General features: G+C 41.1%; 1 protein-coding gene across 2 annotated transcripts; it reads left to right on the top strand.

The window, feature by feature from the left end:
* Window positions 1-10,896: 10,896 nt before the first annotated feature.
* Window positions 10,897-74,433, top strand: zeb2b (zinc finger E-box binding homeobox 2b). 2 transcript variants are annotated; one of them, XM_062446615.1, is made up of 9 exons: window positions 10,897-11,180; window positions 58,087-58,335; window positions 61,996-62,064; window positions 63,913-64,101; window positions 64,861-65,075; window positions 67,482-67,590; window positions 67,825-69,818; window positions 71,055-71,235; window positions 72,363-74,433. In XM_062446615.1, exons 1-9 carry the CDS (start codon window positions 11,108-11,110, stop codon window positions 72,935-72,937), a joined length of 3,654 nt encoding a protein of 1,217 aa, XP_062302599.1. In that variant the 5' UTR covers window positions 10,897-11,107; the 3' UTR covers window positions 72,938-74,433. The 2 variants fall into 2 exon arrangements, with proteins under 2 accessions (XP_062302599.1, XP_062302600.1); XM_062446616.1 differs by having other exon boundaries at window positions 10,898-11,180; window positions 71,055-71,157.
* The last annotated feature ends 30,567 nt before the right edge of the window (window positions 74,434-105,000 follow it).

Raw genomic sequence — 105,000 nt, forward strand, 5'->3', positions numbered from 1 at the left:
AGATGACACAGTAATTCAAGGATCACTTCAGCTGAGTGGTAAGGGCTAGTTAGTGGAGTTTCTAATTTAACCTAATAGGTTTTCAGTCTGAGTGTTTAAATGGTTTTTGCCAGGTTAATGGGATTTACTGTTGAGGTCTGTGCACAACATTAAAGCTGTCCAGACAGTTGCAGTGAGCCCAGAGTCAAGTGTTATTAACCTCTCACCTATTAGCAAGCACGCCTCCAAAGCTAGGTGAACTTGATGCGTTCCGAATGTTTAAACATGCTATTTGATCTCCTTTAATAGTGTAACATTCCCTTTCATGCTAACTCAGTGTGCACCATTGTGTTTGTAATCATAATATTTTGTGTGGGTCAGCATCCATAATGATTTCTCTTCTGGCATGGAACTGACCTTGATGTACGGGCATTATAATAGTGGATTAGCAACTGAACCATCTTAACAAATGTCAAAGAAGCAGAATTGAGTGGTGTTACCACCTTTGGAGATCCTCTCAGGGAGTTATGAAAGCTCCGCTGAGGTATTTTCACTGAACTGCAAATTTCCAATTATGTTACCATAAACAGATCCAACCAGGAGACGCAAACACACAATGGCACATGTTCAGACAAACAATAACACAAGGTCCTTTTTCTATGCTATTGGTAACGCATTGGACAAACGAAGGATGTCGAATTCCGTGAGGAATGGATGCTCGTGGGAGAGAGAAACTCGGAGAAGTGTTGTTTGTTTCGTTTGTGGCGGAAATACCGTGGAGGAAATATCGTTTGACACAACAGGCCAAGTGTGTGAGCACGAGTGGGGCTGGTGTCCAGTCAGGATGTAGGGGCATTATGGCACCTGGCAGGCTTGGCTCAGCTCCCCAGACTGACATGTCAGAACAGGTGCTCAGGTACAGACACAGCCTCTCTACACACTGTCTCCCCTGTAAAGACACTGTCTCCCTGTACACACACACTTCCCACCCGGCAGCACAGACCAGCCCCCAACAGGTGCAGAAGTTCAAGTTTCAGCACTTTTTTGAGCTGCAAAAAGAAAAATGCACGGCTTTGGGCTCTGACGTGCTTGCTCGAACAACCAGGGATGTTAATAACCAGCAAGGTACACTAATCTCTGATTGCAACATTTGGTTTACCTTAATCTGGAGGGACAGCTGTATTAAAGCAGGAATTATACTAATCAGTTCAAGGCCCTTGCATATAAAACTTCCCATTAGGCTTAAAGTACAACAGCTTACCGTTCATTCGCTAGGAGCCCTACATCTGGCTCTCAATAAGGCTGTCTCTAATTTGCAAGGTAGAGACTAAGGAGGGGAGGGGACAGGACAGCAGAGGGGGATGTCAGGAGGGGGCAGAAACGACCGTTTTGGGGGGATGGGTGCAGGAGTAGCACAACTCAAAGTCAGAAAGACATTCTTTTTGTTTGCTTTTATGAATTCACCACAGCGCAAGCATGTGTTGTCATCCCTTTCTCCGTGTCTCTTCTCTGACTTCCTCTGCCTCGGTTTGTCTCACTCTCTCTTCAACACACACACAGCCACGGCAACCATTTTCAATGGCCTCTCATCTTTAGACATGAGAAATGTATAAATGTAGTCGATAATGAGAAACAGGAAAATAACAGCTGAGCAAAAAGCTATCCTTTGTTATCCTAAGTCAGAAGGTATGATACGCAAGGCCATACAGCTGTAATCCCAATATCTAAGGTCACCTGACAGGAACCCCTCCTGCTATGACCTTATTTGGTAGGTTCAGGTCAGGTCTGCCACATTGGAGTGTGTGTGTGTATGTGTTAGGGAGAGGGTGGGATGTGGGGGGGTATCAATGCGAACAAGGGGTTTGGTTGGGAGGTGTGTGGGTGGGGGGGTGGAGGTTCAGGCCCACTTTTGCCAGACCCAAAGGTTCGGGTTGATTTTTCTGAACCCTGCAAACTATAAATCCGACTGATTACTCTGCACTCTTTTGCTTGACTGAGCCTTTACAATCAGACGTCCCTGTTAACAATAAGCCCCTGATGAATCAAACATCTATGGCATTAGTTTCACCTAGCTGCCTCTTTCCCATGCACCACAGCTCTTTGTCAGACCTTGTTTGATGAGAAAAACTACTGACACTTGGTGCACCTATTGATAAACAATTCTGTAATGAGGGGCCAGAAAAGCCAAATAAGTAGACTGCGGCCATGGAACAAGCCCCGCTACAGGACTACAGCTACTCTGGAATTGGTGTAGATTTAAAGTTAACTGTTGATTATTTTTAGTTATTTTTTATAAACATTTGATATGTTTATAAAGATGATAAAGATCACCTTCAATGTGATTGATCAATTCGGTTTAATCTAGACCATGTTTATATTTGCCAAAATGTTTATAGTGTTTACTGAAAGTTTCTATTCAGCCAGTTCATACGAGATCTATATTGTTGCTCTGGTGTTGTATGCTTCTTAAAATGACACAACGGCTCACCAAATAGTTTCAATGTTAGCGGGTTTAGAGAAGGGGCTATTCAGATTGATTATTCAGAAGTATTTAGCCTGTTTAAAAACACGTCTGTCCCAAAGCATTCCACGTAAAAAACAAGCAGCAGGGAAAACAATAAGCCCTGAGATCCATGGACCATGCCACTGCTGGCAGGAGTTCAAAACCAAATTTACTGTGACACCGTCCGGGGCACAAACACCTATTTGTTAGCATAGAGTTAAGCAAATGCTAGAGAATGAGAAAAAGAAAGAGGTTGAGGGAAAGAAAGAGGGAGAGACAGACAGGATAGTGGTGCGCAGACTCAAGCATTGCTCGTTCCCTTTTTAATATTGAGTTTTATTCTGAATACAATGAGGCTGCACAGTAATGCTGAAGAGGAGAGGCTCTCTGAACTTGGCCTCACAGACTGAACATTGTTATTGTTGTCCCTTGGCCAAGGCCAGGTCAGATTCAGCTCTAAAATCCTCCAGTCACAAACCCACGAGCCCACTCCCAGCTCAGAACATATCCAACCCATCTAGGGGTGGCAAGACCGTAAGTTAAAAAAAATTGCAACGTAAAGTAGATGGTTGAACAGCACATGTATTTGTGTTGTTGTTGTGTGGACACAGGCCCAGAAGTGTTTGTTCTAAAAATAAGCATCCTTTTAGTCAGCCTATGAACTGCATTTTATGGATATGGATTTGCACTAAATCATGTGAGAGAGGTAAACATGTATTTGGTATGTAGCTGCAGGTATTGTAGGCATAAACACAAGAAGATTTTCAGTTTCAGACCTCACCCAGATATTGTGATTCAGTTTGTCATTCATTCACGTTGAAAGGGACGATAAAGTCAGAGTTAATTGTGACTGGCTAGAATGGAATGCTTGAATCGATATGGTGACAGCCCATGTGCTCGTCATTTAGCCATTTCCTGGGAGACGCAGGCCTCCTGTTGTGCCTGGGTTTTGATCCAGATTTACCAGCGCCTCTCTCCCACTGAACCAGGCTCAGGAAGACACATCGCGGTCTCCCCCTCTCATCTCTCTGTGTGTCCTTAATGTCTGCTTTCATTTCCCCTGTTGAGTTGCTCCGCTCTCTGTTTGACATTGCCGCAGCGGAGGAAAAGACGACATAAAAGACAGGTAAAGGATGAAGAGTGTGTGTGTGGGGGTGGGGGGGGGGGGGCAGCGTGCATAATTGAGTATTATTATGAAATGCTTAAAATGTAATTTTGATCAAAATATATATACATTATATACATAAAATTCGGAAATACAGAGGAAGGACCTTGGACAGTTGGCATTGGAGCCTATTGTAGCCCAGTCGTAGTGTTATTATAAGCTCCACTCCACCTGCCCAAATCCTAATACCTCCTGGTTTTATTTTCAGAGCATGCAATTAATCAATCAGATTTTTCTGGGATTAGTAGATTCTGTCTAATACTCCTTCCACTCTTTTCCACTTACAAGGGCATTACAGGGATTTAGATCAGGGATATGTTTACTGTATGCTGAAAACAAAATCTGGTACAGTAGGAGAACCCTGGATGAAGGGATGAAGGGTTTGTGTGGAAAAGACCTGTCAGACATCTATCTTTGTCTGCCTCTTTACATTACAGCCAGTTTTATACCATGGAACACCTTATTGAATTCCACACATTGCATTTGGACATATATATTTTTTTCCTGTTAACCCAAAACTGTTTGCCTTGATGGCTCATGCTAATTATATATATATGTATAATTGTAGGCGACTAAAAAAAACACAATGGGTGTACTTTAAGTGTGCTTGCCGTTAGAGTCAATTCTGTCAAATACTTTATATTTATATGTATATATGTCACCTTTGGACAAACAGTTTGTGAGAGATTTTATGTTTACATACCCAAAGGAATGGTTGTGGTTGTGGCTGGAATCTGTAGTACACAAAGTGACGTGGACAGCGGCTGAATGCACCAGCACTTTACACTTCACTCTTTGTTTATTGTCCCACTTAGTTTACACATACACACACAGACATATACACAGTTGAAAAGGCAGGAGAAATAAAATTGGGCAACAAAAGGGTGGTAGGGAAGAGGGGGGGGGGTATATAAAATGGGTGGTACAATAGAAATGATACAGGGCAACAGATGATTGGTATTATCCTATCAACCTGCTGTTAGCTTAAACCACCTCCCGTCCTCTCTTTCACTGGAGAAGAGGTTGCCCAGAGTCCAACGCCTTCCCTGGTCATAAAACAACTCCACACTGACAGGCAGTGTGGGGGCTGAAGGTAAAATAGAAACTTGGACCATGAGAAGCCACTATGAGTAGGGGAGTTACCTCCACAGAAGGTTTCTCTTTACTCTCTGCCTGCAAATCAGCATTTTCACTGGACAATAGGCTCAGCAGTGGCCCCATGATTGCTTCTTTTCAAATGGTAATGGGCATCCTAGCTCCTCTGCCAGGTCTTTCTTAGCAGAGGACAAATTACAGTTTACAAGGAATAGAGAAATAAAAAAAATCTGAGCTGAATATCTTTTTTTATTCCACAAACTGACATGTAAATTACCCTTTAAGTGCTCCACTCTAGGGCTCTGATCATCTCCTAATTGTCGCAGTCAATTGTGGCCAACAGTCTCTTCAATCCCAGGCGCTTTGACAACAAGCACAGGGATCAAAGATGAATCAACTCCCTTCAATCTGTTTAGGGTACTGCCAAAAAGACTGGGACGAGAGGTGAGGATGAAAGGGCAGTTCTTTCTTTGCAGGAAAACATCACAATTATCACAATGGTCATTTGTTCTTGTGTGTATGGCCACATATCACACTGACTAACCTAACCCCTGAGCAGTTGTGATGTCTTATCCAATTTACAAAAGAGGACTGTTCATCCACTGTTATGTGACATCGGGCTCACCTTGTAGACTGGTTTGTTTTTGATATGTTGAATACACAAATACACTGACATTTATTCCAGCAAGCAACTAGTGGTGGAGAGCTACAGGATGGTACTCTATTCTGTTTCCTTTACACAATGGTAATTTTATCTGTCAAAGTGACCCACCTCTCAATGAATTCTTTGAATAAAGCTCTGCTGGTAGCTGTTAGATATCAAACCTGATAACAGTGATGCCACATTTCCATTAAATAAACAGTGTCCGGTAGCTGAGGGAAATTACATGTCATTTTCTGCCGTGTTATTACAGACTCATCAAATTGTGTTTATTGGGGTTTTCTTTATGACATACTACCCTGACCAGAACCAGGTTACTGTAATTGAGCTTATATTATGGAAATTGTAGAGAGACAGAGAGATAAAGAGAGCAAGAGACACTGTTTGAGGGTGGACTGTAAGTTAGTTAAATTCATTATATTTTTTGTGTCCTCTGAGAACATAACATCATATGTGGAAGCAGACATTAAAAGACTGATATGCAAATGTGTGTAGAAATTAGAGATACAACAATTATTCAAATGTTTGATTAATAATTCATCATAGCCACCATCAATTATTAATTTCAGGCAACTGTAAGTCATCTTTTGAGGGTGAAAGTTTTTTTAATTGGATCTTACCTTTGTGAAAGTCATCTGATAGTGACAAACCTTTTGTGAAATATTAAATATGAATATATTGTTTATTCTGTTGTATACATGGTATGCTTCCAAAACTCTATGGAGAAAAACTGCTGGTTTTTCTGAGTGCCAGATCGCCTGGCACAATCTGTTACTTTCAGGCCACCAGGGATCTGACCTCTTTCCACAGCAAAAATAAATAAATAAATAAATAAATATCAAATGCAGAGCATATAATATGACTCTTATTTGAGGGACTCAAATAAATAAGTGGTCATTTGCAGAGCCTCACCCTGTTGAAATCCAACAAGAGAAACTAAAAAAATCAATAACTTTTTGATGTAAGTATTTGTTGCTCAGAAATCAGTTTCAGTGCAGTTATGTGTCCTCAATCTCCGCAGCTTTCGTACATACTGAGCAACATCTGAAGAAATGCACAGGCAAATGAGTGTTCTTCGCCTGTAAGGCTCGCAGCAAATGTAAACTAGATTCATTTTACATGTTTGAGAGTTCTTGAGATCACACACTTTCCGTCGCCTCTGTTCTTTAATTGTCTGTTGATCTCTCAAGTTCCTTACTCTGTGTGCAGAATGGGAGTGTATGTGAAGGGATCTGTATCTGTTTCATGGGAATAGCACTCTGTCACAAAGAAAGTCCCACTGAGAGATGGACAGACTGATGTTCTGGTATGTGAAGAGATACAAACAAACTATCATGGAAAGATGCGATCTTAGAATCTGTTTGTGTCACACTTTTACTAAGGGCTTAACAGGCTACATGTCACTGCACAATACATACGACTGAAGTAAGCATCTATAGTGTTCTATGATTGGAACTGTAATTTTAAATGATGGGTTTGTTGCTGCGTCTAAAACACAACACACTGTCAAAGTCTTGTGTTAGGGGTCAAAATTAATCCAGGGACCTCTGCAGTACAATGTGGCCTGAACAAAAGCAGTTCTGGGATGTTCTCATGACAGGAAGTGACTTGGTCCTCTCCCCCGGCTCTCTTATTTAGTTTGGGGATTCCAGTGGACTGTTTCCCACCACCTGTGCATTTTAAGTTGTAGTGCAGATGTAGGATTTCCAGGGACCAAGCTCATGTTCGAAGTTTCCCAGTCACATGGAGACGTTCTGTCACGTGATGTTTGTCTGGCCACGGGACTATTGCATGCATTTGTTTGCTAATTTCTAAACCTTAAACAGCCTGATTCAGGTCAGTAATTGTTCAACCCAAGGATGACCTGTTGCAAACAGTATTTTATTCATGAAGTTCTCCTTTGTAATGTATCCTGATTTTTACAGTCACCAACATGATAACTGTTGCATGTTAATATGAAATATGACATATTTCCAATAATATTTTTGTCTTGTATAAGAATATATTTTCTTTCTTCCTATTATTAGAATCACAATACTAGCACATAAAATGGAAAATACATAGTAACATTGCTGTACAGTTTGTTTTATTCTGCATCAAAATACTACTTTTAGGTCACACCCTCTTAAAAGTCATCCCAAATCACCTGTCAATGCTCAAGTCATTTTTCACAGGAACACAGAGAGATGTTTGCCACCGCATACATTGTCTTTAAATGACACATTTATAGAATACTATCCCAAAAAGAACTATGACCATGTTGTTGTTTTTTCTCAATTGAATTAACAGATTAATTAACCTCAAGGTCCCCCTATAGGTCGGCTAAAAACTGTAATCCCTTTTCACGCTATATATGTATGTATAAAATATTCAAGCGGAAAGCGAGGGATGTCACTTGAGGGGGTTAGGGTGAAGAAGAGGTGGGAGGGATGACGGTTGAGGAGGAGGGGGCAATTTGGGAAGTCAAACCTTATACGCGGTTTTCCAACATTTAATAAATAATTAGTAGGTTGTAAAGTAATTTGCATATTCAACATACTGCAGCCGGAACCGTGACAACCAATGCATCATTCTCTGAATTCTCGTCAACAAATAAGACAGTTGAATCCAGTGCTACAGAAACTAAGGTATTAAAAAAAAAAGTCTACTTACCAAAATGCATTAAATCGCGCTCCTGACAGATGCAGATTAATTACCTGCAACTACACAGCTGTTTAAAATAAAATAACTCAAATCTCGACATCATAGAAATATGACAGGTTAAATATCATTATGTGATGCACTGTTATAAAAACAGTAACGATACAAGTGAAGTATACCGGGCTGATAAAAAACAGTCATTCTTTTTAATAATGATAACAACAAATTTCTATAGCATACTGGATAAACTAACAGTTTTGGAACGTTTAAAATGCCAGATGTTGGACACTCTCCACTGTTTCCGAGTTCGGTGAAATGTGATTGGCCTTGGACAAAGGCATCAAACGGTCCAGCCCCTAGATTGATGATTTAATTATTCGTACTGTTGATAACTGCGTAAGATAAGACAGAAATAATACTTTATTTACATAACCAATCACAGCATCTTAAAGGTGGAGCCACTCTACACCCAGAGACACGAGCAGATCTTGAAACACTCTGTGAATAGGTTGTATTGCAAATATTAACTGGATCAATAACCAAGTCATGTCATAACAAGAGAAACATAAATCTATTAACACCGATACACGTAAAGGGACTGACAGTATAGGCTACATATTAAACTTGTCATTTTTGGAATACGCGCATTTCGATCCTTAAAAACACCGCTTGTCTTCCACCTGACTTTCACAAGTGGACTATAAAGCTACCTTGCTCACCTTTTACTGAACAGTAGAGGTGTACGATACCAAGAGTAACATAGACTAATCTCACTTCCCTTATCCAACTCAGTGAAGGACACCGAACACTTGCAACAGTAAGGGGGAGTACGCCCCTCTAATGCTAGTTATTATGATATTGAAGGGGGGCGCACGACCGGTGATGAGAGAAAAAACATATAAAACACAAGTCTTTATACATCACGATATTATACATCTTTAAAATGTTGCATAATCTAAATTAAGACTTAAGAAAACAATGAGTTTCCCCTCTCCCTTGGTATAGTGATCTGTGGGTCGGTAAATTAAGACCGCTTGTTATTTCGGTAGAAAAACTAAAATCCTTACAGTTGTGGTGATTGTGGTTAAGCCTTCCAACTTTCTCCAAATATCATTCTCTCTTCGGCTGCACGGTAGTCCGACATAGTTCATTTCACTCAGATCAAAGAGAGAGGGAGAGAGGACAGAGATAAAGAAAAAAAAAACTTAGAACGTTTCCCAGAAGATGCTCACGTTTGGTGCTCCTCAATTATCCCCTCCCGTGAAGATAGGTGGCGTGTGTTTCAGGGTTTCTCCTCTGTGTTATAGAAAAGAAAAAGAAAAAATGTCATTAGAAGAGGCGTAACACGTCAGTCCGTCCCCAGGTTTGTTTCCTGGAGTGGCTGAAAGAGATCAGTTCTAACCTGCCCAGCAGGAATAACGGTCCTTCCTCCAACTATTTCTAAGGCTTATTATCATTGCAAGGATCCACATTTCTCCAAATTGTTACTGCTGCATTCTCATTGCATTCAACTGAACCTACCGACAAGATAGCACAATATAAAAAAGGTATGTAATTTTTCTTTACCTTGACTGTTTAATAACCTTTTTACAACACAGTAGGTAGTTTATCATGTTGAATACCTCAACCCATAGAGTGTCTCACACCATGTCGTATGCCTTAAACTTTGCTTACCTGCACAGGTGGATGAGGTGCGCGTTACTCCGTGGTAAAGAGTAACTAGCCTTTGCCTACTCTTTAACAGCAAAACAAAAAGCATTTATTGTCGTTCACAAACCGTTAAGTCGTTAAGAAAAAGAATTAGGGATATATCTACCTCGTACTCAACCATTCTCTCTCTGTCTCCCTCTCTCTCTCCCTCCCTCTCTCTAACCAACTCGTTGTTAGCGTGTTTCAGTTGGCAACCAATAGCCTACTAAAAGAGTTATCTAACTAAACCGCCTATCTTCACAAAATATTTATCAAAATAATTTTCTCAAACTACTAATATGTGGCTAAATTTGTTTTTGACTATAGTATTGGATTTAATTGTATTTTGTTGACAAACAGTTTGAATGTTTTAGTCGTTTTTTTGCGTTAGTGTTTATTTGTTAATAATTCGTGCAGTCAACATTACACTTCTTTCCAGAAATAAGGGTAGGCTATAGCCAGTCTAAATTATACTATTCTTTTCACATCAATGCAATGACGGAAAAGAGCAACGAATGGCTTTTAGTTTAGGAATATTTAGATTCATTTTGCATTTTTAATTGATGTAAATCTGCATTACGTGACCCCACACAAGCCTTTATCTGATTGCATAGAGTTAGACAAAGACTTAAACTGTAGGTTACTTTGGGAAAAAGTGCTTCTTAATTTAGGCATTATTGTTTCTATTGTCATACCTTGCAACCCATAATAAAGTAAACACAGACAAGCTCGTGACGCTCTGATCGAGTGCTCCTAGCATTTGAATGTGAAACATGACATTTGAGAAAGAGCTTCATGTTGTTAACCTAACCCCTTCATTTTGCGTGTAACAAAAGTAGAAACTCTCAATGAGTCTAGTCTGCTAAAGTTAACTCGGCTCAAACAGTGTAGAGCATGACAGTTTACAAAAGGATAGGCTAGTTATGTTTCTATCATGGCAGGACATCACATGGTGAGCAGCAAAAAAAGTAAAAACAAATACTTTTACATGTGATATTCAACACTTTATTAGAACCTTCTAGTAAAGTCAGCAAGCTATTATGATTAATATTGAAGGTGTAATTCCCTGTGTCCTCCTCTGCCTTCTTTACCGTCGTCTGTGTTCCTTTCACTAACGCTGCATCCCATGTCATTTGCTTTTCAGATCTACATTTACTTATCGCTCAGTTATTCATTTATTTTCTTTACATATTGTAGGCCTATATAGCACAAATGTCCAAGGTTCCTTATTTGTTTCATCTGGCGTCTGATTTTCACATAGGATTTCCCTGTATCCACATTGTTGCTGTGTGTTTGGTTGTTAGATATTGAGCCTGCGTGCTGCTGATTCAAGGAGTCGAGTCCATGCGAGCTGCCATCTGATCCACTCTTATCAATGAAGCAGGAGATCATGGCGGATGGCCCCAGGTGTAAGAGGCGAAAACAAGCCAACCCAAGAAGGAAAAACGGTAAGAAAAGACAAACTGTCATTACTAAATATGTGTTTGACTCAAAAGCTTTTATATTGTGACGATAGGTCAGTCTGTTGGTCTGGACAGACTGGGGAAACGCGAAATGCGCTTTCTCCTCTCGTCTCATAGGAGATAAAGGGCTCTAACTGGGATAGAAAGCGTAATGTGAACATATTGTACACAGGCGGATCAACCTCTGTGAAATCAGAAAAAAATACTTAATTGCCGAGTCCGTTAAATCACTATGATATGTTTAACGGAACTTGTAAGAAGTTCTGAGTAGTTTATGCTTCAACAAAATGACTGAGCTGGAATGGGAAGAATGTCAGAAAGTTTCTCGATAACGGTTCTGTCGCGCCAGCTTATTTCCCATAGGTTCAAAACCGTTATGATGGGGAGCGGATTTATGTAGGCTACTGTAGAAATAGCCTACATGTTTTTGCAGGTGTTTTTGAAGTATCTTACGTTAAAGCGTATGTTACTCGGATCTGTCTCTGGATCTACAATTGTTCAGAAATTAGCTTCTTTTAATTCATCCCCCAAAAATTAGGACATTGGCCAATTACAAAATGTTTTTCAGCATATGCACATATTTTGTGCTCTTTCATTCGGTGGAAAGCAGAATAACGCTCTGCTTTGAAAGTGTCCCACTTCATTGGTGACTGTGCAAACGGGTGCATGCAATACACTTTGCGGCGCGTAGACTAGTCTCGTAGTGTGTGCTACTCCAGCTATTGGCTGGTTAGTTATCTCCAGAGTTTATCGGACAGATAATAAGGCATGTCCAAAAAGCCTATGCACATGCTACTGATGAGCGCTTTGACCCGACTTTAATAGAAATTTGTGACTATTATTTTGGCAGTTGAATTCAGTCTGTAGCCTACAGACTTCTCATGCTAAAGGAAGTAGATCATTTCAGTCATGTCTGTCTTTGGTCCGGTTGTGTACTTTTATTCACGGGAATACAAACCGTATAGTGCAATTAGATGCGCATCTGTTGTGCCTTATCCTCGTCATAGTTTAATTGGCTTGTTTTTTGCCTTTATTAAAGGCTGTGTATTGATCTAATCAATGACAACGTTTTCATTACAGCATACACATAACAGCCTGTATTTCCCTGTGAATAGCACATGAGCAAATCTCTTTTTATTGAAAGAAGTATTACAAGTATCATCATGTAAATACAGCATAACCTACCACACATAGTTTACTGTTTATTCAATAGGCAACAGCGCCCACCTGTTTTGCTAAAAGTTTGGATCATATTCAATCACTCCGCATGAGGAAGTTATGTTACCAAACACACACACACACATATACAAATACACACACACTTGAATTTCCCTACATGTATGTGACTTCTTAACATACTCTCGCTTTTCAAACAATTTGAGTTGTATTTTGGATTACTCAATTTTGGAATTCATCTTGTGATATTTTTATAAATGGTATAATTATCACAGTGTTGTGCCCTTTGTAATGTCTTCACCATGCACTGGCTCCAATATCTTTGTCTTTGGGGATGATGGGGTTTGTCTTGAGCTCAGTGGTTATTCTGTTCTACATGGATTCAGTGTGTTGGGTGATAGCAAGGCTTCTTAGTAGGGTTAAGCAGGGATATTATTGAGTAAAATAAACACAAATGCATGGTGAAATGTTTGACATACAGGATATATGAATTCAAATGGGTTTAGGGAAATAATACAAGTTGCAAAATATGTTGATAAATGCATAATTTTTTATAGTCTTTGAGAGAACAAATACGTGCCCCTACCTCTGCTTTTTTACCACAATCAACTGATTGTGTTTATGACGTGAAACTATTAGCAATATATGTGAATAGCTAAGATGTTATTCTATTTGCACAAAATATTGCAATGAGATGTGTGGAGTTGGGTGAACACTAGTGCGGTTTTATGTCAACACATGACAACAAGGTAACTGATAAGAGTTTTACCTGGACCTTCAGGTGAACATTTTCAGTACACACATAGACTCAAAAGAAGTTCATGTGTTACACACAGAAGGCTTATAATTGACAGAACGTATGAAGTATCCTATCAAGAAGTACATTTGCTGAATGTTATTCTGCAATATTTTATGTAGATATAAAAATGTGTCTAAAGTTTTAGCATCTATTGCGGCTAAGCAGTTTTGTTACAGTTGTAACCCTGTCCAGGTGTTGCTAGTCAAATCCAGCTGTGAGGGTCTGCTCTGCTATTTGTTAGTGCAGCTGGCAAAGTGCACGTTAGACCTTGTCCTTTTAACTTGATTAGCCAACCATGGCTATCAAAAACGATTTTTTTAGGGGACTTGTGTTGAGATGAGCAAAGACAGTGAGACTGGACAGTATTTTCCCTGTCCTCTCTGCTGTCAGCTGTTTGACTTGGTCTGTGTTCTGTGTCCTATTTTATGAAGATGGTCCTCTATGAGGAGAACTTTACAATTCTAAAGGTATCTTTAATTTTATTTTATCCTACAACCGACATATGTCCCATCGCAGTGTATTGATTACATAATTCAAGAAAAAAAAGCTTCCCTCGTGGTCCACAAGTTTACTACAATGGTCTGAATGTGATTATTAAAGCTCTGTGCATTCACGCTAAAGGTAAAAGGGGGGCCTACTAATTCTTTGCTGCAGCCTTGCTTCCAGCCCAAACAATGACAGATTCCTTCCAGTCTAAACATTTTGTCCATCTCTATTATTCATTTGCTTTTAAGGTGCATTTGCTCCCCAGTCGAGAGAAAAGCCTTTCCTTTTCACCCCGCCCCTCTTTTCACAAATTTCTCTTCCCAAGGTAGGCAGTATTTTGTTGCTGTCACAGGGAAAAGGAGGGCATGTTTGCAGCGCTCACGGACAATTGATTGTCAGTCGTAATGTGTTTCATTTACATGTTTATAACGTCAATAGTGCTGGGGTGTCCACTGTACCATTCACGCTGCCATTCCCACAAGGGTGCAATTGTCTAAGCAGCCAAAGCAGACACCTTTTTTCTGATGGCTTTTTCACTTGCACAAAAATGGAATGGCACTGCATCAGTGTTTAGAGAAGGATTATTTTGTTTAAGCAAGTGAAATAATTACTGAAGATATTACAAGCCAACAAGAAATAATCTCTCTTCGGCAGGGGGCTGCACTTTCCGCTGTAGAAGAGACAGAGAAGTCAGTCTGCCGGAAGAGATGACTGTCTTGTATGAATCTGTTTCATAGTGTGCAATATTGTAGCTGATTGTATCTATAACGATGCTGTATGATTAGAATGTTGTTGTTTTACACTGCCTCACACTATTTGGCAGTTTACATGATATAGCCTACAACACCCTTAAAAGCATACTGATTGGTTCATGCAACACTGTAGATTTTTTGTTGTTGTATCAAACAAACTAAACATATCTATCTGCCCAGAGCTAGTCCAAGTTGTGAATAGAAAACTGAGCAGTTTTCTCCAGTAATTGTCCTGTATGAATCGCTGAAATAAATTGGTTCTTAGGTGACCATAGATATGTTTTGTTAGTTTTGGATAATTCCTTTTGCATGTGAGAAATGTCATAGCGTATGCCATGTACATCTGGAATTTGTTTTTTATCTAAAAAGATTTTACATATATATATATATATATATATTCAGATTCCCTTAAACATTTTATTTTCTATGTACATACTTTTTCAGTCAAAACCACAAATATATGAAGTTATTAACCCAAATTTGTGTATGTCACATCACGTGCACTCAAGAATTTAGCTCAGATAAACCAGTGAAAAGCAAACCTGATAAATGTTGTGCCAGTACACTGTACCCCCAAAAGCCTAACGATCCTCTTCACACTCAGACCCTGGACACCCATGGAAAAACTTTATTCAAAAAATGTTGACAGAATTTTGTATATATATTTTTTTTTTTACAATTTCCCCCCATTTTGTTCCATTATTTATTTTTTATTTTTTCCCTTGCTTGTGAAGATATTTTCGCCTAACGGGGAGAACACACACAGCACAGGCACCGTTAGCTGAACCCCTGACACCACGGTCTTTGGAATGCCTTAGGTATGATTTCACTTTCGCTCACATCAATGCTGACCTGAATGCCTTTCATATCTGATCCGCCGTGTCTTTCCCAGTAAACATCCCCCGAGGGGAGAACAAAGAAAGGAGCTCTTCTTCTTCTTAATCACAATTCAGCCCTTTCACCGCCAGCAGGCTACATTTGCATTCAGCATCAGAAAGCCTGAGATGAAAAGGGGAAAAAAGGAGAGCAAGAGAGGAGCAAAAAAAAAGGCAGAAGGGTGGGTGGTGAGCAAAATAACTTAGGTGTTTGTGGCTGTTTGTAGGGCCTCCCCTGGTTACAAGCCTTATATAGCTCCTACTCTACCCAGGCCTAACCCTCCTGACAACCAGATAGTGTTACGAGATGGCATGCCCGTACTATTCATGGCCACTCACTCTCACACTTAAGAAAAAAAAGTGTCTGAGACCGATCAGATTCTACGTAAGAAGTCTAATATAGTTAGGAGCAGGTGTGTTCAATATACAATTGTGTGTTTTTTTCTCTCCCCATTTAGCAACACGAGCTGGGCAACAAAATCTGACTGGCAATTATCAGATCACATTCTTTACGGATACTATTGTGGATTCCTCATAAATGTGTGTTTGTATGTCAGTGAAAGAGCAGGTGTTTCTGGGGTCAAAGACAGTCTGGGCTGTCCCATTGTGCTCAGTGAGAGCTGTTTCAGACTCTCCACAGTTACAATATGCTGGGTTTTTTGAAAGACCTACTGGTTTTGTGCCATGGGATGGAAAAACACTTTTAAATGATATTGGCTTTAGTGTTTCTCTTTACTAAATCGCCTGGTTCTCTCCCTTCAAGATTAGAGTTTTGTTTTTGGCCCTTTGAAATCTGGACCAAATGCAACAAAGTTTTAAACGCAGTCTTTTTTTCAAAGTTGATTGGCAAGATATCTTTATTGTGTAAGATCTCCTTTTCTTCTCTCTTAATTAGATGGGATGCAAATCAGTTGCCTAGCTAAGAAAGGGGATGGTACAACTTTAAATGCATCATGTGATATGAATTCCCTTTTTTTCCCCAGAACTTTTTGTTAAGAAAAAGGATTATCTGTACACCTTCCCCCTCCCCAAGCTGTGCGGGATTTAGGCAGATTTACTTCAGCAAACACCTTTGGACACTGGGGAAAGTAGAAGTCTGTTTGCAAAAGGAGCCTTTTGTTCCGAGAGGTGCACGGATAATGCCTTACTAGGCAGGCGTGATATTAACCCATGCTCTGATGCCAGGGAAACTGGTTAACTCTTTGTGGACACGCTCTCACTTTGAGAACTCATGTCCGTGTTTATGCATCTCAGGAACATTTTGTCCGTCATTGCTGAAAAGTTGCATTGTCCTCTCCACCCTCTTACACTTGTGTGCCACGGAAGGTGTTTCATGTGACACTTAGTATGTCAGGAGTCTGGCATTTATCGTGTCTAGTAGGTCTCTTGTGTATGTCCAGTATCATAGAGTAGTGGTTTGAGAGGAATAAAAGGCCATAGAACACTCAACCTATAATTCTAGCTGGGGTTCATTTATTCCTCAATGGTCTCAGCTGTCCTGTAGCTGCTGGTCTTTCACCCATGTCCTCTATGTTCCATAGATCTGTCTCTTCAGTGAACCACAGAAAACAAGGGTAGCTTGAGTTTCTTGCATCATCACTAACACCAGTGTATGAATCACTTCACTAGTGAAGCAATTCTCAACTGTATAGTCCTCATATGCTGGTACAATATTGTTTGAACGATGATTCGAGAACAGTTTGTTCTACTGCCAGCCCACCTCTCTGTGACTTAGCCGGGTCTGAAATGTCAAAATAACATTCCCGAATGCTTGGTTGTTGTTGTTTTTTTTTAAATGATGGGCCTGATAAGCTATATCCTCTTTGTCCTGTGTTGAATCACAGACTATGTGGTGGTTGTCAGCAGGTTGTGAGGACGTCAAGAACTCACGGGGTGTGAAAGAATGAATGATGGAGGAGAAGTGACAGAATTAAAGGTGTTTGCGGCGGCGTTCCGCCGTGTCTCAGGCTTAAAGCCCTCTCTGTCACCGTGCTCTTGTGATTTGACAGTTCATATCTACTCCCCTGTAAGGTGATGTATGCCTGCACAGTGTCGACGCTCTCCGGCTGAAGTTGCACATATTCACGAATGTCTTCCTCTCCTTTTTGAGCTTTTCCATTCCCGAGCGTACCTACAAACGCAAACACTGAAATAGAAATTTCAGTGGACTGGCAAATAATTGCATGCATTTGGACTTCATTTATGTGTGTAGCTTATCCAAAGCTACGTTTTTCATGCATTGGGTGAAAAATGCATTTTAAAATATCATGGCTCATTTGAGTTGTTCTCAAGTGAAAACACAGTCTTTATTGGGCCCATCCGTTCTGTTCATCCCCACTGTTTGCACATATTCAGCTGTTTACAATGTCGTGCATGTGATTTTCATCATTTTCCAAGTGTCAACTTTCATATTTGCGAAGAACACTTGGTGTGACTTGCAGCAGGTGGCTGAGCATGTGTAAACTAACATTTAGATTTCTTAATTAAACATATGAAAAGTTGTTAAACACCTTGTATTTCAAATCTCAGCAGCGCCATTTCTTCCTCACAATGTGAATCTAGAAATCCTTCAAGGTAATCGAAATAGCTGATTTCACCCCCTGTGCGGTTTGTAGATTTTCCTCATGAGTAAATACGGTGAACATGTATGCCATTTGTTCCTCCACATCCCCACCAGTCTAAACAGCATGTACAAGGTCAATAATGACTGCATTTTGAGGTCTACAGAAACTGTGATGCCAGTGATAATGAACAGGGGTAGCCCCCTCTGCTTCTCTAAGAAGAAGAGCAGAAGTGGTAGGGTAATTCTGATAAAACAATCCGCTATATCTCCCAAGAAATGGCTTTTGATAACATCACTGCAATTCCAGTTGTATGCCACAGTACAGTGTTCCTGTCACTGTTGATGCCCCCTTTTGTGTTCTAAGTTGTCACCTTTATGAAAAAAGAAGTGTTGAGATCATCCCTCAGTTTTGTCCTCTAAATTCGACAAGTTTCACCAAGTCAACCCCCCAGCCCCTAAATACCCCCCCCCCCACACACACGCACACACACACACACACACACACACACACACACACACACACACACACACACTCACACACACACACACTTTGATGTATGTTTGATTGTCGGTAGGAAGAGCACTCCTGGCAAGGTCATGGGCAAGTGGACCAATCAATAACAGATCTGTGGATTAAGGTATCGTGACATCTGGAAATGTCTGCCTTTTTCACATACAACTAAACTCATTTTACACTGGACACTTTTGCCTTTAAAGTGAGCTAATAGAACATGTTATCTCATCAGGTCTCATTTACATTCATTTATTCATTATGCAGACAGTAGCCAGGCACCTAGAGAGGCTTCCTCTCTACCTTTCCATGGAAAAACGCATGTCTGATTTAGTTTATGTCCTGTGTCCATGCTGAATATTGAAGTAAACTCTGCTGTGTTATTTCTACATAATTGCACTTGATTGCTGAGAAGATTAGGCCATTTGTAACACTACAGATTTTACTCAATTTAAATGCTTTCATCTTATCGTTGATCAAATGGGCTCTTAACTGAAGGTTGCAGGAGTAAAGGAAATTGTTGAAATTATGTTCCCCTTGTTATTCAAACATACATTTAACCTTTGGTAAAAGTGAACCAAGGAGAAAGAGGAGAGAAGAAAAACGCCCCCCCTTAAATGTCATCCGTAGTAAGGACATGTGTAACGATAGTGTGTGAACTAGTCTGGCCTCGTAAAAACTCAAAGAGGTGAATTCACGTGTTAATGGGTTTTGACTGGAGATGAAGCCCCCTGAACGCCCTGTGTCCCGCCGCTGTCAAACACGAATGTCAAACAAACACCTCCTCAGGTAGCGAGGGGATAATCACACCGACAGCCCTGTCCTCAGCCCTTTCTGACTCACAGGACAGGGGCCCAGGCTGAGGCTGTGTTGCCAGGACTGAGGCTTGGGCTGGGGTCCTTGCAGTGGCCCGAGTCAGGACCTGCTTTGGGTGTGTATGGAGCTGGGCTATGTCAGGGTTTATGTTTGTGCTGAGAATGGAGCTGGGGCATAGCCTGGCCTTTACCTACCCAAGCCCTATTCACTTCCAATGAGGGCAGTCCAGCCATCCAGCCATCCAGCTAGCTAGCCAGCCAGCCAGCCAGCCAGCCAGCCATTCTGGAACTCTAATTACTGCTACTCCCAGCACCCCACCCAAGGGAAGTGACTGTCTTATCAGTCAACTGTCTTGTTCCAACATTCCTGAGATAAATTCTCTATCACGTTGTTATTCTTACTACTGAGAGGTATTAGAATTAGCATGCCCATCAAAGTAGACCTTGTACTTTCTTATTCCCAACCACCATGTCAGTGGTGATATGTTAAACTGGAATGTGCTATTGGCAGCATAGTCAAATAATGGACGAGCAGAAGTATCAAACTGAGTGACTGACATCAAAGAAGTGAGGATGATGAAGTCATGTAAATATATGGCTGGCAGTGCAGCAGTTAGGGTAGAGCCATACAGGTACTTAGTCTTGTGAATTAAAGGATTAATCAAATTGCACTTCACGGTCCAGGTAGCATCGGTGCTTTGTTAAGAAACGTGTATGAAGGGGAAAGTTTCTCAATATTCTGTCTGTATTCATTTAAATGTCAGAGGCAGAGAGAGAGGGAGAAAGAAACAGAGAGAAACAGATGAGAGAAAGAAGGAGAGTGTTTTCTCTTTCTAACCGTTCTTTCCCGGTACCTTATAAACTGGCAATCACTGAATCTCTAATGTTATTACTTTTCATAATTAGTTACAGCAACACTCATTCCATGACTGGCGGAAAGGAGTATTCCTTAGTAATTAAAGTAATGAAATATTCATTTATGCTACCTTTTCAGCAGTCTCACAAATGAGGCAGCCATACTTAATGTCGACTCTGCCTCTGATTTTATTATAATGGCAGCCTGGCACGTCTGCAATTAGTACTTCCACTGACAGTTACAATTTCTGAGGGGCGGTAAGCAGGGCGAGGGGACGTGAGGGCCTGGCACTATTACATGTGCGAAGCCTCCCTGTCTCTTTAACCTTGTTGTGTTTTTTTTTTCTTTCAACGCAGAGGTTACCTTTTCCCAACGGTGCAAAATCGACTTGACATAACTGTTCATCAGTTTCAGGATTCTCCCCTGAGGTATTTGCATCAAATCAGCCCAGTCAAGCTTCAAGTTGAAATTGGCAGGCCAGAACCTGACAGGGAAGGGACCGGGGAAAGAGACAGCTAGGGTGTAGGCAGCGAACTGACAGCGGCAGGGCGGGAGGGTGAGACAAAGCTAGCCCGGCCTGGGTGGAAACACAGGAGAACCTCCCCCCTATTCCCCCTAGGGAGCAAGGGCACAGGGGTAATGGGTGTAAAGTTAGGAGGTACCAAGCCTTCTCATCCACATTTTTGTCTTTTTTTTCCCTCCTCATCAGTCCTCAGGGTGTGGGAGAGGGAGTGTGGGCTTTATTTAGTATGGGGGAAGGGAGCGGCCTTTGTTGTTTTATATTGACCAGAAAAAAAGGTTTAGTGTAATGGATGATATTGCTTTGGATCAAAATGTCTCAGTGAGTGCAGGCGTGGATATTGAGCGTCTGGCACTGGGAGTAACTCTTTAACAAAGAAAAAAGTAGCCACTTTCCGCTACAAACTCAGATAGACTCACTGGCACACACGCACATGCCCAAATCTACATGCTCACAGATGAAGCAGGCTCAATGATTACACTACCTGAAATTGGTCAATCATTGGATATAGTTGCATAGCATGGTAATGTTCTTCCATTCCTTTCTTACAGTATGTCCCTTAGAGAAATGGAGATTGGACTTGTGTGATGAAACTTTTAGTGATTCTCGCTGCTCCAATTCTGTCTATGCAACGTCACAAAGTAGTCTTCTGTAAAGATTCTGTTGTAAAATGTAAAAATCCCCTAAGAGCAGAATTGAAAGCCTCTTAACATACATTCCTATTAAGGGGGAGTCAGAGACGTGAGTAGCCCATCATTGTTTCTTTATTCATGTTTGCCTTTTTCATCTTTTCTTTGCACACATATTTAAAATATATTTGCACCTTTAACAGCCCAGGAGTACGAGTCTGACTCTCAGGTCTTTTCTCTCTCTCTCATTCTATCACACCTCACTCTTTCTCCCTTTCTCGTCCTCTCTCTCGCTTCTCTGTCTGCCTGTCTTACCCTCTCTCCCTCTCTTTTTCAGCTTTGCATGTGACAGGCAGGGTCTGACTGGTTGATGCCCGTTCGACAGGCAGCATTGAGTTAAAGTGGTGTGACGGCAGAGTTTTGTTAAGCTGGGAACAAAGACCTGGAGATGCTGGGCCGGTATTGTCTGCGTGCATATTGGCCTTGTCACAGTTTTGCAGGATTTAATGCTCTGTTTATTTCTAGCCATCGCCACTAATAGTCAGAGAGGGTGCTTCCTTTTTTCCCCAAATTATTTTATATACGTGCAAAGTTTTCTGTAAATCTCCTGAGGCTCTCTTGAAATAAGTCACAGGATGACACCGTGGTACACATGTGTTCGGTTGAGGAAGACATTCCTGGATTCTGTATTTTAACAGTTTCTCTTTGACAATTTTTTTTACCACCCTCCCTCTTTCTCCCTCACTCTCACTCAGTTGCATAAAGTATATTACTCCAGTCGTGGGGGGAACCCTGTCGTGTTGAACATGCATGCTCCATGTGCAGTCAGTCTTTCCGCACCAAAGTTTGCTCACAAAACGCCATGGCCTGTGGCTGGTCTTTAGTCCTCCCTTTGCATGGTCTCTGCTCAAACTGAAAGCTGTTTTCAGTGGGATTATCAAGGGAGGCTGCAGGGGGAAGGTAGACATTGGGAGTGCTGTTTCATGGCCATAGCTGCAGCCAGGTCTGGGCTAGAGGTCTGAACAGGGCCTCCACTAGATAACTGGAGGCCAGTCCTAGCCATGCCCGCTTGACCTGCTGACTTCCTTCTGATTCAGCCAGCTCTAAAGACATTTGCCTCTGTTTAGGTGCATCTCTGTTTGTCGATGAAGATGCTACGTCAGGAGGTCACATGCTGAGTGAGAGGGGCAAAAGCATTTGGACAGAAAAGCAACAATGACGACGGCATTGTTTTAGGGAATTTCCTGCATCGTTGTCCTTTTTTGTATTTTTTTATTGTGACACTCACTGTGACATTAATATAAAAGGAAGTTCCTGAGAACAAGGCATATAAAAGTCCTCTAAGACACAGTCTTCTTCTTCAAACCCAATGATATTTTCACGAGCTTATAAAGATTATGAGTCCATCCCTGTAGTACCCATCTGTGCTTTCATTTGCAACTGTCTGCACTGTAGTAAAAGGGGAGGGGAAGGGAATGACTTTCATTTTGTTAAATAGTTGGTTAAGGTCGAAGGAGATAAAGATGACATAGTTAAGTCTCTTTTTTTCCCCTGGGCTCATGCTCCAGCAGAACTGAAGCTGTTGGGTAGACAATGTAGACAGCTACACCTCATTTTTTTTGCAGTAGTGCTCGCCAGATTTCTGACATTAAACCAACAGGAACTGGCAGTCATAGGGTTAACAGAATTAAACAATTTGTAAACAGATGAACTCAGTCTATCCAACATTTTTTTTTTTCTTTACGAAACAATTACAAAATTACAGTAGATAAAAATTGTCCGCCGCCTGTATTTATGCAATCAACATAACGAAGAAACAAAACAATTTAATGTGGAAAAATCATCATTCATCTGCATTATAATTACTTCTTTTTCACATCTACAGGGTGGTTAATTAAAATTGTGATTAAATGCGGCTGCGCTACCTAAGATGTCTTCCCCTAAACAGGTGGTACAGAATTTAAAAGTGAAGAGAAAAACGTAATTAGCATTGGAAATTGAGAAATTGCCTGCAAGAATCGGTGTTAATTTCAGTCACTGATGAGGTAATTTATAAAAGGAGCACTGCAGAGACTGTGCAAACTCAAGATTGCCATCCTGGCTGCTCTTTCCATTCCCAGCATGCAGGTGAAACTGTTTGCAAAATATTGAAGCTATTTGGTATTCAGTATTCGTTTGCATCAGATTGGTATTCCTTTCTGCTGTTTCTGCTAAAATAAACACCAAAGACAAGATGATGACATTCGAAATGTCTTTTTTTCCAGATGAATCAGTCAGAAAAACGTCTTTCTGGCCAAAAAATACGGTCACGTGTGGATGTGTCCTCAGAAACACAAGGTTTGACCAGTTGTAAAAACAATCTATAGTCTTCATTTGTTCCGTCCACTGTGTCTGTAGCACCTCTTACTGGGACCAAACTTCTCACTCCCCTGGCCAGCGTCTTTAACCCAGTCACATTTTCCAAAGAATTCACTTAAAGGACAGGGGGCTGCTACTGGTGGCCTGTGCCTCCATTTATGTTTTCTGGGAATTAAGTTAGTGTTCATCATCACCTTGACCTTGTTACGTCAGGTCTGGCGGGAGATAAAGTGTTCGGTAATGTTCGTTAGACTCCAACTTTCAGATTTGAATTTTTAAGATCATCATCATGTTCCATGAGGTGCCATGGTGTTCCTGGGCCCCTGTTTCCCTTTCACCAGTTAATGCGTTCAGTTTTTTTGATGAGCGGTTCATCCACAATTTGTTTGCATAGAGATAGAAAAGCATTGTCACATTTCATGTGCGTGTGTTCCTTCAACTGTCATTTCCCAAGAATTAGAGAGGTAATGAACATAGTTTAGTGTTAGTGATTATGGTCCTAAATGCTGTCTCCATCGTTGTGAAGCAATAATGAACATGAGTGTACAGTTCACTAGGACATATCGACTTCACTATATCTTAGCCTTTAGTCCAGTGAAAATTCAGACCCATCACCCAGTATAACCCCTCCACCCAACCCCCCCACCACCACCACCAGAGCTCTCAGTGGTTTCCACTGTCCTGTGTGATTCAACAGCTCCCTCACTTACCCGCACAGCTCCCAAACTTGAACAGCTATGTGACACGTTTTTTTTGTGTGTGTGTTTTTTTTTACCTCTTGTTTGACATCCTTGCTGGGATTGTTTGTTGTATTTTGTGTTTGGCTGCATCCTGAGACCCAAGGTGGCTGCCTTTGTTACAGCATGTCAAATGTGGTTTAACATGCAGCCATTTATCTTTAAAGCCCCTCGTGCACAATGGCTGGGGTGTGCACGGCCGATTGCGAGGAGCGGCGAGGCGCGGAGCAGAAAGTGCTTCCTTTCATACATGCACTCCCCCCCCCCTCCCTCCTCCTCCTCTCCCCCAAGCCCCTCTCTTCTTCACAAGCATATCCCTTCATTATTGTTTTATTTTATTATTTTCAGAGTCACTCCACTGAACAGGTCAGGCCTGTATCTGACAAGGTATTTCTGAATTTTGTGAACCTTCACCAGACAGATTGTTCAGTGCAAGTGTAGTGTAACTGAGCAGCTTGTTGCCCGGTGAAGTGTGGAAAATAAGATTGAGGACAGATTTTTTCTTTCTCTCCTTTTTTTTCCCAAGAACCTAAGATAGTTGAACAGATTTGTGGTGACTTGAGGTTCACTGTGCCATAACATTATTCCTACCTTGGTATACTTCATTTCTGCTTGACAAAGTGTAATGTAACATTTCCAATGGCTCCTACCCTTTGTTTAACCTGATACTGCACTGTGATCCATAAACATGTAGCGTTTCTAGAGTCTCTAAAGTGCCCTAACACAGGAGTGAAAAGAGATATAGTGGATCGGTGTTGCCCCTCTAAACAAAACAGCCAAAGGGTGAGCATAGGTGTCCTTTAACTAATACGATGCTTCCCGAAAAAGCAAATCCTTGCATTATCTGACAGTTGAAAGTGAACTTTATAATCTATTGTTGTATTATCTTGTTGTGGAGGAGAGAGTTGTTTAGGTATATACTTGTTTGTGTGTGTTTGTAGTTGTGTGTGTGTGTGTGTGTGTGTGTGGAGGGGGTTGGGGGGCTGTAGAAGAAAGGGGGGATATGGAATTGGCTGTATGAAGGTGACTCCTCTGCTTCACAACTCTGTATATGAGAGGAGAATATTTCTCTTAAACCCCTAGGGAGTTACTCTACAGTGTCTAAGATACAGAGAGAAAACAATCCCTAATATCAGTGAAAACCTCTAGTTTGTTTATGTGCACATAATGTGAGTCTGTCCGCCTGGGAACTGCCACAAATGGGAGAAGTATGCGTGGATTTCACAGGTAACAGGATTACGTGGGCACATAATTGATCCATTTGGGGGAAAAATGACAGCGCTCTAAAGAGGCCTAGGCCTTTGGAAATGGAGTTTATGAAACAGGCATTCGTAAATTCAAAGGAATCAATATGTCAATTTTATTACATCTCTAGGCCAGATGCGCTTTAAAGGAACAGTACCCCACATTTGTGTCTTTCTCTGTGTGTGTGTGTGTGTGTGTGTGTGTGTGCGTGTGTGTCACAAAGGTCCTCAGTGGCCATTTTACTGTTGATATTTTTACTATTGGTGGGGGTAGGTTACCAAGGTATCAAATACCCTTTTCCCAGGCATATTCATTTGGTGAAATATGTTTGTCAATGCAGCTGTTGATTCATGACTATTATTCTTAAGAAAAAGCCATTTAGTAAGACTGGGAAGAACAATAAAGTATTTCAGAGCTTGCTCATAGTCATCCATTTATAAGGCCAGGAAACTAGATTAACACTGTTCTGCATTTTCATCACTAAAATATTCACATTTCATTTAAATACAACTGCATCCCAGGCAAGATTTAATTACCAACCACCGCTATAATGCAAATGAATAATGCAGTAAAGACTGATGCAAACGGATAGAAATGTAAGCCGCATGGATGTTTTCTTAGCAGAAAAGATGGGGGGGAATAGGCTCCAAATTTTTGAGTCAAATCTCATAATGTCTATAGTGCAGGCTGCCTGCTCTCATTTCATGCAGGTGGGAGAAACTAAAGAGAGAGCAAAAAATAAATAAATGGAGCACAATTATAGGGCCTAGTTTTTGGGCGTTTGTCAGGCTTTTTTTCAACATTGTAGTAGTTCATTTTCCAGTAAGTAAATAATAAGAAGTTGGTGATGCTTGCATTTTTAATTCCATTTTCCTCCTTTTTTTTGTTCTGTTCACTGACTGACATCTGCTATCAATGCTAAGCAGGTGTTCCTGTGTAAACAGACGTGCCCTGTTTGGGTTTCGCCATCCTCGCTACTGCGCACCCAAATGAGCAACGTGATTAAGAATCCTGTAAATTTTTGAAAGGAAACGGATGGCTGCCCGGCTAGAACATAATTACACTGCTCCGACATCCGCAGCTCACCGGCGAAGCCAGAGCCAAAGAACAGCATAAATTAATAATATATAATAGCATCTTTCTTGTAATTCATAAATGAAATAAAGTGAAGGGGAGTATCTGCTGATAAGTTTTTTTTTTTTTTTTTATTGGGGGGGGGGGGGGGGGGGGGTTTGGGTTGGGCGTAAGGCTCCAAGCTAATTTTCGGATATTGAGTGAAGATTATATATATGTCTCTGAGATGCGTAACTCAACACAGGATTGTTTAAGATGGTTTTATAGACCTTTGTTTTTAACATTGTTTTTTAAGCTAGTTTATTTACCAAATGAGTCCTCAAACAAAAGTCATCTTCTATGTCATTTCTTCTCCATGACACCAATGAAGCACATGTGTGGTCAGAAGTTTGAATGTACTTCATTTATGTCGGTATTGCTAAGTGTAGTAGTTTTCATTAGTGAAGTAGTTGGTTTGTGCTAATCCACCAACTAAGGCACCGCAAAACATCAAACTTGAACTGTTCACAAACCTTAAAATGATCAAATGCTTTCTGTCACCATGTTATCTGTCCCCTGGACATTTTTTTGCTTTTAGCATTTGTGCTTCCCATCTCATTGTTGGTCATGCACTATCTTAGCACATCTTGAGATAAACATCGGCTTCCCACCAATGGCAATCTTTCAGGAGTGCAAACAGATGTAATCAAAGTTTAATCTTAAGAAAAGGATACAAAACTCATACCCAAAGGTGGAAAATGATACACATCGGTCAGAGTGAGCTTAGAAGCGGGTGAAATAAATATCAAAATTCGAATCAGACAATTTTACCATTCATAAAACAGTATAATTAATTGTCTAAGGAAATGTGTTTCAGTTAGATTCTCTGTAAAAAAAAAATCTATTGGGTAAGACAGGGAGTCTGGAAAATTGAATTGTTTCAGACAAAATGGATTTGAAAGGAGAACTTTCTCAGAGGGAGTTCAAATGGTCACCTCTCTAGGAAGCAAGGGAAATGAAGGTAGCTTGATGCCCTGACAGACTGAAACCTTTACAGGGGCAGTGTTGACAGTTATCCATTTTTTATCTTTTGGTGAGGAGAAACTACTCCCTTACATTCCATTTCCACAGATAATGTGGGGTTGTTGTACTATGTTTTTGAGCACTATCACACGATGCACGAGAATGTGTTTTTGAGTTGTATAGCAGTGCAGGGGTACCGCATTTTTTCAACTTCTCAGGATGTTATATGTGTCATCTCAGCCAACCTTCCCTGTATGGTCAGTGGAAGTATGATGGTTCTTAAAGGTGTGCCTCTCTGTAAACATGTGTAAGGGAGGCCTCGCTTCCATTCCATTCCCTTTAATCAGAGACAGAGATTACATCCTCCCATTCGGATACATGATAATTACACTTCTAGTGAACGTTGAGCTCTGAGGTTTGCCCAAAGACTGGGAGGGACAGGCCCAGATGCTGACAATTATATTAGAGATATACGTGTGTACACACCAGTTAGTGGCTACTTTTACCCTCATCACTGCCAACAACAGAAAAAAGCAGTGCTTCTAAATACGATACAGTAACTCTCAGTGTAGTAAACAACTGTGGCAATATGTTGAAAATAACTTTCCAAACAGCTGTGGGGATTCACGGTGTAGTTAGTCGATTGGGCCCATAAAAGAGAGATAGAGAGGCAATAAGATAGGTAGAGTTGAGAGAGAAAAAATACAGTCTGTGCATCTTTGTTTTGTCCTGGTTGCATCGAGAACACACCTTGTTTACCTCTGCCAGATGCTGTGAGATGATCTTCCCAGAGTGGGGTCACCGCAGGCTACCCAGTGGACAATTTGCTGAATCAAGAGGGTGATTGTGTCTGGTGCCAGTCAGTTGCAATTAAGGACAGGATCAGGGGTGGCCCCCAAGCCTGCGTAGCCTCTCAGGCCTGGCCCCATACAAAGCAGCTCACCTGAAAATAATCGTCCCAACAGCACCCTGATGCAAATGAGCCCTGAGGTTAGCGTGGGAAAAAGGAGCACTGTCGCTCAGCTAGGTGACCCACTGAGCAGGGGGTCTGCCTCAGGAGAGGCCTTTGTTTCTGCCCCCGTTAAAAATAGTCCCCCCTCAGTCTGGGCCAGGAGAGAGAGAAAAAAAGCTGCTGGTGATATATAGTTTGTTTAACAAAGGGAGGGGTGTGTGTGTGTGTGTGTGGGTGGGTGGGTGGGTGTGGATGGAAGATTATGCCTTGGTTCAGATTGTTTCTTTTGAGGTGATATTCGGTGTGAGAATCCTCAAACTGGGAATGAGATGAAGCAGTTCCAGTGTTCAGTAGTGGTTGTCAAAGCATAGAGAACACCATGGAAGTTTGGAATGAGAGACAATATGGGCTAAAACACAAACCCCCTATTTGACCCTAAATCTAGGTTAAATGCAAATTCAGACAAGCAGAGGAGACAGTTATAATTAACATGTTACTCATATAGATGCAGCCGACCATAAGCTCTGAGGATAGGGTGTTCTCTGCATTTGCCCACTAAAGCAATCAGCGGTAACACTAATTACAATATAGATGAAATAGTGTGTGAGCCTGTAAAGAGGACTGATAGTCACTCTCAAAATAAGACCTTGCAAGTATCATGTTCATTCGATAACGCTAATATGTCATTCTTGTGAATTGTCCAAATTGTACAAGATATTGTGAATAACATATCATTACCTCCCAACAGCAACATCATTGGGCATATTTGAACCTTTAACAACAAACCTTAAGATAGTTTTTTTGTTTTCCATTAAGCTTCTGTTTGTGTAACCTGCAAAGCAAATTGATTGATAATCTCTTCTTTTTTTCCCCTTTCGTTCCGGTGATGGCCCTACCCGTTATGAATGTTCATGTGGCAGCAGGTAAGCACTTTCATATCTTTGTGGTTGTGTTGAAAGAGTTGTTCTGTCTCGTTCTAGGATATGTACTGTGGAACAGTAACTATAATAACCGGGATAACCGTGTGTGTGTGTGCATGGTCTGTATCATTGCACCTGACAGATCAAGCTCCAAGCCCTTACAATACCTCTGAAAGACCTCTGTTCTTTTTGAAAACCTGCAAACAACTTCCATGACAAGGACTTTTCTTAAAAGGAAGCGTGTTCCCACTGCTCTCAATATACAGTATGACACACTAATACTTCTCTCCCTTAATTATTATTTATTGGCAGTTCTTCTGGCCGTATACTCTCCCCATTTGCTCTGCCCCTTTATCACCGGTCTAAATAATTTCTACAAATAAGGAGCTTTTCACAGCATGCAAGGAGCTCTCAGCTTTTACTCATCAAACTTTAATCGAAGCCGCATTTTAGTTTTTGAATAAAGCACACTTAAAAAATTTAGATGCAAATTATTTTGCATTATTCATGCTCTCTGCATCCTTGTAGATTTAAACATTTCCGAGGCCACCTTGATTCAAGTAATTACCTAGGCCCAGGCTGCTCCGTCATGAATAAGGTATTTCCTACAAGCAAAGTATGCGCCTGATGAGCTTTTAAAGTGGCTTTACACTGAACTTTTGTATTGCTTCTTGTGCATGAGTGACTCGAACATGCATCGCAATCCGTCTCAGGTGGGGAATACTGGCAGGGAAGCCATGAGTGACAGTCAGGAGTTGGAGCCCAAGCCTGTTCTCTCGCTTTTCTAACCCCCACATCTTGCCTCGTGCCTCTTTCTCTCTCTATGTCTTGCTGTTGAACACACACACGCACCTTCTCTCCCCTTGTCACTTTGCCCTTAGCCTTGTGTATCTTTATCCATTTCACTCTGAAGGCTCCCAAAGTGTTTTAGATCTTAGAGTCTTAATGCCCATCTTTATCCAGTGGCTTTGGATCTCTTCTGACATGAAAAGGGAGAGCCAGCTTCTCTGTTTTACCTGGGTGCCAGAAAAGATCCTTAGAAATAACACTTGGATTTGTTTGGCAAACCCCATAAATCCATTTCTATTTGTACTGTTACTGTAAGAGATAGAAGAAAGATTTTTTTAGACATTTGTCCTTTAAAAGGGAAGAGTCAGGCATAATACATTTAAATTACCTTAAGTCGTTTAACTATACTGCAAAGATCCTACTGCATCAAGCATGTTGACTTGTACCTGTAGGTATTGACAGCTGAGATCAATTGTAATTTGCCCTCAAAGTTCTTGCAGATGGAGATGTCTGATCCAGAGCAGAATCATTTATCTGAGTTGGTTCAATGTAACGTGAAAGAGTTTTTAGAAGAAAAGAGAGACGCCCGTTTTTATTCATGTCATCACACACACAGAATCCTCTAAAGAGCATTGAGAAAAGGCTTTATAGATATATAAAATAGGGATATCAAAGACTTGCAACATTAATATCAAGATAATGACTTAAAATATAAGATAATGAACCTGTTACATGTTAGCCAAGACAGTGAACAATACAGAGTGAGATTCCAAGAGAAGAAAAGAGGAAGAGAAAAAAAAAGTAGTTGACACTGTGACTCCATCATCTTTACTACCCAGCAGAAGAATTAATATTTAAACATTCTAATAATGTAGCCTTGCCTTGCATTCACTTTTAAGCAAAGCAACAATATTTTTCACCTGGGGTAACACAATGATTTTTCTTCCTGCTGAGTGCAATTTCCCTTTGTAATGTTGTGGGGAGCTCCCAACTACCTCCATGCAGCTAGGCTCCCATCCCCCAACCCAGTTTGGTGATTTTATAATATTTTTCATCACTAAAATGTATTCATAGAGATAAATATTTTGAAATGAATTTTCCTGTCCATGAGCAAAGTCGGTTGAGGCCAGGCCTCCCTCAATGCAGAGTTCATTCCCTTGAGAACCAAGCAATGATTCATAAATGTAACCTGTTATGAGAAGTAACATTGTGAAGAAGAAAAAATGACATAGACTGCAACGTTTTGTTATTTGAACATCTAAAGGAAGCTTTTGGATGATGTTGATGCTGATGCTGTATGTGCTCTCAAATCCCATGAGTGTTAGCTATAAATGAACGGGTGATTATTATTTTCTGATACCACGTACATTTATAGCTCTCCACTTATACTTGTGGCTCCCAAACATTCTCTCTGAGGACGGACTCATTTCAACATCATCAGAGTACTTCCAGAGAGCAGGGAAACTATGTAGGTTAAGCAAAACTAAAACCCTGCTATTATCTTCAAAGGTGTAGGTAGCTGGCAACTCTCAAGAGAATACATAAAACAAACACATACAAAAACAATGGAAATTAGCTGGTTGATTGTATTCCCACTGGCACAAATGTTAACATTGAGAGAAGATTAGATGTGTGTGTGCTGTCAAACAAAATACATTACAGATGCCTTAAGGTTTTCTAATTGATCAGGAAAATGAATTGCTGAGGCTGAATTGAAAGACATAAATAAGAGTTATGTGTTCAGCCTTTCTGAACACCGAGGGTTGTATTGGGAGGGCTTATAAAGCTGTTGCTGTTTTACTCCAAGTACAACACACCTTGCTTATGCCAGCTAGTCCCTGTGCTGAGATACTATTTTAAGACCAAAAACTATGATTTACGCAAGGTGTATTCATTTTATGAATAATTGTGAGCGAGGAGCCCAGGGGCAATGAAAAAAGCCAACTTAAGGTGAATAAGCACCTTTTTGTTTGGAGAGAGTCTACTCCTTTGGTATATGGTGTAACTGACTGAAATCCTAAAAGCAGCGGCACCTCATAAAGAGAACATAAAAGAAGAAAAAAAAGACATATTGTTTACTTCCCTACACTGACTTCATGCCATTAACGCTCCCCAGAGTCAGAAGTCCAGCTTTTCTTTTTAGCCCGCCACCTCAACTTCCCCACCTCTGGAATGATCGCAGGGGCCCTTTGTAAAAGGATAGCTCATCTTAAACAGGGTATGACAGAGCAAGGGCAGAAGGCTCCAGTTCACCAGTGCCCTCCAGGCAAGAGTCATACATGGCTACGAGGAATGCCAGTCAGAGATCAGCACACAGACACTTGGAGGTGAAACCTGAGAAGATTTATAACATTGAAGGTAACAGTTTAAGGCCACAGCTTGAGCATGAAATAAAACTTTGTGCTGAGGGAGACCACTGACAGAGGTGTGTGTGGGAGGTGAGGGAGGAGGAGGAGGGGGTTCTTTTTTTCGCCCCCCACCCCCCTAGAGAATGCCCCGTCAACCTTCCCCCATCGTTGCCTGGAATAATAACACTGTCTGTGGGTAGGAACACCTTTTTAAAACTTAATTGATTTCTTTAAAAAGCAGTCTCTCCTGCCACACTATATTATTGCCTGGGAGAAGGGCCTTACATTAAATTGCCTTGCCGTTCTGAATTTGCCGATCTGACTGCAGAGACATTAGTTGAGACTGTCAAGAATTCTGTCTAGACTTGGGGGGATTTACACTAGAGCTGGGGCCAGATGACTTTCAACAATTAGATAAAGTCATATCTAATTAAAGAACCTCTCTAACTGGTCAACTTGTCATGTTCTCTCGAATTGAACTTGTTTTTTGCTGTCATATTTTAGTTAGTCTTTTTGTATAGGAATTTAAATCGAGATATTTCAAGATATCATGCATGACGGTCAAACACTGATACAAAATAACTCTTCAGCTGAGATTCAGAGGTAAGGCAGTATTTGTCCACCCCTGACTAGAGTAGGACAATGCATTGCTCAGGAACGTAGACAGTGTGCTTCTATTTTTGTCATTGCTGCAGTGTGTGGACGCCCATCTGGTCTTAATCAATCAGACTCATCCCATCCTAGAGTCTCAATGGCCTCCCAGCTGTAACAATATATGGCTTCATCTAGGGCCACTTCAGACACGGGTCAGGCCCCACCAGATGACCATGAAAAGAACCGTCCAAGCCATATTGTCATGGCCCAACTCAGAATGACCTCTCTATCAAACTTTCCTGAGCCCTACAAAAAAGCAGCAAACAGTGAGCGTTGAATCCCAGATAGCTCAACTTAGGCCATCATTTTTAAAATAAGGTTGCACTGGAGCTTTTTTGTTGTTGTGACTTTGGGGGAAACAAGGTTGCCTAGGGAAGAGGAAGATACTCTGCATGACAATACCTACATCTGTCCTGTGTTTCATTCTTTGTGATATTGGGGTCTCTTTGTCCCTGTGCTGTCCTGGTAACGGGGCTAGAAGTTTGGGGGGGATCTGTTGTTGAAGGAGTGAGGGAGGCTTGTGACTTGAACGCCCCTGTGACACGGCCTTTGTTGTGCTTAGATATTTGATCCTCTTAGCTGTTCAGGGTGCACCCCCCCCCCCCAACCCCAGCCAATACCAACCCACACAAATGCACAGTCACGCTCTCTCTCTCTTTCGCTCTCACTCTCTGTTTCGTTCTTACACTTACATACTTGTAGTTAAAAACTCAAGGCTTCCTGCCTGATTCACTGGTGCTCATGCTTGTTTGTGTATGGTTTTGTGTGGGTGGTTGGGTGTGGTGGAAGTGTATGTATTTTGGATGGATGTTACATATTTTTGAGTAGAGTAGAGTTAAGAGCATTTTTACTCTCATCGACACATCAACATTATTTGCTCAGAAAATTATAGTTCTCTGGACTAAACTTAAAGTCAATGGCTCTCTGGAGAGTGTATTATGGGCCCTTTATTGTTTTTAAGCTGAGGTCATCCTTCTGCAGAGTGTGGTTGAAACAAAGGCCAAGCATGTAAAACAGGCCCAACTGTGTGAAAGGAAACCTACTCCAACATTGTTTGATGGTCAACTGATCCTAAAAGATTACAGGCGTGCTCAAGTGCTGGGAAAACTATTGGAACTATTGGTAATTGTGTTTCAACTAACAAGCCTGTTTTCAATCCCATTTTAACACAGGAGCACAGTGAATATGAGCTTTTCTACCTTCTGTGAGTGTGTTGTCCTACAACTTAGTACCAAGTTCTGAGGCTGAAAGTGTCAAAAAGGAGATGTCAGCTGCAGACGTTTGTCTTTATTCTAAAGGAGGGCAGTGCTTCTCAAGCGTATGCACAATTTAAGGCAATGTGTTTGATAGAAACATCTTTGGGTATCTGTGAGTGGACATGCCGTGGTGCTCTGAGTGACAGATCCCGTGCTTTGAATTGTCATCCCAATTTCAGTGGCACGTAGACAGGCATCAAAGGTTATGTGAAAAAACAAGGTGAAAGGAAGTTTTTTGGGGGAGATATAAATATAGAAGCACCATGTCTGATTGTGTAGAGAGCACATTTTCTTTTCCAAAATGCATGAAATAAGAAAGTAAAAATCCATCAGAAAATCTATCAGAAACTTTGTCTACACAAAAAAACATTTGGGGGAATAATTTGACATGAAACTTATTTGCTGACTGCATAATGCAGAGAGAGAGAGAGAGAGAGAGAGAGAGAGAGAGAGAGAGAGAGAGAGAGAGAGAGAGAGAGAGAGAGAGAGAGAGAGAGAGAGAGAGAGAGAGAGAGAGAGAGAGAGAGAGAGAGAGAGAGAGAGAGAGAGAGAGAGAGAGAGAGAGAGAGAGAGAGAGAGAGAGAGAGAGAGAGAGAGAGAGAGAGAGAGAGAAAGAGAGATCAATGGTTAGGCTATGCCGTGTCACAGCATGTGTATGTCTGGTGGGTCAAAATGAACGTCATTATTTTGTCTGGTGACCTTGATAATTGTGACGGTAATTATCATGAGTGGTCATTATATTTCAAGGTGCATGCCTTCATTATATGAATCAATTTGAGTCACTATCAATTTGATAATATTCTAAATCAAGTCTATGGGAGATGCACTCGCCGCGCGCTCTTTGTTGCCTAATAATGGAATGCTGTTATTGAGATTGAACCACATGCCCATCCACCGCAGCAATCAATTTTAACAGCTTGTAAAAAAGTACTGCAAAGATTAGCATCAACAAATGGAAAGAGATACTTAAACAAAGTGCATTGAATTGAGCCTCTCTTTCAACTTGCAGGGTTTTATTTTGATAGGTAACAGGAAAACACATTCCACTGAAGATGGAGGGATGGGTTCCCATCCCTGTTGCTCTAGGGTGGGCAGTCATAGATGAGAATGGGTCAACTCAATGCTCTCAGGGAATTGTGGAACTTAGCTCCTAAAATGGGATCCACCTGGATGGCCCAGGCCCAAGCCAGAGAAGGCGAACGGAATCTCTCCCAGAAGCTCCACTATAAGCCTATCTCAATAGATTCAGGTCTCAGAGGAAACTGATAGACAAGAACAGTTTATGGGCCTCCTTAGAATTTAAGAAAGACAATCCACCTAGCTCGGGTTGTTAAATTTTGCACCTGCATACGGTTGCAATAGACAATAGACACAATTGAGGAAAAAGTACAGACCAAGGCACTTTTCCTGGCCTTGTCCAACAGCAATATCGGGACTTTATTAATAAAAACAGACAATTATATGGCAGTGTTTTGATGCATGTGCCTATCCACAGAGTGCCCCTCTGACAGTACAGGAAAGATTGTGTTCAGTGAAATGCACTCCTCTTCCGTTGTCCAGTGGGAAAAAACTGAGCTCGCCAAATTTGGGAGATGCCAGACATAACTTACAATCGCTCAGACACATTTCTCAAAATGTAATGTAGACAGAAAAAACATATGTCTACGTAAATTGCTGGATAATTCATTACATTATGACTTAGAAATTGTTTCCTTTTGCTGTAATATTAGTTTATAGAGTTTTTAGGCAGGGACAGGGGATGCAATGAAAGTGGAAAAATCTGAAATGCATGGAGGTCCACCTCAGCAAAGTAACTGTCAAAACACGGAAGCTTTGAGTTTAACCCATCCTGTCATTCTCTGTTAGTAAAGGATTTAAAAACCTGCCATTTTTTCACTGACCTTATTGTCATTCGCTGGGAAAATATGTAATTAGTGCATGTTTACAAGCCTGGCACACCTGCAGCTCATCTTATGCCGTAATGTTTGCCTTGAAGAAGCTAGTCTGATGCCAGTTTATGTCAGTGCCTGTCACTGACAGAGAGAAAAAAACAAGGGAGAAAGGGAAAGAGAGAGAGACAGAGGGTGAAGTATAAAAAAGAGAACCACCACTGAGCCATTCTTCGGAAAAATCTCAGACTGGCTTAATGCCGTTGTTGTGTATGTGAAGAAATGGGCATTTACACTGGTGCACAATAGAGAGTACATTACTTCAACACTAGCCTCATTATATCCACAACGCCTACCTTCTGCCCTGCTCTGGTTTACTCACTCCTAGCTCTTATTGTTGGGGTATAATGGTGCTTGTGCATTTCTGAAATTCCCTCATTATTCAGCTTATTAAGGCTGTACCAACTCGATAATCGCACTGCATTTTGTGTCAAAGGGGAACTGTGCTGATTTACCACATTTGAAGGGTGTATGGGGCAGACTCAATCCACGCAGGCAGATGAAATTGTTCTGTAAATATGGGGATGTATAATGTTTTTTTTTTCTGGCTAGCACAATCTCAACCCCCTGCCTCCCAACCCTGCACACCCTGGAAGACATACCCAGACAAAGTGTACCTGACTGATTACCTTGCTGATTTGAATGTGTCATTACAACAGGCAAACCAGGCCAATTCTTTCTTACAGAATAACTGACATGTTGCAGGAAGTGTTGAGTATTACAAAAACCTCATAATCTCATAGTTACAGTAGATGCTAAGAGAGTGACCCAGCCTTGCCATATGCATTTTCATCTCCCAGCTTGGATATCCAGCAATGCTTGGCTCAAACATGCTTGTAAGCGAGAGAGACAGAAATGGGGATGTCTAAAAGAGAAATTTGAGAGGTTGTCTGTTTAACTGTCACCAAAATGTTGCCTGCATGTCATCTGATAGCCTTTGTCTGTTGCAACAATCGGGACAATTGTTTTACATTTAGCGGTAGACAAATAAGTCTGTCAGATTGACTAATACCATTGACAGTGAATGGTTATATTCCTCTCTCTATTCCTGTCCAAAACAGGAGACTGCATCTACAATTTAAGCACACAACCTTTCATTGCTTTGAAAGATATACCTAGCTAAGAGAGAGAAACAGTGTCATGAAGAAATTCATTGTTAGCCCTCATACCAATGATAATTTATGTATTATTGCATTTATACTTTGTATTCATTAGAATTATCCTAGCAAGGTTCTTAAGCTGTTTGGGTGTAGAATTCTCCTTATTTAAAGAATGTTCACAGCATTCCAGGATGCTAAGAGTTACTGCTGTCCTTAAGGGGAATACGGCTGCATTTTGCTATGTGACATGTTGTCATATAGGGGGAAAAAAATCAATTGGCAATTAAATGATGTACCTTGTGAAGATGACAAAAGGCATTTGGTTGCACAGGAAGAACTGGGTTGTGAGGGGTTTGTAATGAAGGCCTAATGACTATTCATAAGCGATTTTCAGTCCGCTGATCCACTTGACTGGAAAGTTCTGCCCTGGAGAGTTAGCGCTGTCAGTTTCTCTCACCTCAAAAATCTGCCGCGATCGACGGTGTAGAATGTGAGCGAGAAATTACCCAGCTACTGCTCCAGGCCTGTTTCAGGTCACATACAGGAGGCACACATCTGGCACACTATAGGTGCCACCGGGGGACAAAATACATCGAATCAGGAAGTGTAAATACATAGAATTGACAGCCGTGGATACCTTTTCCTGAGCGCACAATTCAAGCTTTGTACCCTTTCTATCCTCTATCCTATTCTTATTATTGAGCTGAAAGGGCTTTGAGTGTCCATCTGCCAGACCCTAACCATGTATTTATGGCCTCGTCCTGAACCTTGGTCAATAGGTGATAAATTTAAGGATCCCGTACGATCGAGTGATGCTTTAAATCTGAGGAGATCCAGGGTTGGATGCAGCAGGGATGATGAAATGAAAGACTCATCCGTAACCTTTTCTCTAGTGTGAGCTTACTAGGTCAGTTCCCAATGAGGCCTCTCATTGGAAATATCAGTTAGCAATTAGCATAGCGGAGAGGCGATGTGAGGGCTACTCACCATGCATGAGCAGACAGGTCACTGAAACTGTGCTAAATGACCCTGATTTTAATCACAAATGTGGATATCACTGATTTCATGTTGCATAGATCAAACATAATTAATTTGCAGGAAGTGCATTTAGTTCACCATGATACTTCTGTGTTATTTCTACAACCTGAAGTATGTTGCTCTGCAGTGCCCCTGCATGCCAAAAGACCTGCGTATGCGTTAGCTTTTCAAACAAGGTGTTATCTGGGCTTTATCGACTCAGGCAGCTCACCTTATCTAAGGTAAATACAATAATGTTCTCATTAGGCCTGTTTCATGGGCACTTGGCAGCCGTGTTTGCTCAGTAATAAGAGCAGTTGAGAGCCTGTCAGGCACAGGCCAGGTCAGCTCTGTTGAAGGGGAATGGAGGAGGGGGGAGGGGGGAAGGGGGATGGGTGGCAGTGAGTCTAAACGGCATTATGCACCCAATGTAATGCTGTGCAGTGGTAATTCAATAAAGCCCTGAGTATGTACCTGAGCACATAGTTAGCATGTCCCTCAATCCTCCTCTCTGGCTCTCGCCATCTTAACGGCCGGCTGGTCTAGACTCTTAACTTCTCTGGGCTTTTAACAAGGTGGCCTCCACTGCATGGATTGTAGCCAAAATGACAATTACGTTTATTAATTTGCATCGATTATCTGGTTTGTAGAATGTAGAAATAATTGAGCAGTGAAGTCTTGTTGCTCAGCATTTCTTCCGAGTCCTGCTAAAGCAGACTCGGACCAGAGAGGAGAGGGGGGGAGGGGAGGGTGACAGGTAACCTTGCTGAACTCTGACCGAAAGGCCATGCTGGGTGTCCCGCCGTAGACAGGCCTGCCCCAGAAACAGGGGAAGCCCAGAAGAATCAGTTTGGTCCCAATTAGCATTTTTCCCTGAGCTGAGAAGGACTGGGTGTTTTAATGTGTATTTTAAACCACAAATTGTGTTAAGATCCTGTGCAAAAACTATGCCAGGTTTCCTTTCTTTATTGTGATTGTTAAGTATTTTATGACCTTTCACCAATACCATTAATACCCAGACATTTTAGAAAAGCATAACAAATGTTATTTTGGTTCATGTTTTATTTTTGGTTTGTTCCTTTTTTTGTTCGAGGCATAACTTTTTTTTTTCTAGAAAGCGTCAGTTAAAACACTGGCATAGTTTTAACATGAAATTCAGAGTACCTCTACCTAATCTGAGATATTGCTCGATGAAGCAAGTCTTGGAGTTAGTTGGATAGTTTGACCTCATCAGCAGAAACAGATAAGTTTCACTTCTGCAAAATGTAGTCGGAAATGTGCAAATAGGTGGACTGAAATAACACTGTCCCTTAACATGCATTAAGTGCTGAAAAGGTACTTCTACCTAATCGAGGAGAGAGGGAGTGTAACTGAGCACTGAGAACTGACTTGATGTAAATCAATGCTGTGGCTATCACTGTGTGTGTGTGTGTGTGTGTCTTGTAGAGGTAGAGTCTTCACAAAACCGCATGTGATTTAACAAATCACTGTAAGAAGTGCTAGCTTCTCTTCAGAGGCAGTGGGCAGGGCCTACGGAAGTATCTGTAGTAGTACATTTACATTTAGTCATTTTAGTAGTAAGCAGCTTTAATCGAAGTAGCAGTATCATCATTAACATTGCTATCATTATTACAAAGCATGCTTCCAGATGATACTCTCCATCCCTCGCCAACACTCTAGACACCAGTACATCATTATGTAGTGGCATCTATCAGATACATACTTAATTAGAGCCCGTACAGCACATTAAGCCGGTGGAGTAGCCAAGCTAAAATATTTATAAGGTTGAGTATATTTATTATCTGTGTCATAATCCTTTATCAGAAGATTTCAATGGTCCTTTATAAGATCGGTAACCCCCCCCCTCCCCCCCGACACACACACCACCACCACCTTCTGACATAGACATGCCCCGGTTTCCTCCCTTCTGGCCCACAGAAGAAGAAAGGCCCATGGTGCTACGTTATAATTTCTAATTTACCATGGAACTTTATGCTATTCTTAGTCTACAGAGTGGTGCAGCTTGGAGTGTCCATGAGTGGCACTTCCATAGCCCGAGTGCTATCAGAGACAACTTCTGCCTGATAAAGCCCCTTCTCTTTTTTGTATGTTTTTTCTTAAGGGGGGGGGGGGGGTGGGGGGTGGGGGTGGGGGGGAGGGTGTCATCGTCAAGAGCCTCTCTCTCCAAGGCCCTTCCAAGACAATGGCGAATAGTCGCTCTTTTTGGTTTGGAAGATTCACGAGGGTGTAATGTTGATAAAAAAAAGTCTTGCCCTCCTTCACATTTCTGTCTCTCTATGAGAGAGGGTGTGGTGGGGCAGGTGGGAAGGGGCTGGTTTGTGTGTGTGGGTGTGGGTGTGTGTGTGTGTGTGTGTGTGTGTGTGTGGAGGGGGGGACAACGATGAAGCAAGAAGCTCCCCTTTTGGGACGGTAATTAGACATCATGCTTCATTCCTTTTTTTTTATTCTCTCCCACTGCAGCTGATAAAAGCCAAAGAAAGCTTAATGAATGCAGATTTGAATGGGATACATTGCACTTAGAAGAAATATATGTACTTTATTTCCTACCCGACCAAAAAATTGTATTATTCTGCTTGTTTATTTATTCATCTTGGTTTATTTACATACATCAGCTGAAGGCGCTCGTGATAAAATATTTAACTTGAAAACCAGTTAGCTAACAGTTAACATTACCAAAACTCCTCCGGCATTTGATAGAACAGCCAGGCTGCATTGTGGAGATGTTTCTACACAACCTACACCTACATTGTACAGTGTGTCCTCTACTGGAGAGACCCACTGACTGTGGGGCTGCACTGGTATCTGTGACCCTACTATCCACCCATGATGAGGTCAGTCTACGCGTGGGCGGGCCCAACATATCCCAGGAATCTCGCTCCACAAATGTGGCTTATCCTCGGCCAAACCCTGTGAAAAAAACAGCCCACTAAACCCATCCTCTAAGACTGTCTAATACAGATTGCATGCCAGGAATGAAGTGCAAGCCTCCAACTCAGTATTGCTGACCTCACCCGTACAATGTATAAGTCAATTGCGCTTGCCAACAAGGCCATAGGAAGGGATATAATTGAGAACATGTTCAATACCAAAGTGTGAAGCACACCAGTGCTCACCTGCTCATGTTGTTGGTAGGACATGGGGGGGTTCATGTTGTGTTTTATGCGAGTGAGTTCAGTCGCCTCTGCTGTAGGCTCACATGCCTGTTGCAATCTTGGATTGTTTGGTTGTGCCCACCATTGAGATGCATGGTTTTTATGTTGTTTAGCCACGTGTTGCCAGACTGGCTTGTTTCCTATATGGGTAAAAGAAGCGGGCCTGCGTGCATGGAGGGCGTTCTCTATATGTGTGTGTGTGTGTGTGAAACTGACACTTAAATTAGCCGGGGCCTATAAACATGGGCTTCCTCCACAGTACGGGTCATGAGAGGCCTGTCCCCAAGGATCTGTGAATTTCTTTTTTAATACTTTCGAAGGAGGTCGGTTTGGACCTGCGAGGGTGTGTAGGTGGTGGGTGGGTTGTAAACGGGAGGGGGGGTTGTAAAGCAGGAGTTTAGGGTTTAACATTTTTTTGGAAGGGTGGTCCAGTTGCGCTCTAGCATTTGCTCCCATACTGACACTGATGCAATGGAGCTGGCATGCAGACAACTCTGTGGGATGAACCGTGGATCTTCAGTGGGCTCCCAGGTGGCTGCAGGCTCTGCTCAGTGCTGGCGTAGGACGGGGTCTATGGAAAACAATCCTAGCTCTTACGCCACATATAAAATGTTACACTGGGGCCTTTGGCCAGGTGGGGGGTTCCTGCTTTATTGATTTTTATTACTTTCTGACAACATACTTCTCTTTGTTTGGCCAGCAGGGCAGTACATTTTCAGCCTGTTGAGTATGAGTTAAAGGATAAATAGACTTAAGCTTCGTGTTTTTTTAATACCTTCCCTCTTTATTTTCTTACCTTGTTGCAATGATGGTGCAAAACAGTGTTTGGCATTGAACGACCACAGACTAGACCACACCGCTGAGCTGTCTGTAGATTCAAAGAATGAGCCATGTCCTTCATTTGATACACTGATGTCACTATGTGTCACAAGCCCCTGCAGTCCAGTCCTGAGGGCTACTTCTGTGCATAGCTAAAACTAACTAGGTGTCCATTCCAAGATCATTTATCACTTTAAACTGCCAAACACATTATTGTATAGCTCCAATACCTTAAATACAGTTTGTTTGCTTATTTATGATAAATAGGTATTTAAATAATTTTCTTTTTTCAAGAGCAACCTGAACTCAAAAAACGAAGCAGTGAGTTATTCTGTGAGCATGTCATCACAGATTTGTGAGAGGGAATGCGAAGTCCCCTGTGGCATATATTGAAACCTGACATGAAGCCAGCAGTGTTGACTCAGAATGCCATTTTTACCCCTCGTCTGAACTGACTAGGTTCTGACGCTCGCCGACCAGGGAGGTAACCAAATGTGACCTTCTCTCATTACAACACCTACAATTAGTTTTTCGTTCGCCTATTTGCAACGTTTTCTGGCCTTTTTTCCACCTCGACAGCCTACATTTCGGGATACAAAACTTTGTTGTTTTCTTTCCTTTCTATCTCGTAATTGCCTACAATTTGTATGTTTGCGACTATTTAAACGTGTGGGCAAACACACACACACCCACACAGCTACAATGCTCCAGCACATATCATATGAGTGAGAGGATGCTACCAGTGTGCCATTCTGTTAGTCTCTGAGGTATTAGCCAATTGAAACCTCTTCTCTGTTTTCCCCTCTCTCCTTTCCTTCTTCTTTGAGAACAGAGGTATTCTGAGCTTCTCCACCTGGATATTTGAATTATTCAGCCATGCAGGAAGCAGGCCTTTCTCCCCACTGAGTAGTGGTGGGTTGTAAAGGCTAAAATTGCTTCATCATGCCAAAGAGAAAGTATGCATACATTATTTAGTTAAACCTGAGAAAATCAGACTTCTCCCTAGGTATTTGTGTCTGTGCAGTCTACTTAAATTTCAGAGAGGTAGACATTTTCCTTCCTGCCTGCACAATAACGACATCCATTAATTGATAGAAATATTTGGGAATACTAATACTCAGCTTTTGTTAAAACCTCCACAAAATTTTACCTATTCATATTTTTGGTATGCAGAGAAAGAGCTTTACTAATCATTTAAGTGTTTTTTAGGGAAGGAACCCACATTTCAGTTGCTCAATAGATTTCTTCAAATATTTTAAAGCCTGCACTTACTTTACCACCTCCCTCTTCCCTTTTCTCCTTCACACAGACACACACACACACGCATATTCACACACACACACACCCACACACACACACACACACTACTGAACATTTTCACCCTATATTTGTTCTGGACTTGGCAGGTATACTTGTCAGGTTTACAGGTCCTGGTTGCACTTCTACACATGTTTGTCTCTTTAAACAACTGAATGGCTGACTCATTCTCTTTTTCAGGAAAAAAGGGAAAAGATAAGGGTTTTCACACCTCTGACCTTCCCCCTGTCTCCTGTACTCACTAACACATGTGCACACCAGGCCAACACTGTATCTAGTCCAGAGCCTTATCTGCAAAACACAGACTTAGCATTTACGCAATCAACAAGGCACTGTCTCAAAGACAGCTGCCATTTCAATGATCTTTTGTGAGGTTAGACTCCCCCCCCAAGAAAATTGTCTTTAATTTAGCATTGCTAATCTAATAGAATAGTCTCTTTCAAATAAATCACTAGATTTGCTAGTTGTTAGAGGTACTTTTGCACACTGGCAATATTGTGTTTTTCCCCTCCTGTCTGCTATGAACATCTCCATGCCATGAATAATGCAATTAAGTATGGCTAATGCAGTGTGGCTACATTCCCAGAGTCAGTTCAGTAACACAAATTATAAACCTTATGAACTGAGAATGGATTTTTTTCTGTCTTTCAAACCTGACATTTTTTAAATATATTTTTTTGAGGAAAAATTGGGTGTGAATGAAAGGCTTGTCTATGAAATGTTCCACACAAAGTGACCCATGCTAGCAATCATCATCACGTCCCCTGAAGAAAAGCAGTATATCATTTGTGTTCAGGATTACCTTGCCATGACAACGCCAAGCTGTTGATTAAGATGGTAGGAAGAGTGAAGCAGCAGTACGTCTTGTGGAATGTTGTGTGGATGGGGAGCTTGTTTCCAAGGGGCTGCTCAGTTTGGATGGGGGTTGTGGGGTGGGCAGGGAGGACAAGGGGTACTGGGGTGGGCCGGTCCAAATCGATGGCGGGGTCGTCCGTGGCGGCTTTCTGATGAAGTCAACTGTTGTTACCGGTGCTCTGGAGAGCAGAGGTTAGGCACGGCGGAATGCAATTTCTTGCCATCTGACAGAGCGGCAGAATAAAGTGGCGCACTCTCCTCCACGATTGCAGGGAATTGCTTCTCAGGGTGACAAATGATTAGCTGTTATCTCTGACTGAATTTGATTCCTACAAGCAGCTGAGTCAGGTAACTCTGGGAGGATCTGAAGGCTTTTTACAGGAAATGAAATCGGCTCCCCAGCCACACCAGGACAAAATATAATCCTCTCTGTCAGAACAAGATTACTACTTTGTCTAATTGGAGACAGCTTTCCTTCAGCTAGCCTATTTACCCAACAGTGCAGGTGTCTGTTTGTCCTTGTTTGTTTGAGATCCGTGGCAGTGACTTATATAAGTCTCTTTTTCCACCTGACTTTACTGTTCTTTATCATATAACATTTTGGAAAGGGGTTTAGGAGGGGACTTCTTGCCTTGCTCATTGTGTATTTGATTTGTAGATTCATTTATACACGAATGGCAAAGATCCATAGAAATGCAATTCCACAAGGATGAATGATTCTCTGCTGATTCTCAGAGGCTTGTGTCGGCCATGCAAATTTACATTGCGGCCACTAACAAGCACTAATGACGAATTGTATTCCTCCAAAGAGTGGGGTAAGGATTTTGACACATGACAACATTGTTGGAATTCAGGCCTTTGACTGTCTAATGGTTCTTTGGCACCTTGGATTTCATTTTGAAGCCAATTTGTAGCTCAGACAGTGAGCGACCAGGGCAGGGGAGATGTGGTCCACACACTCCGAGAGCCACATGAAAAAGCTCAAGGTGTTAAAGCTTGATTAGTTCCTCTCGGCAGTATATCGGCTGGGTAGTTGTCACCCTGTGAACACACTTAAAAGGCGAACTGGTAGCCATTCCCTCTATCACACCTTACACTGACCAAAACAGATAATAGGTTAACAAGGAAAGACACACACACACACAGTGGTAGTGAAAGCTCTGGAACGGCCATTTAAAAGGGCTGTGACAAATGTCTTTCGATCACAATAGTTAACAGAGCTTGTGTCTTTGTAAGCCCAACGAATTAATAACGAATGTCCATAACTGCTGTTATCTCAAACTTAAAGCATAGGTGTTTAGATGTGTGTTGGGGGAGTCAGGCGGCTGAGCGGTTAGGGAATTGGGCTAGTAATCAGAAGGTTGCTGGTTCGATTCCCGGTCGTTCAAAATTGACGTTGTGTCCTTGGGCAAGGCACTTCACCCTACTTGCCTCGGGGGGAATGTCCCTGTACTTACTGTAAGTCGCTCTGGATAAGAGCGTCTGCTAAATGACTAAATGTAAATGTTGGAGGTCTGAGAACACATATTATAAACACAAAGCCTGAAAGTAAAGAACATTTAAGGCCTTGTCAGTCCATACTTCCTGTTTAAGCACCCACGTGGGAGTCTCTGGCATGTCGTGTGTGTCACAGGAACAACATAAAATCTCTCTGTCAGCCCTTTGTTTTCATTAACTGAAACAACAAACAACAGAGAAGGGGAAAAACTGAGTTGTCTCCGCAGGCGCTGCCGAAAGTGCCTTTTGGACTTCCTGTCTAGATCAGGAGATAGGTGAGGAGCTAATGCTTCACCTCTGTTATTCGAGCTTCAGATCTGCTCTGTGTCCTGAAGGAGAGGAGGGGTGGGCGAGGGGAGCTACCCAGGGAGGAGGTGGGGAAGGCAGGGCGGCGTCTGTGAGCAGTCCCATCGCTTGGATCTCACTGATGGTTGAACCTGGTGATGATATGCCTAATGCTGGGCTCGTAGGGGAGCCGCCTCCACTCCCAGCCCTTCACCTCACCCCTCCAATCCCCATACACCGTGGGAGCTCTACTTGGAAGAAAAAAAGTATTTGTGTGATTTATGACTCTTACCATCAGATATACCCACGGGTGCCCCCCCACCCCACCCCTCCACCCGGGCCCTTACACAAAGACTAACTGACTGAAATGGATTAGACGTAGTTATCCGCAAATGGATCCTGAGCTTGAATTTCCTCTGTCCTGTTAACTCATGCACTAAGGCGACGTATTATTGCCAAGGTGGAGTGGGCCCGGGCAACACTCTGATCTGCCATGGCTGTGTTTGCCTGCTGTAATTACCTGTTTTGAACAAGTTAATAGCCATAGGAAACCCGTTTTCCTGGGATAAAAGGACTGTATCTCGTGTTCAAAGCCATGAGAGGGTTGACATACAAGGGGGGATACTTTTCTTTTCTGTGCTCGAAAAATAAATTCCTTATCAGGTATGCACTTAAAAGGAAGCTACTGTTGGAAGTGCACTGTCTTGAGAAAAACAGGGAAGATGAAAGGCTTTTGTTAAAAGTTACGCTCGGTCCAGGTTTCCTGTGCTAGCTAACTCCCCTGTCCCTCGCAAGCGCTCCACTCTTCCTTTTGCCTCCTCATGCACGTTGTCTTTGAGGGGAAAAGTAAACCCTTCATGCTGCCTGCCGGTTTAAGATTAAATACCGAGATGGCGACAGGAAAAAGGCAGGGAAGAAAAACAAAAGGCAGGGTGGGTGAGGGATGTTGTGAGAATTAACAAGTTTGGTGACGGAAACTGCGAGTTAGTCTGATGTTGCAGAGTCCAAACATGCTACTCTGGCTTTGCGATGACATGGTAATCTGTCGGGGTAACATCGGTTTAGGGTTGATAAAAAAAAGAGCTCTCATCCTTTTACCCCTATCACCTGCTCAAAACAAGTCAGGCTGCTGAACAGCAGAAGCCGCAAAAACACCACTGGCATAAAATGCAGCCATGCAACGGGACTTCAGTTTTAATTTTGCGTCTTTACACTAACTGAACTATTGCATTGCGTTACCAAATTGCATGGATTTGTAAGCAAGCCTCCTGGTGGACATAGGGTTAATAGGAGCACTTGAAGTCTTCTCACAGGGTACATTTCCTTTGGTTTACATTGTACAAATCATTTTGCCTGGGAGTGCTCTAACAGGGAAAGTAGAATTAATATGACTTCCGGTCAAGATGAAAATTTGAGACCTGCCAAGTCACTGGGGGTTCCTTAAGTCAGAGGAAAGAGGTTTTCAAGGAACTTTGAGGAAGTATCAAGAAACAATGAGCTTACGACTTTGTCTGGCTTAGCTCTCCCCCGGCCTCCTAATCGTCTGTCTTAGAGAAATGGCGATAGCTCGCAGGCAGTGACAGTGCCCCGCGTGTGTGAGTCTGCTGTGAGAAAATCCTGCACCGCAGTCTCTAAATGAGACTCCATAAGCACAATAATGTGTTTAACTTGTAAACTAGTAGGAGACGGATTACCAGGGTAGGCAGTGCGGCGTTTCAACTGTTCACCTTTTGCCTCCACATCTGTCCTGCTAATGGTCCCTTCCCTTCCCAGAGCTAGGGAAGCCAGTCCAAACCTCAGGCGCCATTTCTATTTCTTCCTCCATTCCTTTTTTCCAATTAGAGAACTACTCATTATTAGTTTATTAGCAATAGCGAGCTTCGGCAAATGTGTTTGCGGATATTCCGTTGTTAATGAACAAATTCAAACCCTATTGAACGCGTTCGCAGCTGTGAGTGCTTAGCTAATAATAGTTTCCCAAAGACAAAAGATTAAGGAAATAGCTTTATAGGGGCATAACAATAGGAGCCCATTGGAGCTCTAATGGCATGCTTTTCATTTAGAAATGGTTTCCCTTTTAGCATTCTGGATGCTTGTCCTGCTTCTCTTTGGGTTTCTCCTCTGTGAGGAGCTTCGTATTCCCCTACCAGGGAATTTACCCTGGGTATAAAGAAGGGAGCGGAATTGAGATGGGGGGATTGACACACAAAGAAGGTGTCTCCACCTGTGGGAACTGAACTCCCCAACACCCCCCCTTTGTGCCTCCTCATTGGCAGGCTTCAGCTCGGTCTTAACAAGGCAGGTAAATTGTTCATTAAGACCGAGGTAAGGGTGGGTGGGAGGGCAAGCGGGGTAAAAAGTGAGAAGAACAAACAAGTCGAGGCATTTGTTCCTGGTGTAATCTACACATCAATTATCCCGCTGTGCTAATTAGCACCTTTCCTTACCCCAGGTACCTAAGCATTCACACATGCTCACTCTTTCATGCTCCTGATCAAAAAAGGGTGGATTGATGGAAACACAGGGAGGCTGAACCCAAGGGTGGGGAGAAAAAAGCCTTAGATCAAAATTTCCTTTTTACTCACGAAACTCCTGTGTGCCCTACTCTCTGGTCCCCCTTGACATCACGCCAAAGAAACCACTCAATTATGTAAGGTACATACTTCTATATTATATAGTTCATGCCCATCCATGCATATTATTGACAAGAAAATGTGTTGATATGGTTAAACCGGGTAGCAACCATTTTTTCTTTGTAATTTTACACACGGCCAAGCAAGAGGTCGTATTTTTTGTTAAATTTAATGAAGTTTTGTCTTGACTGAATTTTCAAGAATAGTATGTTCACACATTGGCTAAAATGTTAGGATGTGATGGTTAGCACTGGCAGAATGAGTACAGCACACAACCTCACCAAACAAACCTCAACAACACCTTAAAAGATGCTCTGGAAAGAAAAGGATATAGGCTCTTTGTAATGTAAAATCCCTCTGTTACGCAATAACCTTCGAAAAGGGGGTGTTTTGTTTAACTGTCCTGGGTAAAGATTGGGCCTTATAAAGGTGCATTTAGCATGTGAAAGGCCCTTAGGAGGTCCCCATGTGTCCTGCGGACCAGTCAGAAATCATAATTAGAATTGACTTGGAGGCCCCCTACATTCTCACTGTGGGGAAGTCCCATGTGATATAATTAAGCATGTAGTTTCTATTTCCTCTGGGCGCAGAAAAGCCAGGTGAAACATGAAAATAGTTAGAAAGCCAAACCCAAGTAAAAAATACTGATCCTGTTTACTCATCATCCATAACTTATGGACTGGGACCTGATGAGTGTTTCTGTGCTCGCTTTGCCGACTGAGTGAACGGTACAGAGGTTAAATCTGTCTTCTGCCTCTTGCAACACCTATTCACTACGCAAACACATGTCTGGGAGATGATACCTATCTTTATCGGCTTCACACATGGACCACATGAGTTGTCAGTGGTGTAAGAATTAGCAGTTTTCCCTTTTTTTTTGTTTTTTTGTGCAATCTTAAGATTGGCCAAGTGTACAGCGGTGATGAGGCTTCTCTTTTCTCTCTCTCTGTGCTGGCGGTGACTAATTGGGAAGTGGTAACAGTGTCAGGCTAGGCAGCCTCTGGAGGCTGTATCCCTGTAGGGCGCTGGGCCCCGTTGTCAGGGGGCGCTCATTTGCTGATTGGAGAGCCGAGGTTGCGGGATGAAAAGAGCCCATTTCCTGCAGCCCGTTTGATACCTGGTGGGGATGCTATTCAGGTGACAAAGATCCAGGCACAGAGGGGGGAACAGATGTGATTTACACACTCATTACCATCTGAATGAGGTGCTCAGATTGGCCAGACCAGGGGCCCTGGTCTTCACCTGGATAGTTCCCCCTCTGATCTTTATCCCATCTGAGGGCCCTGATCCCCACCCCCACCCCCCCTGACCCTTTAAAAGCCTCCCCCTGACCCCCAGCTGGTGACTGGCAGAGTTTTATGACAGTAAGCGGTCTCTTCGACAGCTCGGAGCACAGATGCTATTCAGAAAATGTGCCTTCACACCAATTTTTGTCCTCATTGTGTATGATACAGATCAGGGAAATTCGTCCTGAACAATGAATCCAAACTACTGCTATTCATTTGGATGTCTGCCAACTACTATATTTGACAGTGAGACCTTATTTCATATTTCAAATACGAATACATTAATAATGTTCTTTACATGGGGCTGCTGGTGCAAGAATCAGAATATGAGTTTGATGGAAAAGACAATTTATGAAATGTCAGTGTTAATTAATATCTGTGGATGTAGATTATTCCTTAAATGAAATGTTAACAGTATTTTTTGAGGGGAAAGATTTGAAGACCAGGAGACTAGTATAACAAAGAGAGATGTTATACTGACAGCTGCAACAGTGCTATGCTTCAGGTGCAAAGCCTCAATGTGTATCCGTGTGCCTGAGATAATCGTCCTCCTGGCTACAGCAGTTTGGACGAGAACAACCTTGACCGGATGAAACTGTTTTTTACTTTCTTATCTCATGGTCTGCTTGACAACCTCACAAAGGTGAGAGGTATTTGTGAGAACAGAAAACATCCACTCACATAGTGTGAATGGACAAAACATGTTCTGGCCTATAGTTATTGTTTGTCCTTCTTCTAATCCCATTTTCTCCTTAAAGTAAAGCAAATCACCATCAAATGGACTTTGTTAAAGTGCATAATTACAACTCAGGTTCTGCTTAACTGCTATTAACAAAAATGTACAGTAATCTGTTCTGGCAGTGCAATATGTTACTGAGCACTCCAATTAATCTTACAGGAAGTGTAATAAATTTACTATATCAGATTGAAGCAATACTGTATATAGATTTATTAAAGCTTTTAATCAGTTCTGGCAAAATTAATTCTGCAATGATTGCTTACATTCGAATTAGCATATAGTTAGTGCCAGTAATTTATTTTTATGGATTCCTTTTTATTAAAATGGGGCATATGGCCCTTTAGCATCACAACATAGCAGATTTTTCTGTTGAGTGCCATTATGTATGAAAACAAAACATATCTTGTTGTTGAAGGGACAACTCAACTTTAAATTGTTCTTTGACCTGTAGAACTAACTTGACATTCAGCGTAAACAGATTGTGTTTTTGATATAGTCGTCCTCCCTGGCCTTGGTAAGTGTAGATCATACTCCCAGTGACGCAACTTACTTTGTCCCTGATAAATAGAAACATGATAGAAGTCATGCTACAAGAGAAAACACAATCCTTCTATCCTCCCCCTCTCATTTTCTCTCTGCTTTGTCTCACTCTCCCCCCCCCTCTCTCTCTCTATCTCTACATACACACACACACACGCATGAGAGCTCTGCAGCACTTGCAGAAGGCTGTAATTGATGACAGTGATGCATGAATAAATAAAGGGAAAGCACTGGTGTTATAGTGGTGGCTGTATACAAGAGCAAGGCCCACTACCTCTCTGAGGGCTTGAGCTAACTCACAGTACAACAGAGCTCCAGAGTCAGGTCATATTAAACAGCTAGCTGATAACACTCTGCTGTGACTATCAATTTGGTGCCAGCCGCACCCCACATCAGACCAACAACAGGCACTGTACTTCCCTCCGTCAGCAGATTCCTTTACCTGAAACTTTGTGTGCGTGCGTTTGCATGTGTGTGCGTGCACTTGTGTGTAAAAGAGCAGTCTGTGGAGAGGGCTGGCGGGGGCGGGAAGGCAAGAGGGTGAGGCGTGGACCCGTGGCAGTGAGCCATGCTGTCCCTTTGCAAATGGGGAGGGGCCCATAGAGAGAGAGAGAAAGAGAGAGAGAGGGGGGGGGGGGGCAGGGGAAGGGACAGAGAGAGATGAAGAGGCTCCAACAGAGTCATGGCCACAGAGAGAAGACAGGCCCAGATAAGAGTATCAGCTTACAGTACATGCAAGCATACACACACAGGCAGGAATATGCTCATGCAGACACCCTCACTAAACACTCCTATAAAAAGGTCTGGTCTCTCAGTTTGAATGGGCAAATCACAGGAGCACTTTAGCAAGCACCTAAGTATAATAATAAAAGAATCCTGAAGAGCCAGAGCTTTCTAGAACTACCATATAATTTTGAATTTACTAGTTTGGATTTGAAGTTCAGTATAGCCCTTATATACTTTGAAAATGTTGTCTGGGGCTCAGCATTTATTTTTTATTTTTGGAGGGACATTAATATTTCATTAGAAACTTGACTTGTCAATACAAAACACCATTTAAATATGGCTTTGATCTGCTATTTCAGGACTGCAGATAATCCATCTGCTTATAGTAGGCAGAAGAGAGATAGGTGAGCTTTCCTTCGTCCTAACAGGGATGGCATTGATGCGCAGGTGCTCTTTTAGCAGTCACCATAGTAATTGCTTTACAATTTACATATGCATACATTCATACACAAAGAGCACACATTTTAAATAGTTTAAGCACTTGCTGCATTTACGGACGAGAGGGTAAGAAGCATTTAAAGGCCTTTCTAGTCAAAGAAAATTATAAATTGTCTCCCTTTATCCGAGAAAAGTACCAGTTTGCCCACGACTCAAACTGAAGTCGTTTCATCCTGCGAAAGGTTTTGTGTGTATTTGGTTAGTTACAGTAATTATAGCCAATAACTGACAGCCAAAATCATGCAGGAGAAAGTAAAGGCTGTTTTCTCGCGCAAGGCCCCGCTGCAGAACATCTGCTGAGAGATTTGCATATTAATTAACCCATATTAACTCTAATTATTCTGGGAAATTATCAAATAAATTAAATTTTCTAATTTTAACCTTTCCTTTGCTTGACGTATGTCAGTGCTAGACGAAACCTAGAGCTCACTCTCACCTGAGGTGTGATCTTAAGGAGTATGTTATTTTTGTTGTTGTTTTTTTTGTTTTTCCTACTCTGAATTTCCCCTCCCTCTTGTCCTGAGTCCTGAGGGCAGCCTAGGGATCTTTTGTGTGCCTTCCTTTTTTTGGGTTCGTTCGTTGGGGAGGCAGGGGCCCAGCATATTTGTCGAGAGCAGGAGCGTGTGCGCATGGAGGCACAGATGGTGGATCCACACAGGCTGAGCGAAGGTGGACCCTCACAGCAGTTAAGCAAACCTTAAAGCTTTCTCTGCTCCCAGCCTGTTGCTCAGGACTCTTGCAAACAAACGGGAGTTTAATTCAATTACAGTAATGCTACTGTGGGTACAGAAATTATTGAAAATTACCTCCCCCTTTCTGACACACTCAGTCGATCCCCCCCACACCCCCCCCACCTTCCAATGAAAGACACACACACATCGAACCCTCCCCCAGACACATACTCCTCCAGACACACACTCCCAGGTTTACACATCACTGAGTTTTCATCATTCATTGCCTCTACATAGCTGCCCCTCTCTTTTCAGCCCTTTGTTCCCCCATGCCACTGCCCTTTTACTGGTTATAGCTTATTCTGCTCCCCCTTCAATCTGCCATGTACAGTAACATAAGGTAACTGGAAGTCCGTTTACCATCCTACCGTTCCCATTGAGTTGCATAATTGAGTGCACAAATTGTGAAATACAGCACATTACTAATGGGTGGGAAAACAGAAAGGTAAGATATATCAACAACCTTCCTCCCACATACCTCAGTTCCTGCCCTAAAAGACCGATTATCTAGGGTGCTGCCCACTCAAAGCCCTAAACTGTTGTTAAAAGAAATTATGACTATTAAAAGGTCATTGTTAGACCTATTCCAGTGGGTAGCCCACAAGGCTATGACCTCATTTCCACCTTAATGCCTATTCTTTCACCTCCCCCTGCCTACCCAACCCCCTGCCAGCTTCCCCCTTCTCCCTTCCAGCCATTCAGGTGATCTGCCTGGTTCACATTCATGAGACAGGAGAGAGTGCGAGCGGTTATCCTCCAATAGGGTAGATGTCCCCGCTCATTACCAACATGGATAGGGAGGGAAGCAGCACATCACCTGGAGCACAGCCTTAACTGCTAGCCAGGCAGCCAGACCGTGTGTGCGTCACCTCTCTCCACACCGCAGCGGGGGCAGTGTGGACAGGACAGGCCCCACTCTAAACATAGAGCATGGACAGAAGGCTCACAGGAACAAGGCTCCTTAAGCAGATGTAGCTCTTGTATTTCGTATTTCTATTTTGCGACTTATTATGGATGGAGTGCAGGTTCAGCAAAGCCCAGCTTGGGGAACTCAGAGGGCTATGTGGTTGAGAGTAGACACTCAGAAGCAACATGGCAGTTCCCTCATCAAAGGTACAGTATGTCTTTGAGCTGTGTGTTTGATGAACTATTAGTGATCCAAGTTATGTCTATCCGAGTTTTGGTATATAGACTGTAGATACTTGTGATGTTTTTTTGTCTGTCGGCATGAATAGCTTTTGTACATATAGAGCGTGTTGAATTGACTTTTCATCAAATGAATTTAAGAAAGCTGTCAGAGGTGAAGTGTTGGTCATTCAGTTTTTTTATTTTCAAGTTTTCTGGAAGATTACGATATTTGTATCAGACTCTGTATCTTTGTTGTGACTCCATCTTTCCTTCTGAGCTCAATTGTAACTTTTATTTCAGATGCAGTTCCTGTCACCCTAATCAATAAACGATTGCAGTTACCCTCTGTATCAAAAGACTGACAGCCTAATACTAGTACTATGAAAAGGTTATGTCAGAGAGTTCTAAACCTGAAATTAAGCCAGATTGGAGCAATTACAAGTGTCATTTTAATTATCTGAACAACTTCAGTACAAGATGTTCCCTTTTTCTACGTCAATTCAGGAGAAAAAAAATGAAAGCACGTTTAATCAAACAGGTAGCACCAGTCACAAAATGTCAGCCATAATTGCCTTTTGTTTGGAGTTGACACTTCAACTAAGGAAAAATAGAAAGTGTCATCTGAAGAAAACACAGCAAAGGAGTAAACATTATAATTTTTTTGTCTCGCTCTTCTGTTACACAAAAGATTGATTAGTAGTGAAGTACAGAAGAAAATAATGGCCTGTGTGACATTAGTAGGTTTGAATGACTTTTGTTGCGACGCACAATGCCAAAGGCAGTCTTGTGCATCAAGTCGGTGTCTGTCAGGGACGTCACTTTAACAATGCTGCCTTTCTAAAGTTAATGCTAGCTACACGTTTGACTTGACAAGTTCCACACTGTCATTCCTGCCTTCTTTGAGCTCTGCATTGATAAATACTGTCCTGACAGCTGACGTTTGAGTAGATCACATTTACTGGGGCTTCCCTGTACTTTTCAACCTCGTCTGCAGAGTTGTGGAGTACTACCCTTTGGTACATACACAGGCATCTCTTGTTGGGAATTATTTGGACAGTAAAGTCCTTTGTGGGGTTATTTCTCTGAGTAACAGACAGCACACTGTTTTAATTACCCAATAACAGTGAAATTGAACTTTTCCCTTGTACCAGTGACTCACTTTACTTTGTTAGTAATTGGGCTTCTCCTGATATTTGGGGCTAATATACTAGCCCCTATTCAAACCTCCTATTTGCCCAGAGCCTATCCTCTCAATTTCCATGTCCAAATATTGAAGTCAATGTGTGTTTGCCGTCGTTAGTGTGTTATTCGGAACGCGACGTAGAACACCAAAATGAAGCCCCGTAAGACCCTCCTGGAAAGAAAAAGCCTTTTTAAACCTGTCCAGCCTTAGATAATTTCATTCACTCCTCCTGGCCCTGCTTGCATTCAGTCTGCGTCCAGAGATCAGGTTTTCAGGGGTGGGTTGATAGCTTCCCAGGCCTCCAGCTCTTTTGTTGTAGCAGCCTGCGAGGCCACCCATAGAAAGTTGGGAGAAAGGGGGTTGCTGCACGTTGCTAAGAAATGGTTAAACCTTTGGGATAGTGGGAGGTGGGTTTTGGAGGGATGGGGGGAAATATAATAAAAGCGCATTATCAATTGTGCCAAGGTATATCTGGACCACACAGCAAGTTTGAAATGTCTCACTTTCTTTGGCTTTCCCTTTCCTTTTTCATGTCTGAGGGCATTACCCAGCCTGAACTTGCCTAAACCCTTGTGGTCACACCTCTTGAAAAGGTTTTGTTTCTCCCGTCAATTGGTATTCTAACCAGGTCAGCGGATTCTGCTTGCCTCGTCTGCGCAGCCGTTTTCATTTTAATTTGCACCTGTTGTGCAGTTGTTCGGAAGGCAAGTGCAGACCCGTGGATTATACAAAGATCACGTTATGAACAGATATGTGCAGGGGCTTTTCCCCTTAAGTTTGAGAATAAAAATGGGGCACCTAATTTTTATTTTGGACAAATGAAGACGTGCATGAGTAGCCATGACGAAATGTCTGGACTATCAAAGGGATGACGTGGGCCCATAGATTGATATAAACCCATAATTAATGGTCTCAATTAATCTTTAGGTTTGGATTTTTTTTGTTAGCTTGTTATTTCATTGTTGTTTCACATAGAAATCAAAATGAGCAAAAATGGTTGAGCTTTTTCATAAGTGGTTGTTTTTAAATTGCTTTCCCATGATGTCATACCCTCTTGTTCTTCCTGCGGTATTCTGTGCGTGTGTTTCTCCAGAGTAGTGTTTTAGGAACTGGCAGTGAGGTGTGTTTGTGTATGATGCTGTGTTTCTCTAGCTGAGCTCATGCCCACTCTTTAGTTCCCTAATAAGTCTTTTGACTTCCTTCGTGGGACAATTTATGTACCAGTGTGTAGGCCCGAAAGCGTTGTGCGGACTGACTAATTCACAAACAGCCACCTTCAATTCAGTTCACTGACCTTATTTACGGGCTGTCTATTTTAGGAAAAGCTGCCATGTGTCTGGGACCAAGTGTTGTGGAATCAAGCGGGCTGCTACTTGTGAGTTATGGGTCTTGACTGTGCTGTATTTTCTTTTTCTTCCGTGACGAGGAAAAGCTAATCGGAGTTTAATGTATTGTATATCTGGTCATATCTAAATATCTCAGAAACCCTTTTTCCATTGACAGTTGTGCTTATGAATATGGCTTGATTTGGCCATTGTTGTCTTGAATGTAACATAGAAAAGGAAAGGAAGGAAACACAAGTCTCTCTGACAGCACGAAGGTGGAGTGTGATGAATATCAACATATTACTGGGGGTTAGGCCTCTTGTATGCCATGGTATGACAGACGTGCCACTTGTAAATATCTAAACTGTGGGCCATCTCAAACATGGCAGGTATGCTTGAGATCTAAGCTCCCCCACCCTGCCCCCCCCCCCCCCCCCCACCCCCACTACAACACACGCACACACACACCCGCAAGGTGCAGCTAGCTGGCATCCCAGGCAGTTTACGGCAACCCGAAAAATAGTGGCTATTTTGGCATGTCTACATAGCAGCTGTCTATGCACCATGATGGTTAAGCTGCACATTCCAGTCGCACTAATGTAATTGGGGTGTAACCCACAAAAAAGGATGTCTGTCCCAAACAGGGACCTGTAATCAGGACCTGATCCTGGGAGCAGCTTCAATCGTTACATTTTTTTCTTCCCTCCAATACAGGAATACATTGAGAAGAATTCCACCCCTCATGTTCTCTTTTGTCGTTCTTCTTGTTTCAGCGTTGAACTACGAGAATGTGCTGGAGACGGGGTCTGAGACCGAGGAGGAGGACAAGCTTCTGGTCTCCGAGGAGGACGGCCTGCTCAACGGAGTGGGAAGCCCGGCCAGCATGCCCAACCATGAAGGCTCCCCGAGAGTGGGCCACGCCCTTCTGACGAAGGAGGAGGAGGACGACGACATGAGGGACAGTGGAGTGGACCATGTTTGGCATGACAACGACATGCTGAGCGCCTCAGTCGACGGTACTGGTGAGTGTCTTGGCCTGGAACGGGCACCCACGCTCAGATCGCAGCCAGAATTTCCGAGATTATTTCACTTTCCATGAGATGAAAGGCTTCTGCCAACAGTACTCCTCTCCGGCACACACACATACGCACGCACGCACATACACACACATAGACACATACTCATATCCCACAACTTAGATTCAACATTGCTGTCACACAGATTGAAGGCCCCTTTTTGACATACAGTAATATGGCAGAGCACCGTCAGGGGACGTTAACCTCATGACCAGTGGTAAACATAGTCTTGGGATGAATGACATTCAAAGGCCGTCCAAAATACGGGTCTCCTCCAACACAGTTAACATTAACCAAGTACAAGTTGGTAGTAAAGCCACAGTTTTATGTATTTACTGTAGCCACACTGTAAACGGTGAATCACAGCTAGTCAATGACAGCATGCGCTGTGAGACCTAAAATAACACGTATTTCTTTTCATTAATGTTAGTGTCATTCTCAGCACATCAAGCCTCAGTGATTGAAATAATGTGATATCTGCGGTATCATTACCAATAATGTAGTTAATTTCAGACAGGTGATACATACAACATTTGCGATGCACATTTTTTTTCCAAGCATCACTGATAGCAGGGGCCTGGCCATGGATGCTTGAAAGATAAATACTTTTAATTAGGGGCAGAGGATAATCATTAAAGGAAGCCAGACTGCTGCAGAAGTCATTAACAATCTTAAATGAAATTTTTATTTTTATGATAGCCATTTACATGTATAATAAGAGTCAATGATTCTTAGAGCTGTGTGACAGAAACAGAGTGTGGCGAGAACTCATGTAAGACACTCCATTTAAATGAGCCGGTGTTAGCTATTCATTTCTGTTAATGAACTAGCTGTGCAGAGTGCTGAAAGAGGAAATATTCAGGAGTCAAAAAAAATTATATTACCGAAAAATTGCATGTTATTGAACAACTTTGTGGATGTCAACATAAAGCTAAAACATACGTGAAAATCAATCTCAAATTTTCAGTTTTTAGTGTTTACTCACAGTTCATTTTCCAAACTTACAGTTGGGCTCTGTTCCCTAAAAAAGGAAGAAAAGTTAAATACATTCCGATAGAGGATAAACACGCAGCCATTGCATGCTGTAATTGTTTATTTGATAAAGCCTGTGGTGCCTTAATGTCTGTAATTCAACTATATTGCAATTCCCAGATAATATGCTTCTCATGTGATAAAACATCTGCCATATTTTTTGAGGAGGGTGAAGTTCATTAAAGAGATGCTAGGAGTCACTTTCCCAAGCTTGTGGGCACAGTGTTTGTCTGTCCTTTTTTCTCTCACGGTGCCTCACTGTCTGCAATGATACCTCAGCACATAGCTTTACCCTGAGATAAGCTATGCTTCACTCCTGCCTCCTCGACTGCTTTGGTACTTTGTCCGCAGGATACAGGTTTTGAACTGAAGACCACAGAAAGGTTTCTTACTGTGCCTTTCCGGTTCAAGCACAATCAGAGTTTTGTGTCTGGAATTGTCCTTGACATTATTTCATCCCACAATGGGGTGGACGCAGTGTGCTGAAACCATGACATCATTATCACTGACAGAGACATTAAATAAATCACCTGCATTCTCCCCTACCCTTGTCTTTTTTCTATCTCCTCTTCTGGACAGCTCAAGGATTTTCAAAGAAATAACAAAAAGGGGGGAGCCATGTTTTTACTCTTCCCTGTTCCAATAGTAACTGGCCATAAAAAGTAGGAATGTTTTCAAAATAAACAGTATGAATGGTGTTAAGTAAATAGGTGGAATTATGGCAGGGGAAAGGTATTCTGGACACCTGTTTTTTTTTGACATTTTAGGCTCTGTACTTTGTTTAGGTGCATGCCTTCTAACTCCCTCACCTCTTACATGCGTCACACACACATGGGATTTATCAGCTACACACAGAGAGAGCAGATAACAAACTCACATTTCACTTTCAATGATAAAACAACTTTATTTGTGCAAAGGAAGTGTTTTCATCAAAGAACAAGAAGTGGTTTAAAATGTAGTGTGTGCAAGGCAGTAGAAGTGATGTGTATGTGGTCATAGCCCACCTCCTGCTGGAAGAACTCTCAGATCCCTTGACCACAGATAAGAAAGACTTTTAAGTTACCATGTAAAGAGAGAAGGTGGAAAGTCAACTGTGCACAGAAATTTTAAGTAAATAGTACAGACAAACAAATCACTGAAGATGTGAGAAAAATGCTTTATTAACATTCAGTAAATTACAAATGTCAAAACTTTAGTATGGGATGTAATGTATTTCTTTTTGTAGCTGTAGCGGGGGATATTTTTCCCTGTTGCTCACCATGCACCAGAGAATCCTCAACAATGGTGCTAAAGGGCCATTTCCTTAGAGTGCTGTCTGTTTTGATGTCATTACTGAGAGACAACGGCACTCTAAAACCCCTCATATGCAAATGCATAACGGCTGGCAAGTTCCTTCCCAGTCAAGCTTCATGTCAAGGGAAAGTTTTAGTACTTCTCATTCAAAAGAATCCATTTCATTCTCTGAAGCTATTGGCTTTGCTTTTTTTTATCTGTTTGGTGCAGAAGGAAAGTGTTTCACTTTAAGAAAAGGATACAGTGGACCCTTACTTGATGATTGTAATTTTTACAGAAACCATTATAACAACAACCATTCCTCTACACTTAAAAAATATTTTCCCTATAAATTTGGGCTTCTAGTGATTTTACTTTCAGCAACACTCTTTTATTTCCATGCTTTCATTTGAGTGATTTCCTTTGTGTAACTAAGGCTATCAAAGGAAGGACTTCTATAAGTTTCCCCTCATTTTAGGCTTCACCCAGGTTCAAATAGCTACCAGAGTTTTTCCCCTATCTTCTCGGAAGTACAATGTTATTTTTACAGACATGGCAAGAGAGTTACAGAGGACTCCTTAAGTCAATTGTCTTTAAGCCCAGAGTGTCCTCTGGTTAGCTTTGCCAAGGGAATCTACCCAATGTCAAAAGATGTTTCATCCTTATTTATGGGCCTGGCTGTCAGCTGGCTATTTACAACTATCTTACCTGCACCAGGATGCCAAATGCAAGTCCGCCTTGGCAATCTAAAGACTGCATGCATTACATTGATTGATAATAGAACCTAAGTCCACAGTTTCTAAAAGCCCCCCACAACCCTCAATCTCCATTCACACACACACACACACACACACACACACACACACACACACACATACACACACACACACACACACACACACACACACATACACATACACATACACATACACACTTTGTTTGTGGTTTACCATGGATTGAAGCAGTGTCATAGCTAGGGAATAATAATGGGGGCCTTTGTGGTGGTTCCTGCTCTGATTGCTCAGGTGGATGGGACTCCTTGAATTAATCTTTTTGTTTAGCAACTAGAGCTCATCCAGAATGGCAGAATGCTTCACACAATTTATTGTCATGTTTAAGGCAAATAAGTCTGTCTGGTCCAGATGATAGCATTCATTAAGAATGCCAAACAATGCCTTGGCACACTGCAGCACAGCAAACCTTTTCTTTCTCAGGACCTTCCTGTGAAGGCTTCAGTGTGAGTGTGGTCTGCTTGGTACTCTCTGGCACTAAACCCCACCTCCCTCTTCTTTTTTTCTACAGATGAAATGAAAGATGAGTTTGACGCTATGGGGCCTGATGCTACTCTTCAAACAGTTGGAAACGGTACAGGTGAGTTCAGTCCACTGGAAGGAGACGTTGCTTTGGAGGCCACACTTGGCCAATCTTGTGTGGGAGGTTGTGTGTCTCTATAAGCATTTGTGGTCCTGTTCTGTTCCCTGTTGAGCCAAATCCTACCTGCCATTTTCAATTAGACAAACAATACAGATTTTTACCCACAAGCCTCATGGGCATTAACTTCTCCCTCCATGATCTAATCCTGACCACTGACTATTGGCCTTGGCGCCATCAGAGTAAACAGTCCCTTCATAACGGGGATCCTTAGAACTTCTTCTTGTGTATGTGTGTGTTAAGAGTGAGAGAGATGGTGGGCGTGTTTGGTGAATTTTGTTCTCGAAATGTTAACATGGCAAATGTTTCCATTCAAGACATTAAAGTTGTGGAAAGCATGCTGTGGCACTGCTTTGGAAACCTACCATTATTTTCATATGTATTTGTTTAAGTGAACTGAACAGTGCAATCACATTACTGTGTAAGCAGCTTTTACCTAGGTGATTTCCTCTGTTACAGTAAAAACGTCTTAAGTTAGCTGTAGTGTATCAACAGGGTACCTTAGCACACTTTGTTTATGTTGAATTCACTTTCTTAGTCTGGAACCACAGTATATGCTAAATATATGTTTATCAAGCCGCAGCAGACAGTTTATGAGACGTTCTTACCTTAGCACTCTCTCAAACTCACAGAAAAACAACTAAAACACACAGAGGACCTCTAATGAGAATGCAAGAAATTGTGATATCATACGATTAAAAAGATCCATTGACACCAATGACATTTTCATGCCATTTTTGACAAACAAATCCACCACCTTGACCTTTTACAAATTGGACAACATAATGATCAATACCCAACAAATCACACTTTAGAATGTACCTAGGCTTAGAAAATGTCCAATTAAAAGGTACATTTAATTAAATTAATACATACAATTCCTGGTAAAGAAAGTAAGGTAATCGTTTGTGTAGCATAGAAGTGATATTATTGTTTGAACGAGGAATTGAAATTCCTTAGTTTGATGTAATGCTGTTTTGCATGGAATGGACTTTTGAAGGTCTGTCATCTTTTGACTAATGAAGGTTGCTGTTTTTATTAGCCTTGTTTGTTTTTGGAAGCAGCTATCTCTACAATGCAGCTTAGGGATTCCCTGAAGAGAAGGGACTGAGAAATATTAAAGAACAGAATGTGTGACTTCAGCACTTTTTACAGCTTAAGGCCTGTCTTGACTCTGGTCAGGCATTTTTTTGCAGCATTGTGGTTTGTCCCAGTAATCTGTTCCACACCAAATTAGCCAGCAAGAGACCCATTATTGACCTTCTTATGTGGAAGTCAATACAAGGGGAATGGGGTTGCACTGTGGATAAAACACATGTAAATAATGTTGGTGCTTTAAAGGCTTAGATAGTGAGACTAGATTTTTGTGGGGCAGCCTAAATACTGTAATCAAATACTCTAACCAAATTCTCAGTTTTTTTGAACATTTTTTGTCAAGACTCTGACATATCTGTTTATATTTACAACATAATTGGTCATGTGTTTTAGTAAATTCGTTTTCTGAAAAAAGAAATCCCATGACTCAATGTGGTACTTTTGTAAGATTAACTCATATCTCTTATTTTAGAAGCCAATGTGTGACAGATTAACACAATAATTTGGATGTATTCTTTCACAACTACTACCTTAATGTTTTGGAGGTTTTCTTCATCACATTTGGACCAACAATGTTCTCAGAGCAGTGCTGTAAGATATTTCTCTTGGGGAAGAATTAATCAAATTTACTTCTTCCTCCCTCTTTTCCTTTATCTCCCCTTTTCTCTCTCTCTCTCTGCCGTGCCTTTTCAGTGAAGAATGTTGATTGCACTTCAGAATTCGAGGAGTTCTTTGCCAAACGTAAGCTGGATGAGAGTGAGAGCCATGTTGTCAGTATCGCTGAGTACCTGCAGAGAGGTGACACCGCCATCATTTACCCAGAAGCACCCGAGGAGCTGACACGCCTCGGCACGCCCGAAGCCAATGGCCAGGAGGAAAATGGTAAGAATCCAGGGAGGGCAGACCAGCCTCAGTGACACGGGCAGCTGTTGGTCTCACAGATTCGCTGGATGCCTCTGTGTTTACCTTCAGTCTTAAGCAACAGCTGCCAGAGGTCTGAAACCAGATAGCTCACCTCTCAGGCCCGAGGGGGAACAGGGTTTGAATAAGAATGCATATATTATACATTAGAAATTATATATTACTTTTCTTCTTCTTTTTTACCAATATGAATCTATAGCTAAATGTGAGTGGATTTGGGTTTGGATGGAAAGGGAGAGGGGTTGGGGGGTTTGGGCGTGTTCGTTGAAACCAGGCCAAGGTGCATTTTTCCAGCAGCACATCCTCTATCACAATAACACACAGAGGTAGATGTCATATTGCTTTAATTGAAAACTTCCAATGAACAGCAGACAAAGAGAACAAGGGTTATGCCTGGGAGTCCACATGTGTGTGTGTGTGTCTGTGATGTAGTGGAGAGAAGAATTGGCATGTAGTCAGTATTTTTGTGGCAATGTATGTACAATGTGCATGTGTGTGCGACTGTGAGTGTGTGTGTGTGTGTGTGTGTGTGTGTGTGCATGTGTGTCTGTGGAGGGGCACGGATGCCAGCCTGACACGATGGCACTCGGTAGAGCAGATTGCAGAGATACCTCCCATACCATTCCGGGCAGAACGCCCATTAGCTGCCATTGATTTGCTGACCCTTTGGCCCGCTTTCCCTCCCCAACCCTCCCCCCTCCTCCCCTGTCTCCTATGCAGACCTACCACCTGGAACTCCAGATGCTTTCGCCCAACTGTTGACCTGCCCCTACTGTGACCGGGGTTACAAGCGTTTGACATCGCTCAAGGAGCACATCAAGTACCGCCATGAGAAGAACGAAGAGAACTTTGCTTGCCCCCTGTGCAACTACACGTTTGCTTACCGCACTCAGCTTGAGCGACATATGGCCACGCACAAGCCAGGCAGAGATCAGGTGAGAATCATATGGCCTCTTTTTTTGTCTTTTTTTCACTTTCTCTCCTGTCGTTCACTCCCTCGCTCACTCACTCACTCACTCACTCACCATTCTTAATGTACTATGATTCCTTGGAGAAAAGATATCATTTTGATTGGCAATCATTATTAATTTTTCATGGCATTTTGAAGATGCAGATCTTTTAATGGTAATAACTTTAAGTGGGGCCTAAATGATTTTTTGATGGCCTCCTTTGATATGATTTTGCAGTCCTATGTTCACGATCGAATGATTGTGTTAATTTCCAATTTAGAAATTTGATCTGCTCTTTAACTTCACTTAATTCCTTGCATTAATGTTCTTAAAGAAGAACTTTTGCCATAGTACTCTAACACCTCAAAGCCATGCATTGCCCAAACATGATATATTCTCACTTTAAATTGTTTTGCCGTATACCTAACTATCATGGGATTTCACTGGTAATTAATACGTGCCACATACCTCTGTGAGAACAAGCACATTTGTTATTTACATCTGTACAAAAAAAAAAACAATCAGCAAAAAAAAGGAAAGGTGTGAAGTAATCATAGAGGAAGCAATCACAGATTTTCTTAAGGTGACCAATTTTGACCTGCATAAGGACGCCTTAACCACAACCATTTTCAGCAGATTTTGTGACTATGGTGATATAATCAGATGTCAACAGCAAAGACTTTCACCTGATCCACCAGACGGATCTAAATAGGAGCAGATGGCCTGCTCCAGTGATCCTCTGTCCCAATCCTCCTATTACCTGCTATTGAGCCCTGTGTCTTCCATAAATGGCCATGGATACCCTCCACTCTATCACGCACAAAGACTCTTATTCCTTATTCTAGTGTATCGTTTAATGTTATTTGTCAGAAAAATCTCTCTCTCTCTCTCTCTCTCTCTCTCTCTCTCTCTCTCTCTCTCTCTCTCTCTCTCTCTCTCTCTCTCTCTCTCTCTCTCTCTCTCTCTCTCTCTCTCTCTCTCTCTCTCTCTCTCTCTCTCTCTCTCTCTCTCTCTCTCTCTCTCTCTCTCTCTATATATATATATTGGTATAGCTTGTTTTTTTCACATGCTACCTGAAATGCTATTTAGTATTTATTACAAATTGAGAATCAGTGTAACATTATACCACAAATAGATCACAACAAAATGATGTTGACAATTTAAAAAGTGTTTTTTATGATTATGTTTATTATTCATAAAAGCAGCTGATTTGCCAACATCCCTTCTCTACTTAACCTATTAGAGAGAATATGACTAATTAGGAGCTAGTGACATACAAACAGCCAGACATGTCCCCGCCCACATATGTCTAACCTTCCATGACACAGAAAGGATGGTGACAGAAAAAAAATCATTTGCCAGTGCCATTCACAATTAAAGAAAGGAGAATGATTGTATCTTATTAATGGTGTCACAACTAAAGTTTACTCAGGTCCTCAGAGGGAAGCAGGGGGAGCCAAAGCAGCTGTTGCTGTTTGTTTATGCAACTCAGCAACATACGAACGGTGGGGTCCCTCACTGGCGCTTGGCGGCCCAACTCCTGCTTGATCTTTGAAGGTTGCTGCTGTTTGAACAATCCTCCCTGTGTCCTGTGCACCACCATCTGTCTCCCCAGGAATGTGGGTAGAATCAGCACACCCCAGCAGTTGTCAGGCAGGATCAGGGGCTGGTTCCTCTGCGCTGAGAGATCTTTTGTATTTCCTAACCATTTAACATGCTCACCTCCCACTCTGAATTAATTGTGCATGCCTGGTGCGCCCATTTTCACGTACGTCGTATCGTTGTTATTGGTATTATATTTTGATTTTTGGAGGCCTCGTTTGAATTGCAAATTTGAGGGGTGCAGCTGATGTTTACCTTTGAACATTTTATCAAGGCCCAGCCTACGCCGTGTATTCTCCAATTATTAAAGAGACATTTGAGGATTCAAAAAGCACCGCCAATTAGGAAATATATGAATCTGTGAAAATGTGCAATTCTTTATGTACAATTAATTTACTGAGCAGGTATGCAAAAGGGAAGGCGTGTGAAATAGTTTGAATATTATTGGAGTGATTATCCCAAATTAATAAAAGTAGATCAGATTGCGGCATCTAATGAGGGAGAAACTGTCTAAAAAAAGACCCTTTCATGTATTCTATTTTTGAGCCTGCCAAACTCTAAAGGCATGATTCCTTGGCTCAAGAGCCAGGAAATTAAAAGGTATGTGATTCCCTCTGTTATTATTGCCACTCTTGTACTCCATCACTGAAATTGGAAGGAAAGAGGCAAGATGCTCTTTAGCAACACAAGCCATTTGGCTTGTTGACTGCTGACTGATTGTGATTATTTACTGAACTCTTCCCCTGTAATGTTTGTGTGGAGCTCATGTGAATATCCTCTTCTCTGCAGCACCAACTGCTGAACCAGGGGGCTGGCAACCGCAAATTCAAATGCACAGAATGTGGCAAGGCCTTCAAATACAAGCACCATCTGAAGGAACACCTGCGGATTCACAGTGGTAGGTAGCAAGAGGGCTTGTGCACTCTTTTAATATGTATAGCCATGAATTAAGACTGGGGTGAACTTAAATATCTGGATTTGGTCAGTCTAGCAATGATGGCATTATAGATTTGATTTAGTATATATACTGTATATAGTTTACAGTTATACAGTACAGTACAGTACAGTTTATACATTGTTACAAACAATGTATGTCCATGTCATGTATATCTGAATGTGTCTCTCTTTCCAGGTGAAAAGCCGTACGAGTGTCCGAACTGTAAGAAGCGCTTTTCCCATTCCGGATCCTACAGCTCTCATATCAGTAGCAAGAAGTGCATTGGTCTGATAGCAGTGAACGGGAGGATGCGAAACAACATGAAAACAGGCTCTTCTCCTACATCAGCCTCTTCCTCCCCCACTAACACTGCCATCACACAGCTGCGACACAAGCTGGAGAACGGCAAGCCCATGGGCCTCCAGGACCAGAACAACCACCTGAACATCAAAACAGAACCACTAGACTTCAATGACTACAAGCTAATGATGGCCTCCCATGGCTTTGGTGCACCTGGGCCCTTCATGAATGGAGGGATGGGAGGAAGCAGCCCCCTGGGAGTCCACAACTCAGCCCAAAGCCCCATGCCACATTTAGGATTGGGGATTGATTCGCAGCTCCTCTGCTATCCCTCCCTGGGGAACAACCTGAGTGAGGTGCAGAAGGTCCTTCAGATTGTTGACAACACTGTGTGCAGGCAGAAAATGGACTGCAAACCTGAGGAGATCACTAAGCTCAAGGCCTACATGAAGGAGCTTGGGAACCAAATCGAGGAACAGAAACAGGGGCTGACAGGGGCTTCCCCCGTTGGTCTTCCAGTCGTCAGCCATAATGGGGCCACCAAAAGCATTATCGACTACACATTAGAAAAAGTTAATGAAGCCAAAGCTTGCCTCCAGAGCTTAACTACAGACTCAAAGAGACAGATTAGCAATATCAAAAGAGAGAAGTCCAACCACATGTTAAATGCAGGTATTGAGGAGAAGATGCATGAGAACAACATTATGTTTACACCTTTTGCTTGCCAATTTTGCAAAGAAACCTTCACTGGTCCAATTCCTTTGCATCAGCACGAACGCTACCTGTGTAAAATGAATGAGGAGATAAAGGCCGTTCTCCAGCCCAGCGAGAACCTGATGCCCTCAAAACAAGGGATATATGTAGACAAGCATAACCACTTGCTGTCGTCCATGCTGTCGGAAAAGGGACTATCATGTCCCATCAACCCTTACAAGGACCACATGTCCGTACTCAAAGCATACTTTGCCATGAACATGGAGCCCAATTCAGAGGAACTACTGAAGATTTCTATAGCCGTTGGGCTTCCTCAGGAATTTGTCAAAGAGTGGTTTGATCAAAGGAAAATGTATCAATACGGCAGCGCAAGAACCCCTCCGCTAGAGCGAAACAACATTGATATGATCCTGGCCACAAATAATCACACCCCAGGTAAAGACTCAATGGTAGCTAGGTCACCAGTGTCTCTAGTCAAACACTCTGACCACATCACATCCTCTTCCATTGCAGAGCTCCACAACAACATCAACAATTGTGATAATCCTCTCAGACTCTCAAAAAACAACCAGTTTGGTGCCACCAAACAGATGGGCGAGAAATTGGACCATTCCCGGAGCAACACGCCCTCCCCCCTGAACCTCTCCTCCACATCCTCTAAAAACTCCCACAGTAGCTCATACACTCCAAACAGCTTAGCATCCGAGGACCTGAACCAGGCTGAGCCACTGGACTTGTCACTGCCAAAACTCATAAAGGAGCCTAAGCATGCCCTAACTGTAAAGAGCAGACCCAAACTCAACAGTATCGCTATTGACCATAACGGTGTTCCTTCCCCCCGCCAGCACTTCGAAGAGCCTTTGAACTTGGCCTATCTCAAGAAGGAGTTTGCCGGCTCCAACAACAATGGAAACCTCGACAAAAGCACTAGCCCCATGTTCGGCATTAACCCCTTTGGTGCCAAGCCCATGTACACATCCCTTCCACCACAAAGCGCGTTCCCACATGCCACATTCATGCCCCCAATGCAAGCCAGCATCCCGGGACTGAGGCCATACCCAGGCATGGATCAAATGGGCTTCCTACCACACATGGCCTACACTTATGCAACCGGAGCAGCTACCTTTGCTGAGATGCAGCAGAGGAGGAAGTACCAGAGGAAGCCAGGTTTCCAGGTAAATAAGCCACTTTCTTGTGTGGGTTTTATGATTTTTCTCCAGCTGATTCTCTAAATAGATCTGCTCATTGTGCCACTAATTAAAAAGTACTCGAGAGTGTGAAATGAGCATACTCATCTGCAGCACATTGAACCAGCAAAGTCGGGTAGATAACCAGCTGTCAAACAAGCCTGGTGGTGTGGCTCCCAAGCAGGCATTAGTGGTATTGGCATAACATGGGGTTTCCAAAGAATGCAATGTAGGATTTCAGTTGTTTCCAGACTCCTCCATGAATTGTCCTAACAACAGAATGCATGTAGCAGTAGTTTTCCAGCTGTTATGTTTATTACAAATAAAACTGTCCTGCTCCTGTTTACTCATGTACAGTATTTATAATTACATTTGAAGTAAAATGCAGATTGTGGAAACTGCTATGGCAAAGCTTGATAAACTAGAACTCTATGCCACTTTCTTATTTAAAAAAAGGAATGAAGCCAAAATGAGCCTCTATATTCAGATTAATAATGCACAGACTCCATGTTCATTAAAGCTGAATGCTGAAGGCTGTTTAACATAGAGGGAACCATTTTGATAAAAAGTATTAATAATGTTTCCTATTCTAAGTTATTAAATTAGATTTTAAAAATACAGCTACAGGCATTTAGCTTAAATTGATTGCAGAATGATAGTGCTCTGTTCTTTAAAAACAAGTGTGGTAGAATCATTGTCAGACCAGAACAAGTACTTTTAATGAGAGCATCGGTGCTTCTCAATAATGGTCATTTAGCGCTCATCTTGATTTAATCATTATGAGTTGGAAATTATAGGAATATGGCAATATGCACTGTAGAGGTCTTCTCTTGTTAATATGACCTGATAATGTAATAATATTTTCCCCATTAATTTAAGTTTAAGCCTATCAGGTTAATCTTCTCCATATGAAAGAACAGATAAATATAGAATTAACACCCTTTTATATATAACATTAGATCAAATTTGAATGCAAATATATGAGCAAGGGAAAATTAATCACATTTTGAGTAGCGTCATGTCAGTCAAACTTTGCCTTTTGTATTTCTTTCATAGAGATTTCTAAGAAAATGTTTAAATGTGTCTGCATAATTCATTTGATTGCATCAATGAAGTATCCTTAAACAAGGTCAAAATAAGTACAATTCAGATGCTCGTTATGCCTTACAAGTACACATCATTGTGTTGATTAGTGTGTATTGAAAGAGCTCTGTTATTTTGTAGGGGGAACTGCTTGACGGAACAGCAGATTATTTGTCAGGCCTGGATGACATGACAGATTCTGACTCCTGTCTTTCCCGGAAGAAGATTAAGAAGACAGAAAGTGGTATGTACGCGTGTGACTTGTGCGACAAAACATTCCAGAAGAGCAGTTCCCTCCTAAGACACAAATATGAACACACAGGTATATACTGTTCTAGACACTTACTTTACCCCATGCTTTTTAATGTTTGTGTTACTGAACCCTTTTGGTATTTTACTTTTCCCTTCTTTCTTGCTCTGTTCTTTTTCAGTTGTGTGTAAATTAAGACCTAACTTGTTTCTTCATTGACAGGGGTGTCCTTAACAAGGAATCTCTTTCAATTGGTTGCATCATTCTTTACAAGCATTATGCTATGCAGTGCTGTGTTCACTTGCAGACTACGGTCTGTCCGGTTGGAAGTGGTAGAAGAGTGTAGGCGAAGTATCATGGCCAGTGTTGTAGGCCTTACAGGGCTATTTCTGGCTGGAAATTGGCCAGATGTGCAGGTGTGCATGGCTCACAAGTGGGTGTCACAAACCAATTAAAATGCCGTAGGAGAAACTCAATCTCATGATTTGTGTCTGATAGACTGCTCTATTTCGTGCTGAGCTGTAGTAAATTCAAAGGGCGCAGGGAGGGCCCAACAGTTGTGTGTGTGATATGCGCAATGACCAGTAACACCATTGCAGGGCCAGGACCTTTATCTAGCCAGATAGTTTGGAGGCATGACGTAATGAAATCTCCCTCCATCAATGTGGGAAGCTTGGATTTCATCTTTCCCTATTTGCATTCTCATCTTCAACGGTGAACAGAGTAGTCCCCAAAGTAATCGTGCAATGGCATTATGAGATCATCAGAGAAGCAATAGGAGTCTCTCTTTCAATTCCATCCTCTGTTTGTTTATTTCATTGATACAGATTTGTGTTGGTTTAGTTTGTGATGGTTTATTTATGTTGTGTCCATCAGTATGGCACTTGTGCCAAAAATAAGTGTTTCTGATGCTGTTTCTCCATGTTTTAGCAATAGGAGGGAATTCCGTAATGTAGACACATGGATGCAAGAACATTGTCTGATTTAAGCTTTTTGTTCTCATTTTGAATAAGCATACAAGTTCATAAAGTTTGATGTGATGCTTTATTGTGCCCTTTTGCTTCATGCCATTCTAATCATCAGAGTTTTCTTTAAGTATGTCTTCATTTTGATCCTAATTGTTTTGATTTTATAATGTAACTGAACAGTAGTGAGCTGGAAACTCATGTCTCCTTTCCTGTTGTCTTTTGTCTCCCCAGGTAAACGGCCACACCAGTGTCAAATCTGCAAGAAAGCATTCAAGCATAAGCATCACCTTATCGAGCATTCAAGACTGCACTCGGGTGAAAAACCATACCAGTGTGACAAGTGTGGGAAACGCTTCTCTCACTCTGGCTCATACTCCCAGCACATGAACCATCGCTACTCCTACTGCAAGAGGGAGGCCGAGGAGAGGGAGGCAGCAGAGAGAGAGGCTCGTGAGAAGGGCCACCTGGAGCCCACAGAGCTGCTGATGAGCAGGGCTTACTTACAGGGCATGACACCTCAGGGTTACCCGGACCTGGAGGACAGAGAAGGCATTCTGAGGGACAGTATGAACGGAGGAATACGAGAACGTGTGAAGGAAGTTGAAGAAACGTACGCAAAGATCGGAAGGAGGGAGGACGATTTTGAGGAAGAGGAGGAGGAGAGCGAAAACAAGAGCATGGACACGGACCCAGACACGTTGAGGGATGAGGAGGAGAACGGAGAGCACTCGATGGATGACAGTTCGTTAGATGGCAAAACAGAAACCAAATCTGATCACGAGGACAATATGGAGGACGGCATGTAATTAACTACTGCATTCAATAGCTTCCCATGATATTTTCTGTTCAGTATTATTACCTGCTTGGTTTAAAACACACTGCTGTGTTTAAGCTGTACATGCACGTGCCTGAAGCTTCTAGGAAGCTTTCACTGAAGGACTCATGGCTGGTATACAGTATGTCTGCCCAATGAAACATTGATTTGAAGTTTGATTTGGGTAGGGGAGGGGTTAGTTTAAGAAGCTGCATTATGCAAACATGAAAAATGAATACATTAATGAAATTTTAAAATTGTACAGTATTAAGGCCTAAAAATATGTGTGGTGCTAACATCCTAAAACCCTGTGTTTCATAGTATTTATAGCACAACTAGTGACTTGTACAAATTGCACTCCGCTTCTATAATCACTACAAAAATAATAAAAAGTATTGCCTATGTATATATTTATACAGTGTTGAAAAGAGCAGTAGTGTCCACACTACAGTCCATCAGTATTATTGCTTCTCTTTCACTTAATGTGTTTATAGTTTTGCCCTGTCGTCAGGCCAGCTAGCCACACCGTTTTAGGCCTCATAATTGTTTTATGTGAAGGAACTTAACAAATACTTGTATTTAAGATATTAAAGTCTTAAAGAGACCTTGAAATTAAGGGAAATGGTTTGACAAAACAGCATAGGGAAGAGGTCAAGTGAACAATGAAGGAGACAGCCGAAGCCTTATATGCAAACCTTTTAACCTGTGTGTTTCTGCAAGTGCCATCCTTGTATTGTGTAAAAGGAAGGTGACGTGATGTGTTACCTTTTCACCAGCTTCAGTATTAAAAAAATAGTTAGCCTTGTTCTTTTAGGCACCCATGTCAGTATTAGAACAATAGGCAGCAGTTCCTTAGTTTACATTATGTTGTGCAATTTTCAGGTTTTTCTTTCCTTTAACTTTTGTCAGTATTACACCAAACCATTTTTGGAACAACAAAATTGCATTCATTTTATTTGTAGGTTGAATAACATTTTATTTATGTGGCCCATTTTATATTTCCTAATTTTATTTATTTCATACTGTAGTGTACAGTACTATAGTTCTTCAATATATAGATATATTTTAGTAAAAAGGAACAGGCGCTGATCTTAGGGGCAGATTTTACGTGAAGAGAGCATTTATTGTGTTTTGAAACATTACTTGTGAAATGCGAATTTTCAATTTCATTTCATTTTCTTTCCTTAATTTTCCAGTGACTGGAAATTCCAAATTTGGGAACTTTTATACAATATTGTGAAAACACTGTATTTTCGACTGAAAAATTCCACTTTCTTCATCTTGTTTTTTTTGTTGTTTTTTTTGTTGTTTTTGCAAAAAAAATGAAGAGGGACTGTTAAAATACAATGTATGATACCATGACTGAAGAAATCTTTCTTGAATTGTCTTTGTAAAAGTATTATTGAATTTTTAATTTGTAATTTTTCTTGGAAATGACCATGCTCGAATAAAGTAGCCAAATTACAGAATAAAAATTAACTGTTTTAACATTTGTTCCTTAAATGACCTATACAGACTTGTACCACCAACCTTACGAAAGTGTCTCAAAGTTAAAAAAAAGTGAGTTCTGCATTCTTTCCAGTGGGTACCAAACAATTCCTAATTATATTCAGAACATAAACACATAAGGTGAACACCACCCGAAAAGTACATCAGTGTTAAGATAGCTTATTGCTGTTAACCACTCACACTGTGTATGCAAATTCAAAGCAACATCAAAAGGCTCAGATGAAAGGAAAAGGTCGAGCAATGCCAAATGCAGAACATGCTTTGCATATTCCAATTTTCATATTGATCCTGATGCCATCTGATCATTCAGTGCTATCCTTCAGATAAAAGGGTTGGTCTTAAATGATTATCTACTGAATTTGAGCATGGAGTTTAAACTGTTTCAGACCATCATCAGTACCATACATCTATGTAAACACAAGGAGAAGAGAATGCTTGGAATACAACTAATTCTCCAGATTAGTTGATACATGTTTTTCTTATTGTAAGACAACATAATATATGATGTTTTTTAACTTTGCTTTGAAAACAATTTAGAAAAAAATAGTCTAGCCTGTTGAGTTTTGGAAAAGAAAAACATGCTGTTGGGGTAACTCATAATGGTGTCATCTTGCCGTATGTTTTGGCCAGATTGGTGGTGCGTTTGGAACGGCTGAACTCTGATGATTCATCTCCATTTTACGTATAGGCTCTGGCGAAGTGTAAATTTTGCCTCAGGGTGCACAATTGGTTCCATGAATATATCCAAGTTTTACTATAGCTGAGTGACTAAATGTTGCCATTGGCTCGAAACACACAACGTACAAGCTCTCTGACACACTGTGAAAGAAACCCTGATTCCTATGCTGGACACAAGTCCTCCAAAGAACAAGATTTCTTAAATTCATACTTTCCAGAATTAAGAGAGCCACGTCGAACAAACCTTTGGTTCCAGGATAATACATGCATAGGCTTTAGCATTGAATAGCTGTGGCTAGGATGTCAAAGGTAGAGGAGAGATCAGACTTTTGACCTCATTAAATAATTTACATATTCCCATATGCCACCCATATCATTCTTGGGGTACATGAAGGACAGCCCTAGTGAAGGAGACTTGGACTGGGCACTGAGAGAGAGAAAGTTCAATGACAGGCATGGAGGAAAAGCACAAGTGACCAGTAGGGATTAGCCAATCAGAGTGTCAGAAGAGCAGCCAGCTGTTCCGTCTGGCCATAGCAAAAAGAGACCCAGAGCAGGTGGTGCATCTGTGTGCCAGTGGTGCGAAAAATAAAAATAAACAGAAAAAAGAACATAAAAGAAATTATCCTACTATAGTGGATGGTGGAGTCCTTGAAACACAAATGTTGCCCTTGGACTACAACCATGTCATATAGGTCATCTGCTGTTAGACAGGAGTGTCAGACGATGTGCAACCTGATGCCAAAGCCAAGCCAAAACTTGGTTTCAGGCCGTCATGGAGGAACCCCAAATCTAGAAGTAAAGGATTGAAATAGGCAAGCATGAGACCAGGATTTTTTTTATTGCTAAGTTCTTTCAAATATTCCTATGAACATTTTTGAATGGGGCTGGCTGTAACAACCATGAAATAAAAAACAGTTTTTTTTTGTGAACAGATTGTTTCGGCTTCAACTATAACCATATCAACTGTATGTGATTTTGACCGTGCAAGCACAATATTAGCCCGGATAATGGTTGTGGCCTTCAAAACAATTTCATCTTTTGATTGTCAAGGTAAGAAAGTGTCACTATTGGCAAACTGAATACCACCACTCTGGGATGAACAGAGGAGAACGTCTGCCCACATTCCCTCTGCTGATGAATGCAGCAGGTGCAAAGCGGGGAGGAGGCAGTGAAGGGCACAAAGACAACAATACTCTCCAAATCGGAGGGGGTTGGGGCGTTGAGTGGGACGGCTCTGCAAAGACCCCTGCATAGACTTTTATTATTTTTCATTTATCATTTGATGCACTTGTTCCCACCAATGAGCCATAGTTGGCAGAGTCATGGCGGCAAAGCAGTGTTTAGGAGAAGCTATTCAAGCTACGCCGGTTTTGTGTTACATCCAGTGGGACCTCTCAACCAATACACACACTCACACACACACACGCACGCACACACAAACCATGTCCCCAGGAGACAGCTCTGACATCAGTGTTACCAATGGTACAATTTCAGGGTAGGCTCTCAATAAAAAATACAAATAAATAAAAAACGATACTCTACCAACTGCATTTTTATGTTTCCCTATTCCACATCTGTAGGCTAAGTTTAACCTTTTCAATATCCTTTTTCAGCTTCACATGATGAAGATCTCCTCTCCTCTCGCTTTCACTTTCTCTTCTTCTTCTCTCTCTCTCTCTCTCTCTCTCTCTCTCTCTCTCTCTATCTCACTCTCTCTCACTCTCTCTGAGGGGAAAGTGATTATGTGTTTTGCCAATGCGTTTGTGGAATCTTTGATATGCACAAACACAGATTCTAATGTGAAGCAACAGCGGCTTTGGCTGACGGGTGATTAGAATGCTGGATCATGGCTATGTCTGCAGGGCCTCAGCTGGGCACAGGGAGCATCACTCATTACACATTTCGAGAGGAGTTTAATTCATGCAACAGCCCAGCATGCCAGTGAAGGTGTAATCATATCTATTTAAATCAGTGGTCAGTTATAGAGAAGACCATTATCTGTGCCACAGGCTGTCCTCTACGTGATTCAAACACAGACAAAGTCAATGTGACACTTCCTGAGGCCTATCAGTGGGAAAGTGAGCCAAAGTTTCCCATTGTAGGTATGATAACCAAGGTTTGGGATTTGATGACATCGTCTTCAAGTGCTCTTCAGTGCAAAACTTCAATGCTATCTACTACTCATATTCATTTCACTGCACACACCCTTTGCAAATGATGGTGATCCTTTCAAGATGGGCACATGCATTTTTAATGAATGCATCATGCAAATGGTGGAAGACTGCCTAGACTTTCCCATCACTAATATGTTACTGTCTGCCTGACTTAATTCAACATGGTCCCCAACATTATGTGACAGGAAAATGTCTATTTAAAGTGTCATACCTCACCAGAGACTGAATGCCGTTCCAGCAAAGTTCACATAGACATTGACATCTCCATGTGCCCTCCTATTTGATGTTAGCTATTATCTGTTTGCAGTTTGTATGAAAGTAAACAGGATATCACTAATAGCCCAAATGATTGAGCTTCACATGTTCAAAATGCGCCCCGTAACCCTGAACAATGTTAAGCGGGAGCTCTGAAGAGGCTATTGCCAATTATTTTATGAGGTCAGTACATTGTTGCTGTATGATTATGCAAAGTAAAAATGCGTATGAGTTCGTAATGGACTCAGCACTGTTTTTACTCACTCCCTGGAAATGATAATTACATCACAGAGGGGGCAAACCTTTACAGCCAAACCTTTTAGGTGAAATTAAGTAAACGTAATTTAACGTATATATATATCATTTCTTAACGCAAGCATTCCCATGTACCCTACAGGGATTAAATCTAATGACAGAAGTTAATTATATTAAGTGTAATTTTGAAAAACAGTTCATGAACTTCAAATTATACTTATCACTCCTTAATGCGCTTAACGGTAATTAAATTGCCTAATATGTCAAGAACAAAGGTATAAAATAGCATGTACCTAAGCAAGGCTGGAGCTAACATATGGGCAATCTGGGCACATGCCCATGGGCCCTTGGGCATAGAGGGGCCCTCCATCATCGGATATATATTATTTTATTTGGTACATAGAAACAGTCTACACAAGGCTTGCTTTGTTGTAGACAAACACAAGTTGTTTACAAAAAACTAATTATCATTATTGTCTGTCTTTGATGACTGGACAGGCAATGATTGGGAACAGGCCGCAATGCACTGTAGACTGTAGGCACTGTAGGCTAATGATAAAGATAGGTGGGCATAGAGCAAGTGCTTTACATCGTACTGATTCAATGTTGCAGTGTGTTGCCCTGCTCAGTTAGTGACTGTTCTTTTGCTACTTGCACTCATCTGTGTTGTGTGATGGCATTGTTGTATCTTCTAAATGCATAATTGTAAATGTAAATGATCTTCAGTCAGTCACGTCTGTCATGATTTGACTTCAGATCTTACATGCAAGTTTCTAACCCTAACCCTCGACCGTTTACCTTGACTGCTGATCTACCACAGGTCCTTCATTTCTCTCTCCTAATCTATATAGGAAAAGTTGTGTCAGACACTATAAGTCTCAACGGTTAATATTTTTAAGCGCTTGGCTCTATGTGCAAGGAAGTTCTGCATGCATTAGGTTTTCTTTAATTTAGGTGTGTTTCCTTTCTGAGAATCATTTAATGATTGGATGAAGTGTGTGGCCAGCACTTTTGAAGTGTAATGACTCTAAATCATGCTACTCATATTGCTAGAAGGAAATGGTTCTTCTTTGATTCCTTAATCTGTAAAAAATATAAAATTCCATTCAATGTCAGACTGCTGTGTAGAAGCAGTTCAGCATTTGGCAATGCTGAACTGTTAGATTTCTTCATTACTAAATTAACCTGAGTCTACATTGTCAATATTATCTACCTTTTGTAGGTAATTTGCATGTAATGTCATGTTGCCTAAATGGCATTTGGTGTTAAAAAATGCATTCAGTAAGTGGCCTACAATATAACATCCTCTATTAAAGCTAGGGGTTCTTTCTCTGTGCAGTTTTTGGTTTAGATATTGTTTGATAAGAAAATTAATGTGGCATGTTTAGAAATCCATATTACTGAAACCCATACACACACACAAACACACACACACACACACACACAAATTGCATCTCAGAAGCCAGACCCCCCTTTGCCTTTCTCACTAGTAATCATCTCCAAATTTGCACAGGAAAGAACTGGGAAGCCAATGAACTTGTGTGGGTGTTGTTTTTTTATTCATTAAAATCAAAGTTGGTGAATCCCATAGACCTCCAACGCCAGAGATTTGAATCCATGTTGAATCATCTTAAACACATGTTGAAAAAAGAAAAACAAGTTGGTTGTTCAGTATCTAGAAGAATCCTGGGAATCTTCAGTGTGCTGTGCAGAGGGAATACCTTGCTAGCTGGTGGTCCTCCTTGGCAGGCGCCTGCTATCAGCAGGGACCAGCCTGTGCTCTGTGAGGGAAAATGTTATGTGTGTATCAAAGCCGGTCTTACTGTAACTCTCCACATTTGTCCCCTGTGTGTAACATGAGGTACAACCTTCCAGGAAAAAACCTGAAATGGATCCACAGACAAGTGGTGCTCCCCAGCCCTCTGTGTGTGGGCTTACATTGAATACATGGCTAACACATCACCTTGGTGGATGATGCCAATAATGCAATTGACTACTTTTATTTTGTTCGTTTTCAGATGGCAGTGCAGCGGCCACACAATTCAGGTTGAGTTCTGTGCATGCAGTACCTAGTTTTGTAGATCTAGTTACCTAGTTACCTAGATTCTGACGGGTACTTAATCAACAGGCAGACATTGTCCAAGCCTAAGTTAGGCCATGAGGACATGAAGTTATCAACATTTCCTCTGAGGCAGTGATCCTCATTTACTTGATCTGGGGAGCATCAATCCCTTGTCTCTCCTACAATGTTGTTTGGGATCTTTCATCTGATCTCCTATGAAGGATTAATTAGCCCTGTGGTGGGATTGCATCACCGATGACCTCTCCCATGTCAGGCTCAATTGGGGATGACACTATGGACAAGAAAATGCCACTGCCCCAAGTGGACGGGTGGACTGAACAAAGTGGGTCAGGTCCGAGGTGACTCGACGTGGCATCCGAGTGACATTCATGTCTGGATTGACCCATTAGAGCCATGGTCATCGGCTTTGGGCACCTCCTCTCTTGTCTGCCCATGTACAGGACATATATACCCAAAGGGCACACAAAACAGTAGTGCTCAGCTTGGTAAGCTTGAAGTTTGGTTAGTGCCATCTCTGACCAACTCTTCTTCACAGTTTGGAACATTAAGGGGGGAAAGCAGTTTCTATGCAGCTGCAACCTAACATGGGCTTTTGTTTAACAAATATTGTAAACTTTATTCACATCTCAGTGACTTTCTCGTCATTTGTTACACCTCATTGCATCCTGAAACTGTTTTGCCTTACACCGAATATTCATGAAACGCTTTGACTTTCTTAAACTGTCAAAACAGTTTGAGTTATAGAGTTTGACAACATAACTGAGGCTCAAAGAAAAATCTTCCAAGCTCTTTAATAGTCCTGAGAATAATGAACTCTTAATTTGTGAAAAGTTTCTTGTTACACTACCGAAGGGAGACCCAGAAGAATTTGGAATTCTAGTCAGAGGAAGGCAATGATTAGATTGCTATGCTCAATTCCTCCAACGTCTTTCATTTCTTTAATATGCAAATCATAGGTATGCAAAGATCTGATGCTTTTATTTAAAATATATGTCCTCAGGCATTAGTAGTCTACTACTTGGGAGAGCTCTGTTTTAGTATGAAAAATTGTCATTAAAGGGATCATATGAGTTTGTGTCTAAGAAGATGAAAAGCTAATTGACATGAATAATTTATTGTGATGCAATATCTTATAGAAATCAAAAAGTGAGAGAAAAATAAAAGCAGATTTCAAACATTTCACTTGAAACATGCATCTACAACAGGGACCCAGGAATATTCATGAGAATATTTCCTTTGGATAATTTAGATGTTTAAAACTGTTTAGGACAATTGTCCCAAAGTTCAGTGAAGTACAGTTAGAAAATGTCTGGATTTTTTTTAAACCTTTGTTGTGTTTTGCTGAACTTAGAGGAGTTTGAAAGATTCATTAAATGTGTGCTCTGTCCAGTCTGATTTAGTCAAACCATGTGTCCTATGGTATGTTCACTGCATCAAATTACTAATGAATGCCTGTATTGTTCAGATTAATATTAACACTGTTTGAGTATTCTGTCCAGTCCCCTACTCGACATTTCAAACTGGGTGGCATCATGATGAGCAAGTGCGGGTTGTCTCTCCGTTGTGGCCATTCTATAACTTCTATGGGGTTGAACCCAGGTCACACATACAACATGCACAAATGTGTGCCCTCCCTCCTATTTCCACCGTCCACAACACAGCCAACTACCTTGCTCATCAAACAGTTTACAACTACCCTATTCAAGTTTGGGTGACATAGCCCTCCTTTCATTTGATATAAAAAAACACTTTCAGATATTTGCATCGAGCCAAAAAAACACACAAAACAAAACAAAGAAACGTGGAGCTCTCTCGTCCTCCACATGCCATGCATGGTGGATAGCAGTATAATGACACATGGGGGCAAATCAAATACCTCTGTTGGCATTGTTCGCCTCAAGTACTCTACTCAAATGGAGCCCTGTTTGACTTTAGCCGACACAATGTGTCCTATTATTGCACTGAACTTTTGACAGTGTGGGTTGTTGCTCTACTCTTGTACACCACGCTCAAGGAGTCTCCAGTGGGTGAATACTTGACATTTCTGTGTGCTGATATACATTTGTTCCTGACTTTCCACATCCTGTCCACATCCTCTACTTATTTCTATATTGGTATACCAATATAGCCTACAATATAATAGAAAACAGTGTCTCCAGAAAGTTCTGTTGTGTGTTTGTACTTGATGAAATGTCATATCATTTCATATATAATGTAACCACAACAACATGGCATTACCTCTCTGAATTTCATAAAACATGTTTTGATGTAGGTGTGACTCAAATGAAATTGATGATTTGTGACATGGGAATAACTGAGTCATTCACTTTGCGCTTATCCAATCAAATGGTTTTCATTTCAAGACAATGGAGACGGTGGAATGCACTACAACCTCGCTCATTCAATTCAGGTCGAAGGCACATAATCTCAACATAGTCCCTATAATGCAGTGAAAAACTGAAAACCTAATATAGGAAGTGTTATGTTCCAAAACCTTTCTGCTGAACTGGGTACTAAATACTAAAAGAGAGAAAAGCTGATCTTTTGAGTAGGTGAGGATTGACAACGACTATTTTTGCTCCTAGTTGAGCATAAGAGAGCATGGTTTGTTCATTCCTTGTTACTCTGCTAATGTGTATGATTTAAGGGGATTTATGCCCATCTGAATGTGGCCATAAATGATATTATTCATGCACAGGTGCTGCTCTAAGCAGCTTCCGAATGATAATTAAGATAATCTTTCTTTTTCTCCGCTCTCTCCTTTCTCACGGATCCACTTTGTTCTGGAATATCTCCTGTGTCAATACCTCGCAAGACGGCAGCCCTTTCCCTTGCCATTGTCTGATCCTTTTCAGCTCAAAACCGCACTAACAAGTGCGACCACATTTATGTTTTCCCTCACGGTATTCAGAAAATATGTGCCAAGTTGAATTAAACTTAAACTTTGCAACTGAAAAACTTGGTTTGAGAATTCCCCAGGGAATTCACAGCGAGATAAAGTGGTTTGCATTCTCAAGCAAGCATTTGAAGACATTGCCTTATAGCATTTTGCATATGATAATCTCTATTTGAAAAAGAGAAATAATACGTTTTAGTGGTTAAAATTTGTGCACATGTATTTAAAAACACCCTGAACACAGTTACAAATGTTCACTGCGATAAGGCCTATGCTACTTTTGAGATACAACAATTTTATGTTAAATGTCCATTTTGTTTGTATGCACTACTTGAGAAAATTACTGCAACCTTTTAGCAACACATGGCCTTGTCAACCGGACTAATTCCAATCGAAGCTGCATTGTTGTTATACTGTAGATGTCTGTCGTCCAAACTTTGGGGTAACACTGAAAATGGAAATTGGAAGATCAGAGACTGCTTCCTTCTTGGTTTGTTGGATTTTAAAGCGTATATCTGCCTGGGTGAGGAAAACCGTCTGTTTAGAAACACTGTGAGTGATGATTATCACTGCTTATAGAGTGGATATCCAGCTGTATCATCTTAACATTGATGCTTGTTTACAAGAATCCCTATCAGAGGAGGGCAATACTTAATTCAGTTTTCTTTTGTGTGCAAATGAGTTGTTTTGTTTGTCTTTGGCTTCAGTTTGATTTGTTGTGTGTTTTGATGTGATTTCTGGTAACCACATGTTGTCTGTACTTTGGTTAAGGAGAGCTCTGATTGGATGACTGTTTCCAGCTGGCTTACATTCCCAGGCTTCTGTCACACCCTTTGGCCTCAAATAAACATAATATCATAAGTACACAACATCACATTGATGTAAACTCTTTTCTGTTGGGTAACATATTATGAGGCAGAAAAGAAAACACAGGATCACTGGTGAGGTAATCTTTCCAAATCCCTTTTTAAAGTGAATTTCTGGTTTGATTCGATTTCTCTATCTGTTATACTCCATTCAATGCAAGAAGATGATCTGGCTGATGAACCGTAAAATATTGTTTTGTTGGAAAAGTCTGACATTACTATAGCCTACCTAAATACCCTCTTAAAATGACAGAACATTCTATATATTTAATTTATCCCTTCCGGCTATCGTGTGCCCTTAAATGTCTGATAATGATCAGTGTGTTAATGGCTGGTATGGCTCCAGATTTAAACTAGAAATAACCCAGTGGATTACTTTAGTTATTCAAAGGTTAGAAGTCACTACAACAAATTAATCTCAATTTCTGAGTATTGTGTTGACCTGAGAGTTGTTACAGAGAGAGTTTCATAGTCACCAACTCTCCATCCAAATCCCGATTGAGAGAAAAAGTGAAAATCTATGCACATGGATGATGTCTTTTTTTATTTCTTTTACAATTTCCAAAACCAAATCCCCTGTATTATTATCGTTTGATGGAGTATCCTGAGTGCTTAAGTCAGTGGGTCCAAACCTTTACAATACAGGATGTTCCTGAGACTATTCTTGGCAGGAAAAGGTAAAAATAGAGACATTTCATCTGGTTTGAGTCTAGCCACCACGTTACTTGGAGGGTGTTTTTTTCCTTCTTTTGTACGTGGTCCTAGACTTTTGATTGAAGCTCAAACGGACCAGGAAATGCGAATAATCCTCATTCTAAGGATGTACAGTGACGTGATTGTGTGGCAGTATAAAGGCCTTGTGGGCCCACCACATTAAAGACACTGTAGAGCAACAGATGAGCAGGGACTGGGTTAAGTTAGGGAGACTGCTGGCTTCAAAGCTACGTACATTTGCCTTTTGCATTGGGAGTGACAATATGTGCCTTTTATTAATAGAATTAATCATCCAGTTCAGTTTTTGGTACCCATTTCTTTGTTCTTTAATTGCCATATGTCAGAGGGGGTAAGGAAAGAACTATATCAAAGCCATAAATGATACTTAGATTAAGGGCAAGCCTCCTTTGTCTGTTATGTATGGGTTTTACACTGCAGTGCTATCCACTGATTTGAGGATTTGCCATTCTTTCCATGTTTCTTTTTCTGGCAGCATGCCCCCATGCATATGTTTGCAAAGCTTTTTGTGTGCAATAAATGCAGTGTTGGATTTCTGAATATTCCAAAGTGATAACATTAACATGCCACATAGCTAGTTGCAGTAAGTGTACCTTGTCAGGTTCAAGGTCTGTTCGGACACTCACCACTGATGTTGTCCAATCTTGTGCCATTAGACTATTCGAAAAAACATGGGCCTGAAGGCAATATTCATCAGCCCATCACTGAAGTAAAGTATGCCTCCGAAACATTGTGTGCTGCACACAGACTACAGTGAAGGAAGCCAGTATTTTCCTAATGAGGTAGCTATGATTGTAGGAACCTGCAGCTTGATCTGCACATATAGACACATACAGTGGAAAAAGTCATATTTCATACCGTAGCATTTCCCACTAGAGTATCTTTCTTTTTTTCAAGACAGTCTCAAACACCCAATAAACATAACGATTCTTTCTCTTTAAAGTCTTCACATCAACTGTTATGCAGAAGTTTATCAGACATTATTTCAGAGGGTGATTAGCATATTTTCATGATGTTGGTGCTGCCCATCATTTGTCTGCTCGCTAACTATATTTTTTCATCCTCGGTTTTAGAAAATTAAGATTTAACTGCTGTTATTTCTCTTCTGCAAACTTCAGATTGGTACATATATGATTGGCTTGCACCCCAAATACTCCAGACCGGCATAATTCCTTGTCAATCCAAAGTCATTGTACCATGTTATCAAACTAACAACAACAAATGCACAGCACAAAAGATTGTAATGAAAATTCTATAATTGACTGTTTTGGAGCTCGATCATCAGTTCTCGATTTGAAGACATAATCCCCTTTTGTCAGTGCCAGGCCCTTTACCAGCGGGTACAAGTGTTGATAAAGTTCTGACCTCTTAGCCAGCTATGCTCATCTAATGTACTTGTAACGATTAAGTCTGAAAGCAACTTGCTTTATCATTGAGTAACACAGAATGACAAACGTAAGACCTTCAACTAGAAATAATTACGCTCTATTTAAAGACAGAATACTGACCACAATGCTTAGACAAAGAGGTAAGCCTGTTAACAAATGGGGCTGCAATTAAATGATTTTGTAGTATTGGTTGATTTAAAGTAGCAATCTTAATAATGAAAATTGCTGGATTTTAAATAATGTATTTTTAAAAGGGAAGATATTGTTATAGTCTATAGTAGAATTGCATTTTTATTTGTTTACTTACAAAAGCTCAAACATGGCTCAGCCTCCATGGAACTCATGAAACCAGAGAGACAACACATACTAAAATGAGTTCAGTCTGCTTATCTAAATGTTTTTTCCCCCTCTGTCCCTCTAATTCCTTCCCATAGTTTAACATTAAAAATCAGGTCAACCTTTAAGATTTATGAGGAGAAAAAAATTAATAGTATGCTATTTTTATTCATTCATAAGGCTGTTAATTTGGTATGACCTTAGTCAAAGGCGGTGAAACAACAAACTGTCTTACTTCTCCAAACTGGTCTCCCGTGTCGCTTGCAATCGTTTGATTAGTAGAAGGCCTGTGCCAGTGTTTCTTAAACTCTTATCTGCAAAACTCAACACATATGATTTCCTCAGTGTAAGAGTGAAAGTGTGTATGAAAGTATGAAAATAATACCCTTTCATCTAATAATACCCTTTCATCTAATTTCATAACACATTGTTTTGATTAGCAATGGTATTAGGCAACTGAAAAGGTTTGAAATGGCAAAAGCCCCTCAACAATGTTTAGTTGAGCAAATGCATATGTATTCTCTAACCCTTTGCTAATGTCACAGAGGCAGTAAATGTTTGGTGACCATGAAAGCATGTGAAGGGATTGTGAAGGTTATCATTCCTTTGAGAACGTTGTCCAATGGACTTTCAGTGAAACCAGAGGTGCGTTTCACCCTTCTCCACCATTTTCTTATTGCATTAGAGTGCACCAATGAGGTCCCACTGTGACTTCCCTTGACAAGATCAAAACTTTTCTTTGCAGAGGCCTGGCGTTCACAGCCCTCCATTGAAGCGTCCCCGCAGGGGATATTTTTTGTGTTTTAGTAGGCTTGAAGGGTGAAGGTGAATGTTTTTAGCAAAGTGACAGAACTCTAACAGTGGCCCTTTTGTTCCAGGTTGCTTCTCACCAGCTCTGTCCTCAACCTGTCTGAACCAGGTGGCCTTTGACCCGACCTAGCTTGACAGAGAGAACTGATGGCCAAAACCCATTCTGAACTGACACTGGTGTTTTAAACAAAACAGAACCGCTTGCATAATAGGTCACCTTGGCTGCTCATTTAGCATCTCCTAAAATGCTTGAAACCTGTGACATACACAGTTCAGGCCATTAACATTCAGCTCTAAGATTTTGTGTTGAATGTGTGCATTGCATAAAAGCGCAATGTTTAGTCCATGTGCTATGGCTAAATGTTATGTTTTTATAACTGTTCCTTACAATTGGCTATTAGAAAAGAGAAAGGACATCCCATACAGATCACCTGACCCAGGTCTTGACTCAACTCAAAAATACATGACATAAAGACATTGACATAATGTAGAACACTTTTATTTGCTTCCCCAGCCTTATACCCACTGACACTCCAAAAGACCCATTTAAGAATGCACTTCTCGCATAATGTCTGTTAATAAGCTCCCTCTTTGAGAATGTGTCCATTATTGAGTGAGTCAGGTAATTATGAGGGCCCAAAGTGGTGCTGTCTGTCTTCATGTGTACTGACTCTTCTTCAGACGAGGCATGATTATTCATCACAAAAAAAAACTATCTTTCTCCAAGAAAGATAGTTGTTTTACATTTTGCAAAATTCTAATTCTCCAAATTATATCTATCTGTGTTTGTTTATTTACCCTGTTAAATAGGGCAACACTTTGTGACTTTTCAGGATAGAAGTATCATTACTGTAAGATGTCCACTACTAGTCTTGGAGTTGCCATCACTAATCTATGATTTGTCATTTTAATCTGTTTAACAAAAAGGGGCTTATTTAAAGCATATAAAACCATATATTTTGAAAGCAAGTGAATCTACAAAAGTTATGGTATTTCTTTATGGTATCTTTAACCAAGACAGTACTTTTTCTGTGTGCTGATACACTCAAAAGTAACAATACCAGTTCCGAAAACATATGACTATATAAAAATACTGCCTTTCAGACAAAAAGTTGCAGTACAATGATAAAATACAGTGAAAACCAGAGGATGATAGTTGCAATGGTGGAGAGATCAGAAACCCCTGCTGTTTGTGTCCTGACCATTTCATCAAAATGGCATTAGTTTGGTAGTGCAGCTTTAGCATTGCTTACCTTTTATTCTGAGATATGAACCTTTTATTCACACATTTTGTTGACAGTTGATAAACGTACTACTAAGTTAAAATGTCACAATGTCAGATGTAAAATTGGCTTTGAAAACTTCTTTACCTTGCTATTCTCTTTTTACATTTACAAATGTATTCTCTTTTGAAGCAGTGAAATGAAGTATAGTCACACAGAATGAAACACCTATCTTAAATATTTAGGCAGGACTAACATAAAAATGGGTCATGAGAAGAAAGAACTGACTGCCTCTGAACTTTAAAGAAAACAAGAGTTCTTAAAGGATACCTCAATAATGGTTAATGCATTTAATGTGGATTTCTGCTATTCCACAAACAGGAGAACAACATTGTCAAGTGTGCAGTTTTTTTTATCAATTAATCACTGGTTGAAACGTCAATCACAGGTCTGGATGTCTAGGATTACACATCAGACAACATCTGGGTGTATGTGAAAAGTGTGTTTCTACATGTTCATAAGCATGTGTGGTTATATGTGGCTATGACACATAGCAGAAATTCATGATAGAAGCCTCCTGCCCAGAGTGTTTTTCAGCTCATTTTCAAATGGTAATTTGCCTTATCCAAAGCAAACTCACAGAGTGTAAGTAAGTGATTATTTGCATGGCTGACAATCATTCAACATGCCTGCGGTCCTTTTCAAACTGCTTTAGTTTGTCCAGTCTTTGAAAAAAAAAACTCTGGTAGACCAAAGGCAAACATGTGAGTTGATTTTTAAATCCCCTTCTCTTTGAAGTATTCTTTAATTTGTCCCCTACCATTAAAATCTTACACATTAGGTACACTGCTTTGCAATACTTTGTGGCAGTGCTGAAAACTTTTTCTATACTCAACAGGCCACGTAACACAAGTTACACACATAACTGAGGCACATCACCATGGCTCAATATGTGTCAATAACAATCTCATGGCGCTTTCTCAGATTCAGTGGACATTGAAATACAGGAACACAAAAACTCTAATAATTTGGCCCATTCATCAATCAGGATTTGAAAACATTGACAAGTAGTAATTTCATAAGGAGTGACCTGGGCTAGCAGGAAGCCAGGCTGACAGACAATGCAAACTCATTTATCTCAGTTGAACGTGGAGCAATGCATATCCTTTCTTACCCTTGTTGTTTTCAGCCGAGGGCAGGAGTCACCCACTGCAACTCCCTCTGCAAAAAAAAAAGTGTAGAGAAAAATGTTTTAGCCAGGTTAATAATATTATTGTCTTGAGTTGCAAAAGTTTGGTGTCAAAGTACATTTATTGATATGAGAGACTAACTACGCTTTTAGGATTTAGGGTCTAATAACTGCCTTACTTGGCACTCTGAAGTGTCTGTAACCATGGCAGCCGGCAGGATATCCTGACTGAGAGGTTCCCATGTGAAACATAAAGGTACACAGTACTAAGGCACTTTATACATTTCTGTGAATAATTTAGCAAATCAAGAAGCTGCAAGTCTGGCCTTTCATTTTTGTCTGATGGCAGAGACAGTTTCTGATAAGATCCAGTGAGCTGGCATTAAAGCTGAATGAAGGGAGGCCCAGTGAGTATTGGGGATTTCCACATTGTGGCATCATTTCAAAATTCTGTTTTTGCTCAATTATAATCTGATGTTCTCTACCTTTAGACTTAAATACATTATTGTTGCTTCAAGTATGTATTTGCTATTACTCAATTTATTTGGATATTGTGGTATCTAATATAGCATCTGATATATTGTAGCATTTGTACATTTCAAAAGGTTGAATGGTGTTCTGTTCACAACAAACATGTATTGCTTACAATAGTTCTTACAATTGTCCACCAAGTGTGTCTTTCCAACATTGTGTAGCCAATGTTATGTATTTTTATAGAGATTTCCTCCTTTTTACTAATATGCATATTTCATTATCTAATGGTTTTCCTCAAGAGACCATGCAGAGCAAAAGTGATCATTATGAGAGTTGGTTTTCTTCAAGGTTTTGAAGTTTGTATTTCAGAGTATTCTTTTCTTCATCTCACAAGGGAACTAGAGGCAAACTGGAGTTCATGAAGCATATTTTGTCACTTAAAATATGAATCTTCACTTTTTGTCAGCCTGATCATTCAAAGTTTGCCCACAGATACTGAGACACAATATCTGATCATGATGCCAGAGCCAGTGGGCTGTTGTCCATACGAGATGCCATTAGGACGTGGTGCAGGGTGAACTGTGCTTGGTGAGTCACTGATACTCTGTGACTGCTGGGAAGGCTGTAATAGCTGTAATGTGGATTTTAATGTGCTCTAATGACTTGCTTTTATATGCAACAAGGGTCTTGATGTTTTCTTTTGGCAGAGCTTGGTTGCACTTCATTGAGGTGCTCTCACCTGTAAAGTGACTCTGGTAATGAGGATGATGATTGTGTGGATGATATCCCGAAGTGACACCCTTGGTAGAACGATAGCCCTTCTCACTAACCTGACATTCGGGTAACCTCGTTTACTCCACTCAGACAGGGTTTGTGAAGTGGCGGAGCCGAGTTGAGCATTATAATGATGAGTTGTGGTCACCGTGAGAGGGCTGCAGCGTTTGACATTTAGGTTACATGCCTTTTTGGTGCCCAAAGAACTAGCAGGCCTTCTCTGGCCACTTGAGCGTTGTGACTGTTGAGCCCTGTGTTCTCGTCCAGCCTCTTCTCAAAGCCATCCCCCTCTAGCCCAGTGGAAATCAATGGAGTTTTTGATTAGTGAAGGCTAAAGAGGACTTGTGATTATTACCAATAAAGAGAATTAGATCAAATGATTTTTGACTTTGAAATTTGTGTTTAATCAAATTTGAGATAAAGCCATCAGTGAAATGGACGCTGATTTATAAATAAGATAATTGGTGGCATTCCTCCTAAGTACCTCTCACTGGCACAGGTTGCATGGTTTTATTGCTTAGTCAAACCTCCTCATTCAATTTTTAAATTGCCTATTGAGTTGAATTCTCCTCGGACCTGCCTCGCACTACCATCTGTAATACCTTTCCACTAGAAATTCCTTGTTGACTTTGAAGAGGTGTGCTTTACAGTTCTTTATTCATTTGTCAAGCCTATTTCTAAGTATTGCATTGGCCAATGACCAGTAGCAATATACAGTGTCCTGGACACTATGTTTATATGATCACATAGTAGTTGTTACTGGACCTACATGCTAGATTATTTCTATGATAATTATTTAATTGTAAAGTGCTGTATAGTTGGACCTTTGCCATTCACTAATGCACAAATGGTGTCCCAGCACTTCTGCTGATCAGAACTTTTGAGAAGCTCCATTCACTCTTTTTCCATTGTCATGCTCCTGTACATGCCAGCTCCTGTACATGCCAGCTTTTCATAAGTAAACAGGGGTTGTTAGTCTACAGTTCTTAGTATATGGATCAGGTATGGATCAGCAAGCCCCGTTCTAAGGCTTACAATCGCCACTGGCCATAGATTGTTAACACCACAGTTGTTACCTCTCAACTTTACTTTGTGTGGTTATACTTGAAAGCCTGTGAGTCATTTGAAATGCTCATATTTTGTCACATCAAAAAGCATCCATGTCCTCCTCTCTGAACGCAAACAAAACGATTCCTTGTGCTCTATCAGATGGCTAGCCCACATTTTGATCCCAGCTGCTTTGTGTTACTGTGGAGTAGAATGTTGGAGCACAGTGACACAGGCTTTAATACCTAACATTCCCCTGTCACACACTTTCTATGTGAAATAAGGATCCACTTTGGTTTGATGTTTCTGTATTTAGGTATTTTAGTTGCAGGCATTCTTTGCAGTTTACTTGTGTATACAGACAGTATACTTATATAAGGAATATGATGGCACTGGTTAGTGATTAGCTTATATTTCCTGTGATAAGACAGGGTCTTACTATGAATGATTGACTTGACCTTATCCTACAAATAATTTACATATGTAGGGCATACATCAATTGTTTGTTGTACATCACACATGCTGTAAGTAAAAAAAAGAAGAATCCTTATTAAGACATTTCTGACAAAATCATTACATTCATGTTCAACTGATGGACTTTCTCTAAAGAAATATCTGTCTCAATCACTCTTTGTCCATGCACAACAGCAATGTGTTATCATAATTATATGCATTAACCTAGCACATGTGTTGTAAAATGAACACATTTCAGCATTCGGTAATGGTTAAGGTTTGGCATTCAACTCCTAATGTTTAAAACTTGGTGGTTTTTGAACCTGAGATGCATGGATATGGGCCAGTGTTGTAATGCCAACCTCCATACTGTTAATACATTTCAGTCGCCTGTTTTATACTACATTATCTGTCTGTATTATTTCTTTCCAAAGAAAAAGGTGCTTATATCATTACCATAGCGTCATTCGGATAATTCTCTGCACATTTGCCAAAGGTACAGACAACATTGTTGACTGCAATTCTGAATGAAACAACATCTAGGCATATTCTTCAGAAGGTGTAACCTATAAGCGAATGGCAGCATGCCTGCATTCCATGTCAAACCCTCACTTACACCTCTCTCTGCCCCTCCACCTCATTCCTTTCTGGGCTTGTCATGACTTTGCTCTGGTGTGCCTGTGTGTCTGAACCCCCCCGGTGTTTTAGCGTGTAAGTCACCTGGATCCCTCCATGTCTGTGAGGTATCAGCAGGGCGCAGTGCACGGCAGCAGCGGTAGCCTCAGGGAGGCGTCATGCTGAGGGAGGTCTGCACCGCTCGGCTCAGACAGGATTACAGGTTTGTAGCAGCGGCCGATGACTCAAGCAGCTTGCATCTACCTTGTAGCCAGACTTCACTTACAGGTCTGGTCAGCAAGAGGTACCCCACCTCCAGGCGGGGTATTCACTGTTCCATTACCTTAATCTATAGTCAATGTGTTTGTCCAGTCACAAACATAATTTTAGCTTACTTTGTCAGTGTACTGTATTATGTTTGTTTTGAGATCAAAAATAATAATAAATAATAAACTGAATATATAACTTTTTTGAAGCCTTCACATGTGTTTAAAGTCTACGGAAATGTTTTTTCTTTATTCAGGGATGCTAATTGGATTTGCATTGAATCTGTCACCAAAAGGCAATTATATGACCCTAGATGGACAATACTTGCAGAAAAAGGGAATTGTTCCCATCTCATTGTCTGGTTTAATTGTCTTACAAAATGCTTTGGCAGTTTGTCCAATTATCTTATTCTTATATGGATATGTAAACTACATGCATGCCACTGTATAGAGTTATTCCGAATGTAGGGTAAGATTTCAAGCAATTGGCATGAAAAAAGCCTTAAATTGCTTTAACTAATGAGTATTTTATGGTTAGTAATTGTTTTGCTGAAAGTAGGTGAGTGTGACAAAAAGTTTTGTGACCACTACTCATTTCAATTTGTAATGCCTATAGTCTATTTCTTCGAATAAAAAAATAAAAAAGGTTATTCAATATCCAGATTTATTACCTGCTCTGGACATTTCTGCCTTCAGATATGACTTTGAAAGACTATCTCCGAGGCCTAATTAGAATTTACGTACAATTAACGTTTTCTCTTTTGAATTGTCAACTCTCACCTCAAGCCTGGAAGTCTTGAATTTCAAACAGTATTCTAAATGGCCAGTGTAGAAATGTAACTTTGCACTGACCTTAGGGGAATTACCATGATGTGTGTAAAATGACTTGATACTTGGATTAGGGACACATGCGCTGAATAACTTTGTCTCGGCTCCCTCTCTTCCCTTTTGAAATAATACCGGAAAGGTTATTTTCTTCAGCTCAGCATGCATCCAGTAAACATCACAATCCATCAGAGCAAGTCTTGGGGTAAAAATATGGTTTGTTTTCACACTTAAAGGAGACATGAAATAGAGTGTCCTTAACTTAATCACCACCTTGTTTTACTACATTTGCATATATTTGCATATTAATTGGACTACAGATTAAAATTGGTTTTGTAATTTTAATTAAGTGTCCACAAAGGTATATGATTAGAACTGTTTAAAATACAGTCTGACATAACTAGAAGCAAAGGCTTCCTTGCAGATTTTTCCCTCCCCCTGTTTTAGGGAAGGGGGATTACTTTCAGGGAATGTCTGTTTTATGATAGTAATTTTTAATCTTTAGTAGATTACGCCGCCAAGTAGGCTGTGGGGGCTGGTGGTGGCTGAGGAGTGGGTATCAAAATCATTCTAATTTCTCAAGATTCATATTTCCTATTTTGTTGATTTGCAGTGCTTGATGAGTCGTCGCAGTGTTTTGCTGTAATTGAAGAAAATGTCATTTTGATTCAGATTCTAAGTAAGAAGATTATGCAAATTAATTCCAAATTACTTAGCAAAAGGTGGAGTGAAACATTGCTTAGACTATGAGGGCAGTAAGTGGCTGTTCTCTGCATTTCTAATCAAATATGTTAAACCTTGTGTACCCATCACTAAATTAATGGTTCTGTTGTTCATTGTTAAGCTAGAACAACTACGTCTGGCTAATGGTCCAAACCAATGTCACCATCAGACAAAAAATATGTACTGTTGATCTAGTGGTTGATTCTTTAACAAGGTGAATGTGTAACTTGAGCTGGAATCCCCTTGTTTAGTCTTTGGTCTCTCATGGCTCGGCACTCATGTTCTTTCCTGTGAGGTCATCAGTTTGGAAGACGTGGTGTGATAGAGGTTTTGCGTCTCAACAAGTTCTACAAACCGTATGCTGGAAAACAGAATACATTTTTCCATTCATACTTAAGTCAGTAAACGTTTGGCCAATTCAGATGGCTCGACATGTTAAGGGAGAGTACTACAATTTTCTGATGCAATTACAGAAAAATCAGGGTACAGTACTGAGGACTTCATGAAAGACAATATGACTTCACAGTTTCTTTGGAGTGGTCTGGACAGTTTGGAAGCATTTACTCATGTAACTTTTAACCATTTAAGTGATAGTATAACGTTGCCTTGATTTCAGTCTCTCCTGTCACAATGGAAAGACAATTTCAATTTACCTTTGGTCAGTCCTGTTGCCATGTTGTAATATTTCAACCTACAGCAATGATTTTGGGTTTCCTCATCTCTGAATTGTTGGCAAGCTTATAGCTGAAGTGAGTTGATTTGTATTTACGACAATAGTCACATAATATGTCAGAATCTCCATTAATCAGCAAAGTCCAGCTCCAGTTCTTTGGACACCATGATACAATGCATAATTTTGCATGACTTGTCATTGTAAATGCGACCCTCAATGTCGTCAATGCACTTTGTTACCACTTCAACTGAGATTAGGGGACAATGAAGGCCTTTTTTTCTTTGTTGCAATCTGCCAGATAGTGTCTGGCACGGAATTGGCCTCTCATTAACAGTCCTTAACCACCTCTCTGATGACGATCCCCTCTGTCATCTATTCCACTTTTCAAAGCTGTCTTTTGGGAACCCTTAGAGTAACCAAGCCGGCTTTAGATTTTTCCTTGCTAAATTGCTGCTTCTTGAATTACTAAGCTGTCCTAATAGGTACAACCTGTGCTGAATGCTCTGAGGCTCACTTTTGAAATGGTATGTACATCTTCATTCTCTGTTTGTGTGGAGAGGAGAAAGGCCACGGTGCTCAGTAACTATCCAGCGCTCTCTGTCATAAACTCATCTGGCCCTAAATACAAGCGTCAGTGCCAGGGCTTCAAATGTGGTTTCTATTTCTTCAACATTGACATCAGGCTCTTTCCAACCTCAGTCTTTCTGTCTTACTTACCCTCCAACCCCCTAAGATACACACAAACACACACGTACACACAGAGACACACATCACAAACACACACGTACACACAGAGACACACATCCCAAACACGTGACAGACACGCACTGTACAGTTTTAGTTTTTTCACTCATACAGTTTTTCCATTCCTACTGATGAAAGCCAAGAATTTTATATATCTTAATAATTAATCCAACACATATTTATACCTATTCATGCATCTATGAAGCATGAATGAAATATCAAGCAAAGGTATTGTGACCAAAATGGAAAAAAATCCTTACCCATGCAGAGTTGAGATGTACTGTAGGTATGAATCATCATGTGCATACACACATAGGTTGTAGGTGAGGAAGATTGCATCGCTTCATGTCATTATTGTAAACTAGTGCATAAAGAAACATTTGCTCACTAATGGAATTTGTCAACAAGAAAGAAGTGCTATTGTTCTCTTCTCTCTTTGCTGATGATTTGCCAAATACTTATCCTCTCTCTTGTGAACATTTAGCATTAACTCAAGGAAACTCGTGGGAATATCACTGCATAATGAAATTACCTCTGTAAACAAATAGGGTCAAACTCTCAAGGAGAAGAGCATTAGAACGGTATTTTGCTAATTATGTGGCAGGTTCTTTCTTGCATCTATGAAAGCTGCAGAAAATATTTAAACATGTCTAATTTTGATTTAACATGGTACTAAAAAAGAGCAAGACAAAGATGGAGAATAAATAAAACAACACAATGGGCTACTGGGTTACAGTAAATAGTATAGTAGTGTTGTATGGACATATAATATAGGCTACTTAGGTTTTCAATTGACAAACCTCAAATGTGTGGATTTTACAGCACTATCCTGAAGGTAGTTAACCTAAACTACAAAATTAAACTACAAACTTCAATAGCTGACTATATATATACTTTTGTAGTATCCATACCTCAGCAGGAGTAGATTTCCTCTCATTTCCATATTCTATCTTCCATCATTCCCACCTCCATTTGCACACAAACACACAGCTAATTACTTAAAACTTTGCAATAATTTACAATCGGTGTCAGGTGTCTTAAAGTTGTTATAGTGAATGTATGGAAGTGCATGGGAAGAGAAATGAGAGCCGAAGTGGTACAGCGAAGACATCATTTAAAGTCTCATAAAGATGGGACACCATATATAAACGAATGCATGGCAACAGGATAAGTGATAGACGCTTCACTGTGATGATAGATCTCTTTCAGATACTGTTTGAATGTGGTTCATGCTTTCCTTCAGGCAATAAAGCCAATATCATTTTGCCATCACAATAGTATCAGCCCAATTACTCTTACCTGTGTAATCATCCCCAGCATGTCTCATTACCCATTCTACCGTGACGAGAATTTAATATTGAGAATTGGTTAAGTTTACAGTTTGTAAAGTGAGGAAGGGCTGTATGAAAACCATGCAAACTGTGAAGCCTAGAAGCTGTATGTGAGTAGAGGGGAGTTCAGATTCACTGTCTGCTGGAGCTGAAAGTCTTTTCTAGGCACCATTATTGTACCCTGATCTGGCTTTATTGGTTGATAGAGAATACCCTCTCAGCAGAACTGACCTATTTTATTTATGCTATGACTGGACATTCTCAGCATCCTACAAGAAAACAAAGCTTTCCTCAGAGGTGTGTCAATAAATCTTCCAAACAGCGGAGACCACCTATGTTGCTTTGTCGTGTTGGCTCAGATATTTTGTGTGGGAATTATCCTGGCCATGTTTCTCTCTTTTGCTGTGGTGTTGTTGGCCACTTAATCTAATATCAGTGACAAAAATCCCATTTTGTAATCGCCTCTACACTGGGCAAATCAGAGCTGGATTAATGCTGTGAACATCCTCATAAATTTGAGGTTTATTCAGAGGTAAATTAGGAAGAGGTAGGGGCTCCGCTGTAATCCCTCCACAGCCCAACAAGCTTGTTCAGGTTTTTATTTTCTTATTCCCCTCTTTTTGTGACAACAATTCCTAGCAGTTCGTTCATCTGCATGTGTCCTGATTAGAGGTCGCCCTGTGCTTGTTCCCATGCCGTGGATTTGAGGATGGGGTGTGGGATGGGATTGTTGTTGCCATGAGGGCCACTGTAAGCAGGTGACGATGGCAACATGGTGCACCAGCACAACAAATGACCTTTGACGTGAGGGATTTTACTGCCAGCACATTAAAACTGTGGCAGCCCGCAGCATCTGATCGGGAGCAACGGTTACCTAAAGGGATTTTCATATTTGATTCAAAATGTCTTACCGAAAAGAATAACCTCCACTAAACAATATAAGACCCTCAACAACACAGAACAAAGAATGGAACATGGAACTAACTGCCAGTGAAGGCAATTTGTTGCCAAAGCTCGTGCTTTCTCCCATCCAGATTTCCCATAAGGTATATGCTACAGTTCAATTCATCACGGCCCGTGCAGCTAACTTCTTGTTCGTCCATGAAATATGAGACCCATGAAGAGGCATTTTCAGGCATGCTGAATCTGGTATTATTTTGGCAAACTCCCTCAAGATTCTCACCACCCTTTCTTCTATTGCGACACATTGTTTAACAAATTTCTGAGCACTTGAAATCCAGCTTTAGTATCCAACTAATAGCTGCCATGTAATGGAGTCAAAAGACACTTTATCAAACCATCATGAAAGACTTGTTTTCTGAAGAGAGTTTAGCGAAAGCATCGCCAAGAATGGAAAAAAAAAGTGTGCTTGTCTTCATTGCTAATGCGTGGATAGCGGGGGTCACAGAAGTCCATCTTCTGTAGAGTTCTTCATATGGAATTACACAGTGCACCTACTGATGACTCCAGTCCTATCTCAGGGGGCTTCACAGAGTCAGCAGGCCACTTGAGCCATTTTTCTCTTAACGCTGCGAAGTTTAGAGAGGGGAGCACGGCGAATGAGGATATTTAATGCACAGTAAACAACTAAAGCACTCCAAGCTCTAAATCCCAACAGGAGGAGATGGGGAGTCTAGGGAGTCTCTCTCTCAGTGGGAGATGACAAATGCCATATGTCCTGAGCACAGCGCTTGTGTTAATCCTAGACTGGTCCAGGCAGGCCCTGCACCCTGTGTCCTGGCCCCCGTACCTCCATGGGTGATGGCAGAATGAGGCGGAGGCCCTGGTTAGAGACCCATGGCACCATACTGGGCCTACCCCAGCCGTGCCCTGTCTTTAATTGAGCACTCTGATTGAACTTACATTTTCTGTCGCCAAGCTTAAATTTGGAGACAGTCTACTGTAGCTGCACTGATTAAGTTACGTGACCGATTGACCTGCCTTGACAACAGCCACACTTTGTAGTCGTAATCATCAATATCAACAGCACATCACAGGCAAAGACATGGAATTTAGGTCCTATGCCAACAATCAGAGCTTCATCCCTAACCCTTTCATTGTATTGAAATTGACCAACATATGCTGTGAAATACATTGCGAAGACAGAAGTAGTTCTCATCTAATCAATGTCATCAGGCAACATAATTCTGCCAGAAGGTCCTGCTACCACTATACTCAGAGTCATGTCATATTATCTTTGTTTAGATAATCAATGGGTATCTTAGAGTTGTTGGTTCCAATGGATAATTGTTGATGGCATGTTACATAAATGTCAATACTGTGGGAGGTGGGAGGGGGGGTGTAAAAAAGGTAATTAATGCTTAGTGTGAGACACAGAAGAGTATTACGGAGATGCCGTTTGTCAGACTAACATTAAGGGCTCATTTTGAAAATCGAGCATGCAGTCAATTTCGAGGCAGCCTTGGGGTAAAAGGTAGAGTCTGACAGGAGGGCTAATTTTGCCTGCCTTATTTACCCCAATGCATCATCCAGGAGCGCTCATCTGACACACAGACAGTGGGATTGAAAATTAGACCAACCCTGCCTGCCGTTCAGAATTTATGATGACACCCAATATTTGTTTGGTATGTGAGCAGCAAGTGCACCAGAGGAGAAAACAGGAGGGCTGGTATGGGGAGAGAGGCAAACCTGGGAAATACATCTTTTTAATAACAGTCAGCAAGGTTAATGCAGTTTACCTTTGAGAGTTGGCAGTAGGGAGGAAGAAAATGACAGGAGAGCATACTGCAGAGAGATGTCTGTGTGGAGTTACCTATGCTAGATGAACAGGAGCCTCTGCCCTGTGTCTGATAGCTATTTGTTGTACAGAGAGCAGGCAGCATAAAAAGGATGGAAGAAAAGAAAAAAATCTAACTCTTAATACTATTGTGTGCCTATAACCATCTGTCACTGCTAGCCTCGAGATGAGAGGAAGATTACGAGGAATAAACAGTGAGCTGCAGAGCATTGGTAAAGCCTTGGGGCAAAAAGGGAAGAAAAAAATATGAAAAAGGGGTGAGAAATTTTTTTTGGGGACATCAAAGACATTCTAATTCTAAAGCAGTCAAGGATTACAGTTTGTAACCTGTGCTGACAACAGATAAATTACTTGCAATATTATACTGAGGCTCCAAGGGTCTTTCTGACGATCTTGATGGTGTTGATGTTGTTGATGATGATTGCAATGATGATGATGATGGTGATGATAATAGAAGTTGAACTATTTTGGATTGTATTGCTTTTGAAAAAAAAAAAATGAAAATGAAAATAATAACCTAAAACAAAGATATCCCTGAAATGCCAAAGGCTTTTGGAAAGCATTTGGTAGTTCCTGGGGCATCCACAGATCTCCTTTTTAAATTTACCGTGAAGGCTCTTAGAATTCCTATTCAAGCAGGATATTCTCTTTAAACCTGCCATTTATTGCTTTTGGAAGACAAGTCACAAAAATACTGTGCCATTGCTTTTGGAGACCTACGCCTGAGGACACTATTGTACACACTGATGGCAACCTCTTCCAGGAATATTATGCTTGTGGTTGATATAAATAGACCAAGAGTCTTAAGTGCTAAGCAAAGCTGATGTTTTGTTGTTTTTAGTGCAAAATTGGTTAAATCGGAGCACAGATTACCATAATACTCAGAAACTATGGATTGGTGGTATAGTATTAATCCTCTGAAACATGACGTCTTTGGATAGGTGGTACCTACTGAAGTCAGGTTGTGAAAATAATGCAAAAGCATATTGGGATCACAGAAATTTGTGAATTTGAAGTGGTCAAATGTCATACCCATTCATATGAAATCGACAAAATCTAGCTGGAATTGTAAAACTTCTTAGCAACTGCAATTACCTTCTATGTCTTTGTCTCATCCAATGGTGAGATGGTGTCATTTCATTACCTTTATACACTGCAAACCTGCTACTACATACAGTATACAGAAGTATTGATACAGTCTAATTGTTACAAAACATCATTCATTGATTTTGAAAAATAATTATTCAACCACTAGGCAAAAAAGTCAAGTGCTTCGTGTTCAGCCAATCATACAAAAAATTGAGTGTGGTGTGAATGGCTACAGATTAGGGCTAGGAATTTTTACATTGCTTTGGATAGATGCATGTCCTAAATGAATAAATACATCTATTTAACATAAGTGCTACGGGGCCGGCAGCAAAGACATGCTTACTGTTCCCATGGTATACTAGAGCGACCCCAAACTTTTTTTTTTTCTGAATCATTGTAAATAACTTATTTTGAGACAGTTGTGATCAAATGAAATCTATGTGTATGTGTGTGTCTGCGTACACTCACAGAAAATATGTGTGTGTAAATCTAGTTGCCCTCACCACTGACCTTGTCATGTTGCCCCGTCGCTTCCTGTTGGACAGCTCAGGTCAAGGTCTCCTTCTCAGGGTCTGACCGACGGGCTGTCACGTCGAGCCCAGACCCTGTCAGAGACCGGAGGCTCGTCCTCCACACCTCACATGCACCCCTTGCCCCCTCCCTCGCAGACTGACAGGGAGGTTTATTACTGCTAACGCTGCCAGCTGTAACAGGGGACTAGAACCATAGATGTTGTGTGTGTGTTGAGGGGGGTGGGGGTGGTCCCAGGGTAGTAGTCATTAACCATTAACTAATATATAGATACAGATGAAATTTACCAGTGATTAGTTATATGTCTACTTCTCTGTATCATGTGGAAATAAAATGTGTGATGCTCATGTTGGTGCAGCTACTGCACGTTACAGTGGAACCATCTCTGCCAGTCTCTGAGCAGAAAGTGTACATGTGTTTTAGGTTAGGTCTAACAACAATGATTCAGGCAAGAAGCATCTACAGTAGCATCCAGCCATTGACATCTTCTGCTTTTTCCTTTGAACACAGGCAGCACCTAATCCCCTGCTATTTTGGACTTTCTTCATTAAGGCCAATAGTGATTTCTGGGGCTTTTAAGTGTCCCTCTAATTAGGTGTCTATATTTCTGTATCTCATTATTGAATTTATTTTATATTGTACTTTATAGTAAATAGTGTTTGAATTTTAAAATACACCTCTTGGGTGCAACATAAAGGAGAATTTTTAATCATATTTCTGTAAATGAAAGGACCCGGCACTTTGCTTCCGAATGTATTCTAATGAGTTTGCAGGTTCCTAAGCAGATGCATTTTCTAATTGTTTTATTTTGGCTATATCTGTACTTGTCTCTCTGGTCACAGCATGACAGACAGCTTCTGGGGGGCCACATTTGAGAGACTAAGGGTTGGAGACAGAAGAAGGGGAAAAACAACACTGTTGATCACCACTGGTTACCCAGGCAACCAATTTATTTATTAGTGCCGGCCGGGATGAGATGCGTTAATGTAGCACATACCTGCTGATGGGGAGACACTCCTTCTTCAGCCTCAGTTGACAATTAAGACCTGGACGACTGTAGCCAGGGGTTAATGCTCCTCATTAAAAGAACTAGGTCATTAGTGTGGAATCAAGGCTCTTAAGGCAGCATGGGGAGAGGAGGGAGGGTGGGGGGGTGTTGGAATGGGGGGTGGGCGCTTTGGTGGGGGGGGCGGTGGCATAGTAAATTCAGCATCTTCACGAACACAGCTCTTACATTAATTAACCTCCCTTTTCCTTGTTGGAAAAAAAATCTGTTATCATATATGCACATGGCTGTACACCAATTAATTGCAAGAAAAAGAAGCTAGTTTACCGTCATCCCAGTGGTCGCCTTGTCTTCCTGTGCGGGAGTTCTATTATTTTAGGGATGGGAAAGAAAAAAAAAATTCTAATGTCTGTATGATGAGCAAAAGAGGTATTAAAATTAAGAAGGGAATCATGGCAGAAATCAGCTTTACCACAGGGGAAACGAGCAAATAAAAGCCACGGAAATGAAAATAAATAAGCTTTGCTAATACCTCACCTTAGGAGTCTTCTCTGTACCCAGTTGAATCAGGGGTATTTAGAGATACTACTTTGCCGTGTTATTAAGCTGTTACACAGGCTTTTGACCTTCAGCAAAAAACCATTGTCATACAAATCCATGTTCTTTGTATCTGGAAAAAAAAAATGGATTATAAGGAGTGTCACTTGACCAACAGGAGTTAAGAGACATGAACCTTCTCCCTTAGCTGATTTTAAAGAGTTTGGAACATTACAGGATGTTGTCTGCTGTAGTACTTTTACTTTCTCTATTTCTTTGACTTCTGGGTAATGGTGGCTTCTGGTTATGTCCATGCAACTTCCATGTATACGGATCCACCTTTGGACCTGCTTCCCTTAAACGTTCCTCTCAAGTTCCTGCTCTCTGTACTTCCCCAACATGTTGTTCCCATTCTCATGTTCCAGTTGAGCTGAGAGAAGGAGATAATTGGTTCCACTGGTTGCAATACAGTGAATGTTCACAATGAACAAGGTTTGGCAGTATGGTGTATAATTCATTGGACAATAGAATCAGAAAATAAATGCTTTCACCTCTCTATAGTGTGGTGTGGGTGTATGGCTGGACACTGTCACGGTTGACTCAGAGACCATTTATTATGTTCATTATAAAGGAACGGACGCGGTAAATAAATAGAGATGACAAAGCTCAAATGATTGACTACAAATGCTGACGTCCTTATTCTTTTCTGCAATGATATACATGGTTTTCTTCATCTTTTGTCATTACAAAGGCCCATCCTCCCATGCTGGCCCCACAAATCCACTATCTGATCTAACGGCTGGCTAGGTGCTATTCCTTTTTGCACAAATGAGTGTTAAGAACTTTGAAATTCAAGGACTAAATTATCCGTAATATCTGCAGATGTGATAGTGTTTTTTATCTACTAATTTCTCGAGCACTTTAATGAGACAGTGTCGTCCGATGGAGCGATTTGAATTTAAATGATATAATACTTGAGATACCCTAATTCGCCCATACATATTTAATCTAACATATTATCTTTCTTTCATGATGTCCTAATGTGATAGCTCAGCCATTGAGCCAATATGTTAGAACAAGGAGCCCACTGAATTTAATGGGGCAATAGTGTTTAGTACTGAGGATTACAGTAAAGGAAACTACATTTAGAACGGGAGAATTGGATATTTAGTTTTGGTTTATGTTAGTAATGCCTTCTATCAGTACATGCAGTACATAACTTGAAGTTGTATTGGAAAATACTTTTGTACGTAGTTGGCAGAGTCCTTTTTGATAGAAAGATTTGGTCACATACACAAGATACTTTGTGACTGCGCCGAATATTTGGCAATTCATATAATCAGGGGCCAGGTGTCTCTCCGTACATGGGACAAAGAAAAGGAAATGATAAGAGCCGATTTGGATTCGTTGAAGTTTTCATTTCCCATGTAGGCTATATTCAGTGGAGTGTTTTTGCCAAGAGTTAATTGGAGCTATAGGAGGGTAAGAAATAGGAGATTTGCTCAATTAACCAATATGGCACAGCTGAGAACAGCACCTGTGCATACCGGAGGCTCCACTACACGGTACCATAGATATCATGGCTGATTACCCTCTAGAGTGCACAATGATCTGAGACAGTCCATTACATCCCCTACCTGGTGCAAGACTGGGAAAAGCATGCACAACCATATCAGATTTAATTGCTCTCTGGGTGTTAATATGCACTTGTGTTTAGAGTGTACAATTTTAGCCAGCGGTATAATGATATGTGGATAACAGGCTCCCATTTTAACTGCTGGATATCGTTACTGCAATTTGACTGTGGACCTC

The sequence above is a fragment of the Osmerus eperlanus genome, chromosome 21 (assembly GCF_963692335.1).
Source record: "Osmerus eperlanus chromosome 21, fOsmEpe2.1, whole genome shotgun sequence".
In the NCBI taxonomy this organism is placed as follows: domain Eukaryota; kingdom Metazoa; phylum Chordata; class Actinopteri; order Osmeriformes; family Osmeridae; genus Osmerus; species Osmerus eperlanus.

Bases quoted from the DNA above. Each gene is read 5' to 3' on its own strand.
- zeb2b (XM_062446615.1), top strand. From the start codon at position 11,108: ATGAAGCAGGAGATCATGGCGGATGGCCCCAGGTGTAAGAGGCGAAAA. The intron at 11,181-58,086 runs GTAAGAAAAGAC...TTCTTGTTTCAG, and splicing joins CAACCCAAGAAGGAAAAACG to CGTTGAACTACGAGAATGTG. The intron at 67,591-67,824 runs GTAGGTAGCAAG...CTCTCTTTCCAG, and splicing joins ACACCTGCGGATTCACAGTG to GTGAAAAGCCGTACGAGTGT.